Source organism: Diadema setosum, chromosome 14 (genome assembly GCF_964275005.1).
Source record: "Diadema setosum chromosome 14, eeDiaSeto1, whole genome shotgun sequence".
NCBI lineage: Eukaryota > Metazoa > Echinodermata > Echinoidea > Diadematoida > Diadematidae > Diadema > Diadema setosum.
The window spans coordinates 32,396,167-32,514,541 of record NC_092698.1 but is presented as its reverse complement, the minus strand read 5'-3'; the positions used below and the strand labels follow the sequence as shown (position 1 = coordinate 32,514,541).

Sequence of the window (118,375 nt, the reverse complement as noted above, 5' to 3'; positions counted from 1 at the left end):
TATCAGGTAGACGGCGTAGACGATCAGCTCTCTGCAGGTTGGTACTTTGCACTGCGAAGATTTGCTGAGTGCGCGATTGTAATGATGAAGCATGGCTCTTTAGTCACATGATTTGAGTGTATAGGAGAACGTGAACCTTTGAGCACACACATGTTCTGTGTGAGAAATTTGAATAGTGAAGGCTATAAATTTGAAAACGGGTAATCTAAATATTGATATACAGACTAGAGCAAAGTTTTAGAGAGATTTTTCTTTTTTTGAAGAAAAATTGGGAACAAAAAGAAACGCCTAGATTACCAAAGTCAACGTTGTGGTTAAGGTACAACACCCCCCCCCAAAAAAAAAATAAATAATAAACCCACACAAAACAAAACAAAACAAAACAAAACACGAAATCATGGTAGATGTGGAATTTTCTGTATTTTTCCTTAGCCTTATTGGTTGTCGATAAAATTAGATTACCTCTAAATGGATGGACTTACTTTAACCCTTTACAGATGTACCAAAGAATATTTTCCCCGACGACATAAAAATTAAAGGTAAATTCTTTTCAATCAAGTTTCTAGATTTGATTCTTAATAATAAATCCACTTGGAATTGATAGAATTGATTCTACATGTCGCACTGTCTCCAAAAATATTGGTGTATAAATAAATTAAATTTTGTCTTCCTTCATACTGTATCTTGTCTTACCTATATAAAGAATAATATTAAAGAAGAAAGCTGTTTGTATTATTTGTAACAAGTCATATAGATGCCACACTGATGTTTTATCTTATGAAAATAACATGTTAAATATTAATGATTTGCATCGTTTGCATTTAGGACAAGCTATGTGCAAACTCGCCAACCACTCTATCCCTCCCCTTCGATTCCATGTTCGTTAAAAGCGAAACTGTTCATTCTTAACATATGCACTCGTCAATCCGATGAATTTCACTTTCCGTTGACCAGGACAGGACTCTTTTTGACAAAAATTCTGCTTACTTTTTTTCTGGCCCTAGATTTTAGAATTCTCTTGATAACAGTATAAAAGAAGCTGTAATTTAGAAAAGTTTTCTTTAAAATCAATCAATAATCTTTTGTTTATGGAAATGAAGGCTAGAGTGAATTATACTCTTGAAAACCCTAATTTCAAGCCCCCCCTTTTTTTATTATAATCATTTATCATTTTCATACAATCTCCTCCCTACAGCTCGGTGAGTGAGCATATTATCGGTTTTAACCCTTCATTTCCCCTTCCTTCTCCCTTTCCCTGTCCATTTCAGTCCTGTTATTCCTTCAGCTCTCAACTCTTATCTCTTTTCTTTCTTTTTTTCGAGAGAGCTGCATCGTGTGTGTGTGTGTGTGTGTGTGTGTGTGTGTGTGTGTTGTGTGTTTGTGCATTTCTTTTTTTTTTTCTCAGACATTTCGCCAAGTTCTGGTAGCTTAGCAATTGTTTATTTTTTTTAATTTTTTTTTGAGGAGACTGCAAACTGCAACCCATGCTTTATAGCAGTCCCTTTCATTTCTATCATTTATCACTTCACACTTATTCCTCTATCACACACGACGTAATACGTATGATTATGTCCACTCACGCAATGTCATTTATATATTAATTTTGAGGAAAGTTCAGCATCGAATTGACATAAATGCAAGAACATTGTGATGATAAGTGTTTTATCGTTTTTTCTGTGTATTTATTTACATTTCCTACAGATAATCTGTGTTACTACGGACTTCTGGTCATTACACTAGATACACGCGCATACACACACACACACCCTCACACTCACGACAAGTAAAAGCACACATCACATACACATGCTCGGGCGCTTAACAAGTATACACGTAGATATTTTTGATAACTGCAGGGAACGAAACAGCCCTGTGATTATATGCTATGTATAGCATGTTTTTTTTTTTTTCATAGGTAGCCTATAATTCCCGAGAGAAAGCCACGTTATAAAGACCCTTCGCACAGCAGCTACCTGTCTTACACCAGCTGTGTATCTTTGTGTATATTTTTACCCGTATAGACCTGTTGCTACCACAGATCAATACGGGGCCGCAGCAGAGCTGATAATTCAGTAAACACTTCAATAATACAGTGTTATCATATTATAGATACTAATTGTGATCCTGCATCACAAAACCAACAAGAAGTCACCAGACATTTATTTTTAGTTAAGGGCAGAAACTATTAAGAGCAGATTCTAAGCTTTGAAATGACGTATGACTCATTTCAAATGGAGTCTCCTAACCTATCTAAATATTGGAAAGAAAGTGCTCACTCTTGAAAAGTGTGATCTAAGAAAAGAGGCTCTGAAATGAAGGGTCTATTCAAGCCGTTAGTCTTTCAAAACCATGCTGGCTTTGCGATGAAGGAGACAAAAAAAAAAAAAAAAAAACCCAAACAAACAGGAAGTTTCCCAGACAGGTTTCTGGAAATTCAAGAAGTTACCGTATACCATGTATACGTTACGACCGTGATAATTTCACTTATAATGTGGGACCTACTTATTACGATGTCAAGTTTTCAGTAGATCATTCATTCAAACCAACATTGTCTTCAAATGAAAATCAAATGAAGAGGGAGACGAATAAAGGTGGAATTTAATCGTTTATTCAATCAATAAGTGACATTTCTTTTCACAAATAACCTGTAAGGAAGTTGTTGCTTGAATACAGAACATTTGGTATGTCATGTCTTATGACACTTACTCACCATGAAAACGGGTTATTGGAGGTAGGTAATGAGAAGAAAAATTACCGTTAGTTTTGACACCTCATAATTTAAATACTTTAAGAAAAATGCTCTAAAATAGTTTTGGATCCTAAAGATTTCTTATTGTTACGTTGCAAAGATATTGCAACGAAGTCAAGATTACATAGATGAATATTGCTTCTTTTTTTTTTTTGCTTTTATTTTCATTTCACAAGCTTAGGAACGAAATGTGCATAGATTTTTTTTTTTCTTTTCAACACTCAAACCTCTTGTCAACTCATATAGCGTGAAACAGAACATAATTAGAAAACACTGGGAAAAATATGCTACGTTCCCTTGATCAAGTTATTGGTACAGTCTCACTCATATTCAGTATTCCAGCAAAACTGTCCAGTATTTCGACAGTAGCAGACGACATTGGTAACACAGAATTACATTGCACTGTCAAGATTTAGTACAAAATATACACAAGGAAGAAAAGATGTTTATGAACAACAATTTTTAACACTTAATAGTACTGGTCGTTTTCAGTATTGATGTAAACGGAATGAGAGACTATCGCATCGATAATGTATCAGGGGCACCTACAGGATACATTAAACCGAGAGGTTCAGGCGGAGCCTGGGCGGGACTCGAAGATCGAGAATTACACCAGGGGATAGCTGGACATAGTAGCAATACCGCACTGGTTGTTCTTGTTCCTTGACATCCAGATGTAACCCTTCATTCCCCAGCTTGTGCCCCAGCTGATTGAGGACAAAAAGATGAGAAAACAAAGACACAACATAAGCTCACCATGACAACAATTAATTGTCACAAATACATTATCGATTTATGCACTAACTAATTTGCAAAAAGCGATAAAAAGTTAGGGTTAATAGATATTCAGGTTCAGGATCAGGTTCAATGACATTTATATTAACCAAATATAAATCACATCTCTATCATATCCTGTTCCAAATATGGAATACAAAATGCGTAGAAAGATGATACCTGAATATATGAAAACAGTATGATCTTATACTATTTTGGTGCTAATTCAAATTGTAAATAAAGTGGAAATAGTAAAGCGGCGGTGATATTACTACGTGTAGTTAGTTGTGACTCTCTTTACTAAGTACTGTTGTCAAATAAAATTGGCATTCTGCGACGTCTTTTGGAACCCACCTGTTCTTCACGATGTAGTAATCCGCTCCATCGGACGTGGAATCATAACCAACGGCCAAGACGCCGTGGTCCAGTTGGGAAGAACTGCAGGCGGGCTCATTGTATACACCTGGGAAAAAGAAAATGACGTTGAAACTTAATGTCAAAGGCTGATCGCACGATATTCATACAACTACTATCAGAGATATCAAAGTGTTGTTGTCGTTGGTCTTGTCTCTTGTTTCGTTTCGCTCACTTACTGGTGAGGAAAGGAAGGCATAATTACAAAGAACAAACAACACATTTAATTAGGAGGAAGTGAGATTCTTGTTAACGGAAGTGCTGATGAAGCTGATAAAGGTCATGAAGATGTGAATAGAGATAAAGATATAAATTAACCTATCATAGAAACAGACTCAGAAAATTCCTTATTTTGACTACTTTAAAGATGTGAATACTCTACAAGCATGAGAGTAAATTGGGTCTCTACAAGTGTTGCAATAACCTTCAATACACCATTGTTATCATTATGATTATTATTATTTTTATTAGTAGTATTATTATTATTATCATTATCATTATTATTATTATTATAATTTTACCAGGAGAATGGATGTTATGTAATAGAAATGTTTATACGACAGAATGCGATGATATGCTTTTCCTGTATCAAACGGTTTTAATTTGCCTTTGTTCATTATTAAGAGACGGAATGGACCTTTTACAAGTTTCAACTCCTTGTTCTTTACTTTCGTTGTCATTTCTATTAGTTCTGAAAGAAATTTAGATGCCCTAGTAATGTTGTTAGTATTGCATGTGCATTACAGGTAAGAGTTAGCTCTAATGTACAGTTCTTTTTTTTTTCTTTGTTACACATTAATGCGGTGAACAGTATTTTTTGTTTTTGTTTCCTGTGTACTGTTTTGTCATCATAGAAGGAGATCGGTGACAGCAGAAAAAAAGCAACAAACTTTCAGACACTTTTTCAATCTGAGTCACAACTTCTTTTCCTTATCCTCCTCTTCAGAATGAAAGACATCTTTACTCATTTCATTGCTTTTTGTTTTTCTAGGTATTTCCCTTCGCGTACATTTAAAGTAGCTCGTTTTGACCACTTTTCGAATCATCGAGAATCTTACCGGATTCGTAGAACTGGAAGGAGGTGTGGCTTGCGTCGATAGCCACGGAGATTGGGCCTTGGCTGGCGATGGCCTGCGTGAGGGCCTCCTCGTCCCCAGACGGGATGTCTTTGTAACCTGTGCACGTGGCGCCCACCGACGATGCCTTGAACCGGCAACTCTCATCCTGTGGGCGTGACGTCACAAAAGAAAATCCATTCATTCATCTTATCTTTTATTCTATTATACACATGCAACATGAGAAATTATATTCTAATACAGTTGTATGCATATACTTTGCGTAGAATGATGAAAATCATTACCTCCTTCACAATGAGAACAAATTTACGATTAAACATGTCCTCAGGCTAATGTATTTTATATGCTTTCATTTAATTTCAGTGATGCCTTGTCAATTTTGGAAAACGTCAGTTATTTCTTTTTTTCTTTTTTTTTCTTTTTTTTTTTTGATTTACTTACCACGCCAACATACGGATAGCTCTCCTCAGTATCGATACCGTTGTTATCCATAATGTACTGGAAGGCCTGGTCCATCAAACCACCCTCGCAGCCATTGTTGCCCTCGGGTCCAGAGCAGTCCACCAGGTTCTGCTCACTAAGACTGACTAGCTTACCGGTCTTCTTGAAGTGCTGTCCCTCCAAGGAGCCGGTGGCGCTGAAGGCCCAGCAGGATCCACATTGTTCCTGCATAGAATAACGCCGAGGTTATACTGCATTTAGCCATCTACGGCCGGAATCTTGTACAAACACAATCAAAGTTCTTTGCAGTTTATGGGCAAAGAGAGTCACCAATAATAACGTGCGCTTGTTCCAAGCAGGATCCACATTGCAGCTGACATAGAAATTTGTGGAGAAAAAAAAAAGTTTTAAGAATGAGGCATGCTCTTACCATAAATAAAAATAGCGTCACTGTCATTCCATGGAAAGTACCCTCTTTGGAATACGTCATTGCACTTGTTCCTTTCCAAAAATGGATACTTACGTAATCATCATAATCATAATAATCATGTTTTTGCGAGGTTGAAATTAGATATATATATTTCCCTGTGTAATGATTGCTTCCTTGTTGTCATAAGTATGTTCGAATGCACACATCCCCGCATGTGTGATTGTGTGTGTATGCATGTGTGCGTGTGTGTGTATGTGTGTACGTGCCGGTGTTTGCTGATGTGTTTGATATGTTAAAACAATTATACCTGTATTTATAAAGGGAAAATATTGGTAACTTTGAAAATTAAGATATAAAAAAGACTTTTATACATTTGGGCACGGAAGTTTTAGAAAAACCATATAGAAGCACACAACCGATCTTGAGATGAGTCATACTTGAATGCAATTATAAATCGAGGAAGAAGTGATATCAAGATCTCTAAACAGTACATGAACAAATCAAGGAAGGAAACAGATTGACAAACTAATAAATACAATGGTGTTTAAGTTACTATTCTCGATTACCAGCTGGGTGTATTTCTGAATAGATTTTGCGGTAAAAGGTAAAAATTAAAGGACAATTCCAGCTTCATATACATGTGGACTGAATTAATGCAGTATACTATTAGTAGAACGCATCAGTGACAGTTTGGGGGAAAACAGATAATCCGTTCCAAAGTTATGAATTTTTAAAGTATCTGCGCAGTCACTTCTGGATGAGAAGAGTACAACAGTGTATGATGTCTAATGCGTAGAACGATATAAGGAAAATATAAAGAGAAATTTAAAAAAAAGTTCTCATTTCTTCGACTTGTCACTAACATAATTATGTTAAGGGTGATATTATTTCCCCTGCCTTCTGACAGAGGTAAGTCAAGTGTTCTTTTATTATGCGAGAAAAGTGAAAATATTTTGAATTTTGTTTATATTTTCTTTATATCGTTCTACACTCATTGTGACATCACAAGCTGTAGTTGTCTTCTCATCCAGCAGTGGCTTAGCAAAAAAACTTCAAAAATTTATAAATTTTGAACGAATCGTCCGATTTTCCTCAAACTCTCATTGATGTGTTCTTCTAATATTGCTGCATTCACTCAATCCCCGTGTCTATGAGGGTGGACTCGTCCTTTAAGCCTGAAGATCAAATCTACTCCAGAGCATTGCCGATCTAGACACATACCTGATTCTTGACGCCTGTGACGTAACCCTCCTTGCGCCAGTCCACTGATTTGGGCAAGACGAGGTTTGCTGGGGCAAGAAATGTTGATCCGCGTTCACTTTTGTCTGTCAGCTTCAGGCCATTGAAGAAGGCGACGAACTCGTCATGTGTCTGTCCGTGTAAAGTGATAAGAAAGAACTTTGATCACTGTTTTAGTCACCACATATTCATTTATCAATCTATTTACTTTATTATCATTTTACGCAAAAAAAAATATATCTTCACATGCTGTAGTAAATGGTGCAGATTTGTCAACAAGGATAAGTTTTGGTGGCTACGAAAATGGCTAAATATACCTAAAGTGTATTGATGTAACAAGTAGAGGGATGAAGAGACATCTGGGGGGCATTTCATGAAGGAACTTGTCGGACAAAATGTCCGACAAGTCAATTATATCCGACAAGTTCAGAGAAATCAGCCAATCAGACTAAAGAATTTCTCAAAACTTGTCGGATATAATTGACTTGTCAGATATTTTATCCGACAAGTTCCTTCATGAAATGCCCCCCTGCTGGGCGTTTCATGAAGGAACTTGTCGGATAAAATGTCCGACAAGTCAATTTTATCCGACAAGTTCAGAGAAATCAGCCAATCAGACAAAAGAATTTCTCAAAACTTGTCGGATATAATTGACTTGTCGGACATTTCATCCGACAAGTTCCTTCATGAAACGCCCCCCAGGTGATACTGCTCACTGTCATGATAGTTGACGGATGGAAACTCATAGTCCGCTGATGGACGCCTCGTAAAAGAATAATTGGTATGTTTTTATGATGATGATGTCGAATAAAATATTTTCCTCGTAGGAACAGTTCTAGCACGATTTCGTCCTCGATAAAGCAGCATCATGATGCATACCAACTACCTGTATGGTCCTCGTGTTATACTTCGACATCGACAAAGAAAGAATTAGCATCGACAAAGAAAGTATCTCCACCACGAATCATGTGACACGTCGAAGAGATCAGAAAATATCGGAGATTTGCAAGGAAACTGTGTCTGTACTTCCTGCACCGATCATGCCGATAAAGCAATACTTATGAAGCTATAGGGCCAGAATATGCATACACTATTTCAATTTTAATTTCATTTTTTCTTTTTATTAAATTTCATTTTTTCGACAAGAACTACGAAAAAGAACTACGAGAACAAGAACTACGAGGCTCAAACTGAGCTGAATGAGGCAGTGCTGTCTAGTGATACCATTTATCTCAGCTTTTTAAACTATCACAGTTTACGTCGAATGAACAGGTATAATAAACTATAGGGGAGGTAAACATCTAGCTTATTGCTACTTTTTAGCAAAAGTATTATCAGACAACACATTTGTGAAATCCATAATGGTGACGCCTTTAAAGGGATGGTATAGTTTCGGTTGAGATGGGGCTTTAACACTTTTTGTGTAAGCTAATGAAAAATCGCATATGAAACAATAGAGCATGTAATTCTAAGAGGGATTCAAAGTTTATTTGATGAAAATTGGTTCTGAAATGGCTGAGATATCCAAAACAAAGGGATCCTAATAAAATGTGGGACCCACCCTTTATTAGGATGGCTTTGTTTTACTTTGTTTTTGGATATCTCGACCATTTCAAACCCTATTTTCATCAAATAAACTTTGAATTCCTCTTAGAGTCACATGCTCCTTGACATTCCATTGAGTGGTTTCTAGGTACATGTATCAAAAAAAAAAACAAGTTAAAATCTGAATCCTCACCTCAACCATCTATAAGCCCTTTAAGCTACGTACGTCACAATTTCCGATCGTTATGAATGGCATACCATATCTCCGAACTCGTTCATTCCAAGGCGATACGTGTGAAGGCCTCTCTGATGCTCGAGATTGTGTTTGACGATCATCTCGAGGTTCCGTTGCCATGTCAACCGCTTCACTGCCTCCTCTTCAACACTGGCGTATTTCTTACCGTGGAGGGCCTTCCACTGGTCGAACTCGATGTCGAAGTCCTGAGTGAAGAGGCTGACGGCCATGCTGCCAAACACGCACATGGCCAGAACGATGACCTGTAGTGACTTCATCTTGACACGTTGGTATGGTTGAGGACTAGATCTGTATAGTTTAGGAATCAAGAAGGTGTTATGGTTACATTATGACCAGAACAGGTTGTTAGACGCACATACTAGAGAAAACCAAAGGCGCTGTTGGTCAGCAAATACCTATAGAAATGCCGATTATTGATACTGTCATTACTACATGACAGAAAAATATAATAATATAAATACCTTTCCTACTCTCTCTAGACCAGTTCTTTTGACTAAAGAACAAACAAAGAAATATACGAACGAACATCCTAAAAAAAAAATCACTCACATGATACAGGACCCAGATGTAGGAAAGCCACGACATTCAAGACTGATTGAGGGACTCCAGGAGAGGCCAATTTATAAGCTCACGTCGCAATCTTATCTTCGCTCCTCGTGATCACGAGGGTTCGTGTTTATTATGTGACGTCACATCAACGTCAACTTACATAGAACTATACAAAATTGATAAGTAGTGTATCTACAGTCCTCAAGCAGCATAGGGGAAAATTATATGAAAGGAAAAAATAGGCATAGTTAGAAGGAGAAGAAAGGAATCAAGGCAGCCAAATCGTGCTGTTGTCACAACAAGGAAATGCAATGGGGAAGTTATATGTATACCTAATTAATTTGTGTTGACTAAGTGTCAATTTTACTCTCGATATCTTCATACGTATCTTTCCAACAAAGTTTACAATTACCTGTCTATAACAGTTTAATTTGTCATGTCTGTCTCTCTCCTCACTGATCGTTCTACACTTGTATATTTATTCCAATAACCATCCCCTTATGAATGTAACTAGTACAACATTACTATTAGAAGTGGAGTAAATCTTGTGACTTGAAAGCCTATATTCAGGGGCATATCAATTTAATGCCAAGAAAAAAAAAAGATGGAGAACCAAAAATAACAAAAACTGCATAATATGCATTTTTGTCTTTTTTTATTCATGTATCATATAAAAGAGGAAAATAGAACTATAAGAACTGAAATTTCTTTTTCAAGGTTTATTTTCACTCTGGTGATATCATAGTATATTGGAAAATAATGATTGTTTTTGTTATCATTAACGTCAGATCTCGCACCATAAAGTGTACCCTACGTAAACAAAATGAGCTGAGACAAAAGTGATTTTCAAATTTTGAGATGCAATCTAACGAGTTGACATTACGCGCTGCCGTTACAGTCTTCTATGCTGAGTGCGTACTCTGCTTATCTTGTAATATTAAAGTTTCCATGCCAACAAAAAATCAAGACGGATGAACAGACATGAATATTAAAACTGAATTCAATTTTAGGTCCAAATGCAGTGAACATTAACTGTGACCACTTGGGAAAACGTTATATTAGCTAAAAGTGGGAATCACATGAGCCGCAGAGATAAATAACACGTTTTGATATGATGATCATTATTGGGGGCACTTTTTTAAAGTCATCATTCACATGATTTTTTATGCGACGTTTGAACATCTTTTGACTTAGAATAGAGGATGGACTTTAAATAATTGATATTTATTCTGGAATTCAGTAGTTGTTTACTTACTTTGCCGTTGAATATATTGCACTTTTAATGACATTATTACATGCAGTAAACCGTTGAAAGTACATACAATTACGTTTTATGAACCCTGCAGGGCGACGGTTATTAGCAAGTTGATTATCGGCTTTGCCGTCACATGTTCACTTCTTATCAATTAGAGTCTCGTGACAACTTTGAAAGCATCCCACCTATCTAATCACGCAGAAATTATGCTAACTCATAGCATATAATGCCTTTGTTCCTTTTGCTGTCTCTCAAAAAAAAAACATATTTAAGAGTTTAAAACAGCATAATTTTGGCACATGACCTATAGTCTTAAGTGAGTGAAATTTCTTATACCACGAATTTATGTAAAAGTGACCACCTTCCAAAAAATCTACCATAATTCTATCAGGAGTGCTTTAGAGTGTGCTTAGCACACTATGCATGTACAGACGACAGGGAATGATGCTGGTGTGAATCTACACATGAGTGTATGGCCTATTTTGTGTCTGGGTTGGGGAATCGCATTTTCATTTTACCCTGAGATGGTATATAGAAATATGAGTTGGACATCTTTGACAGAAAATCGTACCTGGATAACTCTTGCTACGCAAATGTGTAATCATGACTTTGATAAATTTGCTTAACAAGAAACTGTTCTAGCCCACCGTCCCCCAACATAATTTGTATAAAGTACTTGCTTTGCTCTTGTTTGGCACGTGCATGGGTGAAGTGATTGTCCCTAATCTATGTACGTCAATCAATAATATGCATCCATAAATCTAATATTAATTTCAAAGCACATGATCCCTGTACATGCGTCAGTCCAAGAGACTATAATCTTATGACAGATAAAGAGCTACTAATCAAATCCTCTTGACTTGTATCCTTATCAAGTTCGTTGAACTTCAACCAGTCGTAATAACAGTACCAACCTCGTGAGCTCTTAATAACTTTGTGTAAGTTTGCACTTGCCAGTGAGAAAGAAAAAATAGATATTAAATTTGTATATTTACTCAGAAATTCGAAGGCACCTGACGACATCACATGATTTTTTTTAAAATAATTCCTGTCAAGTCCTTCCATGGCCCTCAAGACAACTCCTTGAATAGGCTAGGCACTGTGTGCATGACGTGCAAGTTTCCCCACCCTTCACTTGATAATACTTTGAAGGTAAATGCTCTAAGAACTTAAAACATCTATATCGATAAATAAGAACTTGAACAGTTTCGGGAGATAAAAAGAAGAGGGTAGATTTCACTTGTCTATGATCACTAAAGGGTAAAAATTTCAAAATGATATCTGTGGCCCTCTATCCGATAATGTTCTGCACACTAAATTTTCTGTGTTTCCTTATTCTCTTACAACTGAGATTATCTCCTCCTCAGAAGTAAAGCTATAGCAAGCCAATTATGATTATACATGATATTCCTGAAATACCTTCTAAGTAATTCTTGAAAGAAAGTAAATCAAGATGAAAAAAAAAAATGGTTTAATTTGCATTTTCTGAGTACAAAATGAATGAAATGTTCTCCATGATAACAGTGGATCACCATGTAATCATGATAACTTATCGCATAATAGATCGTCTTTCTTAATTTCTTGCTTTCTGACTTTCACCACCTCTTTTAAAATTCTAAAACGATTTCATAAGAATGATTTGAAATGAAAGTTTTGTTTTCTAGGAAAATATTTTTTACATTCTCCACTGAAATAGAATTGTTGAATAACTGTTGTCAACAGCAAAAGCATTAAATAAAAAAAAAATAAAAAAAAAAAAACGTTTTTATTACACAGGAATTCAGGTGTAAGTTTTTACCCGTCTTGGATATTACGACCATAATGTCCAAGACACGATTTAGGAGAATTTCTAATGGGAAGATTTTCTTGCTTTTTTGATAAAAATTGTCCAAATATTTCACCCGAAGTGTGCACCAGATATTGGAATTTCAATTCTGAAAATGCAAAATCTCCCTTGCTTGGAAGCGAGATACCCCCTTTCCACACCCTCCCCGTTTGGTCCCTTTCCATAGACGTAGTACACTTTTCAGAATGACAAATTTCCGAAGAGCGCTTATTACATATTTGTCACTTCAATTAAAAGATGCACAATATCCTCATAACTGTGTACGAGAAAGACTCCCTTCAATCATAGATGGCTACACTTCTGGGATTAACAATTTTCCAAATATTCCCCCTAAAGTATGCACCAGATAGTTGAACTGCAAATATAAAAATGCAATTCAACACTCTCTCGTGTGTGCGTGTGTGTGTGTGGGGGGGGGGGGGTATATCTCCTCCAACAATCTTCCCCGCTTGGTCTCCCTTTTTACTAAGCTTCTCTGATTGACAAATTTCCAGACATTCCACCAAAAGTGTGCGCCAGATATTTGAATTTCAGTTATAAAAATGCAAAGCTCCATTCTTTCTTCTTTTTTCATTATCCAGGGTAGCCTCTTTAGTGTTGTCACTGCTCTGCCAGAGGACCCAGCTACTAGCAATACCCCAGAGTTGCCAGGTACCCATTTATACACCTGGGTCGAGAGGGACATGGTGGGTAAAAACATCTTGTCCAAGGACGTATAGCACTGGGTCTGGATTGAACTTGCGGAGTCGGTAGTCTCGAATGGGACGGGGATACACAACCCTCCACTTGCTCGGTCCCCCTCAACAGACTTGGTACCCTTTGGGACTGATAATTTTCTTAATACACTGTATTGCACAAAAAGTGTCCATCAGATCGTTTCAGTTTTAAAAATGTAATAGCAGACTCGGAACAAGAGCTGGGAGATGCCGGGATTTAACCATGCACGTCTCATTTTTGTTTTACTATAATTTGCGTAGGAAAAAAAATCAAATTTCTGGTCTGAACATGTAAAATCCCCTCGTGTATCCTCCCTTTCTGCTTAACACGCCCTGATCTATCCACGAAAAACTGCTTAACATGTGGTCTTGGTGATATTGTTTTCAAAATTAATTGTCATTGGTTTAGAAAGAAAATCTCAAATAATCCGACTTTATATCATACTCTCGAATGTTGGTAGTTTTTATAATTTATTCAATTATTTGTTTTATGTTTAAGATTTTACTTAGTTTATGTGTACTCTCTTCTTTGCTTCTATATGTTCTGTATATTTTGACTGAATTGAAAGGAATTTAACTGATATTGATAAAATCAATTGGTATACAAAATTAAGATTACTATGGCCACAGCGTCAATCTTACAGTCTTAACACAATGAAGGTACTGAAAGTAAGTACGCGTAAATGTGATAAAATGAAAAAAAAAGGAAATATGACCAACTACGTGAATATGCTTGTTTCGCGGTTGTTTTTACTACGTTCACAGGTGGTATTCTATTATATTGCTGTATGAACCATACACCAAATGCTGCAAAAGAATTAATTTCTAAAGAGAGAACCATCATTATGAAATTTTACCTATTCAAAAGTCATACGCTCTTTGACAGATAGATCTAATGTCCTCAAAATGAGTCTGTAATTCGTCTCATTGATAATGTCTAAAGTTCTCGAAACTGTTCACTAAATAACACCATCAGTTTTGTGGAAACTTACAAATTATATTCGAGTGGATTATTTCAGCTCTTCGAAATTATCATGATATCATGTTACATTTTTCTGTCAGAACGATACGAGCCCACATGTTTCTCAGGGTGCACGTCACGAGACCGACACCCACGAGTCATACAGCCCACGAGTCATACAGCACATAAAGCCCATGAGTTATACAGCTCACCAGTCATACAGCCCTTTAATTCGTCACTAAGCTAACAAGGCCCACGAGACCTACACATTAAGCCCCGTGTGTATTATGTCGAAGTCGTGGGCTGTTTTTACTTACCAGTGCTTAGTGTCGAACTCATGGGCAGTATGACTCGTGAGCTGTATGACTCACGGACCTTTTTTAAATGTGGAACTCGAGAGCTGTATGAATCCTGGGTGTCGGTCTAGTGGGATGACCCCGTTCCTCAGCAATGAAAATGTACTTCAGGCAGATCGTTCTGGGATGATGCTTGTGATGACACCACATTGTTTTAGAGGTTTCACGAATCAATCAATCATAGATTTTATCTTTTGTCGTAAATCTTCCCTGCTGTAACGATTGTTTTTAAACGCTTATAGTGAGAGTGAAGAAGGCCGAATCACGCCGTCAAGTGATGGATGCACTTTCATTGTTTATTTTTGTCTCGTTGGACTCCTTCGTGGCAATGTAAACTTTCGGGTTACTTTCTATAGTCTTTCTCAGACCAAGTAGCTCCTTGCTCAGACTGATGTCACCTTTTTATATAATGTGTATTGCATGGGCGTAAATCGGAGGGGGGGATGCATCCCCCCCCCCCAAAAAAAAAAAAAAAAAATGGAGGGGGAGGGCCTGTACAATCATTTCCCTCCCCCCCCCCTCAAATTTGGAAAAAAAATGGAGGAAGCAGAAATGTGATTGTATTAATTTCGACATATTGCATGACGTTCTTACGCCCGCCTTCAGAGAGGTAAAGAGAGCTTAAAGGGGATGGCTAGTAACTGATCAGTAGGAATCAGTGGGAGTGCTGGGGGATAATTGTTCCAATCCTTGTGGGATTCATTTAAGAGTACATTATATATCTATTGTTGCGTGAAAATTATTTGCTTCAGAATGGTCTCATATTCAAGTTATGTGCAGTTTAAGGCCCCGTCACTGTACAGGCATGCTAACCTGGAAACATATTTCCTAATATTTTATCAAAGTGTGTGCAGCAGATCTTTCACTTACAAAAGTTCCCTCATATGCAGAGGCGTCGAGGGGGGGGGGAGGAGGGGGAGAGGGGAGGGGGGGGGGGAGGAGGGGGGAGAGGGGAGGGGGAGGGGGGGGAGGGGATGGTTCCCCAATCCCTCAAAAGTATTAGGGCAGGCATATCAGTTTGCTCCCCCTTGTAATTCCCTAGATGTGGAAATTTTCTTGGTGTTTTTTTTTTTATTTTTAGAAAACTGTCTAAATAGTTCACCCGGTGGCTGAATTTCATTTCTGAAAATACAAAATCTCCCTCACGTGAGAGGGGGATAGGCCTTACCCCCTTCCATACCCTTCCCGTTCCGTCCTTTCTATTTAACACACTTTTAAATTGACAGATTTCCAAATGTTTAATCTAAAGTGTGCACAAGGTCTGTCACTTCGGTTAAAAAAAAAATGCAAAAGTTCCGTCGGGTGGAAGGGAGAAGATAATAATTATCTAGATACTTTCAATTAATGGAGGGTTTCCTTCCATAGATTTAGTACACTTCTGGGATTGAAAATTTCCCAAATTAAATATGTTTAAGAGTGTCACATAAGCAACCTTTTTTTCATTTACTCTGCTACTTTGATACGTAATCATTAAAGTCGAAACAAATCAGCCGGATAAGCTCGCCTGAACCTAACACAGTGATGTAATACGGCATAACATATGTATATTGTCTGGGGTATCCTAACAGAGACGTCATGCATTGACCTAACGAACTTTTATACAAAATCAATGGATATAAATAAAGACTCGAGCAAATATATTCCTTTCCTGACAACGAGATATTTCCATCTTATTCTAAAAATGCAAAAGCTTCCTCGTAGGCATGGGTGTCGATCCTGGAGAGCTATAGAGGGGCAAACATGTCATTTTGTCCACAATAATTCCTGAAATGAGGAAAATTGTCCTGCTTTTTGGATAGAAACTGTCCAAATATTTTACCCATATTATGCACCAGATCCTTGAATTTGAATTCTGAAAATATATAATTTTCCTTGCGTGTGAGGGGATACTCCCTCCCATACCCTCTCCCGTTCGGTCCTTTTCCTAAAGACTTAGTACACATTTAGATTGACAGATTTTAAGATGTTTCATTTTAAATGTGCATCAGATCTATCACTTCAATTCTAATAAATTCAAAAGTTCCCATCATCCTCTCTTAATTTACCTTTTCCCCGCTCGGCTCCATCCATTGATTTAGACTCTACACTTGGGGATAGACATATTCCTCAAAAGTGCGCATCAGATCGTTCTATGTCAATCCTAAAAATGCAAATGCTCCATCGTGTGGGAGGGAGCTACCCCCTCCCACACCCTCCCCTCCCCCTGACAACTTCCATGTATCATTCAGTAGGTCTACACAGTGATGTCGCACACGCGGAACAAGAGCTGAGATACCACGATTTAGTCATTCAATTATCTGTGAATATTTCTTTTTCTTACTTTTTGGTAGGAAACAGAAATTCCAAAATTTCACCAAAAGTGTGCACCAGATCGCTGAACTTCAGGTCTGAAAATGCGAAATCTTCCTCGTGTGGGAGGGGGATACCCCCCCCCCCCCACCCTTCCCCCGCTCGGTCGCTCCGCTCCTTCGCACAGATATTCCAACTCAAAGTCCCCTCCCCCCAATCGTGAAAACGGATCGACGCCACTTCCCCTCCCATTCCCTTTCTTCTCTCGGTCGCTCCGCTCTCTCGCACATAATTTCCATGTTTTGCCCCATCCCCCATCATTAAAAAGGGACGATGCCTCGGGGATGATTGCTTTATTGACGTAAATCAAGAAAATTGAGAAACGCAATAGCTAAAAGGAAATATCTACTACATATTACATACAAAAAAATGGACGCCACATTCGATCCTTGCTATCTTCTGCCAAAGCAAGTCTCCCCCCCCCCCCCCCCCCGGTTGGGCGGATCCGGTTATGGGCTTGTAATCATTAGGCGTTTGCACATCAGCCTGATAAAAATCCAAGCTCGAAATATTTTCCGCGACTGCGAATTAGAGCGCTATTTCATTTCTTATTCACATCAGCCCGAAGAGGGGGTAGCCCGAATAGTTAAAAATTTTAAAAGAGCTATTAAATTCGACAGCTGAGTATGTGCAAACAGCATCAGTAATGTGTGCCCTCTCAAAAATTCCTAATGATTTGTGTGCAGTTTGCCTCGATCGATCGGGTCACACACGCTAGGCATGTTGAGATTCATCGCGCTATTAATCTCTTGAGTCGTTTTCACATTATCAAATAGCGCGCTACTATCCCGCTATTTCAGAAATTTCCCGAGTTGGAGTCGAGAAATTTTCTCGATCAGAGCGATACATTTAGCGCGCTAATTTGTGTTCACATTATCAAATAGCGCGCTATTTCGCTATCGGGAAAATTTCCCAAGTCAGAAAATAGCGCGCTATTTCGAAACATCGGGCTGATGTGAAAACGCCTATGGTGCACGCAGACTGGATTATTTCAGTCACACACACTGTAGACCAAAGAGTATAGAAGCACTGCGTGCGCTTTATAGTCTTTGCTGTAAACAGAGCCCAGCAATGTTATTTTCATACAATAAGAAAGTAGCTTGAAATATTGTAAAGGTATAGAGACCAGAAGTTAAATAAAGACTGTTCGCATGAACTCGTTTGCATGGTACAGGTACATGGGGATTGAGGAATACGCAAGATCAAAGGTCATGTGCGCTTCACTTTTTTTTTTTCTCTCTCTCTCTCTCTCTCTACATGAATGTTTCGCTATGTAATGTATATAGTGTGTGTACCGGTATCTCTTTTTTACCTTGGAAATGTGTACGCGGTTATCGCAGCAAAAATCGTTCAGAGTGATCCGGTACAGAAATCAATTACATTATCTATGTCGCCCAACTGGTCAGCTCAGGGAGGTGTTACAGAGATGGAGTGGCAACTCTTCGTAATTCATGTAAACACATGTTTGGGTTCAAGGCGTTACAATGGGATGTCTAGCATTCCATTACGCTTTGAAGTCATGCTCGGCACCGCTCTAGTTGCAAGACGAAGTTCGGAGACGAAGAACGCATTTCACCTTTCGTTGGATTACAAGCTTTATTTCACCGCAAAATTTTATATGAAACACTCGAATCGATTTAGAATAGTTTAGGAAAGAATTCAATATTACTAACATGTATTTCTAGTTTCATCGTAATTCGCAAATCGAAAGGAAATCAAAATTAGGCCCTCTTAAAAACCTATTTTTTTTTTTCTAAAATGCGCACATTTCCGCATGTTAATTTTCTATCTTTTAATAAAGGGATATTTTGATCTTTCAAATAAAGTACTCCGTTAAAGCGTGTTCCAGCGTGTTTTTAAACTATTTGCTGTTAAAAATTGTGAGTTTTACACTGCATTTTGATTCGCTGCTCCAATTCAAGGTACACAAATTCATTGTTGCCATCACATTGAAAGAGAGAGCGAATTGCAGTAGGAGCAAATATTTCTAGATGTGAGAGCGCTAGTCCCGATTATTGATGCTCTCTTTTGTCAAAGCACATGGGTAACACCTGTAGTTGAACGCATAACTTCTCGGCGGTGCCGCGCATGACTTCAAAGGAGAGCTCTAGACCCCGTTTACAGTGCGAGGCTCGGCCGCGCCCAGCCCTGCTTCAGTGTAAACGCGCAAAAGGCCAAATGCGAGGCCAAAATTGGCCTCGCATTTGGCCTCGCTCTGGAGGTGGTCTCGGCCGCGGCTTAAGCCCGGCCTCTTCTTGGTGTAAACGCAAACTGGGCCAAATGCGCGGCCAATTGCGCGGCCAATTTTAGTCTGGCTTCCAAACCCTCTGCCTGTATCTTTCGCTATTCAGGATATTAACCCCCTCAACGTCGAAAACTAGTATAGTTTAAGGTGGTTTTGTCCTGCAAAGGATTTTTTCCTTCGGCAAAGGCCTTTGCCCGAACGGCGACTTCGTCGCCACGGAATTCATTTGGCAAAGGGTCTGAAAACCAGACAATACCAAATTGCGTTTGTTTACAAGCAGAGCGCCACTACGACAAAATATTGAAAGGTTTGAATCAAAAGCGCGGCCGAGCCCAGCAGTGTAAACGGACAAGATTGCGAGGCTCGGCCGCGCAATTGAGGCCGGACCCTGCCGCGGCCGAGCCGCGGCCGAGCCCGGCCCCGCACTGTAAACGGGGTCCTAGTTGCCTCTCCTTCTCTAGCACCTCCCTGGTCAGCGTAATAATGGGATATGTTGTTGTCGTTGTTGTTGTTGTTGTTGTTGTTGCTGTTGTTGTTGTTGTTGATGATGATGATGTTGTTGTTGTTGTTGTTGTTGTTGATGTTGTTGTTGTTGTTATTATTATTATTATCATTGACTTTGTTTTTCTGAACCGATCTCTTTCATTTTGTCCGTGCTGCTAATCATTGATAACATGATCCAGTGGACACATACACTGAACAGCATTGTATTACTGCACTATTCATGAACCATTTTTCTCCCACAATGTTACCGAGCTGTTATATCACTGTATGTATTGTTGATTGGATAAATTGGATAAATACTATATTTGAGTGTTTGTTGTCAAGATTATAGGGTAACAGAATTGATTGAAGTTAAAGGGATGGTATAGTCAGGAACGGATCTAGGAATTCTGTTAAGGGGGGGGGCGCAACTAATATTTCTGGTGCCACTTCCGGGTTTCATTTCATTTTTTGTTTTTATTTCTTTTGTTTTTAACGAAAAATAAAGGGGGGCGTGCGCCGTCTGCGCCCCCTCTGGATCCGCCACTGATAATATTGGTTGAGGTAAGGATTCAGCTTTTAACGTTTTGCGAGATATTTAGAAGCAATGTTAAGGGGCATACAATTCTAAGGGGAATTGAAAGTTTATTTGATGAAAATCGGTTTTGAAATTACTGAGTTATTCAGAAACAAGGTAAAACAAAGAGATGTGTATATAGAGAAAAACATGAAAAATGATATGCTTCTCATAATGATAATGATGATAGTAACAACAATAATAATAATAATAATAATAATGATAATGATAATAATAGTAACAATAATAAACGTAATGATAATAATAATAATGATAATACAAATATCATAAATTTCTAAGGTGAAGACCAATTCATCAGCAGAAAAAAACATCATGGAATGGGATTTCACAAGACCAGCATCGTGATGTCAGGACCTTGTAACTTCATAGTACACTGTGTACCACTCGGTGTTGATAGACTCTCGCCCATATGCAGCAAACTATCTACAATCTCGGCATGGAGAGGGATCGACTTGCCTCAATAGCTGTCTCTGCACCATTCTACGATGTCTGTAGTTATAAACGGGAGAAACATGAAGCCTGACGACAGTCTACCCTACAAAGTAGTCTCAAAGTACTTAGCCATGATATTCAGTTAACGTATTTTTGTTTTTTACCTCAGTAATTTTAGGAATAGCAGGGCCTACAAAGTAGTTTTGTAGCATAAATTCATGGACGCATAATCTGATTTTACGTCTATCAATGGGTATAACTGACAGTTCTAGGGTGACGATAAAAATGGCAGAGCCATTTTGGAATAAAGAGAAAAAATATTGAGACACACATAAAAACCACAAAGGCATGGATGACATGGAGTACGTTATTGGTATCTCCCCCCCCCCCCCCCCATCTTTCATTCTCTATTATGTCTATGCATATGTATATATATATATATATATATATATATATAGAGAGAGAGAGAGAGAGAGAGAGAGATAGATAGATGATCAATGTGTTTATATAAAAGTCTAGTAGATACAAAATAGTGACAATATGGAATGAGAAATTGATGGCTTTTTTCAAGAAAGCACATTATTACGTAATCTACACAGGGCTTTCAACAGAGATGTGCATCATGTCATTCCTTCCTTCATTCTCTTGCCACTTCCCACTTTTTTTTGGTTTGATTCTATTTTGTTTAACCTTCTCTCATCAACCCCTTTAAAGAATCTTTATTCTTGCAATACAAGTGTTTTTAAGAAATGCGATTCCGTTTACGATTAAAGTATGTATCATTATATGCAGTTTATGGAAACGTAAGAAAGTAATTATGTCATGTATGATCATCCTAACCTCTAATACCGGGCATACACACACACACACACACACACACACACACGCACACACACACACACACACACACACACACACACACACACACACACACATATATATATATATATACATACATATATATATATATATATATATATATATATATATATACATATAAAGATACATAGAGACATACTCAGTAAAAGAGCAATATTTTGATCGGTGCACGGCGTTTTGGCAAAACAAATTGCATCAATTTGTAATAATTTTATTAGTGCTTTTCAAATATTGTTTAAACACACACACATCACGGCACATTCAACCACAAAGAAAAACAGAGGACGATTACATGTCATACTCTTAAACAATTAAACAAACAAGCACACTTATTATCTGTCCCTGATACGTCTTTCGTTGTTTGCCGTTATTAAAGAGTGATTGACTATTTTCTAATCAAGATCTACCGCTTTACAAAAACGGACGGATGAATTTCTTTCTTTTAATCATTCTATCAAAGGTACACAAACTAAATCACTGCATCCAAATGACGTCGACACTGAGTCTGCATCGACCGGCAACGACGTTTTCCTGCCACCAAACCAGACGAACTGATGAAGCGTCCAAGATCGGACACTAAACCGTCCTCGGAATTTTAAACAGTAAGTTCAGATGCAGTGGTTTAATTGTGTATCTTTATTGAACGGTACCACCATGAATCAAAACTTACATCAATTCGATCTTGATACAAAATTTAAAAAAAAAGCAGACAAACCTGCAGAGGTTTTCAATATTTCAGTCGATTTGTCCATCGGACAGAAATCACTCTTGAATTCGTAACGGAAACTTAGAATTCAGATAGAATGCCGTTGGGTGAGGTATCAATCAATGTCAATAATGATATGAAGGTATCGTTTGTATTCCTTTTTCTTCTTTGATAATACTGAGTCATTCTACATCTATTCTAACACTGCATAGGGACATAACATCCCATACTCTTGTTTTCTTTCGATCAAAATGTGCACATTCGTGTTTATTTTTTTAAATCAAATTTAACCAGCAAGTCGGTGGACTGAAAAATTGCCTATAACATGACTGTTTACCCATAGAACAGTCGAGTTGAAATCATATTTCAGCTTTTCTTGCTGGTAAACTGTTTGATCCCAGCATGTCAATGGCGTGACTGGATGTTTGAATCTACCGTGTAAGGGTTGCAATGCATTGTAATATGCATTATCAAGGGTTGTGTACATTATGAGAATTGTCCTCTATGGATGTTCCTCTAATTTCACGTATAGATTATCCGCGTCACCGTGGCGAGAGCTTAGACCAGGGGATAGCTGGCGTTAGTAGCAATGCCGCAGTTGTTGTCATTCTCCCTTGACATCCAGATGTATCCCTCTTGGCCCCAGTCAGTTCCCCAGCTGCATGAGAGTAGACAGATAGACAGACAAATAGACAGACAAAGACAGAGAGAAAACGAGAGAGAAAAGAGAGAAAGAAAGATATCCAGATATAAAAAAAGAGAAAGAGGCATACGGAGGTGGAAAGGGATAAAAAGACATTTGAGTACAAAAGATAATGTTGAAAGGACGAGATTTGGTTGATACAGACTTCCAAGTGATTGCTTCATCTATTTCTTTGCCAGAATGTCGATACCTCTCCGCTTTGTCCGTAAAACTCACGATTAAAGATCTCATTCTGCTGTGTTGTGTGCTAAAAGTGCCTCCAGAAAATAAATCAACTAATTTTTAGAACTACTTGATAAGACTAACTTTTTAAACATAGATTATTATCCTCAGTTGTTACTGCGCACTCATAAGGGCGAGATTCTCAATCGGAATGATTATACATGATTGTTTTGGTCCCCACCAAGTTCATGTACGGTATAGACGGAGTGATATTTCAATTCAATTCAATTCATGCTTTATCTCATTTTTCGAAAAGAACATAAACATTTCACTTTCTTTGGTTACAGAGAATAAGGTTGCATAGTCAAAGCAAAGTAAAATATAAAGAAAAATATAATCGAGGAACCTTGGGATAAGAAATACGTTGTAATGAAAATTGACTGAAGTGATAAAGACGATATAATACGTAAAACATCGAAAAATGGAGGGACCCACTAAAAAGACAATGCTTGTAGAATGTGGGCCCCTCAAGTACAGAATGTCAACAGAAATTGAACTGATGCAAAAAGGGGAAGAAAGACTGGGAATAAAGTCAGAAAAAAAAGTCTGGAAGCCCACTAAGAAGATAGCGTATCAAACAGACACACATACTCAGGCGAATAAACATAAAACGAGACTGGGACGACAGAACTAATAAAGGGGGACTCATAGACAAGACAGAACGAGACAAGACTAACATAACAGGAAGACAATACAACGGACAGAAAGGCAAAACAGATCCAGTGATCGTCGACAGAATTGATTGAAAAAAAAATGATGGGATGCGTGAAAAGGATACGGAAATATAGAAAAGTATAGAGAAATAGATGCAGAAATAATATAAATGAAATCAAATCTACTCTGTATGTGTCTAAGGACAAGAGGGACGAGAAGATACGTGACAGTATATTATTTGTAATCCAAGTTCTTCGAAAAGGAATTGAAATAAGCCAACAGGCTAATTCAATTCTGTGGGATCATAAAATTGCAATAAAGAAAACTTTAATCTTCTTTAAATGAATATATGGAGGGGGCATTTTTTATATCATTACTCAGGGAATTCCAGTAAGTTGGGCCGGTGTAAATAAGTGTGTTCTTAGCAAACATCGTTCGTAAAAGAGGTAAATGAAATTCATGGGAGCGTCGAGTGGGATACTCATGGAATGATTGATTTCTTTGAAACATAGAAGCGAAAATGGACGGGAGTGAGTTGTTGCTGTACATGTACATAAATTGCCCCAAATTATATAAAAACAGATCTTTAACTTTTTTTTTTAATTCAACACCAACAACACATCCGAACCTATCATCCCTATGGAAATCATTATCTTATTGTTTAATCATTCATTGATAACTAACAAGTACTTGACCGTTGATCATTCTAATAACACGCATTGAAGTGATGATGCACAATGCAGATTCATTACAAACGACTTCAAGTAATAGGATATTTGAATGATATTTGATATAATTATGAAATTTGGTCAGTTTCATTGAAAGAAAATTGCAGACACAACTAATTTGACGCTTAAAAAGTGATACTCGGCCAACTTCGTCAGAATTACGTATAGCAACATCAGTGTCGACGCAATGTAACGCACCTGTTCTTCACGATGTAATACTTTTGTCCGTCAGCTGTCTCGTCGTAGCCAACGGCGGTAACACAGTGATCTAGGGCTTGTGACGAACAGTCAGGCTCGCTGTATACACCTGCAAAGAGGGAATCACGAGAATTTCAATTCTATCACACACTTATCTTCAGGCAACTTGATGTTTGTACCACAGTTAATTACTCAGCTCTAAGTGGATTCACTCCTTCTTTTTTTCCTTTTTGTCTTCTTGCACTTCTTTGTTCTATGGCGCGGTATAATTTTGTAAAAAAATGAGAATCACGTTGTATAGGATATTTGCTATGCATTAATTTGCTGTTGAGCATTTTTGTACATTGATAAGACATCAAAATTCCAAAATTTTAAAATCATACTTTCCGTCTATTCTGTTAGAGTACTCTATCTGTAAATGTCAACTTGAAGTTCTCTGCGTCTGCCAAACGGGAGCGATGTCTTCCTACATGGATATTATGGCTTGCTCATGTCGTACACTGCTTCCTAACTACACAAATGGCAATAAGGGTATCGGCATATATGCGACTGGTTCCGGAATCATTATAAGAACTGGGTTATGTGGTAAAAACTGTGCATGACTACAGTATCTGAGGCATTCACAAGTATCCGTATCAGTATTCGTATTAGCATTTCTTTACTAAAGAGTAGATATTGATAACATGGTACTGGAAGTATGATAATACTCCTTTATTTACAAAGAGACGCACCTGATGTGTACAGTTGGAATGATGAGTGAGCTGCGTCAATACACACAGAGATAGGACCAACGTTGGCAATGGCCTTTTCCAGAGCGTGTTCGTCCATCGCCTTGACTTCAGTGAAGCCGGTGATTGTGGCCCCGACATCGGACGTCGTGAAATGACAGTCTTCGTCCTTTAAATAAATAGGAAGGATGTAAAGAAAAGGAGTGACCGACTAGGCTGGTATCAAGCTTGGTGTTGCTAGAGACATTACGTTGAACGTTTAAAAGTGGCGCAGTGAAATTATTCTTCGCTTCGTTCAACTCTCTTTGAGGTAGATAAGCAAGAACATCCTCTGACTAAATGTTAGAATGATTGATTCATATTGACCTCAGATGAACTTGACCATAATAAAAGTGAGAAAGATGTACCTATCCTGGCAGTGGTACTGTTTTTTGTTTTTTTTTTTGTTTTTTTTTTACCAATTATAATGATAATAGATCTTCACTGGAGTCTTAAACTAGCGCTGGTAGTTCGATTTGCATTACTTACAGCGCTTGCAATAATGTTCCGGTCTTTAAAAGGATAGAAATGTGTGTGTGTGTGTGTGTGTGTGTGTGTGTGTGTGTGTGTGTGTGTGTGTTTGTGTGTGTGTGTTTTGTTTTGTTTGTTTGTTTGTTTGTTTCCACAGGGACCGTCATTGTGTTAGCCTGAAATTACCATATGGATGCAAGAGTGACATAATCCTTATCAAAGGAATAATTGGACCAAGAAGATATTGAACCGGGAACCTCCCATTCAAGAGTTCAGAGTAGGGAGCCTTATCACCTCTACCGTGGTTCTCTCTATCGAACTGCAATGTGATGGATGTGATAACCGTATTCTTTGAGTTAGAGCTTGATTTTACGTCATTTTACCACGGTTCACTCACTCGAGGTTTTTTTTTTTCATGATGTTTTGTGATAAAATTATAGCTATCATATTGCTATATTGTTGACATCTTTTTCCCTAAGGATGGATGATAAGTGGAACACCTCTGGCGGACGACCTTAAAGCTTTGGCGCTAAAGTAGATATTACAAGATCGACAAACAAATATAATGTCAGAGTTTCACTCGTGAAATATAATACGGCATGATCGAGTAAAAGGCGTCAGATTATATACTTCAGAGGTGTGCTATATGTACACTGTACTAAGTGCATGCGAGAATTACGCCTGGGGAGGGTTTTTTTTCGGTTCCCTGCCGGACAATGCCTATATTTTTACCACTCGTATCCCCTCCCCTCCATTTCTTTCCTTGTAAGACGTTGTTATCTATCGCAATTGGGGAAAGCTAAGTGTGTGGAAACATCGCAAATCCTCTGGCATGTGAAGACGCCATGAACTCACCACACCCACGTATGGGTAGCCGCTCTCCGTGTCAATGCCATTGTTGCTTTTGATGTACTCGTACGCCCAGACAGGCCAGCCGCCCTCGCAGCCATCGTTGCCCTCGGGTCCAGAACAGTCCACGAGGTTCTGCTCGCTGAGACTGACCAGCTTACCGGTCTGCTTGAAATGCTGCCCCTCTAGTGATCCAACAGCGCTGAAGGCCCAGCAGGATCCACATTGTTCCTGCATAGAATAACGACGACGTTACTGAATTTAGCCATCTACGGCGGCAATCTTGTACAAACACAATCAAAGTTCTTTGCAGTTTATTGGCAAAGAGAGCCACCAATAATTACGTGCGCTGGTTCCAAGTATGGGAAGGCATTAAATTTTGTTAGAACAGCTAATTTGAACAGAGATCATTGCGAAGTCTTCAGGGTAAAAATTTCCCCCAAATCTTAGTGAACTGGTCTTTAGTCCCATACCTTCCCCGTGGAGAACCTCTGCATATAACTGTGACATTTTGATTTGAGACATTAGCTATTGATCGCTTTCCGTATTTCTGTTTCAGTTGCGTCACTATAAGGTCTTTGGCATAACACAATAACATGAACCATTTCCAATCATGTCTCTTTGATCATGGAATGATCATAAAGAATACATTTCCTGTGAACATACAGATATAGGACGGATTAGAAACGAAACATACAAATGTTTAGTCACTAAGCAACCTATATCACTTTTCAGTGCTGTTTAAATTGATGTTGAGATCGCCTGATTAAAGCTACTCCTGAGGTTATTCATCAAACACGCCTTTCCTTGACAGTGACTTCTTCACCTCTGTAACTCGTCGACCCTACAGACCGTACTAATCACTAACAAGCGCACGTCCTTTATGTTTCCATGGCACTGTTTCATTTCCAGAAATTTATGTGTCTCTTCATATACCTGACTGACAAAATTCTATGACAAATAGGTAACTGCTACTCATGATTGTAGCACGCCACTCTTCTGCAACTCTAGCGCAATATATATATATATATATATATATATATATATATATATATATATATATATATATATTGTTGTTGTGAAAGCAGATATGAACTACAAGTGTGCCAACCATGCCAACCCTAATTGAAAAACAAAATTGTTGAAATGGATCAAGGAACAAGAGTGCTCTGTTGCTTTTCTCGAACTGTGAACCAAGATTTTTTTTTCTTGCCTGGTTTTTGACGGGTGTGACGTAGCCCTTTGTTCTCCAGTCGACTTTCTTGGGCAATGCTGAGAAGTTGGGTGGCAAGAACGTAGAGGCACGCATGTTGGATTTGGGTGTTCCCTGCTTCAGACCAGTCCAAGAGGCTACAAATTCCGCGTTTGTCTTTATCATAAGAAAAGAGGGAGAAGAAGAGATTTAGCATCATCACCATACAGACTTCCATGAAACGAAATATAACATCCTTCCTTTACACAACAATCCATTTGCTTAATCATTCAATATCCAACATAAGTACAAAGTACTGTTACTTGACCCTCAGCGGAAAGTATTTTTCTGTAGTACAGAATGTTAAATATCTTTTTACTGCCTGTCAATGAAAAAAAAAACAAAAACAAAACAAAACAAGACAACATGATCAAATATTACATTATCGCTGTCCGGAGAGCGTAATGACAGGTTCGTTTCTTTTTTCCGACATTAATCACTTGTTTCGTTTTCTGACATTAATCATTGTTGAAACTGTAGATGAGTTGTGATCTTTAAAATTATAAAGCACGGGATGACAGTTGATATCATGCTGTTATAGACATTTTGCCTTATGCATTAATCATCTCTTTCTTTCATTAACGCGCCTTGTCCGCCTTGGAATATTGAACATAACAAGTCGGGTTTCAGAGCTTGTATGGGTATTGAGACTGTTCCAAGTTCATCGTGTCACTCCGTCAACCATGGTTAGTCTGGCAGTAGCGCCGCTGCCCGGGAAAGCAGTATATATAGATGATAGGTTTGAGGTCCCGCTTGTTTCGTTGTTTTTTTTTTTCGGACATGCCTGTTAAATTTGCATAGATCAGCAGTAGCAATATTACACAGGGAATGACATTTGCTAACAATCTGTCACAGTAAGGCTTACAATATCAATACATTCTATGGGCTGTCCTGTTCAAAATATTAAAGTGGATCTCTAGCAGTTGAAATACCTTATGTACGACCAGATTTATACAGCGTCAATACCTGTAGAAACATATATTACAATCTGGAAATATCTACAAAATTGAATAACAAATACCTTAAGAAGCCACTGCTGTATTTAGACTTTTTGTTTGTTTTGCTTTTGATAGAACCATCTACAGACCAAATCACAAGTTTATCACTGCATTCACATTTTAGCCGCGGTCACACTGGCAAAAGATCGAGATCTTTAATATCGAACTCTCTAACTTTGCGATTTTTTGCCAGTGCATATGATCGCGGCAATTCTGAATGGAAGATGTGACGAGAGTGCCGTAGAGTGGCATTCTTCTTACCAGATCGCCAAACTTGTTCATGCCGAGTCGGAAGGTTGTCAGGCCCATGTCATGCTCAAGATTGTGCTTCTTGATGATGCTGAGGTTCTCCTCCCACACCATCCTCCTCTCCGCCTCCTCGGTGACACTCCCGTACGCCTTGCCATGAAGATTCTTCCACGCCTCCCAATCTTCGTCCAGGATCCTAGAGGGTACGAAGGCCCCCAGGGCGCTGGAGACGCAGACCAGTGCGATCAGAAGCAATCTCATGATTGGTTGGTGAAAGCGATACCTGTTGTTTGAAAGTAGTTCCGGAGGACATAAGGAAGCAGTCTTTCACGGGGTGTTATCACCCCAGAACCAAATTATGATATGCCCCTTCGTTTTTATTATATTATACTATATATTCCCATGGTTTCATTTGAGCATTTATTTATCTCTCTGCCCATACAGGCTCTCCAGCAAATTCCATCATCTGGAAGAAACAAATAAACCAGGACTATACTGTACAAACATGACAAAGGTGAAATGAAAACTGATTGTGCCACAGTTTTTGTAGATTCGTACCCCGTCAATAATGCGCTCATTAGGCCTATCTATATCACTTTGTCATCCTTGCACGTGTCTCCTTGCTTGCGTGGACAGATCATTTATTTAGGTGGTGTATACATCTCTAAGCTGTCTCTAGGGCTTTTTACACTGGTAAATTTTTGCTTAGCCCCGGACCAACGGTGGGGCTAAGGGGGGGGGGGCCCTTAGCCCCACCGTTGGTACGGGACTATCCTTAGCCCACTTTCTGTTTACACTCGTTTTTGCCAAAGTGGGCTAGCCCCACCGATAGTACGGTACTATCTGGCCCTGCAAAATAGCAGGGGTTAGCACCGCGATTGCGGTGCCAAGCAAGGAGTGAGTGTAAACAGAACGAAAAAATAATCCTGGGCTAAGCGATGGAGACGAAGTCCGACCCTCACTGACCAATCAGAAACGAGGTAATCAAGACAGTGCTGTCGGTGCGTGCGTGTACGTGTACAGTACACAGCGTAATTATGAATATTCATGTGGTTTGGAAAGTCCGGGGCTAAGAAATACGAGTGTAAAAAGGTCAGTTTTCTCCTTAGCCCCGGACAAGAGATAGTACGGGACTAATTGGCGAGTGTAAAAAGCTGAAAAAATTGGTACGGGACTAACGATAGTCCTGGGCCAGAGAAAGTCCGGGGTTAAGAAACACAAGTGTAAAAGCCCTCTATAAGTGTAGGCCAAACCAACAATGGTTTATCGCGATCAGCTATGTGGTATTCCGGAGGAAGTAGCACGGAAATGAATCACGCCGGGTAACAGATAGGCCTCTAGCACGAAAAGGTTTTTTTTTTTTTTCTCTCTCTCTCTCTTTATTTTTGTTCAATTTGCGTTTTTCAAACAAAATAAATGTATGCATGCTTTGAGACCCGATTTCGAAGAAGATATCAAAGTGTACTAGATAATAATGTATATATGCCATTGTGTCGCAACTGACACATTTTAAATTAGAAATGTGCAGGAGTACATTGCACGAAATTGATGGAGTATGAGCTCTAACAGGAAACGATATGATATGCACACCTTAACATAAAATTAGAACACCTAAACGACTACCTCTAGCTGTTGAATTACAGATTAAAGGTACTGTTTACCTTTGGGAACGGTGATTTAAAAAATGTTCAAGACATCAGATTTAATGCATACGTGTAGATCAGTTGTATCATAAAACATCATACCATGTAAACATTTTGCGATAAAGCCTGAAATATAAGGAGATATCACTATTTTTCTCAATAAACCATAACTGTAGACGGTTTGGTCCGGAAGCATTTTTATTATACTTATTGTTCACATTTTGTATATTTAACAATACTTAACATTGATTATACTGATTAAGCTTTTTACACTGGTTATTTCTCTCCCTAACTCACATTTTAGTAACTATTTTGAAGCACTAAAGCTGGATTTCTGTTTCATCTGCAAATGGTAAATTATGCCTTTAAGGGGAGGGAGAGAAAAGAAAGTAAGTGATATACTGCATTCAACGTATGAGCGTTGGGCGTTTCCCTTTCATTTTCGAGGAAACCAGGATCCCTTTTTATACTTGGCGAGGATTTGCATGGCACGGTTATAGGAATTTAACATCATGCGCCGACAAGTGGTGAACGAGACAATGATATTGAACAGTAGATATTCTGTAGCAACATGTTGGCAACGATCCGACATTTACCAGTTATCACTAAAGTCTGAAACAACGAATGCCGCAATGTCGTATGGATTGTTGAGTGTTAGTTTTAGAGGTAAAGGACCTCTCTCTACTCAAGCTGGCTTTGTCAAAACGAGAAATTGAAACAAACAGAAAATGATGTATTCAGTTACATCACACGTAAGATAAGATCGTTACAGATCGTTGAAATTTGTCATGTTGAGTCAGTTGACACTACACAGTATATTACTGGTCGAAACATGTCAGTATAGCAGTTATAAGCAACTACAATACCTCCTGTTTGTATGATATTTTCGCTTATAGTAATTGCAATCGTAGAAGCAATGATGATTATGTTAGATAGATTTTCACTCCCTTTGGTTTTACTGTGAAAACATGAAATTAGGTGTCAAACCGAAGACCCGCTGGTCTCAAGTTTAACATTAAGCACTTTGATTCATGAATTGCTGCAGGCCTGTTTGTCAACCTCCTATCAATAATTTGGGAAAATTTGGCCCCGTCCCAGGCGCACCTTCCCCCAACATTGCCCAATCACCATTTGACCAAAATACACCCCTCCCTCACTGATGATTCCTACCAAGCTTTATATTCTTGTTATTATGAACAAGATGAAAATGTCAAGAAGGTGTGAACATTGGCTAATTTGGGATATCTGAGGCATGCCCGCAACGACGGACGCACGACTGACGCCAACTGGACGGCGAGCGATCGCAATATAGTTATGTACGTGGTTCACACTGAGCCATTCTGTTCAAGTCAGTTAAAAAGAAAACTAAAAAAAAAAAACAAGCAAATAAACAAACACACAAACAATCACCACCACCACCACCACCAACATTGAAGACGCCAGCTCTTCGTGTAATTTGCAAGTGGGTCGTGACGTATCGTTTCACTGACTTGCAAAGCCATGCAAAATTGTAAGAAGCCGATGTTTTCATATTCTCTGTCGCATTTTAATGAAACTTCTGCCGATCCTGTTTTATTCACTCTATTGTTATCAATGATAGCTCAACCGACCATATAGTGTATATCAGAGGCTAAATACGCTGATAATCATGTCCGAGCTACTCGTATCGTGATTTGATGGTTACGGTTATGGCATGCAGCATCCACCCATCAAATCCAACTCGACAAAGAGTTGGGGTATGTACACGTCAGAATTACAAACTGTATTGTATCATTACAATTCTGTATAACGTGATTGCGCTGCACATGGCCTTGTTGTAACTGCAACAATTCCTTTATTCCACTGCTGCACGCTTCGACAGCCATGATCACAGAGTAAAGAAGAGACAATGTCGGTCAAAGTATACTTTCTCTCACTTCTACGTGTAGCAGGAAGCTTTCTGTCTCATATTACCCGGAGTTTATTTGGCTAGATAATCTTTACCGTACTTCCTCAATCAAAATGCGTTTATCTTTCTCAATTGTCATATTTGTATTAGTCTTTGGAGCAGCTCTCTAATTCCAGCCGTCCAGCTTGAACTGATTCCGCTTTGTGTGTTCAAGATTTTCCGTTTTATACAAAGCATGAGTTCATACAAAAATACATCGATTAAAAAAAAAATCAAAATTTCACACCGTTATGGCATCAAGTTGATTGGGCGTTGTGAAACAATATTCAAATTTGCTCCAGGAGGATAACATGATGGATACTATTTAGTTTGCGTTTTTCAAAATTTTGGGAAAGTAGTTCGCGTCCTGGTCAGAGACTATACAAACGTAGTAATAAGCAGAGTTAGTTACAACAAGTTATTGTTTCTGAAAATCAATCTTCGTGCGTTTTGTGGTCTCATTTCTATCTCTCTCTCTCTCTCTTTAAATGAACGCTAATGCCTTTAGCGACCAATAGGATGAAAAGTCTAAAACTTCTCTTTCTTTTTCATCAGAATCATATAATTTCAAGGCAATCGATTATTCATTTCTTCCTGGGAGATTCCAACAAAACCCCCGGGTTGGTGTAATTGTACGTCCATTGACGGAAAAGCTAATTTGAGTAAAATTCTAATGTTATTGTGATTATGGGCGTGATATGTATATAAGTTACATAAGTTACTCTACCTTTCCTTTGATTTTTGTAATCCTGGTTTGGCTGGACAATGTCGGGTCCACTTTGAACATTTCCCTTTGAACATTTAGGGTCACTGATGATGATCCTTCATAACCCGATGAAGACCATAAAGAAGGGCTCACTGCCACTGTCACTTGTTTTGATCTACACTAAAAAAGGGAAGCTATTGACTTTAACAGGGCAATCCAGACGTATCTCACTTAAAGGGACTGTATAGTACTGGTTGAGGTAGGGATTCATGTTTTGAACATTCCTAAGTGAGATAATGAAAAACCTCTTATGAAATATGAAAGAGCATGTAATCTTAAGAAGGATTCAATGTTTATTTGATGAAAATTGGTTTTCATATGGCTGAGATATCCAAAAAAAGTGCTAATAATAAAAGGCGACATGCCCCAACATTATTGGTATCTCTTTGTTTCACCTTGTTTTTGGATATCTCAGCCATTTCAAAACCGATTTTCATCGAATAAACGTTTGATGCCCATTAGAACTGCATGCTCTTTACATCTCATAGAGTGGTTTCTGAATATGTCACAAAACGTTAAAAGCTAAATCTTCACCTCGACCAGAACTGTACACACCCTTTAACATGTACAATTTTGTCACTTGTGTGGTTTTTTTTTATGTTGATTCTATGCGGAAATACAATACCATACAATACAATACAATTGTCCTGATTAGATTTAAAAGAAGTATGAAGAGAAAGAACGGGAAGGCAGTGGATGTTTTAGGGTGTCGTCACACCGACTACATTGTAATTCAGTTCCTCTCACAGTCGGTATATAAAAACAACATCAACAATACAAACAACTGACCATCACCGCGCCACACCAGTTAAAAGTAAAGGTCAATGCATTCCACGCCCATCACACTAGAACCTAGAGTTGAGGAAACGAGCTTACCTTTCTCTTGGCAGAACGCGAATGGTTGAAAGAGAGTGCGCAACCCACAGTGACACTTCCACTGCTCAACTGGAATATTTATACATGTGTTACACGCATATTACGAGGAAATGAAACCGGAGTCCATCCTCGTCATTCTCGTCACATGGCTCCGCTTGAAAGAGTCACGAGGGGTCTATAATAGAATCACCTGACAATGGAAGGTTCAATGGAAGGTTCAACGATCAGAGCAGAATTAGACTGAATAATATAATTACTGTTCATATTTGCGCAGTTTTATTGATACAGCATTGTATACTCGAGAACAGGCAAACCTGACGTCAAGCAGAGCGGGCTGATGTTCATGAAACAGAGGAAAGCCCACCTAATTCACTCTGGTATGGCACGTCAAGTGACCAACTATCATATTCCAATGCCTAGTGCGTTGAAGGCCTGTATGTACTCGTTTGATTGGTAAAACCATGGAGTTACTAACAGAGATAGTAGCTCCATGGTAAAACCAAGAAGGTACTAGGCGAAGCTTCGCCTAGTATCTCCTTGGTAAAACAGACATCCTGAAATCGAGTGGATATAAGTTTTTTTTTTTTTTCAGACAACACAAACATAACTTTGACATTTGTTTTTTTCTTCTATGTTGGGATTGATGATGATTTATTATCAGTCTATACCTGCCCCCATGCCATATATTAGCAGTACATTTTAACGTTTAATTTTAATTTAATTCTGTAACGCGAGAAAGCCTCGTCGCGAGGCTTCTTGACTTTGTTTGTTCAAGTCTCGCGCAACTTTTGAGACCAAATTTGAAACGTCCGCGCATACTTTTGTGAAGCCACGCCCATTTTTGAAATGGAATGTCGCTCCAAAATGGGCACAATTTTGTGATTTTGTGTACATTTCCTGTGGTAAACAGTGCTCTGTCATGAAAGTCATAAAAACCTGATTATTTTTGCAATTAATCACTTTCATTGATTAATTTTATGCTGGTTATGGTAGAAAAGTGGTCAGTGACAATTTCTGATAAAAACAAAGAAAAAACAAAAGTTGAAAAACAAAGAAATACATAACAAATTCTGAAAACAATAAAATACATAAGAATTGAAATGACTTTTGGAAGTTTTTGTGATGTACAATTTATTGTTGAATAATATGCTAAAACAGATTTACAGATCAAAAATTAGTCTCTCATTGTTTTTAATTAGGCTAAAATATGATCTTGAGCTTAATGTGTGTTGTAGATTATGACGTGGGTCTCACGCATGCAAAATTTCATCGCAATCGCACCACCGATGGCCGAGATCTGGGGGGGGGGGGTGGAATCCGCCTTCCCCCCCCCCCCCCCCGGTCTTAGCATAGCCAAAAAAGCCCGGCCCTTTTAGGGTTAAGTGTTCTCACTCAGGTATATATACGGCACATCGACTACCTCAGTGTTCGTTAAACAAAATGCGATTGTGATCTTACTTGTTGGTAGCTATAATATGTGAATTCTGTCAAACAGACTGATTAGATTTTGCACTTCAAGTCGAGGGTTGAACAGTATATAGGCCCCCTAGTCATTTCCCCTGAAAGTGTGCTCATCCTATAAAAAAAGAAATAAAATAAAATGAAAAAATAAATGAATAATAAATAAATAAATAAATAAATAAATAAACAAAAGAGTCAGCTAACATAGGTATGAGGAGGTCAAAAGATAGATGATAAAATAACAACAGCAGTTTAAATCAAACATGCACAAGAAACAGAATTTGACGAATTGACTTTTGAAAAGTGACGATTACGTCTTTACTGACTGTGTTCAATAATGCACGACTCAAAAGCTCATTCTCATTTGCACGCTGATGTTAATCAGTATGTGCAGAAACATTCTTGTCAAATTATTTTCCTCAAGCGTTAAAGAAGTTACGGTGTTTTGATTCGGAGGGGGGGGGGGGGGTTACCTGAAGCCTAGCATAGTTGGTGTTGCTGAGACGGCACCTTCATATTGTGATCTTTCTACAGATTCTACATTATGGTACTGACTGTACTGTGCTTAATCCCAATGGATTGAGTGCTACTAGAAAGTGGTCATTAACAACAACAACAACAACAACAACAACAACAACAACAACAACAACAACAACAACAACAACAACAACAAAATCATCCTCTCCCAGTAAGTCATAAATCATTGATAATTATTGTCTCATTAAGATCACCCAATTGATATTCATTTCTAAACATAGAGAGTGGTTTGGAGGGAACTGCGGATATGACTTAGTTTTTATCAATTGAAATCTTGTTCAGGTTCCCTTATACATTTCGGTTCCAAGGGCGGATCCAGGAATTCCGTAAAGGGGAGGCGTCTTTACTAAAGGGGATGTCTAGTATACTAATCAGTGGGAATCAAACCAAGGGAATGCTGGGGGATGATTGTTAATTTTAAGAGTGTATTATATATCTATTGCTGTGTGAAAAGTATTGCTTCAGATTGGTCTCATATTCAAGTAATGTGCAGTTCAATGTTTCCAGGTAATCATGACTGTACAGTGACGGGCCGATCGTTAACAGCCCGTTAACAGACCGATCTGAAGCAAATAATTGTCACACAACAATAGATATAATCATGATAATACTCTTAAATGAATCCCACAAGGATTGGAACAATCATCCCCCAGCATTCCCACTGATTCCCACTGATCAGTTACTAGCCATCCCCTTTAAAGGGGGGGGGGGGGCACACGCCCCCTCATTTTTTTCTTTTTATTTCCTTTGTTCTAACAAAAAATTGGATCCGCCAATTGCTGCCGTTCTATTCCACATTGTGTCCTTGACGCTTGAATGAGTGCAGTGACGTTGCAGTTCTGAATGCACGAGACAATGAATTGCTATGACCCCGTTTACAGTGCGAGGCTCGGCCGCGGCCGAGCCGCGGCCGAGCCCAGCCCCGCTTCAGTGTAAACGCGCGAAAGGCCAAATGCGAGGCCAAAATTGGCCTCGCATTTGGCCTCGCTCTGGAGGTGGTCTCGGCCTCTTCTTGGTGTAAACGCAAACTGGGCCACATGCGCGGCCAATTTTAGTCTGGCTTTGAGGCCCTCTGCCCGTACTATTTCGCTATTCACGATATTAACCCCCTCAACGTGGAAAACTAGTATAGTTTGTGGTGGTTTTGTCCTGCAAAGGATTTTTCCTTCGGCAAAGGCCTTTGCCCGAACGGCGACTTCGTCGCCACGGAATCCAGTTGGCAAAGGGTCTGAAAACCAGGCTATAACAAATTGCGTTTGTTTACAAGCAGAGCGCCACTACGACAAAATATTGAAAGGTTTGAGTTAAAAGCGCGGCCGAGCCCAGCAGTGTAAACGGACAAAATTGCGAGGCTCGGCCGCGGCCGAGCCCAGCCCCGCTTCAGTGTAAACGCCCAAAAGGCCAAATGCGAGGCCAAAATTGGCCTCGCATTTGGCCTCGCTCTGGAGGTGGTCTCGGCCGCGGCCGGGCCAAATGCGCGGCCAATTTTAGTCTGGCTTCCAGACCCTCTGCCCGTACTATTTCGCTATTCACGATGTTAACCCCCTCAACGTGGAAAACTAGTATAGTTTAAAGTGGTTTTGTCCTGCAAAGGATTTTTCCTTCGGCAAAGGCCTTTGCCCGAACGGCGACTTCGTCGCCACGGAATCCAGTTGGCAAAGGGTCTGAAAACCAGGCTATAACAAATTGCGTTTGTTTACAAGCAGAGCGCCACTACGACAAAATATTGAAAGGTTTGAGTTAAAAGCGCGGCCGAGCCCAGCAGTGTAAACGGACAAAATTGCGAGGCTCGGCCGCGGCCGAGCCCAGCCCCGCTTCAGTGTAAACGCCCAAAAGGCCAAATGCGAGGCCAAAATTGGCCTCGCATTTGGCCTCGCTCTGGAGGTGGTCTCGGCCGCGGCCGGGCCAAATGCGCGGCCAATTTTAGTCTGGCTTCCAGACCCTCTGCCCGTACTATTTCGCTATTCACGATGTTAACCCCCTCAACGTGGAAAACTAGTAAAAAAGGCCAAATGCGAGGCCAAAATTGGCCTCGCATTTGGCCTCGCTCTGGAGGTGGTCTCGGCCGCGGCCGGGCCAAATGCGCGGCCAATTTTAGTCTGGCTTCCAGACCCTCTGCCCGTACTATTTCGCTATTCACGATGTTAACCCCCTCAACGTGGAAAACTAGTATAGTTTAAAGTGGTTTTGTCCTGCAAAGGATTTTTCCTTCGGCAAAGGCCTTTGCCCGAACGGCGACTTCGTCGCCACGGAATCCAGTTGGCAAAGGGTCTGAAAACCAGGCTATAACAAATTGCGTTTGTTTACAAGCAGAGCGCCACTACGACAAAATATTGAAAGGTTTGAGTTAAAAGCGCGGCCGAGCCCAGCAGTGTAAACGGACAAAATTGCGAGGCTCGGCCGCGGCCGAGCCCAGCCCCGCTTCAGTGTAAACGCCCAAAAGGCCAAATGCGAGGCCAAAATTGGCCTCGCATTTGGCCTCGCTCTGGAGGTGGTCTCGGCCGCGGCCGGGCCAAATGCGCGGCCAATTTTAGTCTGGCTTCCAGACCCTCTGCCCGTACTATTTCGCTATTCACGATGTTAACCCCCTCAACGTGGAAAACTAGTATAGTTTAAAGTGGTTTTGTCCTGCAAAGGATTTTTCCTTCGGCAAAGGCCTTTGCCCGAACGGCGACTTCGTCGCCACGGAATCCAGTTGGCAAAGGGTCTGAAAACCAGGCTATAACAAATTGCGTTTGTTTACAAGCAGAGCGCCACTACGACAAAATATTGAAAGGTTTGAGTTAAAAGCGCGGCCGAGCCCAGCAGTGTAAACGGACAAAATTGCGAGGCTCGGCCGCGGCCGAGCCCAGCCCCGCTTCAGTGTAAACGCCCAAAAGGCCAAATGCGAGGCCAAAATTGGCCTCGCATTTGGCCTCGCTCTGGAGGTGGTCTCGGCCGCGGCCGGGCCAAATGCGCGGCCAATTTTAGTCTGGCTTCCAGACCCTCTGCCCGTACTATTTCGCTATTCACGATGTTAACCCCCTCAACGTGGAAAACTAGTAAAAAAGGCCAAATGCGAGGCCAAAATTGGCCTCGCATTTGGCCTCGCTCTGGAGGTGGTCTCGGCCGCGGCCGGGCCAAATGCGCGGCCAATTTTAGTCTGGCTTCCAGACCCTCTGCCCGTACTATTTCGCTATTCACGATGTTAACCCCCTCAACGTGGAAAACTAGTATAGTTTAAAGTGGTTTTGTCCTGCAAAGGATTTTTCCTTCGGCAAAGGCCTTTGCCCGAACGGCGACTTCGTCGCCACGGAATCCAGTTGGCAAAGGGTCTGAAAACCAGGCTATAACAAATTGCGTTTGTTTACAAGCAGAGCGCCACTACGACAAAATATTGAAAGGTTTGAGTTAAAAGCGCGGCCGAGCCCAGCAGTGTAAACGGACAAAATTGCGAGGCTCGGCCGCGGCCGAGCCCAGCCCCGCTTCAGTGTAAACGCCCAAAAGGCCAAATGCGAGGCCAAAATTGGCCTCGCATTTGGCCTCGCTCTGGAGGTGGTCTCGGCCGCGGCCGGGCCAAATGCGCGGCCAATTTTAGTCTGGCTTCCAGACCCTCTGCCCGTACTATTTCGCTATTCACGATGTTAACCCCCTCAACGTGGAAAACTAGTATAGTTTAAAGTGGTTTTGTCCTGCAAAGGATTTTTCCTTCGGCAAAGGCCTTTGCCCGAACGGCGACTTCGTCGCCACGGAATCCAGTTGGCAAAGGGTCTGAAAACCAGCCTATACCAAATTGCGTTTGTTTACAAGCAGAGCGCCACTACGACAAAATATTGAAAGGTTTGAATTAAAAGCGCGGCCGAGCCCAGCAGTATAAACGGACAAAATTGCGAGGCTCGGCCGCGCAATTGAGGCCGGGCTCGGCCCCGCACTGTAAACGGGGTCTAAGTTGCGCTTCCATGATGTAAAGACTTCCTGAGTTTATCTCACTTCAGTGATGGGCCTTACTAACTTTAGTTTTGCACAAAATTAACACCATAGAAAAAAAAATTGCTTTACATGAATATAACATAATTTTGATAAGATGAAAAAATCTTTAGTCAACAGTTTTAATGATTGCAATTAGTACTTATAGGAAATGTATTGCAGCTGATCGGGAAGCAAAACTTGTGAGCCCGACAACCCCTAAATTATATATCAAGCGTATTTGGACATAATTATACACTTTATATCAATGTAATTAAACATGATGTGCATTTTACCACTTACGAATTGTACTTCCTAGCGTATAATGGTAATTCGTTTTGGAGGCTTCTCCTCAAACTACTTCCTGCATAATGACAGTTAGAATGATAGAGTTTCTTATCAACTTTAAACTTGATACTGAGTTATCATATTATTACATCCGCGTCACTGTGAAGATAAGACCATTACATACAGGCCTACATTAATGTTGTGTTCTTAAAGGACAAGTTCACCTTTATAGTCAAGTGGATTGAGTGAATGCAGCAATATTAGTAGAACACATCAGTGAGAGTTTGAGGAAAATTGGACAACCCGTTCAAAAGTTTGGAATTTTTGAAGTTTCTGCTCAGTCACTGCTGGATGAGAGGACTACTACAGCTTGTGATGTCACATGCGTCCAACGCCATGAGTAAAATATAAAGAGAATTTCACAAAATGTACTTTTTGAAAAAAAAGTGCATAATAATTATTCCTCGACTCGTCACTGACGTATGCTAAGAGTAATACTATTCCCCTTGCCTTCTAAAAGAGGGAAGTCAAGTGTTCTTTTATTATGTGAGAAAAGTGAAAATAATTATGTTGAATTTTCTTTATATTTTCTTCATACCGTTGTACACATGGTGACGTCACAAGCTGTAGCAGTCTTCTCATCCAAACTTTAAAAATTCACAACTTTTAAACGGATTGTCCGATTGTCCTCAAACTCTTGCTGATGTGTTCTAGTAATATTGCTACATTAATTCAATCCACATGTCTATAAATGTGAACTTGTCCTTTAAATTCACCACATAGTTTCAAAAACCTGCTGCGTGTAGCAGCCTCAACCCCACCCCCAACTCGAAGATTTGAAGTCAGGAGCTCCCACAAAATGACTTGCGGTATATACTTATGATATTTTTCTCTGGGCATGAAAATACTGTAGGATGCTTGATTACATATACTTCACACCAATGCAGACGTGAAATTATTATACTAGTAATGCATACGTGTGTGATATCGAATAAGATACTGTGTATACGCCATCTATGGATTCAGTGCGGTCGGAATAATTATATATTAGGTCCCTCTAGGAATAAGAATCGCTGTCGTATAAGTAAAATATGTAGAGCAAATGCCTGCTTTCCTGTGTTGAATCATAATACCCTGATCATCACGTATGTAGATTATGTGCCAAATAATATGCCATATCTTATGCCATATCTTATGGAATCCTGGCATGGGGAAACTGCTGTACAACTAGACTCAATTCTTTATTACTGATACAGAAAAGAGCTATACGGATAATTAACTTCGCCACATTTTTGGAACACACTAATGTCTTATTCTTTTCCAGTAGAACACTTAAAATCCAGGATTTATATCATTTCAATATCGGGTCATTTATGTATCAGTTAAACTCAGGTGGTCTCCCTGATGTGTTTTCTTCGATGTTCGTCAAAAATACTGAAGTTCATTCTTACCCTACTAGACAAAAAGATTCTTTTCATCTTTCTCCTGTACGGACCGTATCTGCTTTAAAAACAATAACCACTATAGGACCTAAATTTTGGAATGAGTTGGATAGAGAAATAATCCAATCCCAGTCTCTCTATTAATTTAAGCATAAACTTAAACTAGTTTTTCTGAATTCATATCTATAGCTATTCTTCAATCCTCCTCGACATTCTCTGATCATACTTCACATTACTGACATTATCGATTATGTAACATGTGCCTCGCTCGTGATTTCTGTATTATCTCCTGAACTTCTTTTGTACACATTTGGTATCTCTGCTATTGTACACTGCATCTGACTTGTACCTCGCTCGGGTGATCACGCAACTCTCAAGAAGTCTTGTGCCGCGGACATTGTTTTCTTTGTTTTTTCTTTTTCTTTTTACTTTTTGGCGTTTATATTTCTCCAATTCACAAATTGTCATTCCTTTAATTACATATACCAAGTAAGAAATAATCTCACATCCGCATCTGGGAATCTACACCCTACAAGCAATGCTTCTATGTAGATTCCTCATATTTCACATATTTTATTGTCTTATAAGCTGTACTTGACAATTCATCCAGGCTTTTGTATTGTGATGTTTATGTTTTATGTATTTCTTGAAATGTGGAATATGGAACAATAAAAAAACAAAAAAAAACCAAATATCTTATAATAGCAGTTTTCGACTGCTAAATTTTGTTTTCGCATTATTGGTAAACATTAGGTTCAACTTTGCACCTTTAATACTCGTGACACAATATTGTAACAGATGCTAAACATTATAGTGTCACACGTAAAGGAGCAAAGTGGAACCCATTTTCCTTGGAATATACGCCCACAAAAACCTTCCAGACCAAGATTCGATATCAATGACATCATCTGTCGATCCCTGTAAGGTATAGGGATTATGTTTAGCATAATGCATTCGAATGTATTACTTGGAATTCCATATACAGCTTGCATGTGTTTGTTGTATTAGTTTGAATTGTTTGTATATTTTTCCATCTGAGAAGATGGCTGTATAGCCCATTTCAGCTATGCAAAGCTGGTCTTTGATGGGGTCCAGTTGGCTGTGAGACGCGGGACCACTTCACCGAGTTAAACACCCTGCTCTTTGAATGAAGCAGGATCTTTTACGTGCATGAGTTGTAACTAGACTCTCTCACACACGGGACCTCCATTTCATGTCCTATCCGAGGGACAAAAAATATATGTGTCAACAAAAAGTGTCCATATATCGCAACTAATGAATATGATTAACAAAAGATATTGCAAGGAAACATGTAGCAAAACGAAAGTACACATCTTCCAAGCTATAGGAAGTTGACATCATCCGAGTTCAATTTCCTTTAAATTTCATAGAAGTTTTGACCAGCATTACAGTTCCCCTGAATAAATATTGTGTTACCCAATGGATGTTTAGGCAATTTTCAGTGGAGCTGCACGTAGGCCTATTGGCCTACTTTAAAAAAAAAATCGGATAAGGCAATTAAAGCGAAAAGAACTTTTGTATAGAAATATCCACAAGATAATGAAAGATATTCTATTCAACAATAACCGATCTATACTTTTGCCGAAAACAACGAGTTGGGTGATACGAAAAGAAAGAAAGAAAGAAAGCTTGCCGCTGAAGAGGATATTACGAGAATGAGGTAAGCTTACATCGTCGATCGAAAGCGAAAGCGTGCTATTATAAAGATAATTTTCTGTTAAAATGACAACCTTTTGAAGAGAAGTCACGCAATCGGATGGCAAGACTGTTCTATTTGAATTAGCGTGCAATGTACTTTGTTTCACTCGTGAATAGATTGCTGTTAAAGCCCATCATAATAAGTGTAAACTGTCACAAAGTTCGAGCTGTCGTTTTGAACATCTAATAAGATTAACCAAAGCAAATAGGGTTAAGTTTCATTCGAATTAGACAAAAAAATGAACTCATTATGAAGTAGTCATTTTTTTTTTGACAATGAACTGATTTTAAAATGATTCTGCTGATCTGTTTCCTATGATAAACACCTGAATATTCCGTTAAGTTTTATCATTCTCGTTTTTGCCTTGTTCCAATGAAAGAATTACCTTCAAATCCCCTCACAAAAAAAAAAAAAAAATGTGAGTCTGTGTCACCAGCAATAAGATATAGCACACACTGTGGGCCTATAGGGCTCACACCTATAAATAAAATGGAATGTCCCAGACCCCTTCACAATTTCGTACCAAAGATACCAAAATAAATGGAGAAAAAATAATTAAAAATCATTAATGCAGTTTGGCATAAAACTGAATAGCTGCAGATATTGAGTATGAATTCCTCTACAAACTACATTTTGGTTTGAAGATGAAAGCTTTTCTCGTGGAATTTGAAGGGACTATTTCATTGGGTGCGTGTACGGAAAATATGTTAATTTTTTTTTGAGTGACAAGAACTCGTAGTCTGGCTTTGCGGACCCTTGGACAGAGTTTGAGCCGAAAAAACCTGCCTTGGAAATTTGATGGATGACAGGGTATAGCTCACTTATCCAGGTTAGTGAAGATGAAACACCTCATTTCTCCCAGCTATTTTACAGATTTTTTTTTTTTTGAAATTTGAATTCTAACACATGTCTCTATGGGGAATTATTTACCCGTGTGAGCCCTATGGAGAATGCACGCAATGCACACAAGTCAAAGAGAAGTATTCATCCCATACAAACTCTGCTGGTTTATGTTGATCTAATCTGTCAAATCCATCCCTCCCCTCCCCCTACCCCCCCCCCCTTACCCCTCTCCCCTCTACCCCCCCCCCCCCCCAACTCTGCTTAACTACAATCTCTTTTCGTATTATGTTCTTGTGGTACTAGATCTTGGTAGAAACTATAATCAAGTCATCAGTATCACACAACTTTGAATGATTGTGTCATTTTAACGTATTTCTTTGTTTGAGCTATCACTGAAACAGCTCAAAATACATCAAGTTAATCTGTTTGATGAATAAAAGTGTTTTACAGTACTTTGTAGGCAATAAGGTAATGATGACACCCCCTTAATCAAGGATAACTACCTGCATCTATGTACAGTGAAACCCCGTTATAACGAGGTCCGTGGGACCGGCGATATTACCTCGTTATAACCGGTACCTCGTTATAACCGTACGCATCAAAAACAAAGAAAAACATAAGCATGACGTCATATACCCATCAATGAAACTTAAGAACATATCCTTTGCGTTGTTATTACACAATTATTGAGCGTTATTATTGAGATAATAAAGGGAAATTATTTGTGAATTAGACGAAAAAATAGGGGCTGAAATGATAATTCTTTATTGCAATTCTTGTTTGTTAAAGCTTTTTCTAAACACCAGTGCAAACAATTATATAGAGTAACATACAAGCCTTGTTTACCGTAACTTGCTAGGTATTTTTACGCTGTTTGTGCCCAGCGGGAATGCGATGATTTCATGAATCATTTCGGCTGTAATCTTGTACAATGTATGATCGTTGCGCCCAAATGGATTAAAAATGCGTTCTTTATTTTCTTCCGAAAATCTCTTCGCGTTTTGTACGACCGTTCTTGAAAAATATGCGACAGGATTGAATGTGGGAGGTTGTCATCCTTTTTACTCATATCTGTACCTGGTAGACCATTCTGAAAGAATTGTGATAATGAACAAACCCAGATCTATTCAAACTAATAAATGCGTTTGTTTCTTTTTCTGATTTAGGTTAACATGCGTCATTCAACTTTTTTTACGCTACTGTCACCTGGCGAGATCGCGATGATTTCAGAGTAACATACGTGCGTTGTTTACCGCTAACTTGCAAGGTATTTTACGCTGTTGGTGCCCAGCAGGAATTCGATAATTTCATGAATCATTTGGCTGTAATCTTATACAATGTATGATCGTTGCGCTCGAAGGGATTAAAAATGCGTTCTTTATTTTCTTCCGAAAATCTCCTCGCGTTTTGTACATCCGTTCTTGAACTGTTGAATGCGTTTGTTTCTTTTTCCGAGCACGGATTAAATAGGTTATCATGCGTTATTCAACTATTTTTACGCTACTGTCACCCGGCGAGATCGCAATGATTTCAATCAATATTTCTATGATGAACAAATCCAGATCTATTCAAACTAATACATGCGTTTGTTTCTTTTTCTGAACACCGATTAAGTAGCTTAACATGCATTATTCTACTATTTTTACTCTTCTGTCACCCGGCGGGATCGCGATGATTTCACTAATTATTTCTGCTTTGATCATACACACTCATATTTAAATTATCATTTGTGAAATGATAATGAACAAATCCAGATCTATTCAAACTAATAAATGCGTTTGTTTCTCTTTCTGAACACCGATTAAGTAGGTTAACATGCGTTACTCTAATATTTTAACGCTACTGTCACCCGGCGGGATCGGGAGCGATGATTTTATTATTTCGGCTTTAATCATCCAAACTCATATTTGCTCAAAACCAGCAAAAGAACAGTAAGTCGGAACTAAAATTGGAAAGGATATAATGATGAGTTGCACACGCATTCCAGTTGTCCATTTTTGGTCACAATTGTCGCTACATGAAAAGTTTTTGAATGCGTTATCTATTTTTTTCTCGTTGCGCTGTGGTCTGAACTCATATCACGCACGCGTTTCTCGCGAAAAAGAAAATCGAATGATTATGTTTGATAATTTAGTAGGAACATCGGAAGGTATTCCTGTGTCTTATCGCTCGATTAAGAAGAAAACATGGAAGGAACGGTTCTCTGCAAAACGGGAAAAGACGTGGATAGCGTGAATTCGGTTTTCAATGTTGCGTTTGTCGCGCGTTTGAAAGCGGCAATTTGGTCAAGAAATGGAACCTTGTTATATCCGATCAAATTGCTTATGTTTTTCTTTATCATGATTCACCGAAATTGTCCTCGTTATAACCGGAATCTCGTTATCACCGAACTCGTTATAACCGATTTGTTCTGCCATAGGTTTACACGCAAAGGAAAACGGGACCGACACGATCACCTCGTTATAAGCGGTTCCTCGTTATAACCGAACTCGTTATAACGGGGTTTCACTGTATTCATCTTATGAAAAACTAATCAAAACTGCAAGATTTATTTTTGAAAAAACTCCAAAGGGCATAATTTTCAAAAGTTTCTCTTTGAGAAATTTTATAACCCTTGAATGTGCAATTTCTCATATGATGTAGGGGCAAATATCATCAAAAACACATTTATGATGTTAAAAAGTCAAATAAGAAATATGACCTCCACTATAGTGCTACACAATCCACGACCAAATGAAGGGTGCTAAAGCGCCACCTCCGGGCCCGTGTTTTGGTAGGTTTCGTAACCCTGTGTTTGGAGCGTTGCTGTCCCGCTGCCGCTGTGCATCTCCTTTGACAGCTGGTCTTTCCCTACTGTTATTAATACACTTGACTGTATGTCGCCATCCCAAGATCCTTCCTTGAACTTGAACTTAGAGTTGAAGTCTCCTCTGGAAGAGCAATAATTTCCCTGGTCGTTGGAGTCCAGATTGAATGCTTTGCCGCGTTGCCATCAAAGGTTTGTGACCTAGGCCGTTAAAAAATGAGCTTTTTGTTGGTTTTGATACTGCTCTCTCAATTATGTGGCACACGGGTTGGATAGTAGGAGGGATGGGCTAGCTCTCGCGACCGAAGCGGGCGCGTCCAGACCACAGAACTCTTACAGACCCCCGCCGGGGCGGGGAGGTGTACGTGCTGCGTGGCCGCGGGATAAACGGGCATGGCCTGGGCTTGTTTATGATGAAGGAACCAAGGTTTGGCCTGATGTATTAAAAGCATTGAGTTACAGTAGCTCCATTTATGAAAGTTACTTCGTGTGAAATCGGAGTGCTACATGAGTTGTTTCGGTTTTGCCATCTTACCAGTGTCTTTGTGTGTGTGTGTGTGTGTGTGGGGGGGGGGGGGGGATGGTCGATGGTGCTTGGTGGGTACCCGTTACCAGTGCAGTTCGCAGTACAGTAAGTCCCATACACCCCACACTTTTGGCCTGTCTTTAATTATTACCGAACAGATAGTCTACGTACCGGTACCATATATATGGCTCAGCCTGCAGAGACTACAAAATTCCTCCTTTTTCTACATTGTGAGGTTTTACTATGATCATTTATTTTGCTAAAAGTATTTGAAGCACAAAAAAATCTAATATTTATCTAAAGGAGATTTCCGGCCTATTTTCAGACTTTTTACGTTTAAACAACTATAAATTTGTTATACTGAGTACATGCAATTGCAAGTTTCAGACTTTATAGTGATTGGAATAAAGAATAATATTCTCAATGTTTTACTCACAAATCACAATGAACAAGGGTGATGATGATATACATGTAGCAGCTTCACCATAAGAATGCATGAGTGTTTGGGGGCTCTCAAGGAAGTAGAGCAAAAAAGAAGAAAGCACGCATGCATAAATTCTAACCAGGTGACCTTGTTAAACAAGCTGTATTGTACTGGATTGCATTGCATCATTTCTGAAATACATGTATGTGAGTCCCGAGTCTTATTCTTGCATTCTTATGGTGAGCCCCCACTCACGCATTCTTTATATGGTGAAACTGCTACCTTGTTCAGTGTTATTGTTTTGGGTTTTCAGAGTATTGGTTTCTCTGCTCAAGAACCACAATTGATTCCACAAATCTAGATATGGAGCTGCCATGTACTACATGATGTGAAATTATGACAATTCCCTGGGCTTCCCCTTTAACAAGGAGGTGGAAAGAGAATGTCTACCTCCCTGTTATCTTTATTGTAGTTCTGAAGCTCTGGGGACCATTTCATGAAACTTTTTGTCAGTGATTTACACTGACAACTGTTAAAAGCTACTGAATTCCTTGCGTCTGATTGGCTGATAGCAAATTTGTCGGTGAAAACCTCCGACAAACTCGTTGATGAAACGCCCCCCTGGTTATTGTGGTATAAGATGAATGACTGAAATGAACAAAAAACAAACAAAAACAAAACCTCCTTAACAGCAAGAAGACAACATCAAAGTAACAAAATATTTAAGAAGCAAAGCTGTGGTTATGGTACATACAGTATGTCCTCCCCCCCCCCCCCCAAACAAAAAAAGTTACATTCAGACTTTTCACATTGATAAGTCTAAACAAGCTAAATGTTATTATTTCAGGGTATGAAACCATAACTTGTTACCTACATCTTGCAGAAAACCCCATGCAATTTGGTGTAATGGTCATGGAGAAATGTGGATCTTCGTAGTGGATGTCATGGGTTCATATCGCCCAAGTTTACCTCTTGGATGCTCTTGGCATGTATCCGTATAAACAATTTATTAAAGTATTTTGCTTCAAATTGACAAGGCAACCAACCAATGAATTTAAATTTTGTTCGTAACATTTCATCAATATGTGAGTATACAAATTTAAAAATAATGTAGATATTGCTGTCATGATCACCTTGAAAAAGAAACAGAAAGCCACAAAGGAATAAGACTTCAATTGAAAGTACTGTTTACCATTGGGAGCAGTGATATAAAAAATGTTTGAGATATCTCGTTTGATGCATATTATATGTGTAAGTCAGTTGAATCACAAAACATGAGTACCATAAAAAAAACTTTTGTAATAAAGCCTAAAACATAAGGAGATATCACTATTTTTCCCTCTAAACTGTAACTGTTGATGGTTTAGTCTAGAAACTTTTTTTTTCTATTATGACTGTTGTTCACATTATGTTTTATTAACAATGTTTAAAGGGAAGATAAACCCCAAGAACAATGTGGATTGAGTGAAAGCAGCAACATTAGTAGAACACATCAGTGAAAGTTTGAAGAAAATCGGACAATCGATGCAAAAGTTATGAATTTTTAAAGTTTTGATGTTGGAACCGCTGGATGAGGAGACTACTAGAGGTTATGACGTATGAGTGGACTACAATATCAAGAAAATATAAAGAAAATACTACAAAAATAAATTTTTCATGAAAATTACAAATTCCATCAACTTGATATTGACATATGTTAAGGGTAGCAATTATTCCCCCTGCTTTCTGAAAGCGGTTGGTCCACTGCTCTTTCATAATTCTAAAAAAGTGAATTTTTGTTGAATATCCTTTATATTTTCTTTGTATTGTTGTCCACTCATACGTCATATCCTCTAGTAGTCTCCTCATCCAGCGGTTCCAACACCAAAACTTTAAAAATTCATAACTTTTGCATCGATTGTCCGATTTTTCTCAAACTTTCACTTATGTGTTCTACTAATGTTGCTGCTTTCACTCAATCCACATTGCTCTTTGGGTTTACCTTCCCTTTAACAGTATATAAATACTGATTCAGATTTTTACATTGGTTGTTTCTATCCGTAACTCACATAATTAACAACTATTTTGAAGCACTGAAGCTAGGTTTTTGTTTCATCTGCATATGGTAAATAATGCCTTTAAGTCTTCAGTGAGTTAATGATTTCATTTTTTTTTAAATCATTCATTTTAACACATTGCAAATGCTTGCAAAACCAAGAATTTCTGCGTCCTTTTTATATCATAATTCATGTTTTATTTCTTTAAAAGCTGAAAATGAAAATAAACATGCAGTCACTTTTTCAAAAGATTTTTTTTTTATTTTTTTTAGAGAGAGAGAGAGAGAGAGAGAGAGAGAGAGAGAATACAATGAACAACTTGGTACATGTATTTGTAACCTTGGTGTGAACACAATGGATGATGCGTCTCCATACAAAACTTGGAGTGAAGGGACTTCAAAAGATCTGCATTTCTCTATGACCACTGAAGCAAATCGAAAGGGGTTTTCTGCAGGATGTAGTTTCATACCCTGAAATTGCATTTTGATTGATCACTACTTTTAAGGTTATTGTTGCAGCAAGTCCCATTGTATTTTTTTTGGGGGGTGGGGGTGGGGAACATACTGTACAGTGCCTCAGATCCAGGCAAAATGAGCTCTGTTGTGTTGATTTGCTCATTTTGTGGCATAGGAGATGTGGTATTCTCTGCATGAATGAGAAAGTTTCATTTCAAAACAGGTTCTGTGCAATGGTCTCGAGACAAATTGTGGCAAAAAAAACGAAACAATTGAAGATGTAAGCTTTGTATGTCTTGTTCTTGTTATCCTATGCCAGAAATTCTTGATTTAACACTTTGCTGAGAGAAACATGGGATTGTGTGCCAGAGGATCCACAATGGCTGCTTTGTTTCTTGGAAGACATGCGAGAGTTACAAGCCCTGCATTGCTATCTTCAAAGGTAAGCCATCATGGCAGTTAAAATACAGTAAAACCTGCTTTTAGTAACCACCTGCCTGTAGTGGCCACAAAATTTGCAGAACTTTTTACAGCAGTTAACATGTCAATGTGTATTACTTGTCTTCCAGGACCCCATACTCATATGAAGACTAGTTTCTTTGCCTCTCTTGGGAGGTTTTCATGAACTTGTGCCCTAACACAAACCAAAGAAATCTAAAATCACAACTAACTAGCTAGTTTCTCTATGTTTAACCTTGTGCAAAATTTTAATAACTTGCTGATCAATATGTTCTTGTCATGTGAAGAGTTGTGTTACTTTGTTGATGTGCAGGTTGGCTCATTAGAATGACAGACATAGATTTGATTTGATGCACTTCCTCATACATGTAAATGACATCATTACAGGGGTCGCACTTAACTCTTTTTTGAACTAGCCAGGCAGACTACTTAGAATCAATTTTGACACTGAAGCAATATTTTGGCTAACCAGACAGACTAGTAACTTCAGAATTTTACCATTTTTAGCTAGTCCGACGTGATTTCAGGTGGCCAATGGCCAGCGGACCATCGCCAATTTCGAACCCTGATCAAGTGAGTTGAATGTAGGTTTAATAGGCCTGGTACTAAAAACCATTATCTATCATAACTCAGATGTCTTATGCCCCAGTCACATAGACATCCCGGATCACCCGGGACCACCCCGGATCTGATCCGGGGAGAGATCCGTGTTGACGCCTGGAGGCCAACACGGCAACTTTTGGAGGTCAAAAACATGGGGCGTCATCCGGGAATTGCTGTGTTGGCAGAGCAATCTGGGGTGGTCCGTGTGGCTGCCGTGTAGCTGCCGTGTTGATCCATGTAGATGCCGTGTTTGTCCATGTAGACGCCGCGCTCTTCCGGCCTTATCCGTGTAGCTGCTGTGTTGATTCCGTGTATATAGTCGTACCAAAAGCCCGGATCTCCCCGGATCTTCACGTATGTCCCTGGATCACTGTGTAGATCCTTGAGCATCCGTGTTATGTGACTGGGGCATTAGACATCAATTGAGTAGAAATGTTGCCTATTGATAAGTTTGGCATTTCCCCAAAATGGAAAAAGCCTGGAAGTGTGTACTTGGAGCATTATCATGCTATACAATATCTGATATATACTAGATTTATTCAGGATTTTGTATATTGAGCATTTTAAAGGCACAATTTACCATATATGCATAAAACAAAACTCTACTGTAGTGCTTCAATATAGTTCGAAAATGTGAATTAGGGATGAAAACAGCCGGTGTTAATCAGTAATCAATGTGAAATAGTGTTAAATGTTCAAAATGTAAACAATAGTTATAAAAGAAAATGGTAAACTGTCTACAGTTAGGTGTATTGAGAAAAAATAGTGATATCTGGACCTCATATTTTCTCAAAGGCTTTATTGCAAAATCTTTATTTGGTAGGATGTTTTATGATACAACTGACCCACACATAGACTTAGGCATCAACTCGTACCCTGTTTATACTGTGAGTGGGTTTCAGAGCCTCCTCGAGGAGGTTCGAAAGCCCACTCTGAAAAAGCAGCCTCTCATAATGTTTATACTGCTCGCAAAAAGCAGCCCTAGCAGACCCTAGCAGGCCCCAGCGGTTCCTGCCCTGTGATACATGTACATGGCGCAGGCTTTTGCGCGAAAACGTGTGCAAGTTGAAAGGCTTTCTTCAGCGGGGATTGGTCAAGATGGCTGGGTTGTTTGAATGTAAGCCGTAGCAGGGGATGACCTTCAGTGATAACTTCCGGGTCGGCTAAAAAGCAGCTTCGCACACCCCCTAGTGTTTATACTGCAGCTAAGGCTGCTATCACAGGCTCTAGAGCCATCCCCTGTAGGTGGTTTCAGAACCTGACCTGCTCAGACCTGATCAGATCTCCTTTTCTGAATTCTGTCTGTGTATACTGAGCTGAAAGGCTGCTCGAGGCTGCTACAGGAGGCTTCTCAGAACTCCCTTTTTGCTTAGTATGTTATAAATGGGATATCAGACGTTTTTTAAATCACTGCTCCCAATGGTGAACAGTACCTTGAAGGTCTATTTTGTTTGTAAATTGCCAATATTGCTTATTTCTAGCAAGTGAGTAATAGACTGATGTAATGTAAGGTAGGTGATGTCACCTTTGGTTGTGTAAGAAACTACAATTTGTCCTAACGCAAACTCAATGCCGTGGGCCTGTATTAAACAAGCATTAGTGTTTACAGGTTTCATTCTGACAGGCATTGTACTCGTAGAACAATTTGTACAAAAACTTGAGTTTTATCATGGCCAGGCACAAAGGTCTGCATTGTACACTTCAGTTGTAGGCAAAAAGGATTTAGATCAGGAGCTAATACAGATACTGCATAAATTGGAGGCTGTAGTATTAGATATTGTGCTTTGACATAGATTTCATGAACTTACCTGTCCAAGATGTCATAGTCTTGGTTTTTCAGGCAAGTAAATGAATATTCTCTAATTCTGTGCACTAGAAAATGTGATTGATAAGATATTCATATTAGTATGCCTCAGTACTAGTATATGGATTGATCATGGTGGTGATGAAGGTGTGAGAGGTAACGAAGTACAAATACCAGCTGTACAAAATTTTGTAATTGATTGAACAGCAGCCTCTTGATTTGTATGTGGCTAGCCTCAAAGCGGCAGTATTGTTAATATTCTATTCCAGTATCTATAATCTCATCTTTACTTTAAATCTATTACCATATAATGTATTCTATCTGTTCTATAAATGCACATGTTAAGAATCATAGATGAATGCAGAATAAAAAGAAAATTGAAATAAAAGACAATTACCTTGACTGGACAAAGTATGAGAATTGGGTACAGCTTCCATCATTTATATCAGGTACATGTATGTAATTGCAACCAACATTGCTATTATGTTTTGTTTTGTTGGTTTTTCATGTGGGTAACAAATACTAATGATATCATTAGACTAATTAGTGCAAAACTAGTCAACCTGTCGTGACATTATTATTGTAACATGTCCTGAATGATTACACAATTATTGTACATGTCCCTAATCAATTAATTTAATGGTCTATCAAATTTTGTATGCCAACTGCTAGAAACCATAAAAAAGTACCCACACCAATGTGAATATCACATGTTGGACTGCTATACCCTGCATTCATCAATTTGTGTATCTCTGTTTGCATGCACTCAGAATTGTCGGTCATTATAGATTGAAATTTGCAGAACTAATTTCTTCCACAGACTATGAGCACCTTTGTGAAATAGGCCTTATGTCACCACACATCTTTGAGTAAATTTTGGAAACAAATCATAGTTCATTGTTTGGTTTATTTTGTATCTGGGGCAGTCATTCACTTTTGACAAGTAGATTTGTATCATACCATGTAAATACACCATCGACTGCTTTGAGGGGCACATTCTACTTGCCCAGAGGTGATAATCTCACAAGTGCCATACCTTTTCAGACCATGTTACGTGCAGTCATTCACAATAGATTAAGCTACCTACTGTAGTTTCTCTCCGACTGCCTTTATCAAGTTATCAGATAGCATGTATTCTCTGGAGATGTCCTAATGAAATCAGTGTAGCCATGAACCATTAAAGGGGAAATGCAATCCAAATATAAGTTAGTCTGATAAGAAAGAGTAAAATATTACGAGTTCAGTGGTAAAATTTTGATCATAATGGGGTGAAAAATAAGGAAGTTATGACATTTTGAAGTTTCGCTAATTTTTGAGGAAACAGTTCTTGAACAGTCAATATGAATATGCAAATGGAAAAGTGAGCATGTCATTCACTCACAACTTACCATTCCATGATAGTTTTTACATAAAATTTGAAATTTCCAATTTTTCATTCAAATGCAATTATGGCCGAGGCTCAAATCCTGATATATCTAACTGATCACTATTCTGAAGTTATTCAACCAGGAAAAACATCATGTTTCAGAATTCAATGACAGAAACGCTGAATTTTTGTCATTTTTTGTACACGATCAATGGAAAATTGTGAGGTTATGACGTAGTCAGCTCACTCATATGCGTATTCATATCCACTGTACAAGTTCTGTTTTGCAGAAATTAGCAAAACTTCAAAATTTCAGAACTTCCATATTTTTCATCCAATTTCAGTCAAATTTTTACATTTGAACTCGTGAGATTTTACTCTTTCTTTTTTTTCCAGACTACCTTATTTTTGGACTGGATTTCCCCTTTAAAGAAACAATATACTGAAAAAGTGGAAATTTTCACGGTGTTGAAATTTTCACGCATTTCGCGCAACCAAAAACTAGCGTGAAAATAAAAACACGCGAATATTTTTGCTTGCCATACGTTCCTGTGCGTGATGTCTTGATTCCGCGGAATTAAAAACACGCGAAACTCTTCTGACCCGGCCTAGCGCGAAAAATTAGTCCCGCGAAAATATCCACTTTCACAGTACTTTGATTTACTGAAATGTTATGATTGCACAAAGTCAACACTGAATGTGCGACAACATTTACAACAGGGATCAAGGAGGAAGTATGAGAGACTGATGCCGTACTTGACTCCATCAGAATATTAACTTTACCCTTTCCATACTGAATTCTGAAATGCCTATGATAGACTTTTACGCAGGCCACCAGGTTCTTGTAAAGAACAGGTTACAAGGGGGAGGGGGAGAGAAACACTTTGAAAATTGCTTTATTGATAATACCAAGTAAAACTGTTAAAACTCTATGATCATGTTTTTGTGCCTCCGCCACGAAATGGTGCCGGAGGTATCATTTTTTTTTCTTATTTTCATTGTGGAAGGAAAGGCCCATGGAACATTGTAATTTTTAACTGCTTTTTCCCTGCCTGGAAACCAGTGGGAAACTCAGATTGTATTACACTTTGTTTGTTTGTTGTTTGATTGATATTTACTGGTATTATCCCTTGCAAATGCTGAATGAATACTATTACAACTATTAAGTACTATTACTAATTATATTTTGCCCTACAGCTCTCCTACAGCACTGCAGCCAAGCCGGCGGCAGACTCTTCATCTGAGGTGCCAGGTCCGGGACCGGTGGCGAAGCAGAGCTACAAGTTCGTGGTGGTAGGGGGCGGGTCTGGCGGACTGGCCACCGCGAGCTTCTTGAGCAGAAAATTTGGCAGGGGCCAGGTGGCTGTCATAGAACCGGCCGATGTGAGTAAATGAATGTGAGAGAAGAGTGGTGAATTGAGTCACATTCTAGACTTGAACACAAGTTAACCGTGCTTTGAATTCAGTCCAGTGCAGACATCGTAATGCACTTTTATACCCACTGTGTTCCTTGTGAATGAAGTTTATGCACAGGCATCTGGTAATGTTGGGGTTAATGATGGCAAGGACTGCAGGGTGCATGCCTAGCTTTACACCCAAGAGATTGCTCTGGGTAGAGCATATTATTATCACAGTGATCATTTGCTTTAATAGCTTAGCAACGTTGAGGAAGTTGACAATACTTTATGAAAAGAAGAGACTTCTGTGAGTTATATTAATGACCTTGGCCTTGATACGTCTGTAATGCATTGGTATGATACTGCATAAATCAGCATTAGACCTCTTTGACTTGTCATTTAAATCCACTCTTGCATAAGTAGTGTGTAAGTGACCACCCTTTTAATGGGTAAGAGAAGGCAGTTATCAATTTGAGGATACTACAACAACAACAACAACGTCAAACAAACAAACAGAATCAGATCAAATGATTATAAAGAAATGTTGGAGGACATTAAAGATGCATTCAGTGAATCAAGAGAACAGAAAATGATTTTTACTTTAAAATACTCTGCCATACTTGTGGCAGTGAAGGTTCTGCAAAAACATGCTACGTGCCATTCATAGAGATAATTTGAATATTAAGAGGAAGTCACAAACAAAAGGAAATATGAATACATATTCTAGGTAGGTAAAGTTACTTTGTTGACGTGAATTATGTTAGTTTCGATTCATTATAGTCGCATGTACAATAATCCATGGAATGACAATGTAAGAATGGAATAGAGGACGCCTCTGGCCTGTGTAGATACGTAATGGCAGCTTGCTACTGTGCGGCAGGATATATGACCTTCTTACACATTGTGCCTAGCAGATGTAAAGGTCATTGTCTGGCAGGCCCAATATTGTGGGCACCTGTCTGTTGATAAGTGTGGCGTCCTTGCCCTTAATACTCATCCAGCCCAATGGAAAGAGAAACGGTCTTTTGTAATGCCTTGCATTACAAAGAAAAAGGGGGAAATGGGGGAAAAGGCATAGATAGACCTCACTACGTAATTGGCATGTTCTAGGTATTTCCATTCATTTAAAGGGGTTTGTCCTTGTAGCTGCCATGCTTTGGTATCAGTAATACAATCAAGGAATTTTTCCTTCTATATGTGCAGCCACACAAGATGCATTTTCTTGAAAAACCAGCATTAAAAACACAGAAGAAATGGAAGTTAAAGTTTAACACAATGCATTGTGATGATGTGAATCACTGAGGCTATTTTACATTGGACTGCACTCTGCATGTGGACTGCAATAGTGTGTTATCACAGCCAGTCACTCTATGCAAACATAATACATTCTCATCCTCTCTATTAAACTCTGAGCAGTCAGGCTACAGGTGCATGCAGTAGAGAGAAGGTAGGATTAAATATAGATATTATGCAAATAGCATTTAGTAGACGACAGTTAAATTTCTTGTAATTAATGTTTGTCACCTTGCACCATAGATCCATATTGTGAAATTTTGTGGAGGTCGGGTACCTCTTTGTGGTTATAGCAAGCTAGACTGAGGATGTAAAGTCAAGATGAACTTTGTTCAGTCGGTGGATGTGCGAAGTTGGAGGAAATTGTTCTACCTTTTTGCACAGGTAAACCTGCACCTTTACCACAAAATTTGAGCAAACTGAGGAAATGAGCTACATGTATGATTCTTTGAGCCAAAAACACACACTGGATGTGCCTGTATGTGACAGAAGAAAATCAATGTTCCATTTAGAAGAATTTTTGGGGGATGAAATCTGTGTGTATTTCTTTCATTAAGCAGTCATGATATTTTGGGTAGGATGGATACAATCATCACTTCAAGGATTATGCAAATCTTTCTCCATCTATTGGTTTTGTTTGTGCATTTGTTGTGTTCATTGTTGGTTTTCAGTGAACATTGTAATAGTGGCAGAACTTTATCAATAGTAAAATTCTAAAGTTGTATGTCTACAGAAAACAATCTACATTGTACTTAGAGAAATTGTTATTTGCATACTATACAATTATTTTTCACTTGGAATGAGTGGGAAATTATTGATGCATAATTTAATATCTGAAGAGATACTCCCAAAATCATGTTATTATGGAAGAATGTATTTGTGAAACAAATACAAACTTGTAGATATCATATCTGCTATGGCTATGCAGTCACAGTGTTGTCATATAATGCTTTGTGCAGAAGTAGTTGTACATACAAAGAAAGAACTAGTTTGTGAGGATCAATGTCACTACCATCATAGGGCCTACCATCTTCTTTTTTAGATGATACTTTGGTTGGTACAATTAGTTCAGGGTAAAGTAAGAAATGCAATGCATGATTTGATTGAGATAGCCTTTTAAAAGCGGATTGGATTATTTGTTCTTTCCATTTGTTTAATGTTATATCATCGCTGGGGCGACAAGACCTCGTATCTACAAAACGTCAAATGTTCAGGAGAGCCAAAAAATATGGCAGCCAAAGCACTATAGCAAATGGGACAGCCGTTCCTTTGACGGGCCATAGTGGCTTCATTTTTGCATGGGGTAAGACAGCTAGGATTTGGACAGGACATCACTTAACCGATTATTTGACCATAAATGCAAAAAAGTAATTTTCACCAAAATTGCAGATACAAGGTCTTGTCACCCCAGCGATGATATAGGGTATGTAGTTTGTAGACAGTTATTGACTCGCCACATTCCTCTTCCCATCCCTTCCACAAAGCACTAGCAGATTCCCTTCCACTATTCCCTCTCCCTATCCTCTTCTCTCATCTATTGTACTATCCCCTCTAACCAATCCCCTCCAAGGCCACATTTCATAAAAGTTGATATCATGGTAGCAACTCCTGCTGGAATGGCAACTTCCCATATCGACAGCCGATCAGGAAGTTGGATTCTTGTCATTACCATGACAGTTGCCATTCTGGTAAGAGTAGCTATCATGTCAACTTTTTTATGAAATGGGGCCCTGATCTAACCCTGATCTCTTCACCCTACCCTTGCCACCTTGCTCCTTCCCTATCTTTTCTACTATCACCTCCTGATGTCCTCTCCCAATACTTCTCCCACTCCACACTCCACCATTCCCTGTTCCTACACCCCACCATGGACCTACGTTGTAGGTCCATGACCCCACCTACGCTCCTCCTGACATTAATTGTACCTCCACCAAATCCCCTTCCTCCATTCTCTTCCCCATGCCTATTCAAAACAGCATCTCTGTCACTGTGGAGTCTGGAATATTACCCTTTAAATCATTCTGTCTCAACAGTGCTGACACGATCAGCTGGAATAGTCTACCCTGCTGGGTACTGGTTGTACCTATTGACTTATTGTGAGAGCAAAGCTCTGAAAACTAAACAGTACAGTCATCTGTCCCCTTGCAAAGCGATTTGCCCACAAGTATTACATAACTCCCTCTTTGAAATATCCGTAATGACAGTTACCGAGTTTCTTCATATCCTCTGCTTCTATTACTGCAGTAATTGTACTGTCATAGCTTTTTAGAATTAAGCAAGGAGGGAGAGGTAGCTACTCATTACGTTTCAAATTATAAGCGTTTGGATATCCTCTCAAATGCTGGCCTCTGTGGTGCCACCACCATGTATGTGGCAAATGATTACCTTGCTGTGATACAAACAGATTTAAAAAAGATCCACATGCCAGGAAGTATGTACTCTGCAGGAGTTAGTCTACCTTTAATAATATGCTGTTTCAGTTGCTGTGTTGTCATTATAATGTGAGCTGGGCATTACAAAAATGTTTTCTTTTTTTCTCACCCATCAGCCCATATGGGATACATGCTGGCAAATGACTCATCATACTGTGTAAGCTAGTGCCAATTCACTTTGATTGCCTGAGAGTATTACTGGAAAAAAAATGGAAATTTTTTGCACATTTCGTGTAACCAAAAGCTTGTGTGAAAATAAAAGTACACATATATGCAGACTTTTGTAACTCTGACACATATCAGTGAGGTTTCAGGAAAATCAGACAATACATTCAAAAGTTATGAATGTTTTAAGTTTTGATTAAATCTATGAGCCCTCATCACTAAGACAAGAGATGACAACAAATTGAGGTGATACAGTAGGGCAGAGATGTAAAGGATGTAGATGTACAAGATGAATTCAATGTACTTTCTTCTCCTTTTTTTTTTTTTTTTTTTTTTGGCAATATTAAAGACCACTTGAGTTACCAGTTTTAGGAGGCAGGGGGAAAAGGATTACCAGTGCAAAGTTAAAGCATTGTTTAGTTTTCAAATGCTGTAAAATGAAATTCATAACTTTTAGATGGATTGTCTGATTTTCCTCAATTTGTGTACTACTAATATTTCTACATTAGTGGAATCCACATGTGTATTTGAGGTAATTTTCATTTAAAGAAAAAAAAAGTAATGAAACTTAATGTACTGCTGTACACTGTAGGCCAGGTCATGAATTAGAAGTCAGGAAATGTAACAAGTGTCAGGTTGAATTACTGTAAAACCAGCAATTTTCGTGTGCAATTTTATTTCACAAATTTCGTGAGATCCATGAAAGTAGAATGCATTGGTAAGATCTTGTGTGCACTGTATGCATTGAATGCCAGTGGCAATTTGGGAAAATTTCATACTGCAAAAAAGGCAGTCGACTCCAATTCATGAAAATTTCATGCCTGCGAATATTTCTGGTTTTACGGTATCATACAACAACTCATGAATTCAAAAACACATATCAGTGTCAATCATAGCCTTTTTCAAAGGCAGCTAACAGTCACAATGATTTCAGAACAGGCACACACAGCGCGCGACCGGCGAGCTGTGAGAATAGCTCACTCCCATCTGATCGCTGTGTGTGCATGAGTCCACTGCCCACCATATGCGAGTCCGTTGCGAGCCGCCTCTGCAAAAGGCTATGTCAATCACAGTATGATTTCATCTGCAATTTACGTCAGGCATTCAACATCCAATATTTTGGACGAATACTATTGAAGGTTATAATATGCTCATGAAATTGTTGGGAATAATGTGACTCTTTTTCAGCCAACCCAATGGAAATTAATACTAATGAGATCAAATCAATTTACTGATTAGAATTTAGGCAAACCTTTGCAAAGGTCATACGTGTAGTGACATAAAGATTACTGAAGTGTATCATTGCATGTTAGATGGAGGTTTAGTATGTGATATGATGAGATATATGTGTGATACCTGTAGGTAAAGTCTGTTTGAAATGTCAATACATGTCACATACAGCCAGCTGTCTTTATAGCATGCATGAGTTACGACTTTTATGACCATTGATGCACTTGAATCCGCTATGCTCTTCAGAATGCTCATGATTTATAGAATGTCAACACATAGTGGTCCAAAGGTGTTTTCACCTGAAGGTGGAGATACTCGGCTGTGGAAAGTTGAAGGAGCAAGGCAGAGTAATTTTCCATTGCACAGTGGCTTCGAATGTGGCAATTTGGTTGTTGTACCCCGAATTTAGCCAAGTTAATGAGATGGCAGACATAATATCCAGTAAGTGCACACCAATGGCAGCTCAATGCATCCACAGATGATTAGTTAAGTGTAGTTCATGACAGATTCAGACGGTGACATTTCATGCAATGCTCAAGTGTCCAATTTATGCACTCACCAGATCAAATTCCCAAAATTCTTGCATCACTTGCATCAAGTTTATTTTGCAGCTGATTGACCTATTGCCTTACATCGACATAAATAAGCACCGAATCAATCAATGTTTAGTAGAAGCCATGATAAAAAGTCATGGTCATACATACAATGTACCCGGGCAGGACTCTAGTAAACACTGATTAATTTGGTGCTTATTTACGTCGATGTAGCCCAATTTTTTGATAAGTTGCAATAAAAACAGTTCAATGCAAGAATTTCATAAATTTTAATGATTACGCAGTACCCATTGCATGCTTGTATAAAACAAAAGGATGAGAACCAGCACTGGTTATCGGGCAGAAGCTCAGTAGTCTTGTGGATAAGACGCCTGTCTGGTGATCAGGAGGTTGGAGCTCTGTTCGAATCCTGGCCAAGTATGAAATATGTGCTATACTAAGTCAATCAAAGTAATGTGCTCCCCCCCCCCCCCCCAAAAAAAAAAAAAAAAAAAAAAAAAAAAAAAAAAAAAAAAAAACTAATGAAAAGAAATAGACAATTTTGAATTTTTGTCAGAGGCATAACCTGTGTTCTCAGCCTCTCAAATGATGCACATTTCCATTTGGCAGAAGGACATTACTAAAAACTTCTTACCCCCAAGACAACTCTGTGGGTTTACAACCAAGGCCCTTTTTGTCCTTGATTAACCCATTGAGGATGAGTCCCGAGTATACTCTGTGAAGTGTCTATGGGAAATATGTGTTGTAGCAAAATCAGCCCATCCTCAACGAACGGGTTAATCTTGATGTCTCTTTTTATGATGCCCTCAATGATGTTTAGTGCTTTGTGCTGGGTGATGCCGATGTTTCTTGATGGCTGAATTTAAATTTTCATTTTCAACAGAGCCACTTCTACCAGCCCATGTGGACCTTGGTTGGGGGTGGGGTGAAGACCAGAGAGCAGTCAAGGCGAACCATGGCCCAGGTTATGCCCAAAGCCGTGGACTGGAAGAAGGAGAAGGCAGTGACCTTTGACCCAGAGAATAATCTGGTCACAACAGAGAGCGGGACCAACTTTGAGTACGAGTACCTGGTTGTTGCCATGGGACTTCAGCTGAATTTTCACTTGGTTAGCATCCAGATTAGAAACCATGTTGGGAACACTCATGTAGTGTACTGCCAGAATCTGTATGAATATCCTTTCGAGAGCATTTGGAAGTGTACCAAAGAATTGTTAGAATTACACTGCAGAATCATGTTTCTTGCCAGTCGTAGATGGTATGTGTAAACAAAAATATTGCTTCATCCCAAAGCCACCTTGATGAGTAACTTCCAAGTTTGTCACAACTACATTGAAGAGAACTGCACAAAGTGTGTCCATTTGAAATTCCGAAGAACAGTTATTGAAAATTGTTTCAATTTAAACACACACAAAAAAAAAATCAAAGAACTGTTTTTACTATGTAATCAATTACAGATGAAATTCTGATAAACCTTGAAAGAGAGGTTACAATGTATACCTCAAAAAAAAAGATTGATAAATTAATGTATAGTCATGATCATTCTTATCTGAAAGCAATTTTTATTTCATCCCTGAATAAATGAATACAAGTACAATACAAATACAAAATACATATTCTAGCTATTAACTTGGTGCTCTGGTTGCACCATCAGACAGCATTAATAATTTCCAAATTTCTGTTTTGGTTCAATCTATGTGCTGTCATTTCTGAATGAGATGGCTACAACAGTCTTTAATGCCACAGTGCAAAGAAATTATTTAGAGAATTCCACATAAAGTTATTTGATTTTTTTTTCCTAAGTACAAATCTCCTCTACTTGTAACTGATATATATTTAGGGTATATTATTCTCCTTGGCCCGAATTCACGAAGGTGGTCTAAATTTAAACCATGGTTTATGTAAATTTCTTCTGCGTAGATATGATTGACAGATTGCGTACGCTAACAGGCATCCAGTAAGAAAACGTGCATTGATGCGCGCATGTATTGGTACGCCTATTTAATGCTTATTTTAGACCATGGTCTAAATTTGTACCATGGTCTAAGTTTAAACCACCTTCGTGAATTCGGGCCATTGTGTTGTGAAAGAGATAAAGTCATGTGATCTTTCATTATGCTAGAAAATGAAAATATGTGGAATTGTCTTTATATTTTCTTTGTAATGGTTCCCTTACTGCAACATCACATATTTTCATTTCTGCATTATTCTGAGATGACAGCACATGGTTTTAACCAAAACTGTGAAAAACATAACTTTTGAACAGCTTATCAAATTTTTCTTCAAACTTCAACAGTGTGTTCTACTCATATACTCGCATACAATTGTGTATATTTTGGATAAATTAGTAAATACCCTTAAAAGGACAAGTTCACCTTCATAGACATGTGGGTTTTGTGAATGCAGCAATATCAGTAGAACACATCAGTGAAAGCTTGGGGAAAATCAGACAATCCGTTCAAAAGTTAAGAATTTTTTAAGTATCTGCGCAGTTACTGCTGGATGAGAAGACTACCACAGTGTATGATGTCACATGGGTACGATGATATAAGGAAAATAAAAAGAGAATTTCACAAAACATTTCTTTTCGAATAAAGTGCACATTTCTTTGACTTGCTACTGACATATGTTAAGGGTAATATTATTCCCCTTGCCTTCTGAAAGAGAGAAGTCAAGTGTTCTTTTGTTACGCGAGAAAAGTAAAAATATGTTGAATTTTCTTTATACTTTCTTTATGTCGTTGTACACATGTGACATTACAAGCCATAGTAGTCTTCTCATCCAGTCGTGACTGAGCAAAAACTTCAAAAATTAATAACTTTTGAACGGATTGTCATGTTTTCCTCAAACTCTCACTGATGTGTTCTACTAATATTGCTGCATTCACAAAATCCACATGTCTATGAAGGTGAACTTGTCCTTTAATTGAAGAAAAAATAGTGCAGTATCCTGTAGTGAGTACATGATAATTGTCTTATTTCGTATGGTCTACTTTTATTTTTAAGCTAAAAGGCTTGACCGAGGCTCTTGCTGAAGACCCCATGGTGTGCTGTAATTACTCCTTCGACACAGTGGACAAAACTTTCAAGGCCCTGAAGAACTTCAAGAGTGGCAATGCCATTTTCACCTTCCCAAACACGCCCATCAAGTGTGCGGGGGCACCACAGAAAATCATGTACCTCACTGAGGACTACTTCAGGAGGGTAAGTATTCCACACGATATTAGCAACAAGTTCAAAAATTTGTAATTCGTTTGGTGAAACAAAACATTTTATAGATATAAGAGATTGAGCATGTGAGACAAACAAGCTGTCAGTATAAAAGAAGTAATTCCTATGTATTAATTTAGAATAGTTATTTAGAATATTTACAATATATTTTAGATAATCTGCGTGTGGTGGGAACCGAGGAGGACTTCTGGATATTGTTGTAGTTACAGTCATAAATGGCATAGACATGTAACCATGGTAACTATCCACAATGCCAGCAGGAAGTTCTCAGAGCATGATATATTGGCACTTTGATATTTGAAAAGAGATAAACTTTCTGTTTCATTTATCTGCTGTCACCCATACATTCACTGCTCTTTTGATATCCTAAACTAGCTGTGTTGTTGGGACAAGATTCACTTTCATGTCTTTGTTTGGACAAAATGTGGTAGATGTCCATATATGTGAAATTTCCCAGAGCATTGTTCATTGGGAAAGCAATGCATCATCTGACAATATAAAAAAATTAATACTGCCTCCTCTCTGACCTCCTACAGCTGGGGAATTCCCTAAATTTGTCAGATTTGATATCTGTATTGTAACGGAGAATATGTACCGTTACGTTACTTCATGGTAATATGAGAACATTTTGAGAGTGTGAAAGCATCATGACATCTCTGAGTTTACTATAAAAGAAAAAAAACCGAACAGAAGTGATACGCCATTAGCATATCACCTTAAAAGAAAAAAAAAATGTATTTTATGGTAACCTGCAGTAAGGCTTTAATTCTTTTATTTACTCAAGAAAATGTCTTTGCGTTACCTTTCCCAAGGATCTCATGCATACCACACACTAGAGGAATTTCTGTGCCAAAGATTTGAATTTTATTATATTGTTTTGGAGAATTTGAAGAGTGTAACAACATCCTGACATTGTCAGGTTTTTACTAACAGGCAAAAAATAATAATAATAATAATATAAGTCGATGGTTTCCCTCTGAAAGCCTGTTTTTGTAACATGATCATGAAGATGTTCCGAGTTTCCTGCCCCAATGACCTTCTGCATACCACACTTCCAGACAGGATGAACATTCAGGCATTTGTGACTGTGCAAATGGAATACTGTTTTTCTCACATGTATGTGTAGATAATTTTTTTCAAGGTTACACTGATAGTGTTGTGATTGTACTTGAGAATTATTAGTAGATTCTTGTATACTGCCCATTCATGGAGGATGTTGTGGTTGAAATGCTATAGTGCATTTAATTTTGTGTGTCTTAAACAAAATACATGAAAACAAGTCACCAACAAAGAGTGAATGGGGAAATTAGTAGTGATATAAATGAACAAATGTTGAAAGAAGAATGAATGACTGAACTATGAACTTATATGAAATGAGTATATGATTGTAATTTGGAAACAGCCTTCTAGTAGTATAATATCTCAACAGCAAGTCTCAAAACACTGCAACTCTTCACAAATTAGTGATTAGTGATTTAGCAAATGTTTTGAAGCTTTAGCTTATCTCAATATTGTCTGTATATCTGTCTACCTGTTTCTTTCACTCTGTCTGCTACCTAGTTGAGTATCTATTTTAGACTTACGTGAAAATAAGTTCTGACATTCCACTTGGTCATGTGAGATCTGTTCCATGACATTTGCTTCTGTGACATTGCTCCCATAAAATACTATACATCTGCACGGTAAGCCTGACATAAAATCTACACAAACAACCCTAACCCGAATCCTAATTCTCACATCGATGAAGCCTTAAACCCTAACCATAAGTCCTTGGAGAAAATAAGACTGCAGACACTGTTACAGGAACAAATAATGTGTCACCTGTGAGATCGACCTAACAACCTAACTGTAGATTATGCATGGGTAGAGTGCAAGTTGTATTGTGAAAATTTCCCTCCAAAATCTGCAATTCTTCTCCCATGATGCCATTCTCTCGCTGCGACAGAACGGGAAGCGAGACAAGGCCACCATCATGTACAACACTCCCCAGGCGGTCATCTTCGGGGCACCCAAGTACGCGGCCCGCCTGATGGAGATCTGCAAGAAGAGGGATATTAAGGTGAACCTCAAGCACTCCCTCGTGGAGATAAGGCACGGCAAGAAGGAGGCAGACTTCCGCCTTGATGAAACGGGCGAGATCATCACTATGCCGGTAAGCCAGCGGTTTTTTTTTCTTAGAGTGTTTCAGGTATCTTGATGATTGTGGCAGCAGACTTGAGTACTATCCATACATCCTAAACACCTCTCTATGACACAAAGATAAGTGTACAATTATGGACACTTGCTCTAACAAGTTACTGTAATTTTATTTAGCGTAATTGGAGGCAGATTACCAAGACTGACCACCAAGCCTGTGGTCTTCCATGTAAACATAAATAAAACTTGTAGCAACTAATTATTTTGTAAACATTTTGACCAACTCAACACTATGTCATTTATGTCTACACCCATCTTCAGTATGAGATGATGCATGTGCCTCCCCCCATGGGGCCCCCGGATGTCCTGAAGGCCAGTCCGCTGGTCGGAGAGTCTGGCTTCCTCACAGTAAACAAGCTGACTTGCCAGCACACCAAGTACCCTAACGTGTTCGGTATCGGCGACTGCACGGACATCCCCACGTCCAAGACTGCAGCTGCTGTGGGTGAGTTTTAGTCAGTTTTAGGGCAGCCTATGGGTTGAAGAGGTCTGAGAGTTGTTTTTTTTTTTTTTTTACTCTTTCTTCACTGGTAATTTAAGGTGTTATAAATGAATGTGAAACAGAACACAAGTTTAAAACCATCTGTGAAGAATCTGTTCAGTAGTTCATTAAGTTGCATTCGTTTTACTTTTTTCATACTCTCAGTATGCATTCTTTGATAATTTACTTCATTAAACATATTACAACATTCCTTATTGGGGTTAAAATGATTTTTTACATCATAAATTTCATGGGAAATCAGTTAAGCAGGGGAATTTTATTTGAAAATGTTAATTAACTGAAGATGATGACAGTATTCTCAGCCCCATCCATGTGCATCTTAAGAACAAGCATGCAAGAACCATCTGCAGAGTTTATAATAAAGCCTCATTTTTTTTTTCCAGACACCTCTGTGATATGTGAGTACCCTTGACCTTTTTATAGGGCAACAAGAAATGTCTATGACATGCATATGTACCTTTTCCTAACATTATTACTTTTTTCATTGCAGCTGCTCAGACTGGTATTTTGAAGAACACTATCCCTGCAGTCATGCATGGTCATGAACCAAGGGGAAAGGTGAGCAGAGCTGCCAATATTTTTTGTATTTACCATGTTTAGCAGGCATCAGGAAATATTTCTTTTTTTTGGGGGGGGGGGGGGGCCTGCAAACTGGGAGCAATAGTGGGGGGCCTCGCATGTGTTATTTTTGATTTTCAATTCAAGTTGATGTAAAAGTTTAATTTTTGGTACCATTGTAAAGGTAATTGTCTATAGATCAATTTTGGTTCGAGTGTCAAGCATACAAGTAAGAAATACTCAAAATGGCTGCCAAAATCCAAGATGGCCGCCAACTTCTAGACTTTTGTCAAAAAAATTGGATAAAACTCTCCATTTGAAGTGATTTAAGTGCTGAACCTGATATTTTCAAGGGTAATGAGATTATTGGACACATTTAGAAATAAAAACAATTAATGCCTTTTGCTTAATTTGCATAAATTTACATAAATTCCATTTTTTAAGCTTTTTTCCTTAAAAAAATACAATTATTTAGAGACAAAATGTATATAAGAAATGAAATAATCACAAGGAAATGATAATAAGGAAAGAATTGTAGCGAAATCTTCCAGAAATGTCCTAAAATACATTTTCAGCACATCCGATGAATAGGGGGTCAATAGCTCCATGTTTTACAGAGGCATTATACTCCAAAGAAAGGTCTTTGAACTGCTAGCGCACCCATTTGAAGTGATTTAAGTGCTGAACCTGATTTTTCAAGGGTAGTGAGATTATTGGACACATTTAGAAATAAAAACAATTAATGCCTTTTGCTTAATTTGCATAAATTTACATAAATTCCATTTTTTAAGCTTTATTCCTTAAAAAAATAATTATTTAGAGACAAAATGTGTATAAAAAATGAAATAATCACTTTCAAAGCAATGTATCAATACATTGCTTTGAAAGTGATTGCTATACAGAATCAGAGCGTATGTGAGTTTTGTCCTGGCAGCTCATATTACAGGATATAACAATAGTTGTTGAATTCATGTTCATGGAATACAGCAGTGAACACAGAAATGTACACATGCACGTTACATGATCAGGAGTTGATATTTTCACATGTTGTTAGATTTGCGAATAGTACCCAGATCGCAGAATTCCCACAAATAACCCCAGGAAAACAGGTACGGTATGAAGTCTCATTAATAAAGATTGTCTTTGATGCGTTTGAGGTGACAAAAAATGATGTCAAGTATCAAAACTAAATGCAATCATAGAATTTGCTTTGTGTTTGCTCTGTGTTGTGGGCTGCTCAGGTACAGCCCTGTCGCGATTTATACAGCGACTGGGCTGTGTATAGTTAGTGTACAGTGTATTTACATAATATGCACAGCCCTGTACAGTGTATTTACATAATATGTGTATGCACAGGCCTGTCACATCAGTATCACAGCAGGTCATGACTGTTACTCTTAGTGGTCTCAGTCTGGTGGCCCCTGGCTGGGCCCCCTGCCTTGGGCCAGCACTTAGGCTCCTGGCCTCGGCCCGGCCTAGGGCCCCTGGGCCACCAGGCCCCTGGACCTGGACCCCCGGGCCTGGGCCCACTTGGGCTCTGGGCCCCTGGTTCTGGGCTAAGGCCCGTGGCCTTGGGTCCGGCCTTAGGCCCCGCCTTTGGCCCGGCTGTACTTTGTACATGGTCTATGTGAAATCAAGCTTGTCTGTAACTGTATAATTACAAATAATTACAAATAATCACAAATGATCAACAGGTCCATACTAAGAGTATATGAATATATAAATGTATGAATATATGATTATATGAATATATGAATATATATGTGAATATATATATTATCATATATGATTATATAAATGTGATCAGGCATTCTGTTACGGTGTCAGATCTGCAGTCATTCATATATAGCAAATTTTATGCATGTATAAATGGCATACATTCATGTGTACAGTATGCTACACTACCGCTATGAAGTATTAAAATGCTCTACCGGGAAAACCGTTCCTTACTGGTAAAATATTGTCTTACCGATCTGCTTTCATTCAGGCATTACCGTTTGAAAACCGTTGCAAAGCTGACATGACTACCGGGAAAATACTCACGTAAAGAGAGGGCTTACCGTTGGCACAACTTTTACTGTACCGTACCGTTGTTACCGTACCTTTACCAATAGCGCGCGAGTACTGCAGAGCGCGCGTGCCCGCAAATCTGTACTTCTACCAAAGATAGTAGATAACAAGATACGAAGGCGCGCGATAAAAATGGACACATTATGGCTACCCTACATGACGATACAAAAGAGAGCTAAGTACAAACCCAGTACACCTAGGAACATCATTCATTTCCAAAGGTAGTGGTATCTTTATTATCTTAAAAAGATTTAAAAATTATAGTCGTAGCTTTTTTTCGATTAAGGGGATTATTTTGAAGAAAGAGATTTTAGAGTAATAAGGATTATTTCGTGGAGGTAAAAATTTGGCAACAACATGATCTCACAATCAAAACGCTTGATAAACAACAACAACATCTTCAAAGGCAGCGCGTCTCAGGCAAAAGACACACATCACCAGAGACGCGCTGTCCCTGAAGCCGCTTTTATCAAGCGTCAAGGCAGCGCGTCTCAGGTGATGTGCGTATACCCCTCCATTGCCCCTGTTAAGCATGTTTAATTGTCCCCGCTGAACGAGTTCGAGCAGGGGACTATGAAACGGGCTCTGTACGTGTGTGTGTCTGTGCGTGCGTGCATGCGTGCGTCTGTCCGTCCGTCCGTCTGTGTGTGCGTCCGTGTGTGATCAAAATGTTCAATTTGCTACTTCTCTGTCATTTATCAGCCAATTTTGATTCTGTTTGCTTTATATGATAGGACTACATGGGAGCTTTGAAACTTCTGCGCAGAATTTCAGTTGTGACCTTTGACCTTGACCTTTGACCTATATTGTACATTTTGCTACAAAATGCTACTTCTTCGCCATTTCTAACCCTATTTCGATTCCGTTTGCTTATGTGATGGCACTAGGTGAGGGCTTCCAAACTTCTACACAGAATTTTGACCTTTGACCTTGATTTTTGACCTATATTGTACATTTTGCTACAAAATGCTACTCCTTCGCCATTTCTAACCCGATTTCGATTTCGTTTGCTTTATGTGATGGCACTAGGTGAGAGCTTCCAAACTTCTTCACAGAATTTTGACCTTTGACTTCTTTGACCTTTGACCTTGATTTTTGACGTATATAGTACATTGGCTACAAAATGCTACTCCTTCGCCATTTCTACCCCGATTTCGATTCCGTTTACTTTATGTGATGGATCTAGGTGAGGGCTTCAAAAATTCTACACAGAATTTGACCTTTGACCTTGATTTTTGACCTGTATTGTACATTTTGCTACAAAATGCTACTCCTTCGCCATTTCTAACCCGATTTTGATTCCGTTTGCTTTGTGTGATGACACTAGGTGAGGGCTTCAAAACTTCTACACAGAATTTTGACCTTTGACTTCTTTGACCTTTGACCTTGATTTTTGACCTATATTGTACATTGGCTGCAAAATGCTACTCCTTCACCATTTCTAACCCGATTTCGATTCCGTTTGCCTTATGTGATGGCACTAGGTGAGGGCTTCAAAACTTCTACACAGAATTTTGACCTTGGACTTCTTTGACCTTGATTTCTGACCTGTATTGTACATTTTGCTACAAAATGCTACTCCTTCACCATTTCTAACCCGATTTCGATTCCGTTTGCTTAATGTGATGGCACTAGGTGAGGGCTTCAAAGCTTCTGCACAGAATTTTGACCTTTGACTTCTTTGACCTTTGACCTTGATTTTTGACTTATATTGTACATTGGCTACAAAATGCTACTCCTTCGCCATTTCTAACCTGATTTCGATTCCATTTGCTTTATGTGATGGCACTAGGTGAGGGCTTCAAAACTTCTACACAGAATTTTGACCTTTGACTTCTTTGACCTTTGACCTTGATTTTTGACCTATATTGTACATTTTGCTACAAAATGCTACTTCCGGCGGGGACATATATTACGCACCGCATAATTTCTACTTCTCCTTGTTTTTCATGTAGAATTATACAAAATGTTTTCTTTCCTTTTTATTTTTGCAGAACAAATATTTGTTTCTGATATATGATTTAGCATGCGTAGTATGTGCAGTTTTCCCAGTTTTATGATTTTTGTAAACAAAATGATTATGTGTTTGTTTGCGTTTTACTGTGCTAGAGTATGTTTTCTTGATATGCAGAAACTGCCAGACCTGGATAAGTGTATTATTGTAAATGGAATATCATGACACCCAAAATGCTTAAACAGAAGCTATGACACCACCTGAAGGTGACAGGGCCAGCTGTATACATAAAAGGAAGCAAAAAGTGTCCTTTTGCTGATTTTGAGACCAGTCATCAGTATGGAAATGAACATAAGGGCTTCCTTCTTCTTTTCAGCTTTGTGATTATATTGTGACAAGTGCCAGATGTACAGGTACATGGATTTCTACTTCTGTTTGAAATCCCAACAGTCGCCCCTCGCAGTGGTTGATATGCAGTTGGACATGTATTTGTTTAGTTGATCTAATGGAGTTAGGACTACGAGAATTTCTAGGCAGCTTTGGAAATTAGTGTGTACTAGAGAAGTGTAAATGCCTAGAAAGTACCATTTTGATATGAATGTATGTTACTATTATCATCATTATTATATGTCATTATCTGGTAGTAGTCATGTAGTAGGAGTAACAGAAGTAGAATTAAGTCAGCAATAAATTGATGGATAGATATATGGATAGGTAGAGAGATAAAAAGATAGATATAATTTACATGCCGCATTATTAGTTAGTAAGAGAGTGCCACTCAGTCAGTTCTTGATCCTGGAATCTGATGCCCAAAGCAGCACTCCAGTTGGATTTGCTGGCATGCTGACTGCAGAGGCAGTGAAGTCTCAACATTTTTTTGAGTTTTAATGTGAATTTCCCTTGGTTTTTATGCACACATAGGGGTTGCTCGTTTTGATTTAAGTAGCTTGGATGCTCACTATGTACAGACACCTCACAGTTTGGCATATATATAATGCTGTATACCATGTACAGTCGACTCCCATTATAGTGAAGTCGTTGGGACCGGAAGTTGTTTTCACTATAGTTTGTTTATATCTAAACAAATGAACAATAAAAAAAACATAGAGCGAATGATAATGGCACCTGAATTTTTGCTCTGTTGTTACAGGAATTTCATTATAACAGTGTTTGTTTGTTGTAAACGGAGTGTACTGTACTTGATTGTTCTTTCAGTATGACGGCTACACATCCTGCCCTCTGGTGACAGGCTATGGAAAGCTGATCCTAGCAGAGTTTGATTTCAACCTGGAGCCGCTGGAGACCTTCCCCCTGGACCAGGGCAAAGAGAGAAGGCTCATGTACCACCTCAAGAAGGACGTCATGCCAGAGCTCTACTGGAACGGACTCATCAAGTGAGTTTGAGACTATGACACATTCTACATGAAACATGAACAAAGTCAGGAAATATAAAGATGGGTATGGGGAAAGACATCTAGCAAGCAGGAAATACCATAAACTAGAGTAGGTTTTCCAAGAGATAACAGTTTTGCAATAGTGCATAATATACGCCAAGTCATAAACATATGGGTAAAATATAAGAAATGATATATACTAATTTGAGCAAGTTCTTATATAATGTCAGTAGACAAAATCTTGACATTTTTTTGTGGTGTGATAGATGTACAAAAATTTATCCTAGCATTGCCTTTGTCATTTCACTCATGAAACTTATTTCTATACATCTTTATGTGCATGTGGTAAGTTTTATAGCGAAAGATTTTAGGAGGCCTTCTATGTAACCATGTCATTTTTAATGTGCAGACCCCTAATCTCATAACCAGTTTGTCATGCCATCTATTACTAAGAACAAACATGAAAGAAGAACTCTTAACAAACATTTCAAAGACTGGCTATTGTTAGGGGCAGATTATCTGCACCATCCATTGAAATAAAATGTTTGACATGGAGATTCCTTTCTGTTTTTACACATTCCACAGGGGACTGTGGAATGGACCCGGTATATACAGGAAGATGATGCATCTTGGAATGTCGAAGTGATTTCGACTGACCTTTTCACCGGGACTTCAACCAATGAGCCATATTCATACCTCAATGCAGGCATGACTACTTTCATTTACAACAAAAAAAGAAAAGAAAAGAAAAGAAGAAGAAGAAAAAAAGATATGATGTTAACATCAAAAAATTCCTCACCGGAGTCTTATTGCTTCAGTTTGTTGCAGTTTCTGCCAAGGTTAACAGGAGGGAACAAGGAAACAAGGGAATTTTAGACAATGCATTACTTGCAGTGCAGCTTGGTTTACTACAAGGTTTGAATTGTGACGAGTGGTAGGATAAAGAAGCCTCCAAATTACGTAATGTTTTTTCAACATTAAAATCCTAAAAGCACTACCTGTGCTAAGAATAAAAAAGATAACAACTCATGATAAAGTGCCAAAACAATTTTTTCCCCTATCGGCTATGATATGACTTTTGCCGTGATCACGTATACAATTAAACAAGTTTGCAGATATAAAGTGAACAGGCATAATTTTCCTGTGAGAAATGCTGATTTGTTTTTGTTTGTTTTTTTAATCTGTTTACATTTTCCAAATGATGAATGAATATGAGTGCATGAATTATTCATACAAACTTCATGCTCTGCCGTAGTCATCATCTGTACATTTTTTTTTTTTCTCTCTTCAACATCTGGCAAAGGTTAATGGCATACTGGAAATACCGGAATCAGAGATAAAGCCAATTATAATTCATTGCATATCAATGAATACATTGATATGATGAACAAGTTTAGTTAATTTGGTTTCTTGAAGATTACGCATAACCTTCAAGGTGTATATGTGAAATATTTCTATTTTATTGAAAAGTTTTCAATTCAATAACTGCCATATGCCACAGAGGCTTATTGCCGTCATGCATATGTATATATTTTGCTTGCATTTCATTTTTATTAAAATGTTTCTGATTTTGATATATGAAACCTGCATGCTGGAATATATGTACACTGCAAATACACACAGCTTGAATTCCCTCATTTGTTGGTCCTGTTTGTCAATGATAAAGAAAATCCTTATAAAAAAAAGTACTGGAGCAAGATGGTGATCCAGATCACACACACACAAAAATAATCATCTGTTCCTTGTCTTCTATCAACTTTTCCTGTAAGTTTCATTCACATCTGTTGACAACTTTTTGAGTCAGTGTGCACACTGACAGACAGACAGACAAACCAATGCTGGCAAAAAACATAACCTCCTTTGCAGAGGTAATGAAATGCCCCTGTGTTGTGTGTGAGTTTGAAAAGCAACAGAAGCTGTGTCTTTGAGATGGATATTGCTATCTTGATTGGACATAGTCACAAGATGCAGTGAAATCAGATTTCCTGTTATCAGTCTTCATATATAAAGCAAGGCAAACTATGCTTGTACTTATTCTTTATGCTGCAATGTTGTTTTTAGTCCTTTCTTATTTGACATTATCAATTTTCTGTCATATTATGATGTAAGTATGCTAACATCCCCAATTTTGTGTGTCATTGTGGTAATTGAAAGGCATTATCTGTGTGTCAAGTTCTGGGTGATATGTTTTTGTGATCACCATAATTATCTGGTATAGAACTCATTGATGATTATTAACAGCAGTTGGTGAATGCAGATGCAATGAGAAAGATGCTGTAATTGTATTAACATTTGTAGGTGTTGTGTGTGTGCTTTATGAAGAAACAAAAATATTTAGTGGACCTAGCATATGTCACTTTTTACAGCTCCGTTTGAAAGTGCCTGAAGTACGAGATGAAGTAGCCACAAGTGTTCATTATTTGTTTCTTGAAATACTTGTCTCATAGGATGGTGAATGATTATAGATGCTTGACAATTGACAATAATTATTAAAGAATTGTTCAACCTGCTCACCTTGGGATTGGAAGTATCAAAACTAAATACACACATTTCATGGCAATTTATACTATCCAAGTAAGTTTCTCATATGATGCACCTGGGTAATCAGACATTACTGAGGAGCATGGATGAAATGGTACAATACCCTCTTACTAGGCAAATCATTACTATCATCTAAGGATGCATTTCTTTGTACTGGTGTGTGTACATCTGCTACATTGAGAATATATATATATATATATATATTTTTTTTTTTTTTTGGGGGGGGGGAGGGGGTGGTTGGTTGTTGTCGTATGAATGGAGTGCAGTTGTGTTGATGTTTTGCAATACATTTCACTACAACTGGTAAGAGGCTTTCTATGACAAATAATGTTGAACATCTCTTTTGATTAAGTGAGACAAAATGATATTATTAGCAGATAATATATTGTTGAATAGCCATGTGCATATAGAAGTTATCAACATAAACCGTATCCTTGCACTAGTGAGGTAATTTATTTATGTTGCCATTATTTCAAATTCAACCAGACCTGGCAGCAAACAGGATATGAATTAAAGTTGATGAAGACTTGTCTATATTGCAGTCGAAGTATCTTTTTTTTTTTGTATGAGACAAAAGAAAGTATAAGTATTGTGTAGTGTAAATATATGTTTGTGATGACATGCTGCATTACTTGTTTCAGAGTGGATTGCTGCCTTGTGAAGTCAGATGACATCCGTTTTACTGCCTAGTGAAGCGGTGTTCATACATAATGCAGTGTAGGTACTAGGAGTAAGACGTACGATTGAAATGTTATTTTAGGTTCAACCAGTTTCTGAAGAAGTCAACATAGCAGGTTCTTTATAACATATGCTAGATTTTCCTTTTGTGCAGATATGCTTCCTTACAATGCATTAAGTCATTCCTATGTTTGTCCATCCAAGTTGTGAGTATTCAGGTGCACAAAATATCTCTTGAGGGTGAATCAGTGCCATGGATATGATCTAAGTTTAAATCAGTCAATGTACTATCAAATCTTTTGGGATTCTATTAAAAAAAAGGATCTATTTTGAACTATAACTGCTCTGCCCCTGAGTTATTCTATCATCTCTTCACCCTCCCCTCTTTTCCCCTTGGAAAGTGCATGTACTTGTATGTGTGATTATGTGTGTGTGTGTGTGTGTGTGTGTGTGTTGTGTATGTTTGTCTCTCTGTTCATCTTGCAAAGAAAGGTACAATGTACTGGAGCAAAGTGGTATAGACTATGAATTGATTTTTTTTTAACCATTTCTATTGACTTTTTTGGTTAGCTCAGCAAAAACTTTATCCACTACACTGCACATGTCATACAGGCACAATCATGTACTTATACATGAACACACATGCGCACACACACACACACACACACACACACACATATGTTTGTATTTGATATTTATATAGAGGGCTTTATACATTGGTGGTGGCCCAGATCAAACTCTAACAAGGGCTATCTTTTGGTAGCCTTATTGAGCAACCAAGATTTAAAATTAATTCACGCGTTTCTTTTTATTTTTGCTGCTACATATTGACTCGGGCCACCAAAATTCAAATTCACTGGGTCAAAATTTTAGTGTAGTGGGGAAAAGAATTTAGTGTTGAGAGAACACACACACACACAATACTGTTGTGAATCAATGATTATTTTATTGGACTCTGAGCAGACAAGTTTTGCTGTAAAAAAAAAAAAAAAATATATATATATATATATGTATATTATATATATATATATATATGTATATTATATATACATATATATACGTATATACATCTATATATGTATATATATATATATATATATATATATATATAAAACAGCAAAAGGTGTCTGCTCAGAGTCCAATAAAATAATCATTGGTTCACAACAGTCGTAATTACATATGTATGCATGATTATACTGAGAATGCAATATAAATACTCCTAGCTACAAGAATGATATAAAACATAAAACAATGAATGTGTATAGAATTCGGAGGTGTGACATGGAGAGCAGTGACCTTTGCGTAAATCAAATCATGCAGTATTACATTGTAACATCTAAAATGTAAAAACACACTTAAGGATAGTCTAAGCACCAAATTGTATGCAGTGATAGCGGCTTTGTCTTGTGATAGAATACCAAGATATTGGTAGATTTGTTTAAATTATGGAAGGAATACTAATTCATCCAAAGCAGAGTGTTAAGTTGTTTGTTCATAAATTACTCATAATATATATATATATATATATATATATATATTCGCTTTGGCTAGATCTGCATCTTTGATTTTGTATTAGGTGGATGGTACACACATTCTATTTTATTATTATTATCATCATTATCATTATCACTGAATAGATTGCAATGATTAAATGGGAGTAAAAAATCTTGATATTTACTGTCCTATAAGGTCTTCACTATTTTTTTTTTTACACTTACAAGTGCTCATATAGGGTCAGAGAGAAAACAATACTTTTTTCAGAAGAAGTAATGGGTTTGAATAATGATACATGTACTTTTGAATATCATGTAAAAGGCTCATTTTTCAAATGAATGATGCAGACTGTAACTGAAATAAAGTACTAAATCTATTCCTTGATATCGATCAAAATAAAAGTTAATAACAACTGAAAGGATTTTTGAAAACCTCGTGAAATTACTATAGGAAATAGAAAGTTTGTTTTGTTTTTTTGTTTGTTTTTTAATCTGGAGAGAACAGCTTACAGAATTAGTGATTTAACTTTAATTCCATATCATTTGAAGGTGTTGGTGCACATTATACTTGTCCTTGATGCATGACACAAATATTATTGATCACAAGCTCTTTTTTTTTTAAATACATTATATAACATGACCCTGAGTATCAATCTGGTACAGTAAAAAAAAAACCAAGAAAAAGAAAAAAGGGTGAAACCAAGTCTTTTTGTCCAGTCATCAAAGATATCATATACATGTATTCCACCTCCTTCTTAAAAACACGAGCAAAAACAAAGTCAAAAGCAAAAGTAAAAGGAAGAAGAAGTCGATGTAATCCAGGAGCATGCATAAACAAGATTATTATGAGAGGACAGATAGGGTGCCCGGTGGAAGCACAGGTGTTTAGTTATCACTACACCATTAATCGCCGGCTTGGCACGTACATTTTGACATAGTGACACGCGCAGGTAAAACCAGTATTGTCACTTCAAAGAAGCATATTTACTGCGCTAATTCGTCGTGAGAGTAACAAGAATCCGGAGGCGAAAGGTGATATTAACTGCATGTTCCAATACATTTTCCTTGAAATTTTCTTTTAATTTTGTCTTTTGAAATACTAGCGGGGTAATTACTGGAAGCACAGAGGGGAATCATCGTTTCTATTGTGATAAATTCGGGTAATTGTAAGTGACTTAGATACGCCTGGCAACGCGACTCTTCGTGATAATTATGGTAGATTATCACGGCTATATATTGAACTGCGAGAACAGTAACTGTCAGAAATCCTGCCTTGCAGTGACCAGCCAGTGGTGCCAGTGTGTTCCGTGTTCATGATGATGTCGTCACTGTCTTATTCTTGAGAGCTCGGAATTAACGTTAGAGTCTAAATTTCTTAATCTTGGCTGTGACAAACAACACTGTCTCAAAACTCATACTTGTACACGTTGCTGTACAAACAATTGTAGCTACTTGAGCTTAGCCCCCAGTTAAGGGCACCAGTATTCGGTCAGGCACCGGTATTCGGTCACTTATCACTAGTCACCAGCCAGTAAGTTCAACTGTCACAACACACGCAAATCACACTAATTCATATACTTGCACACTCATTCACAACAGGAAACTCCCTTAGCCCCCTCCAAAAATCCATCCAAAATCCCAAATTTTACCGTCAAAACTGCAGAATCGGCGCTACTTTCCAAAAGCGCGCGCGGATAAAGCCCAGTTTTAAGAGTACGGGTCGCCGAAAAAGCGCTAAAAATCGAGAAATACGCCGTTCTCTCGCGGGATTTTTCGCTTATCGCAAGCTTTGGAGTGTAATGGTATCCCCAAAAACGCAAAAGAAAAACAAAATGTCCGTACGTGCCGATACAGTGTCCCAATGTACTGCGACCAGCCCCATAGGGTAACATCCCCAGTATTCGGTCACTTAAGCTTTTTTGCAATATTTTTCAAACTAAAATAATACATACATACATCATATCTACAGCAATGTATGTGAAATATATCAAATTTCTTTAATCTCAACTTTCATTTCGTTAAATATCTCACAGAATTGCACAAAATCGCGAAATATTTCACCTTGAAAATTCCCCAGTATACGGTCATTGGCTCCAGTATTCGGTCACGCGATGTGCGCATTCAAAGTCAATGCGTGTTCAAGGCAGCTGAAAAACGCGCGCGCGCGCTACCTTGTTGCCGCAAAATTGCATCGGGGAAGTTGGGGCGACCGTTGGTGACCGAATACTGGGGCCTCGGCACTTGCATTCAACCCTTGTACATTGAGACACTGTATCGGCACGTACGGACATTTTGTTTTTCTTTTGCGTTTTTGAGGATACCATTACACTCCAAGCTTGCGATAAGCGAAAAATCCCGCGAGAGAACGGCGTATTTCTCGATTTTTAGCGCTTTTTCGGCGACCCGTACTCTTAAAACTGGGCTTTATCCGCGCGCGCTTTTGGAAAGTAGCGCCGATTCTGCAGTTTTGACGGTAAAATTTGGGATTTTGGATGGATTTTTGGAGGGGGCTAAGGGAGTTTCCTGTTGTGAATGAGTGTGCAAGTATGTGAATTAGTGTGATTTGCGTGTGTTGTGACAGTTGAACTTACTGGCTGGTGACTAGTGATAAGTGACCGAATACCGGTGCCTGACCGAATACTGGTGCCCTTACCCTACTGCCATAGGCCATATGCATAGCCTTTATTTTAAGTTGTGTTAAGGTGGCCTCACACTAGTAGAAACTAACTGGTTAGGCCTAGGCCTATGCGATTTTTTTCTTGTGACTGCTTGCGGTTTCGAGAAGTCGCACGCGGTTCTCGACCGCATGCGACTTCTCGTGATTGGAGGCGTCCGCAAGCCTTGCGACCTCCTTGCGGCTGCTGTCAAATTTTGAACATGTTCAAAACCTTGCGGTCGTCTGCCGTTGCCTCTGCAATCCCTTGCGACCGGCTGAAATTTCGCAAGCCTTGCGGTCGTTGCGCTCACACTATGCGACTCGATGATTGCGATCTGGCAACCGCAACAGATCGCAAGCACTGCGATTGAAAAAACCGCATAGTGTGAGGCCACGTTAATGCACCAATGGGGCGGCTGCGGACTGTAGACTCTACTGCTGTAGCATCCAGGATCATGACAGGGTAGTATCGCGGACAAATATCAACTTAAAAATAAAAAAAAATTCTTCAATTTGAAGACTTACCAGTGAAGCTGAAGTATTGACAACTGGGTTCGTGCAACGTTTGGTTCTGTCAATAGTCCCTTTCTGTTAGAATTGATGACTTAATGTGACTCCGTCAAGAGGAGCCTGGGAGAGCTACACCGAATTGATGGCCAGCGCATGCGCACACATCACATGGGCACAAATTTCAAATCCATTGACTGGATAAGATGTCTGTGTGCGCATGCGCTGGCCATCAATTCAGTGTAGCTGTCCCAGGTTCCTCTCGACTGAGTCACATTAAGTCATCAATTCGAACAGAAAGGGACTAGACCACCGACAGAACCAAACGTTGCACGAACCCTGTTGTCAATACTTCAACTTCACTGGTAAGTCTTCAAATTGAAGAAATTTTTCGATTTTAAGTTGATATTTGTCCGCGATACTACCCTGTCATGATCCTGAATGCTACAGTCCGCAGCCCCATTACGCTATTCGTATGGGGCTAGTCGCAGTTACACCCCTAACTTGTTAAGCCCCCAGCTGCTGTTGTTGATGGGAAAGAATGTAGACATCTAACACTAAACAGTTTTAACGTTAGCACTATTAAAGGGTGTGTACAGTTCTGGTCGAGGTGAGGATTTAGCTTTTAACGTTTTGTGAGATATTCAGAAACCACTCTATGAGATGTCAAAGAGCATGCAGTTCTAAGGGGTATCAAAAGTTTATTCGATGAAAATCAGTTTTGAAATGGCTGAGATATCCAAAAACAAGGTGAAACAAAGAGATTCTAATAAAGTTGTGGTATGTCACCTTATATTATTAGCATTTTTTTGGATATCTCAGCCATTTGAAAACCAATTTCATCAAATAAACGTTGAATCCTTCTTAAATTACATGCTCTTTCATATTTCATGAGAGGCTTTTCATTATCTCACTTAGGAATGTTCAAAACATGATTCCCCACCTCAACCAGTACTGTACAGTCCCTTTAAGTAACGTTAGGGCCTAACATAACAGTGAACACTCGGCAGATCTAACAATTGTTACTCAAATGTTAGACCTGGTGCTCTAGACAACCGATCTAGCTAGACCTGACCATCTGAGTTAGAATTTCACTAACACTAACAGTTACAGTTAGAGTATAGATCTAACGTTAAGATAGAAAGCTAGATCTAGATTTAATTTTATTTTTTCAAATCAATCCTGTGCTGTGGTCAGGCTGTAATGTTAGGCCTAACGTTAGTGTGACGATTAACATTTAACTACATGTATTAATGTTTAACGTTACTTCATTAAAAAAAAAGAAAACAAAAAGAGGTCTGCCAGTAGAATCTACAAGCAACTACACTGTAGGTCTGTTTCCCGTAACCTACATGTACATGTAACTGGTGTAAACTTTAACGTGTAGTTTAGATTCTACAGACAAACCTATACAGCCCTGTCGCTGTACACAAATGTCGCGTACTGGGACGCGTCTGGTCTGGCTACCTGTAACCAAGACTCGAGCTACATGTATACGTACATGACAAGGACTAACAGAGCAATATTGCCATTGCGCACCCCCTTCCTCCTCATTTGGTTCCACTTGGAACATTGAGGAAAAATAGGAATAACATCTGGCTGAGTACTTGTAGGCTGAGTTAGAGGGACTTAAATACATGTACATTAACATAGTTAATGCTACATGTACTTTCAAGGGTTTAAAGGCGCATAGACCCGGTGGGAGAGGGGGCGCAGTTGGATGATAGTGCCGATCACGGTTAGCATTGATACGAAGATTGCCGAAGTTGAGCTGCTGTCATCAAGAGTAAAGCACGGAGAACTCTAGGTGTTGCTTGTTAACGCTGCCTTCCTTGTTTTCTCTGCACATCATGCAGTCTGTAGTGATGCCAGGGTGCATGGCTTATGTGCTTCTTAGTATGACATCACAAAAGAAGTTTGCTAAAGCTGTCATCCCCCTCAGCTGAATCATGAGCCGAACTGTGATCGGACCACAGACTACAGTGGATCGGACTTCTTCGGACTCGTGGAAATGGGTCACAGCGTAAGCGCTAAAGAGAAGTCGATAGCATACAGATTGTAGGTCTCTGTAGAAAACTTGCGCCGTGCGCCCACGTATGCATTCGAATTAACAACCGGGTCCATGTGCCTTTAAATATTTATAGGTGGTAGGCCTACATTGTAGATGTAGGGGTTGAGTGGGGACTGAATTGGGGGCCAGTATTTGCATTTTGCTTTTTTTTTTAAGTGCGTCATAGTCAAATTTTCTAAATAGACCTGTGGGCTACTGTGTATTTGGTTGGTAATTGTAATAGAATAAATGGACACCATGCCCCCTAGAAGCCTTTCAAGCTGCCTCCCTCCTCCCCCCCCCCCCCATAATGTTCTCAGTCCTTTGGCACTTTTTAATATAAACATGCTGATGGCTGTTTTTCATTTCACCTCAAATTGCAGGATATGAATCAATGGATGGACGAAGTGCAAAAATGTCATAATGTCAGTTCGAGCCAAGAGAGACTCGTCAGCAAGTCGATCATCAACAAAGGGTGCTACAAACACAGTGGCCAAAGGCGAGAAACCATCCGCACAGAAAGCTGGCTCCCTCACAGAATCAGAGAAGAATCAGTTCGACCCAGGAGGGGCAAAGGTCAATAGCAAGGAGGAAAAGAAAACCAAGAAAGACTTGCCAAATGGAAAGAACAGCAGCGGGACAGAATCACTGGAAGACAGAAATGCAAATGCCACTGGGTCTGCCTCTGCTGGAGCAGGATCAGAGGAAAGTGCCGCACCAGTTAGGTTACTGCTGCTCTCAAACAAAATCAAGAACCATGGGCCAGTTGTGAGTGCCATACTCCCCAACGTCAAGCTAGTGCAATATAAGTATGAAACAGGGAAACTGGAGACGGTTCAAAATGACATTTCAACAATACTTGGCGGAAAGAAAGCATCAAGTGTTGCTTGTATTCTTCACACCAAGCCTGGGACCATCCTCTTGTGTTCAAGTGGAGAATGCAGAGAGGTAAAGTGCATTGTGCAGATACAGTGTACAATTATCATGAGAAGAAATCAAATCAGTTATGAATTCCATTGTATGAAATGATTTAATCCTTGTAGAGTTTCTAATTGTATAGATTAATTTCCAATGGGCACTATTGAGTGTGTTGAGCAGAAAAAGCACAAGTTTTAATACATTGATGCATAGTTTCAGTAAGGCAGATGTCTACTGTAGCTGTGACTGCAAGTGCTTGCACCAGACATGGTGCTCAGCAAGCAAGCAGGCAAGCGAGCAAGCTATTTTCTGTTCATCACTATATTGGCTTAATTCTCACATAATACTTAGGTTGCAGAAGCTGTGAATTGTAAGTGAGAAAGAATAACAGAATGTCAAATCAAATTCTTTATAACACCTATATTGTACTCTGTACTTTTACAATGACTTCAAGTAATATTTTGAATTATAAAGAGCTTCTTTGGGTTTCTGATCTGATATTGACATTTAATGCTTAAGTCACAGAATTCTGAGGTCTGTGCAGGGCATTATCTTTCGTCGCATGCAGATATTTGTAGGTGATACACAAACGAAAAACCAACTCTGTCATAACAGGCAAATTTAATTGTGTATATTGTTGAAAAGTTTGGATTTATAGTGTGAACATATTTAGATTCATTTTTTTCCTTTATGTTGTGTTTCTTTCCGAATATTGAGAAATCATTGTTCATTCATTGCGGTCGTGTCCTCGTTTTGTGTATGTGCATTTTTCTAATTGATACAGGTGATGACATCGGGCAGTAGCTCAGACAACTGTAGAAATGTGAAGGATTTCTTCAAGTGGCTGGTAGCCCATCACCTGGACATGTCTTGTCCAAGTGCCAGGATTGACTTCCTTGCCTGTAGCGCCTTACGCCCAGCTGACATAGGACTTTTGACCCCCATATTTGAAGGTTTCATCGAGGTAGGCCATATTTCTTGCAGACTGCCAATCTTATAAATGCATTTTTGCTAGGTTTTAGGTTTTAAGCTGTGGATGTGGGTTGCACTTACGTGTACATGCTGCATGTTAGAAACATCGTTTTCATTGTTACATGATTTAGGACAGTTTATTTTTAGACAGTAAAGGAAGACCACACACACACACACACACATCTACACACAAAGAAGTCTTTCAGTATTATGCTAAGAATTGATGAAACAGGAGCTACAGAACTGAGATGATGGGAAAATTATGCAGTGCAACACATTGCTTGGTAAATAATGTATTTACAATGACAACACTTCTTTATGTTCTTTGGAACTGATGTGTTTATGTGCCAAAGATGAACATTTTGTATTCTTTTCTGCAATGTTTAAGGACAAGTGTTTATTTGTGTGTGCCAAGTTGCATGTGAGACAAAAAAAAAAAAAAAAAATTGTTAGTGTTATTTTTTTCACATGTTTTCTTTTCTTCACAGGTTCCTGTCGGTATCTCCAAAGAAATTCTTGGAACAGACATACAGATGAAAAACACAGAAAACACAGACAACTCATTCCGGTAATCTAATTCATTCAAAGAATCTACATGTATATTCCAGCCGATTTTATCCTCTGGATAATTGCCAAGACTAGTAGTTGATCACATGTAAAAGTTGTACCAAGTCTTTATGTGTTGTGAAGCGAACCTGTCATACTGTATCTGTGATCACATATTTCAGTATACATTGATCTTTGTATGGACAACAGAATATCAATTGATTGGCAGGGTTATTATAAGTTTCATGTTTTTGTTTTCCTCTTGTTTTTTGTCTAACAGATGTGTAGGTGAGATGTACTTCAAGGTAGAGAAGTTAAAGAACTGGAGCCCACAGCCCCAGAAATTAGCAGGTTTTGAGAGGATAAGAACCGTGGGAAAAGGTAAGCCAGAGATGACTGGTATGTAATCAAAATCCATTTATGTTTCTTTTTCATCTTTTCAGTTTGTATGTGTGACCCTGCATCACAGAACTTACAAAAGTTTTGATGTAAGATTTAATGTGAAGGTCAAGTTCTGAAGGAAGAGATTCCCGCTGTGAAATGATCTGCATGTAATATGTCTCACCGAGACTGGATATTTCCAACCCATCAAAACTCATGATGGACAAGAGTGGGTGGTTTAATTTGATAGAACTTTATAATCATGAACATCATCCTTCTTGGGCTTCCAATTACCATGCTTCAAAACTTCCAAATTTAGATTGATGAAGGTTACGTCAGAATATGGCTAAAAACTAAAATCACCAAGTTGACCCCAAAACGCATTTATTTGGGCCTACTATTAAATTACTTCTTGCAATTATTGGTGGGTTTTGGGTTGCTGGGCCACATACGTGTACACTTCAGGGAATTATTATGAAGAGATTGTAAGTGTTATTCAATATCCACAAGTAAGTGTTCATTGTTTGCATAAACGGTGTACATGAATGAATCTTGGTTTTTGCGTGTGATATTATGGGAACTGTGATTATGTTGTGTTCATTTGCACGTGTGGGTTTGCATCTGCAAGTTGATGTAAATTCTTATGTTTGTGGATGTGACAAGTTTTTCCTCTGTCTGTCCCACAGGTGCCTATGGTGCTGCTGTGCTGTATCGCAAAAAGGATGACGACTCTCTCGTCATTTTAAAGGAAATTAACATGCACGAGTTAAATGCCAACGAGCGGCAGATGGCACTCAATGAGGTGTGTTGAAATATCTGGGTCCGTGTTTTCAGATGGACTGCTCATTTGATTTGTATTCTCTTTTTGTTTGTTTGGTTTTGGGGGGTTTTTTTGACAAAAAGTGAGATGTGATGTGCTTGAAACACTCAGTGTGGTCAAACCAAATGGACAAGTTTGTGAGGTGATAGAAATGAAATATGTGTTAAACAACATCAAAAATTATCATTGTGTTTGCCTCTTATAATGTTGTTTTAATACATGTAATTGTAAAGATGGGTTATTTAATACCTTATGCCAGCTGTGTGCACTTTATTTCTCAGCCTTTCTTACCTCTACTTATACCTCTACTCTCCATATATTCAAGGTGAGTTTCAAGTATTTACTACCAGAATGTTTAGAATGTACTTACCTTTTCCTCTTAATTCCTTATATGTTTTTAGATTCGAGTGCTCAGCATGCTTGACCATTCCAACATCATCAGTTACTATGACAGCTTCGAGGAGGATGGTACTCTCATGATTGAAATGGAGTATGCCGATGGAGGGTTAGTCACCAGCATCTTAGGGGCACTGTCTTAACAATGTTTTCAAATAAAAAAAAAACCTGACCCACATGGTCCTACTTGCTATAAAAGTGTGTATGCTCTTTGCATAGATATGAAGCTATGATAAAAGATTGCAGTGGGGTATGAATGCTGAATGACTATAAAGAATGAAAATCCTTGACTGACTACCCTACTTATTTTTTGCATTGACAGTAGAGTTAGAATTAGTCATTTAATGGATGGTTTATGAACAGGGTGGTGTTTATTCATAGATATTTTGGTTGATAGTGACAACATAATTTTCAAACTGTTATATGCTAGAGTCTATCTATTCTTCCATTTGACCATCATAATGCAGCGTAGTTAGCAAGGATCAAACATTTCCAAAATTTAGCGACCTCATTGTCGGGTAGCATCTTAAAGTTTGAGCCCCCCCCCCCCCCCCCCTTGCCAGAGTGATTTAATTTTTTACTGACTTTTGATTTCAATATCACTTTTGATTTCAATATCCAACCACTCCACCTCTGCAGGACACTAGCCCAGTACCTAAACAGCATCCAGGGCAAAGCGGCCATGGAGGAGAGAGAAATCTTGGCCATGTTTCATCAGATGGTCGCTGGCATCAAGCATATTCATGACCACAAGATTCTGCACAGGTCTGAACCCACTCTGAAGTCTGGCTTTCTCCCGGTCTGTCTGTCTGTCTTTCTGTCTGTCTATCTGTCTGTCTGTCTGTCTGTTTGTCTGGCTGTATTTCTTTTCTTTTATTACAACTCTTGATGTCAACTCGGCCATAATCTGGCAGAACTGCGTATCTCCTTTAACACATTACGCCAGAAATCAGGTTTAAAGATTCAATGTTACACCTTTCTAAACTGGGATACGATGAGTTGCATTTTTCCTCTTTTCTTGGTCATAATTGGTCGAAAAAATTTGTTTCCAGCAAAAAAATGACAATTTGACCTTTTCAAGTAGTAATAATTACCAATTTAAAAAACTTACGCAGTTCTGCCAGATTAATCGTCGCCAAATTTTTGCGATCGTAATCTGGCAGAACTGCGTATCTCTGGTCACGTGCCCGGGTTGATCAGCCAGAACTGCGTAAGTCTTTGGCCATGCGGGGGGGTTTTCAGGCAGAAATGCGTATCTCTAGGAGATACGCAGTACTAGTAGTAGGCCCCTACTGCACAACTCTACTGGGAGTACCGTTACGGTAAAGTAAACCTGTAAGAGTGTTAGTATTGGTCAATTTCTGACGTCTGTAGGATTGGATCGAAAATGCCATCGTTATGGACGGTATCCTAGATATTCATTAAACTTCTCGAGATCAATCCCATAGATCCAAGCCAACTAACCGCTTATTACAATGAAAAGCAAAATAAGATTAAGAAGCTATGGATTACAGATATTGTTGTTCACGTGACCTACACTACCGCACAGTACATTGATTCCACGTACACTAACAATGGACAAGTGCTGCAGTACTTAGTAGGCCTAAAGTTGCAAAGATGCAAACTATAAGTTTGTTAGATCTAGAAATGCTCTAGGCTTAAAAAACACTAGATTGTAGCAAAACTTAATAGTAAGGCATACCGCATATTGACCTGTTTTGAAGCCTGCTAGTCTATGAAGGGAAAGAAAGTGGCAATTTCCCCCAAGAGTAACGAGGGTTATTGCTTTTGGATCCGTTGCTTTAGCGTGACTGTCGTCGTGTACAATACTCCATAGCCGTACGACGTGTCTAGCTAGCTAGCTAGGCACTGCTAGCTTGAACGCGCAGCGCGTTCATCACTACCAAGGCTGCGCACGTGCGTGTTAAGATATACCATGTCCGTGCGGGATGCAGGAACACCTTGGTCCAAGCGTTGTCGTAAGTCGACTTACGCAGTTCTGCCTGATTAACAGCGGAAAATGCATTTTGTATCTCGACTTACGCAGTTCTGCCAGATTAATCGCCCTCTCTCCTCAGGAATTTTGCCAAAATTACTTTCTAAAAATAACTTTCTGTACCGAATCACAACTTATTTTTGGGCCCACTTGAAAGAGCATGAGAAAAAACACTCAAAACCTGAAAATGGACCAAAATCGACGTAGGGAGTTCTGCCAGATTACAGCCGAACTTCCTTATGATAACTCACCTCATTACAGTTTACAACTACCTTAAGTAGTTTATACAAGCATCATGAGTGGATCCTGGTTTTGATTTGCAACGATCCCTCTTTCTCTTTTTATTTGACAGTGCCTACTTTTTCACATGGGAGTGAGTAATTATAGATTTTAGTCATCAGCATGTGTTCAGAGAATGTGATATATTTGTAGGTAGTCGCAACAGTGAAAAATAGTTCTTACAATGATACTGTAATATGATATTACGAACACAGTCAGACCTGTCTGAGCTGCCACCGATAAAACAAGGCCAGCAGCCGCAAAAATTTGTATTTCATGGTCATTATCTTATTGCATATAGTGGCCACTGATGCATTTTCAGGGCCACCCAGGAAAAACAAGAACAGAAATAGCTTGTTATCAAAATCACCTGCTTTTATGTACATAAAAGCTCAGTAAATATTAACAGTAACTATTCATTACTATTCATTTGTATATAAATGCATGCATTCGTGCACATAAACATTGATTTACGTGTACATGTCTACTTTATGCTGCAAATTCATAATGGTCACCAACCTGTCTAAATTTGCCACCAGGACCTGTCTATAAAGGCCTCTTTTCTGCTTCTCTTGAGGAGCCAGTACAGACAGATTTGACTGTATATGGTACTGTGGTAGCAAATCTTTATGCCCTGTTTTGAAATGCTTCAGTCAAATGTTTTATAGTGTCGTGGAGTTAAAAGTATTTGAAAGCTGATAACGTGAAGAGATATTAGGATTTAGAAAAATTTGACAGCCAGCTTGGAAAAATGTCCACTGCATGGAATATATCATTTTTTTCTTCTCTTGCATAATGACAAGATAAAGCTAACTATAAAGTGGGTTTTACAATGCTGCATCTCACGTTTGTCCCACAGAGATCTCAAAACAGCCAACATCTTTCTGACAAAAGAGGGCGTAATCAAAATAGGAGACTTTGGCATATCAAAGGTATTGACGTCCAACAATCCTGGTGCAAACACAGTTCTTGGCACACCCTACTACATCTCACCAGAAATAGTAAGTGCCTCTGCAGCATTTCCTTGCCTGGAGCCATTAGAAACAGAGCAATTCATAGAGTCATACATTCATATAAAAAAGAATACTTTGTCATGAACCTGGCACATGCTCACAATTAATACAGAAATTGATTCAACCCATATATACATGTATAGTAAATCATATCATTATCTGATAATGGACTTGGATATCGAAATAGGTCATATCGTGTTGTCAGCCAACTTGGTGTTAGAGGAAAGTTACAGGACTTACAAATGTAATAAGAAAATGAGTGGATGTGACTTTGCAACACTTTTGTGCCCCAATTTGTCACAAAGTTCATGCCATAGACAATTGTTTGCTGAAAGAAGTAACAAGTAATGAAGACCTGATGATTGCCATCTGATGAAATTTCGACCAGTAAATGTTGACAAATGATGGCAATCCTCTCTCATGGGAAGATTGTGGCTGAAAGTAAGCTTGACTTATGTTTACACAAACTGCTTGACCCACCTATGTTTTATTCCGATGATTCATAGTAAACAGCAAGAAAACATGTACCTTCACTATGAACAAAATATGGAAGATGAACTTCTTTGTCATGTGCATCTGATTTGATTGTGAAACAAAAAATCTTTTAAAAAAATAAAGAAATAATGTGACAGTTTTTCTGTTCCACTTGACAGTGTGAAGGTAAACCTTACAATGAGAAGTCTGACATTTGGGCACTTGGCTGCATATTGTATGAGATGGCGTGCCGACAGAGGACATTTGAAGGAACAAACTTGCCAGCCCTCGTCAACAAGATCATGAAGGTACATTGTAAGAGTGTCTTTCCTTACCCTACAATCCTTGACCTGTTCAGTTTCTGTGCTGTTTCATCTGTTCCTGGCATCTTAAGTCTTTTCAATTCAATTCTTTATTTCCATCAAACAATAAGCTATACATGATAAAAAATATACATTTGTCAATTTATATTGTTTGACCATTTACACGTACATGTACAACGTACATGTTCATACAGGGGAAGGGTAAGAATCAAGGCAACATGTGTTAATTGGTGTCAGGGGAAATGTGTCAGGGATAGGCCTACTTTTTCGTATCGTAGGAATATTACATTGCATCTGCACAAATATTTCTCACACTCTACAACAGTACATACAGGATAGCTGTTTATATGGGACCCTGTATTTCTACATTTGCGGTAGTGTCTTTGATACAATTGTGTGTTCATGGATTCAGCACAGCCCCAAAATGTTCATCAAAACTGATAGTGCTCATTTGGCCTGTGTAAGCTGGTGTGACAGTGTTCATTTCCAGTATGACTGAGGGGTCCCTGTAGTTTGAGTTGATGGTGAGCTTTTGCTCAGTAGCACCAAAGCTATGCATTGTGAAGAGGGGAATGGTAAATATGGTAGCTTAGAATAGCCCAGTTAAGCGGATTATCTGTTCTTTTTGATTGATCGTTTGTTCTGACTGCTCAAAGTTCACCAGCAATTTTCAGCGCGAACAACACAAAGTGCAGGAATCCTCCTATTAAATTCAAATGCATTAACCTCTGTAGAGTCAGGGTGTGCTTAAACTTTGTAAGCTTCCATTCTAAAGATTGTGTGTGTGCGTGTGTGTGTGTGTGTGTGTGCGTGTGTGCGTGTGTGTACCATTAGAGAACACTGACATTATCTGTAATATGTCACATATTCTTGTTTCATTCGAAAATTTTTTTTTTTTTTCATTGAAATGTACAAAGTTTGGAGTCAATTTGGTAATCTAGCCTGACCTAGAAACTCTATGCTTTAATACCTGACATTATAGCTTCAAATGCAGATTACTTTAAACAAAAAAAAAAAAAAAGAACATGGTTTGCTGAGTCATGTGCTAACATTTGAACAGTATTTTATCTGTTATCAGCATTAACTGAGATTTGTTTGATTTCTCACGTTTGAATCTATGAGCATTGTTCAAATGTTGGACATTGAACTTTTCAAGTACACCCAGTTTAAGCATACAGTAGCAAATAATCACATACTGTTTAGGCAAAACACAAAGTTTATTTGCACAACCCCAACATTGTAACAAAAATTAAAGGAAGTATGCAATGCAATTGCATACTTGACTTGCTACTTGACTTGTGTTGATTCATAATACTCTGATCATCACTTATGTGGCCGAATGAATATCTAAAGATATGCCATGTATTTTATGATGATGATTTTTCTACTATTTTGCATGAGATTACTTTGATACAGCTACGAAAAAAACCCTTCCAAACCAAGATTTTGCATGTGACATCATATGTCAATCATTACTATAGTACTAATGTGATTAACAACAGACATTGGAATGCACCTTCCCCCAGACCAAGCATAATTTACAGGTTTCCCTGCAAAGTCTGTTGTCAATCATATTGGTAATATGGAAACGTGCAAGTTATTCTTGGTTTTGAGAAAGGTGCATTATAATGTCTTTTGTCAATCACATCATTACTTAAGCAAGGACCGACAGATGATGTCAGTGGCTGAATCTTGGTTTAGAGGATTTTTTTTTTTTTTTTTTTTTGGAGGGGGGTGGGGGCCTATCCAATTAATCTGAAGAAAATAGTAGAAAAATTATTACAAGATATATGGCACATATTTAGATATATTCATTTGGCCACATAAGCGATGTTGAGGGGATCAAGAACAAGTTAACATACATTTCCATTATATAGTTCCTTTAAGCAAGAACCTACCTCTTTGGAGTGTGATCTGTATTTTACAGATAGTTTATTTTTGAGGGAGAGTGTAGTAGAACACCTGTTTTGCACATGCAAGCCGGTCTTTGACTACCGGTGTTAATGTGACTACTGTTGACGAGGTCTGAGGTAGACATACACTTACATGTATGTGTTTCTTTCTTCAGTTGAAAGGGATGGAATGTTAGAAATGTAAGATTCCTCAAAAATATTGTATTAAATACAGGTCAGATTTTTAACAGGTAAGTTCTGGTTTAATCTTTCTGTTTTATTTCATTATATGTAAGACACTGTATGTTAAATCTCAACAAACAACAGCTGCATTTCCCATGTAGGTTATAGTGTGTCTTCCTCACCAAAAATGCCTCTCTGTCCACTAGCTAGATCAAATTTCTGTCAGCTCTGTGAAGTACATTCTTCAGCCATAGTGAGGAGTCATAATTATTCAGTGCTGTCTTTGTGTTTGTGTGGCTTGAAATAGTCTATTGCTATCATAATGGCAACTGATTTGTTATATTGTGTCCATATTCTAGGGCCAGTTCACCCCGGTCACTGGTAATTACAGCCAGGAGTTCAAGGCCCTTGTGCAGGACATGCTTCAAAGAGAGCCGGAGTATCGACCCTCGGCCAATGTCCTCTTCTTCAACCAGGTCCCTCTCCTCTTGGAGAAGTTCATGGATCCTACCACAGATGTGGAGGATGAGCTGGCTACATCCACAGACAGCAACAACCACAAGAAGAGAACAAGGTAGAGATTCTATCCTTGTGTCACATCGAGAGTGACAAATGAGTTTTGTTACTTCATGAACTCTGTGGTTCTACTTGAAAGTTAGATTACACTTTTGTAGCAGGCTTTGTTTTACATTCATGCAGTTGCTGAAGAAAGATGTAGGATATTATGCCCTGCTCTTTCAGCTGCATGAGAAAAAGTGTATTTTTGTCATTTTTCTAATATGCAAACATTTTCTGAACTATGTTGATGACAAATTACGTTAACGTATGTGTGCTGTTATGCGACCATATCATTTTTCTTTTGAGATGATGTTTTGAGCCTTTGGATTTTAAACGAATGAGGTGAGCAGTAAAAAAAGCACCACAGAGTGGTCCGTATGCATTTGGGAGCATACTTGTGCAATGTTGACAGAGTATCTTTCATCTCAATTACAGTAAATGTGTGAATCACTAAAACATTTCATGTTGACATCAATACTACATGTATGCTCAAATTGTTTTCCAGCAGGTGTTGTGCAGAGTGTACTGTACGAGCTGAAATATTCGCGTACAGATATTTTCGCGAATTGCTACTTGGAGAACATTTGCGCGTGTTAATTTCGCGGTTGCGACGGTTGAATGTAGCTATTTGCGCGTTGTTATTTTCGCGGTTCAAAGGCGATTCGCGAAATTCGCGAAAATAAAACCACTGCGAAAATTTCAGCTCGTACAGTATTTGCTCTAATAATGCTCCTCTACACAAATGTAGTGGACCTTGAGTAACTTAAGTTTTTTAATGGGAAACTTGACATGATGTTTTTGCTCTCTCTGACCCAGGTCTGTGCTGTACCAGATTGACACATCACTGCCAGGAATCCCACCCATTCCCGTCAAGGTGGAGCTCCCATCCATCCTCAAGATACGTCAGGTTAGAGTCACATTCTGGCAGAATGCTGCCCGCGAAATTATTGTGTATTGTTTGAAAGACCTTCAGAGTACGGTGTCATGGCACAATGATTTTATCCATTATTGATATGATATCATGATATCATTGTTTTGTTAACTGTTATGATTGTATTTGCAGGGCTTCCAGGAAGAACAGTACCTGCCTACTGAAGGGGCTACCCTGTTGAAATAAGACTGAATAAATGAAATAAATAAAAATAAATAATGCATTGAATTAAGACCTCGAAACGGTTTGGACTGTCGTACATAAGTGTATGCTGCTAACCTGACATAGAGCATTCACTTCCTGCACTTGAGAATGAATTACTATGATTAAAAACCCGGTAGCGTGGGAATATCATGCCGTGTGAAGGGTAGTCTGGCTTGGTTATATTCAAGAATGTCTGTAACAAATTGTGTACAGTTTTATCCCTGATCTCTATGTAAGTACCCACACAGCAGAAGAATCTTGCCTGAAGTTGACCATTACCAATGAGCGTACGCTTAAATGCATATATTCGCTGATTGGTGCTGTTTGTGGTTTTTATGTGTAACCCAGTGGGCAGCAAATGTATCAGGGCCACCCATGAATCCCCAGGCTACCGGGTATTTAAAGCACAGATGGGACAGTTACACTGTGGCACTGTTTGAGTGCAATTTAATTCGCCAGGGGAAGACATTTCATCAGGAGGGTTTCTCACACCTACTGAGATGGGACAAAGTCATATATGGTAGACTCATTAGCAGTGTGTCTCTCTTTGACCCCCAGGTTGCTGTGAGCAGTACCCACATAGCCCTGGTGACCTATGAGAGAGTTGTGTATAGCTGGGGTGAAGGGACAAAAGGTCAGCTGGGTCATGGCGACCTAGAACCAAGGAAGAATCCCACATCCGTAGAGGCCCTCAAGGGGAAGTCGATAACAAGGTCAGTTTGAATGGTTTTAATCTGTGACACATTGAGCTTTATTACTGTAGTCCTTCATCTCCTCACTTTCTCTCTCTGACAGATGTCATTTTTAGGGGGAATGCATTTTTGTATTTATGTTTCCTCTCACTCGTGGACTTAAATATTCTATGAATGTTCCATTCAAATTGATGAAAATTAAACCTTAAATTTTATGTTTGAATAACATAAGATTATTGCTCAGTTATTTTGGTAAGGGAGGTTGACCTATTTTAGTGTGTCACTCCCATGATGCCGACTTTCTTGTGTTTGGTCAAATGTTATTGTAAAAGTTGAAGGATATCCTATCTAAAATGTTCTATTTGAGTGATATACTTGGAAGATGTTGTGTCAATAGTTTGAAACACACAAGCTCTTGTCAGTTTGACTCTTGTGGGACTCTATGCTCTACCAAGTATCAGCCCGAAAAAGGCTATAATTCTATCAAGTGCTGTCTGTCATCCTCTGTTTCTGTTCTGACTCATGCCAGGGTTGCATGTGGCCAGGGATTCAGCGTGTTTGGCAGTGACAACGGCATTGTCATGACGTGTGGAGATGGTACCTCAGGGTGCCTGGGCCACGGAGACTACCACAGTGCCTCTAGACCACGTCTCATTGAATCACTACTCAGGTCAGATCTCCTCACATCCCCTCACTATCATCCTCACCTTTACCATTTTGCTTTCTGACATGAATATATGGAATATCTCTAAAATTGCCTTTTGTGACATTCCGAAGTTTTCATCAGTTACAAAGCTATTGAGACTCCAATGGAAATTTTTATGTAGAAATGTGTGCATTCTGCAGTGAGATGGCAATTGCAGATCTGTAAGCACTGACATTTGATAAGGTGTTGACGTAAATATTCAGATGAAAATTTCTTCAACTGGGAGAGGGAGGTAAAATTTTGGACATAATCAGCTCAAAATGTAGTTTGACAAGATTTTCAGCATGATGACATCAGTATTTGTGCACATATAATGTTCAGACACCTTGCTCATCTTGTTCCATTGCATCTGAAAATGTAACAGATAAGGGAGCATTGCAAATAATGTGTACTCAAGGCCATCTTCTTTGTTTTCCTGATTTGTTTGATACAGTGTTGATGTGACTAGCATTGCCTGTGGCCCAGAGCATGTGGTGGTGGCTGGATCTGATGGAGAAATCTTTGCCTGGGGCAAAGGAAAGGATGGCAGGCTTGGTCTAGGGGACGAGGAAGACTAGTGAGTGCAACCTGAACTCTCTTTGAAAAAAGACTGCTTGCTGTTTTGGAAGAATATGGATTATTGTGTATTTTAAATCATGTTGATAATCTCAACGATATTATGGCACTATAATTATGCTAAAAGCTTACTTTTCGTAGTAGTGAGGTTATTGTATGTTAATGCATTCACCTGTTTTAGTCATAATGTAGATTAGTGTTAACAAGCACAAGAATGAATGATGAGATGTCTTGAATTATCAGAAATTGATACAAGCTTGATGCAAGTAGGAATGCCAAGATACTACAGTGTGCAAAGCTCTTGTAAGAAACCTCCTTTGTATAATATTCGTCAAAGAATGACCCATGTGGTTAGAGAGTATCGTGCCTGCTAGAGAATTGAAGGGTATTTGTGCTCAGTAAGTCATAACTTCATTCCACAACATTGCACAACTGTCCATAACATTCCACAACATTCTACAACATTCCACAATCTGCGTTGCCCTTCTGCTTGATGGTCAGTGTCTCTAACAGGTTAGTACTTTTCCCCTCCCATTCCAAGTTCTGAACCCATGGAGGTGACTCTCCGCGAGCCCGTCTTCATCCAAGAAGTCAAGTGTGGTGTTGACGGGACCATGTTTCTGACAGATATGGGTTGCCTACTGGCGTGTGGCTGCAACATGTACAACAAGCTTGGTCTCAACAACAGGCAGGGCTTTCTGGCCTCCATGAAGAACATGTTTACAAAGGTGGGTCAACAGTCTTAGCATGATGTAGAGGATTATGCAATCACTATCCAATGACAAGTAAAAAGCTGTAGTCTGTTACGAAGTACAATGTGTAGGGTGGTGAGTTTTAGCTCAGTCAGTAACTCATCTGCCTCACGATCCATGGGACCCAGGTTCGATTCCCCGAGTCCCACTGAGCAATGTTGTGTGTAAACATACCGTTCCCTCTAGTAAGAGGCAAAACACTGTGTCCCTCGGAAAGGACATAAGATGGAGGTCCCTCGTGTGAGAGAGTCATAAGTTGTGCACGTTAAAGATCCTGCTTCATTCATTCATTGCAAAGATCAAGGTGTTTAACCCGGTGAAGTGGTCCCTTCTAACATCCAACTGGACCCCATGGAAGACCATTTATTGCAGCTGAATATGGGCTATCCATCCATCTTCTCAGATGAAAATGAAAGAAACAAAGAAACAATCAAATGATAATACTGATCTGTAAATAGATGACTAGACATGCCATTTCACACTGATAACATGATGGTGCATCATCTGTGATAGTTGAAGACAAAATGAAACTCTTCTGTTCTTTCTGCTCCACCCAGACGGAGGTGGAGGGGAGGAAGGTCCCCACTGTGGTGAAGGCCCTTAGCAAGTTCCGAGTCCTGGACATGATGGTTGGACCCCACCACAGTGCTGTACTGATGGACGGAGGCCTGGTCTACATGTTTGGCAGGAACCATCATGGCCAACTGGGCTTTGGGAACACCAAGCCTAGGGAGGCCCCAGCCCAGGTCCAAACCATGGGAGACAAGATCATTACAGTCAGTATTTCAATCAACTTGTAGACTTTGATTCAATTGGAAATATTGTCATGATTGTTGTCCCTTTTGGAATTTAAAAAAAAAAAAAAAAAAAAAAAAAAATATCCTTGTATGAGGTCTTACTGTTGCTTGTGAAAACGTGGATACAGTTGGCTCACAGATTGTCGGGAAGTAGTATAGGCTGATTTAAAATGTCATGATGAAAGAAATGGAGAGTTCTTATCAGTAGAAGTATGTGATACTTTGTAGTGCCATTATGTAATCCAGAGAGCTCATTTCTTTTGAATGCAATCATTCACATATGTGCTTGATGTAAATTCTAAAGAAGGATAGATCTGGGGGGCATTTCATGAAGCGTTTTGGTAGGATATTTTTCTGACAAACTGTTACAAGCTACAGAAATCCTTGCATCTGATTGGCTAAGAGCAAATTTGTCTGACAAAGTAAAAATGCTTCATGAAATGCCCCCCTGATCATATAGCTAAAATGTCCAACCATTGTTCAAAAATTGGTCTAATATCTATTTCATATCGAGAAAAACCATAAAACCTGCAAAGTAAGAAGAACAGTTCATCGTAAGACTTTTTAAAAGTATAGTAAAACTTGTCATGTAAAAAGGAACTTAGTACATTTGTAGATGTTGTGTGGTCATATTGTGGTGTTTGTACTCCCAACAGACTGTGGCTTGTGGGGAGGATTACACAGTAGCAGGAGCCACCGATAACCACCTCTACTTGTGGGGCAAGGGATGGCTGACCTCTGACCCAGGCAATGACAGCACCAAGAGCAGCCTGGAGCTGAACCAGGGCAAAGGTCAGGAGGGCAGCAATGGCAAAGGGTCGCTGGGGTCGACGGGCAGCCTGAAGATCCCCATGGAGAAGATTATGGAGGCGACCCAGAGTGATGGGGAGGAGAAACCAGAGACAGCCTGTGAGCATCTTTGACACATGGATATGATAGCAACTCTTGCTGGAATGGCAACTTCCCATAGCAACAGCCAATTACGAAGCTGGATTCTTGTCATTACCATGACAACTGCCATTCCAGCAAGAGTTGCTTTCATATCAACTTTTTATAAAATGCGGCCATGGTCACCCCTTGGGGTTACCTGTCATATCTGTTTGTATGAATATGTATGTTCACGTGCATGTATTCACGAATATTTATGATTACGAAGCATGAATATTCATGAATACATGCATGCAGGTTACCTGTGATATCTATTAGATATAAATATGTATGTTCTGCATGCATGTATTCATGAATATTCATGATTGTGAAGCCTGAGAACGTAAGGACCATGTGAGACAGAGGTTGGGAACATTGATCGGTAGAGAGATACCTCCAGGGTTACTCTGTCAGCTCAGTGGAGCTTTCTATTCATCCTTCTTTACATTTTTATTCGTTTTAATCATGCTGAATGAGTTAAGGTGGGTTTCATTTGTGTTTTTGCAACTGGGTCAGCAGTTATGAACTGTATTTCAGTGACTGTTTCTTTTCCCTGATCCACAGCCCCGACTGATGGTTCTGCAAATCTCAGTGCCCCATCCACTCCCAGGGCCGAAGGTAAGACTATAGCTGCTTTCTCATGATTTTGACAGATGACTGTGACACATTTGATGGTTTAAGTTTGGCCATAACATGATTTGTTTTGATCATGTCATTGTTTTATCTTTTGATCATACACTTTTGACACTGTTATATGGCAAATGTATAATCTAAAGTGGAATGAAGCCAATAGGAAATGAGCTGTGCTTGGATTTATCAGGTTATGATTGCAATAGGGGTAAAGGTATTGATAATACCAGATATTTTGTTTCCTCTTCATGGGATGCTTATTATGAGTTGGTACCCCCTGTCATTAAATTTTTCAGTTGTGCATATTCTGAGCTGAACAAAGTAACCTTCTTTTACTATTACCAAAAGAAATTAACAACAATTTCCCCACCCCCCCCCAAAAAAAAGAACATAGCAGGATACCTGACACACGTTCTTTATTTTCTCACCTGCCTTTACTCATGAAGCGGCCAAAAGTGCGCCACCAGGGGGCAGGCGGAAGCGATTCGACAGCACCGACAGCGTGTTCCTGCCCAATGGAGACAAGGGTAGCTACAGCTCCTCCCCAGATAATAGGATCACAGGTTTGTGCAGGATGAATGCAAAAATAGATTACAACCTACATCTATGGAAACTACTAACCATAACTCAACACGACTAGTCTGATCACTGTGTGGATCTAATTCACTCAATATTAATTAACAGTTGACAGGTAGTATGTATTCCCTTCTAACAAGTCACACTGTGCAGGAACCCCTTTTCCCCAGGTTAGATTATGTATTTGAAGCTATCTATATTTATGTGTGTATTAGTGTGGTTCTGTGTGTGTATGTGTTGTGTGATGCTTGCCTATGTTAATCATGTTAACTATTAATACTGAGGTGTGTGTTGTATTATAGTGAATGTTGGAGGATCAATTATGTGATTGCCAATGATGTGGCTGTGCTGCTGAAATGCACTGACGAAAGGTATATTGGTATCTGTAGCAGCAAGAATGCGTAGAACAGAAATTATACTGGTATGGAAGGTACTTCTTGATATCATAGGCATGGTCCCTGTCACAACCTTACGTGGCAGGTACATTTAGGCAGCAGTTTTCAACATTTGACACCCTCTCCAGTTCTGTCAAGCAAGAGAAAATAAGAAAAGTGTGTGATGCTATGTGGTAACAGAATTAGAATTGCATGCAACAAATTCATGTTGAAGTGTTTATGTGTTTGCCATGAACAAGTTATCCTTGAATTTCTTTTCATTTGCAAGTTATTTTTTTTTTCTCTTGGTGAGTGTACCGTTCTGTGAGATTGCAGTATTTTGGGTTTGTTGACTGTTTGGCAGCTTGATGTAAAAAACTGTTCTACAGCTGTAGATAAGATGTTATTCCAGGCTGTATTTAGGCTTGTATGATTCAAATATCTCACTTGGATTAGGAAAAAAATAAGAGAGTAGGTCAAAATTAAGATAATTTAACAAATACGATCAATGTTTTATTGGTAGTAAGTACTTCTTGATTCACTTAAATATCAGAAAGTATGATAAATTGTTTGTTCTTTCTTTTCTTCTCATCATTATCTTCTTCCTTTTTCCATCTTTGATAAATTTACAAGATCATATGGTGACTCAGATTGCGAGATTTGGCATTCTAAAAACTGAGCAGACTTTTCAAATCAAGTAATGTCAGATATCACACAAACTCAATGGGTAGTCAAGGCAAATAGAAAAAAAAATGAATATTGTGCAGTTCATCTATCAAAGTAATTAATTTCAAGAGAAAGTCACAGGTTCTCTTGTTATAGTGGTTGTATTATAGCTCTACCATATAGACTGATTTTATAGTGGAGGTTTCTTTTTGAGTTTAACATGTGAAGTATGCATGTACAAGCTCTTCAGAAATTTCATATTACAGTAGGAAGTGTTGAGATCTGTCAAATTTTGATGTCATTTTGATGTCATCAGCTGAGAACCAGAGAGGAGAAAATGCCCGATTGACGTTCAGTTCATGGTGTGGATCTTTATTATTGTGTCTGTTAAAATACTGCACATGCACAACAACTTGCCAAACATAGAGAACTAGCTTGGAAGTGCTCAGCACTAAAAGTGTACAATAACACACTCATTTATGAGTTGAATTTGCTCATGAAGCAAACATTAAGTTCGTTTCACTTAATGTCAAAGCAACCCCATCCATCCCAAATGTATGCTTGAATGGCTTTTGACTTCACAATACAATATACCTCATGCATGCACGCTGTCCTTGCAGTAATTTGCGCTGACTCGGTCATTGCATGCATGCAAACAGCGGTGCCGCTGGTCTGGCCACTGGAGGAACTAATGGCTGACCAGCCAGTCCAGGGTCTTGCTTTGAAGTCCGGTAAGCCTCCTTCCCACCAGTCAGACACTACCTTTGTGTGCCATGCCCCCTTCCTGTGCCCCGCCCCCTCCCCCACAGGCTCAATTGAGTTTGCTCATCATCAGTAGCATTGCATTATGTTTTCATCGGGTTCAGTCGGCATGCAGTTTCTTCAGCTGTTTTGTCCCTTGTTCTTCACTTGTTCTTTTGCAATGGAATATGTATATTGGTGTGATGCTCTTTTGGTTCTGACGGTGAATGTTGTGCATGTATCACAAAATAGTAGCAAACGGTGTTTGCCAAGTGTCACCTGAAATCTTGCTTGTCTGTAAACCTTTATTTAAAATGTCCAACCAGTTGTTTTAAGCCCCAACACAGTTTTCACATAGTGTCTTGACATGTCATCTCCTCTTTAGTCCTTTCCATCAGAGGTATTTCAATCAGTCAAAATGTTATCAAGTCTTCTATTCAAGGGATTGATTAGAAGTAATTCATGGACTCCAAAACTCTACACAAATCTTGATGATTGGTTTTGTTCCCCATGAACAGTATCTGGCAAGTGACAACTTTATGAAATGCAGAACAGTTGTTTGAACTTTTTGAGGATTATTTTCCCATAGCATTGATTCACAATCCCCTTTTGATAGTCATTCGCAATCACAATAACACCAGAAAAATCATATAAGTCATTGTATGTCCGAAGAACCGCTACTTCAAAATCAGGTCATCCCTTGCTACCAATATCATATACATTGTTTATACTCATTTGAAGGCATATTGTTCAAACAAAGTCATATTTCATATCAAATTCCTTTCTACGCTCTGTTTACTAATGCTCATTCTTCATTTGCATCAAGACTGCTGTTTTATTGAATATACACAGCAGCTTTGTAGCTACAGATCTGTCAGCATAAACATTAAACAGCCAGATATTTTGATACTGTGTCATTCTTCCCCCATATGTTTAAGATTATTTTGACTCTGTTATATTTGGTTGTAGTAATGTTATAGTTTGTTGTTAGTATTTTGTAAGATCGGGAGGGCTATCTTCATTCCAGTGATATTAACTATACTTTATCACCCATATGTTTCTTACAGTAGATCAAAATCCTCGGTCACATACAATGTATTCTGTAAATAGACAATTATCGTGATAATTGAAGGGTTCAGCAGAAACTCTGCCAGACTTGGCAGAGTTTCTTACATACTGCTACAGCTTTTGCCAGCCATCAGTCAGCAGGCTAGTGACAATTTTGATTTGTGCTGCATGAAAATCATTGTCACATGAAATGTATTCTAATGTGGCCAAATGGAAAACTCAGAACTCGTCTGCAGTGTGTGCACCAAACTAATCTAAAATTGAAATTAACACTTAACTACAGTGTGACAAGTATCTCTTTACACGGCTTTTACTAATCATTTCACACTAAAGAAGGAACTGATATTGTTTGTTGCTACATGACATCGATGATGCTCTTTATTTTGATGTTACCATGGGCTGGAGGAAACCATGTGTCCTGTATTCTGATAGTTGCATTTGATTTTTACAGAAGTCCAATAGAAGTGAACGGATTAACAAGTCTACCCTGAATAGCAGTGAACGGATTAACAAGTTTACTCGGAATATAATGAAGCAAAATCATATTTCCCCCCAAAAAAACCCAAAACAAAACAAAAACAAAAACAAAAAAACCCAAAAAAACAATCCTTCACCAAACTGAGTGCAATGTTATGTATTTGTTTGAATTGAATTGCCCTTTCATGGCATGAACTATGTTTTCTTAAGTTTGCTGTATGTAGTGCTGTTGTGTTCATATTCTCTATGCATCATTGTGGGCCGTTTTACCAATGTAATGTGTCATTATTTTTGTTGTTGACTTTCTGTCTCGATGGATCATGCACCCAACATGCGAAGGTATTGATTTGTTGTTCTTGCTGTGTCTTTCATATGGATGTTTATCCCAGTTCATCGTATCTTTACATACTGGAGTCATGCCTAACTCAGATCATTCAGACGTATGCGCATCTTATGGCTGGATTGCACTGTATGAATATGCAGTATGTGTACTGCAATCATTTGAAATTGCAAATGTGCAGTAGTACAGGGTGTCTGTTGTTAAACTATTTTAAATCCAGTGAACTCATCTATGCAGGTAATCAGTCTTTTTTGAATCCAGCATCTGAAATGATAACCTGTTGTACCAGGGAATTTATTCCCCAGGAAATTTTTCTGTATCAAAAAGCATGATCAGTACTTTGTGTATAGAGAATTCAGTGAGTGAGAGTTAGAATATTTTAATACATGAAGCAGAGTGATATAGATCTATGTATGACAATGACAATGTTCTGTTTCTCTTTCATGTGGAACCACAGGTGGCTCGGGTAGTGGTGTGCGACGTCACATGACCAGCGCCACCAGTCACCAGAGTATTGACAGTCAGGATAAGTCGGAGCTTTTCCTACAGCCAACGCCCATCCTGAAGTAAGTCTGACAGCGTACTGCAGCACCACATGGTTCCATATGATACTATCATTTCAAGTAGTTGTGTTAATTCCATAGCAATTTATGTATGGAGTAGAACATGAGTGAAGCTTGACATGAAAAACTTAGAGCTGCATTTCAATTATCGAAAATAATAAGAGAATTATACCCACAGGGGTGCTTTTCATGGCTGGATATCCTTGAAGGTTTTGGCAACTTTTGATGGTCTGTAGAAAAAAAAAATGCTCATGGCATCTTACAAAAAATTTGTAAATGGTAAATATGTCAGAACTATACATTTCTAGAGTCACATTCTCACTATGTGGAATACATGGAAACAATTTAAGTCAAAGACAGAGGAAGACTTTTCATGTGTCCTTGCAAAATTTGGAGACTTGTTTTATCTACTCACGTACAACTCTATTAAGCATCATGTACAGATTGAATATTTGTTAGCAATGTTAGACTGCATGCAAAGAAGTTTGCTGTGCCAAGTATTGCACACAGTCTGGCTGTTAAAAAGTGATGTACAAACATAACCATCATTTTGCCATTCACATATTTTGCATCTTCAGACTTGGGTCGGAGTGTAATGACGAATCCTATGAACTGAGTCTGAGTCAGGTGTATTGCCAGGGAGAGAACATCTTTGTCCAACTGGAGACGAGCTGTCCGTTACCAAGGAAGAAGTCCAAGCGGAAGAGGAGGAATCTCCTGAGGAAGGCGTAAGTGGAGATGAGCATTGATATTGGCGGAAGAGCTTGTTTTAAGACTTTCAAACATTATGGGTTATGCTAAAGGTGATTATGTAATGAAAATTTTTATACTTGCTGTCATACTTTCACTGCCAGGGAGGCCGGATTGAATTGATGATGTGTGAATAGGTATTCAAGCAGTTCAAATTTTGTTGGTTAAGCAGATGGTTTTGGGGTTTTTTTTTTCATCTTATTTAGATAAAATATCTTGATGAAAAGAGAAGCCATATATAGAATAGCATATGATGATTGGTTTAAGGGTTAAAGATAGCTTAAGATTTGAAGCAAGATCTGGAAACTCTGTGAGCTCCTCAGTTGTGAGGCGTATCATAAAATGTTGCTGTTTTAAGCAATTAAATCAAGTTAGTGATATGTAGATGTATGTCTGAAAGAATTCTGTCAAAATAGGTAAATTAGTGTTATTTTTGCACAACTTTTGATCGATCATAACTTGGTCAAAGTTTGGTGTATGTCAGTAATATGGTATTTGGAGGCTTGTCAGTCAACCGTGTGATTTTGAAATGTCATGACAAATGTAATTTTCTCCGCCTCTGTCGTCTACCCAGGAGCAGTAACAGCCTGACAACGGAAACAGCCCTGGGCTCCTCCCAGCCCTCCACCCTTAGCAATGACGCAGGAGACGAGTACACCAGCTCCGAGACGTCTGAGCTGGACACCAATGGAGCTGTGAGTTGCCAGAAATTCAATTTTGCATATAAGTAGTTTAGTTTTGTTATGTATTGTTTGTTTGTTATCCATTTTTTCCTATTTGTACTATTTTCCATGTTCACTTCTTTTAAGTGCTTTGAACACTTCCACAGATATAATGCTATATAAACAACCATTATTGTCATTATATCTGCTGGGTTGCTGAAAGATAAGGTATATGAAATAGCGATGAGTGAATGGCTAGTAGGTTTAAGGTATATCATTCAGACCAATGGATGGAGTCATGTGAGTGTCAATCAGGTTACTTACTTATCCATCACTAAAACAAAGCAGTGTTGAAATGACAGCTTGATTAGATCTGATTTTTATGTTTACTGGGAAGTGTAGGCTTCCTTTCTAAGATATATTCTGTTCCTGTTTTGCCCGCTTCCCTTCAAGTGTCACATTTTCTGACTTAAATCTATTTCATGCTGTCAGATGTAGTTTATATTGGTATTAAAATGATCATTCGTCTTCTTAATTCTTAGATTCCCACGTGGCTGCAGAAGGAATTCAAAGAGTCCCTGGCTGACGAGGGCGACGGAAACGATGCTGACGACAGCGACGTTGATGCCTCCAATGGGTCAAAGGTCAACAGCAAGGGTGGCAAGCATGTGGTCCATCTGAAGAACAAGGACATCAAAGGTTAGACTCAAAGGAATGTTTAGTTATTGGTACTATTTGGAAATATGTGTCACCATCCCTTTATGTTGCTGGGGAAAGTGTAAGATGTAGAGATACCAGGAAGAATTATTCCGGGAGGTATTCGTAGTGTGACAAGGAGAGACATCCACCCTCACTTCTGCATCTTTGTCTGTGCGAAGCGATGGTAGGAAATCAGAAAATATTTCAATATTGAAAAAAACATGGAGGCACAGTCTGCACAATATATTGATATGCCTCCATTGTTTTCGGTATTCAAACACAAATGTGTAGCAGCCAAATTACATTGAAAGTATTGCATGTTGCATTTAGTATTAGTGTCTGTAGTGAGACAACATCACTAGTTGTAGGTACAATAGTTGGTTAAAAATTTGTCAAAACTTGCATCGTCTGATGAAGAGGAGGACCTGTGTGTTAGGTTTTGATGATATGCATTTGACATTTCTCACTGCAAACTATTGAAACTCCTTTTCCCTCTAAATTCTTTTATTTTAGCGTATTTCAAGCTACTGAAAGGTGAAGGTGAAAAGTGTGAGCTGCAGTGTGTCTTTGCACGTTGCTGTTTTTTGTGCACTACACAAACTTTATTTACCTCTATCCCTTCCTTGAAATATCCTCAAGCTGTAATGAAATTGAGATTCTCATGGGCTTGGTACAGCTTTACTGTTTGCAAAATAAATGTGACCCGCTACAACAAAAGGATCCTAAAGTCGCCGACGGGTGAGCCGAGCATGGCCTAGAAAAAATGCTATTTTCAGGCCTTTCCTTTGATCATTTAGCTTCGAAATTTCGGCAGATGATAAAAGATACATTAGACTACAAAATTATGTTAAAAACAGAAATCCGAACGTTTTGACAGATTTTTGTGATCTGACTTCAAACTCGATTTTCTTAGCTCACCCGTCAGCGACTTTAATAGGATCCTTTTGTTGTAGCGGGTCACAAATGGGGGTTGAATTACTGTTTATACTGTAAATGATAGCACCTGCAGTTTCTTTTGGTTTTGATACTGTAAGTGCTAAACAAGAATATAATTTGGTTTGCAGCCATGAGTGTAGGTTTAACTTATCATCTTTGTCACAGTCCACATAATTCCACATGTAGGACTCTAAGCAGAGGGAGATCAGTTTTTGGTGTGATGTGATGTAACAATCCAATAACAGTGTTAGGCACCTTACATGGAAGATTGCAGATTTTCATCTGGCTGTACTTTACAAGGAAGATAAATTGCAGGTCACTATTCAATTTTAGTATAATGCATATTAACCGCCCATTGAGCAAAGCCATTTCTTCATTTCTGTCCACATTGGATAAAGGGTTTGATGGGCCATGATACATGTTTCGAATAAACCACCTATGGATCAGAACTCTTCATATGCCACAACATGGCCTTCAGATGACCTTTAAAGTGAACATGGAATTTGAGTGATGATTGCAGTACTTCAAGTCACCACAGTCACATTTGCTACTTATATTCTCACATGAAGATTAGCTTCTGATTAATATTCATCCTTTGTATTTTTTTTTTCACATCAGCCGAGCAAGGGAAAAAACCTGACCAGCCAACACACAGGGATAGCGTTACAAAGGTATGTTGTAAGGCCCAGCCTGTGACATGGGTTATTACTATGTCACTGCAAAATCTGTTACTTTTACAAGTAATTGCAATTTTTTTGCACTGTTTCATGACAGCTGACCTAATGGCTCATTCACTGTTACTACTTTACAGTGTACCAAATTGTACTGTATATGATATATTGCCAAAAATCAAAGTCATCTTATAATTAGGAGGTTTTGTTATATCCAGCCTCATTATAGTGAGGTACCACTGTACACATAGTCTCTATATTACACCGTGAATGGTTAGGTGTTTGCACTTCTTCTTCTGTAGAAGTGCATCCTTCACAGTTGAAGATCAGCGCACTAATATATCAACATGATCACTTCAGCTCAATGATGAATTTGATTGTGTCTGTTCTTAATTTTAAATGTCCAGCGTGGCTTTGATGGTCAAGCTATTCCTGTCCTGGTCAAGAAGGCATCCGGTGAGATGCAGGTCATCACTTCACCAGAGAGTGGCGTTGACTTCAACACAGGTGACCCGATGTCAAGTGACTCGGGGTCAGAGGTCAGGCAGCCCAAGGATAGAATGTAAGTCAAGACTGTCAGAACTTTTTTGATACCATTTATAGAACATCTTCATCACATCTGCTTGTCATTTCATTGGTTGTGTAATACAACAATGAAAGTAAATAATAACGTTGAATAGAGCAAGAGTAACTCTCAGCATCATCAAATAGCATTAAGCAAGAATCTAACTTGATTCTTAACTTGGTTGATTTATTACCATTACAGTGCATGCCGTCCCCTTAATTTCCATGCTACAGATTTACAGCTAAAGTAATTATTTGTCTTTTTTTCATGTAATAATGTCAATGACTCTTTAAAAGCAGTGTTTGTCCTCTCTCTGCTAAATACACTGTAAGCCTGTAGCATAGATGTGAATTGATACCTTTGGTTATAAGGTGATATTATTGTATTACATAATCTCATATTATGACATGAAAAATAGAAATGTGTTAACCGGCTGCACCGTTATCAAGGGAGATTATTTAACAGTACACTGACAAAAGCAGTGCTTGTTTTGATATTCATCGTCATTTCTGCACAATATGTTCATTGTCATTTTGCAGGCCAGATGATGGCAACAGCCCAGGGAAGCAATTTGCATATGTAGCCACAGCAGCAATGTAAGTTTCAGCAGGGGAACACATTTGCACAGACAGAGCTTTGCCTTGGTGTATGAATGCACCTTTCTCTTACTGTTCTACGTGTTTGAGAGAAAAAGCAAAAACGACCGCTTGATGCGATACAAAGGAAAGGAGCAAGTACATCATGATGTGCATAACACAAGGCCCTCTCTTTTTCCTTGTCATATCTAATGCTTTCCATCAAGTGTAGATGTAAGAAGACCTTCTAACGTACTGAGTACACCTCTTTAACCCTAACTTACCTGGACTATTTAGTGAGCTTGAATTCTTGGGGGGGGGGAGGCCATTATGGCCCCCCCTCTTCAGATCTCAGCCGTTGATCGCGCGATCACCGCAAAATTTTGCATGAAAATAAAGCCAGATGTAATCTACAAGACTGTGAAGTAAAATTTTCAAAACATTTGCATTTTCTATATTAAATCAATTAATCATGCAAATATATGCAAAAAAACACATTTTTGTCTGTAATTGGCTTATAAAAGCTTATGGAATGCTGATTTTTGGTATAAATATTCCTAGTGACATTCCGAACATTTGTACGTAAAAAAAATGTCAGTATCAAAATTGATTTCTTATGGTTCTTATTGTTTTATCAATTTTTTATGTATTTCTTTGTGTTTTCGAACTTTTGTTTTTGTTGTTTTTTCAGCAGAATTTGTCACACACATTTTTTGAAGCATAATTATACTAAAATAAATTGATTTCAGCCATTAAAATTAAAAATATGAATCTTTATATGAATGAATTGAAAAAACACAATTTGCATTGACTTTGTACACAAAATCATGTTTTTGAGCAATATGGGGGTTGATGAAAGTGTTTTGAAGGGACGTGGCTTCGAAACGGTATGCCCGGGCGCGACGAGTTTGGTCTCAAAAGTTGCGCAAGACTTGAAATTAAAAAGTCAGCGAACGGCGCGGTCAAAAAAATTTGCGAGCCGGAATGGTCGCGGAATTCATCGAGGGGGGGTCATTATGGCCCCCTCCCCCCCCCCCAGGTAAGTTAGGGTTAAAGGAGATTCTGCCCCTCACTAGCCACTCGATATCCATTAATACACCATGCACGTTCATGGGGTGTTCATGGAATATCATTTTGAAATTATCAACACTGAGAGAGAATTTGAGAATGATCATGTAATGCTAACAGTACCAATTCAGTATCATGATTGTAATATCAGGGAGTGTTGTGGTTTAATATACAGTTCGACCTCAATTATCCGGCCTCCTTTTATCCGGAAATCTCTATTATCCGGACGCGTTCACGCAGAGAAGGACTTTTTTTTCATCCAAAAATTGAGAAAAAACAGTGACTTTCATGGATCCATTTCACTAATTACATAAGATGTGCATGATAGGTTTCTCAATATCTAATGAGGTAAAACATGTATGATTTTCACATAAAGATCTACTTTATTTTTGTGAAGAAGGGACTACATGCGCAGGCTAGCATAGATTACACTACTGTTGCGTGGTACGCTACCTGCCTAGCTGCCAGTGCACTGGGATGGCAGCTTGGACGGCAGCTATATACATTAACATTGTGTCTCCCATATCCGGCCAATTCGCTTATCCGGATGAGCGCCGGTCCCGACATGGCCGGATAATGGAGGTCGAACTGTACAATGCAGGCACCTGGTGTTTTAAGTTATTTGCCTTTGGATGTGGTTCATCAGGTCATTCTATAATGAATGATGTGTCCATAATGAATGAACAATGTTTCTTCCGTACAGGCATGCCAGCAAGGCCAGTCCATACAAACAACAGAAGCCCCCAGTTCCCGGAACCCAACGCCAGCTCAACAGGTTACGCATAGGTCGGGGCAGGGCCAGAACCAGGTTAATACCATTCAATATTTTTGTTCTCTCTCTATTTTTCTTGTCTTTTTTTAAATACCTCCGCCATGAAGTGTCGCCGGAGGCATTATTTTCTTTTAACAAAATAAGCCATTTGACAGTAGTGTTATTTTATGTTGGATTATAATTATGTGTTTTGTTAGGCAAAACAGAAAGCAAAACCAAACAAACCAAACTGAGTGAAAATATCTCAGTATCAATAAAAACAACTGTAGGTTAGGCCAATCCGGCCTATATAGTTTGTGAGTTGAAGTTAGAGTCAAACTCTTTTGGGTTTGATGTACCAAAAATAAAAGTACACAATATGAATTGTGGACAGAATTGAATACTAATGGAGGACAGGTGTTAATTTCATGCGTATTCGCAATGGAGCTAAGAAGATAAAAAGAAATAAAACAGCAAAATGATCTTTGCTAAGATGGTTATGTCAATGAAGAATTGTACTATTTACATGTAGAGACAGACCAACTTCATTCATGATGCCCTTTTTCATCATCTTTGGCTGTTTTTGATGTGATCCTCAGTGTCTCTTCTCCATGGACTCTGTCTGTGAAAGAGATGTTATTACAATCATGGCAGCAACACCATTCTGTGGCATTTATTCGAACATCAGTCACATTGTATTACACTAGCACATGACAGCCCCACACAAAACTTCCAATCCAAACTCCGCGAAGAGTCTATACAAATGCTAATCCTGAAACCTTCAAACCTCTACCCCAACAGCTCATGGACGATAGACGGGCTACTGAAGGACAAACCCAAGAAGCCCGGGGAAGGGGTCAAGGAGGTCAAGCTGCAGGAGGAGGTCCAGCGGCTGCAGGAAGAGAAGCAGAAGACGGAGGAACGCCTCCATCAGATGGAGGAGGAGAAGAAGAAACAGATGGAGGCAGTGGAGGAGGCGGCCAAGAAGGAAGCCGAGGTCAGGATTAGCTGAGGTTTTTTTTTTTTCATTTCCTAGGCAGATGGAAATTCTTAAAAATGAATCTCTGCAATATTCTGTTCTTTTTGATATCTCCACATGACAAGTAACATTCATTTTCAAAATGTAACAAATCTGGCAGTCTTTGCTACAGTGTGTTTTGCAAATCTAGCATTTCAGATCATTACTTCAGAGACAGTAAGTTTAGTCAGAGAATTTAGACTTGCTCTTTATAATCTGCGAGATGTAGTATTTGCTGCTTGCATTCAAGAAACTTCATATTTTCAAGACAGGCTAATAGAGGAGAAATGCTTAGCGTGGTACAAAAGAATCATTTAAAAAAGTGATGTTTCCAGAGAAAGTATAATGAAATAGAAATCATTCTGTCATGAATTCAGATGATTGTCAAAGACTCTCATGTCATAGCTTGAGTAGTTTTCATTGGTTGAGAATAAAATCTCAAAAATGCAAAGAGTAAATGTGAGTTTGTATTCAGTTATGAGAATACTGTCATAAAGTGAAAGAGGATAATGTCCCTGCTGCTGCTACTGCTTTGTGCCATCTCCACAGACACGGGAGCAGGAGCTGCGGAAGGAGATCAACCAGCTGCGGACGGAGCTGGTCTCCCAGAGCCGCAAGATGGCCGACAACAACCAGCTGATGCTGAACCTCCAGGAGCAGCTGCTGGGGCTGCAGTCGGAGCAGCTGAGGATGAGTGCCCGGGAGAAGAGGGCCACCTCCAGCATGTCACCCCGGCCAAAATCCTCTCCGGCATCCCCACGGACCCAGAGCAAGATCTGCACCCTCAGTTGATGCCTTCCCCATCCTCTTTCTCGCTCACTATCTAGGCATAGTCTTTCACTAGCATGCATTTACTTAATTGCTAATTTATAGACATGATGTTTCAGCCGATTTAATGCCTGCATTAGTGGAAACAGTCTCCAAGAAGATTTGAGAATAAGAAAGTTTACTGGATGTAGCCATTCAATGGTTTTCCTGCATTTTATTTCTCTTGTTTTAGTGTGTTTTGTTTTCTTTGTTATGTGTTGTAACATGCTATGTTTCCTTAGATTCCCATGACTATCATTTAAATTGGTAAATTGGATGATACTTCCCATAAGGTTGAGGAACCATTATGTGCATTAAGAGAAGTATTATTATGATGTTGTGTGTACAGATATATTGTTATTTTGTCAGTGCTTGAAATGCCTTTAGAGCTGATGACATGTAAATCAACTCATGATGTTATTTTTTCTCTTTTTTTAATTAATGGACTTTGAACTTTTTTTATAACACTACCCACCAGCAAAACTCGCGTCTTTCGATTGTCTTTCCATGGTTACAGGTCCAGTGCCTTATATTTAGTGGCATTTGAATGACCAATACCGTTTGCTTGATAAGCTTAATTTCTTGGAGCAGAGAGTCCAGTTTTCCCCCATTGCACTGTAGGTTTGCCTTCTCTGATGTCGACCTCCAGTGAAGAGTTGCACAGTGTAGTAGTTTAGGGACAAAGTGCTCTGTGGTGGTGCATGGTGAGCTGTGGCAGTGGTATGGACAGCCTAGTGTGAAACTATCATGCCTGGCAGTATATTCCCCTGAGCAGGACGGGTTAGAATTTTCAGATGGCAGCATATGAAATGTACAACAAACATTGAATATTTCACAGTTTGGAAATTTTTCGCATATTTCACTCTGTGATACCAGGGTAGAAATGAAATTTATTTCTTTTTGTTTAGTACTCTCTGTTGTCCGTGTGATGGTACTATCACCAGGAAAGTGCCCGTGTGATGGTACTATCACCAGGAAAGTGCCCACTGACAATAAAACTAAAAAAAAAAAATAACATTTTATCCTACATAATGACCTTACCCAGAGCCATTAGCATGGCCTAGGTCCTGTCTTGAGATTGAAAAATATACCAATTTGGATTTTTCTTCACCCTTGTTTTCTACAGTTAACAATGTTATGTGTGTGTGTTGATATTGCCTACACCCAATTGTTATTTTCTATGTTGAGAGTCCCTTCATTATCGGCTGAAATGCTGATGACAGAAGCAGGGTCTAATTTTTTTGTATTTTATTCAACTCAAAACATTTTCACCTTGCAGATTTTAAGGTATTAAGATATGATAATGAAATAGGATAACAGGTGCCTGAGTATCTTTTTAGAGATCTAATCTAATAAGCACAAATTTAGTGTTACAGCAGGTATGTGTGTGCGTCTGTGTGTTTGTGTGTTTCTTGTAAAAATTTATATATATTACGGCAGTGGGTAGCATGAGAGTGTGTTGGAAAAAAAAAATCCAAAGATTAATATTTATAGTACTACATTTTTATATGTTTCCCATTCTGGAAAAAAAAAATGGTCTTCGGTATATTCTGCTTTCTGTAAATTGTCACTGCGTGATTTTTTCAGAGAAAAGTTGTCTCATTCCAGGTTTTTTGGTGACTAAACACTGTCTCCCCTATGTTTTTAGCCAGTGTATCTGTTTTAAGTGTATGTATTCAACACTTTCTGCCAGTATCTAAATATCTATATGCAGTTTTTAAACTTCATTAACTTATGACACATCATATGAAAAAGATATTTCTGGTAGTCATGCTGTTTATTCTCTCTATTTTTTGTGCAGATTTTTGGATATGTAATACATGAACTCATGACTGAGTTTATTCTTTGCATGACAAAGCATTTCTTTTAATTTGAATGCCTGAAAGTAAAAGGGTTAACATTCCATTCATTCTATGATAACCTGTGTCTTTTAATTCCAAAAACAGATATTCATATGCACTTACAGTTTCACCTCATACCCCCTGTATTGGACCCCCCCCCCCCATGTGCATAGTACCTCTTGTTAATTATCTAGCATTCCTTTATATAGCACTTATCCTAGCTGGCTAGGACAGGATTCCAGTGTAAATTCCCTTGGATGATTTGTGACATAGATAGAAATATATTTTTTCCAAAGTAGTCTTGTAAATGTAATGTATCAGTATAGATTATAGTTTTGTATATATTGCAGTGATAATGTTAATATTTTCACTTTGTGTACTTCTGTTATGCAGATTCTGAATATTTCGAAACATCATTCAAAAGTGAAATAAAAGCCTAACCAAATCCAGTTGACGTGCTTTCAATTTTATACTTCACCAAATGCTCTACGTGTAGTGAAAGCCCATATTCTCTCATTTATACACGTGTGCTGATGTGATACATCTTATAACAAGGAGAATATATCGTATGCCTTGAAAATTGTTTGAGTCAAGTACTTTGTAAATTTTGCAAGGAGCCAAGATTTGCGAAAGTAAAGTGCACACAAAAGTTTATTTGTCTACAAAATGAAATGAATGCCAGGGGCAATTCACCAAAGTTTCATGCCATTAAAAATTCTGTCAATTCCAATTTGTAAAATTTCCGTGCTGCGAATATTTGTGGCTTTACAGCATTTTTCAGTGAGAGCATGGCCATGGATGTTACGAAAGTCATGTTGCCAGTCAACCCAGCCAAGTGATGGTTGAAGTTAATGAGAAAAAACACAAAACTCTAACAATCCACACACAGTGATGATAATGAAAAATCAATTGACTTGAAAGATAAAAATTGAAAACTTTGTCTCTAAATGAACCATAGGACACAACTGAGGGATACTTACGGAAAGTTTACTCATGCTTTCTCTGTCCTTGAAATTATATGTTGAATCCACATGATGGTGATTGCAAATCAGTTAAAAGATGGGAAAAGATGAAAACTTAGTCTCCAAATGAAAACAGATGAGGATGTTTGAGGGAAGTTTCCCATGAACTGGTCTATGCTTGAAATTGTGTGTCAAATCCAATCCTATTAATAGTGAGCTTCTCCTTTTTTAGCTCACCTGAGCCAAAGGCTCGAGTGAGCTATTGCGATCGCCCGGCGTCCGGCGTCCGGCGTCCGGCGTCCGTCGTGCGTCGTGCGTAAACTTTTTACATTTTCATCTTCCTCTTGAAATCCCCAAGACCGATTTTCTTCAAACTTGGCAGGTAGCATCCCTAGGTGGTTAGGAACTCAATTTGTTAAAATGGGCACCATGCCCCAACCAGGGGGCCCCCAGGGGGCCCAAACCCCCCAAAATTAAGGAATCTGTAAAAATCTTCTTCTCTAGAACCAGCAGTGGTAAGAGCTAAGTTAATACTATGAGTTAGTACATTGATGACTGTAGTTTCAAGTTTGTTCATGGCAGAATCAGGGGTGCCCCCTTGGGACCCAGGGGAGGGGTCCTAATGGGGCCTTAATTGTACATTTTCATCTTCTTCTTGAGAACCCCATGACCCATTTTCACCAAACTTGGTAGGTAGCATCCCTAGGGGGTTAGGATCTCAATTTGCTAAAATGGGCACCATGCCCCACCCAGGCCCCCAGGGGGGCTCAAACCCCCCAAAATGAAGGAATCTTTAAAAATCTTCTCTCGAATCAGAAGTTATAGAGCTAAGATAATACTATGAGTGAGTACATTAATGACTGTAGTTTCAAGTTTGTTCATAGCAGATCCAGGGGCGCCCCTCTTGGGGGCGGTGGGGGGGGGGGGGGGGTTGGGAAGGTCCAAATGGGGGCCTGAATTGTACATTTTCATCTTCTTCCTGAAAACCTCATGATGGATTTTCGTCAAACTTGGTAGGTAGCATCCCTAGGGGGTCAGGATCTCAATTTATCAAAATGGGCACCATGCCCCACCCAGAGGGCCCCAGGGGGCCCCAATCCCCCC

At 38.8% G+C, this 118,375-nt stretch overlaps 4 protein-coding genes across 4 annotated transcripts; 2 read left to right on the top strand and 2 right to left on the bottom strand.

Moving 5' to 3' along the window:
- Positions 1–2,664: 2,664 nt before the first annotated feature.
- LOC140238080 (cathepsin L-like peptidase) lies at positions 2,665–9,511 on the bottom strand. The gene is made up of 7 exons (XM_072318005.1): positions 9,474–9,511; positions 8,927–9,212; positions 7,106–7,255; positions 5,455–5,679; positions 4,996–5,161; positions 3,878–3,986; positions 2,665–3,456 (listed from the first exon to the last, which is right to left on the bottom strand). The coding sequence occupies exons 2-7, from the start codon at positions 9,179–9,181 to the stop codon at positions 3,357–3,359; spliced, it is 1,005 nt and encodes a 334-aa protein (XP_072174106.1). The 5' UTR covers positions 9,182–9,212; positions 9,474–9,511; the 3' UTR covers positions 2,665–3,356.
- Positions 9,512–21,816: 12,305 nt separating this feature from the next.
- Positions 21,817–34,702, bottom strand: LOC140238078 (cathepsin L-like peptidase). Its single transcript, XM_072318002.1, has 7 exons — positions 34,603–34,702; positions 29,403–29,673; positions 28,105–28,260; positions 26,898–27,122; positions 25,536–25,701; positions 24,805–24,913; positions 21,817–22,957 (listed from the first exon to the last, which is right to left on the bottom strand). The coding sequence occupies exons 2-7, from the start codon at positions 29,649–29,651 to the stop codon at positions 22,858–22,860; spliced, it is 1,005 nt and encodes a 334-aa protein (XP_072174103.1). The 5' UTR covers positions 29,652–29,673; positions 34,603–34,702; the 3' UTR covers positions 21,817–22,857.
- A 13,009-nt stretch (positions 34,703–47,711) lies between these two features.
- LOC140237608 (sulfide:quinone oxidoreductase, mitochondrial-like) lies at positions 47,712–77,839 on the top strand. Its single transcript, XM_072317538.1, has 10 exons — positions 47,712–47,836; positions 51,405–51,527; positions 56,515–56,700; positions 63,272–63,496; positions 65,393–65,590; positions 67,563–67,769; positions 68,075–68,258; positions 68,806–68,873; positions 74,113–74,291; positions 74,877–77,839. Exons 2-10 carry the CDS (start codon positions 51,438–51,440, stop codon positions 74,935–74,937), a joined length of 1,398 nt encoding a protein of 465 aa, XP_072173639.1. The 5' UTR covers positions 47,712–47,836; positions 51,405–51,437; the 3' UTR covers positions 74,938–77,839.
- A 2,160-nt stretch (positions 77,840–79,999) lies between these two features.
- LOC140237624 (uncharacterized) lies at positions 80,000–118,165 on the top strand. The gene is made up of 30 exons (XM_072317550.1): positions 80,000–80,035; positions 84,600–85,164; positions 85,919–86,098; positions 86,595–86,674; positions 86,933–87,033; positions 87,720–87,835; positions 88,255–88,358; positions 88,889–89,014; positions 91,384–91,525; positions 92,191–92,319; positions 94,769–94,983; positions 95,784–95,874; positions 96,661–96,815; positions 97,324–97,464; positions 97,934–98,056; positions 98,597–98,783; positions 99,365–99,583; positions 100,261–100,513; positions 101,096–101,149; positions 101,608–101,724; positions 105,861–105,969; positions 106,545–106,694; positions 107,291–107,411; positions 107,921–108,077; positions 109,632–109,684; positions 110,092–110,246; positions 110,789–110,845; positions 112,596–112,700; positions 113,445–113,640; positions 114,211–118,165. The coding sequence occupies exons 2-30, from the start codon at positions 84,640–84,642 to the stop codon at positions 114,451–114,453; spliced, it is 4,404 nt and encodes a 1,467-aa protein (XP_072173651.1). The 5' UTR covers positions 80,000–80,035; positions 84,600–84,639; the 3' UTR covers positions 114,454–118,165.
- Positions 118,166–118,375: the final 210 nt, after the last annotated feature.

What these genes read in the sequence shown, in the direction of transcription:
- LOC140237624 (XM_072317550.1), top strand. Translation starts at nt 84,640, where the DNA reads ATGTCAGTTCGAGCCAAGAGAGACTCGTCAGCAAGTCGATCATCAACA. An exon ending in TCGTCAACAAGATCATGAAG is followed by an intron (nt 92,320 to 94,768) that starts GTACATTGTAAG and finishes TCCATATTCTAG; the next exon opens with GGCCAGTTCACCCCGGTCAC. An exon ending in AGGCAGCCCAAGGATAGAAT is followed by an intron (nt 110,247 to 110,788) that starts GTAAGTCAAGAC and finishes GTCATTTTGCAG; the next exon opens with GCCAGATGATGGCAACAGCC.
- LOC140238078 (XM_072318002.1), bottom strand. Translation starts at nt 29,651, where the DNA reads ATGAGATTGCTTCTGATCGCACTGGTCTGCGTCTCCAGCGCCCTGGGG. An exon ending in GCTACCCATACGTGGGTGTG is followed by an intron (nt 25,702 to 26,897) that starts GTGAGTTCATGG and finishes ATTTATTTAAAG; the next exon opens with GACGAAGACTGTCATTTCAC. An exon ending in TATTACATCGTGAAGAACAG is followed by an intron (nt 22,958 to 24,804) that starts GTGCGTTACATT and finishes ACTCTCATGCAG; the next exon opens with CTGGGGAACTGACTGGGGCC.
- LOC140238080 (XM_072318005.1), bottom strand. Translation starts at nt 9,181, where the DNA reads ATGAAGTCACTACAGGTCATCGTTCTGGCCATGTGCGTGTTTGGCAGC. An exon ending in TGAACGAGTTCGGAGATATG is followed by an intron (nt 7,256 to 8,926) that starts GTATGCCATTCA and finishes TTACACGGACAG; the next exon opens with ACACATGACGAGTTCGTCGC. An exon ending in TCACAGGCGTCAAGAATCAG is followed by an intron (nt 5,680 to 7,105) that starts GTATGTGTCTAG and finishes TATTCTATGCAG; the next exon opens with GAACAATGTGGATCCTGCTG.
- LOC140237608 (XM_072317538.1), top strand. Translation starts at nt 51,438, where the DNA reads ATGGGATTGTGTGCCAGAGGATCCACAATGGCTGCTTTGTTTCTTGGA. An exon ending in CAAGACTGCAGCTGCTGTGG is followed by an intron (nt 68,259 to 68,805) that starts GTGAGTTTTAGT and finishes TTTTCATTGCAG; the next exon opens with CTGCTCAGACTGGTATTTTG. An exon ending in TACTGGAACGGACTCATCAA is followed by an intron (nt 74,292 to 74,876) that starts GTGAGTTTGAGA and finishes CACATTCCACAG; the next exon opens with GGGACTGTGGAATGGACCCG.